The sequence below is a fragment of the Cyphomyrmex costatus genome, unplaced genomic scaffold, assembly GCF_001594065.2.
Source record: "Cyphomyrmex costatus isolate MS0001 unplaced genomic scaffold, Ccosl1.0 scaffold29, whole genome shotgun sequence".
Classification (NCBI taxonomy): Eukaryota; Metazoa; Arthropoda; class Insecta; order Hymenoptera; family Formicidae; genus Cyphomyrmex; species Cyphomyrmex costatus.
In genome coordinates, this window is record NW_017277017.1 from 2,381,891 (window position 1) to 2,495,698 (window position 113,808).

The 113,808-nt window shown below is 36.7% G+C and overlaps 3 protein-coding genes across 3 annotated transcripts in view; 2 read left to right on the forward strand and 1 right to left on the reverse strand.

Moving 5' to 3' along the window:
- Positions 1–35,305: 35,305 nt before the first annotated feature.
- Positions 35,306–54,885, forward strand: LOC108775177 (A disintegrin and metalloproteinase with thrombospondin motifs 6). The gene is made up of 16 exons (XM_018541464.1): positions 35,306–35,393; positions 38,601–38,968; positions 39,220–39,516; positions 39,771–39,860; positions 40,064–40,188; positions 40,272–40,418; positions 40,976–41,134; positions 41,773–41,917; positions 46,016–46,108; positions 49,744–49,953; positions 50,924–51,038; positions 51,102–51,362; positions 52,024–52,144; positions 52,369–52,483; positions 53,483–53,733; positions 54,117–54,885. The coding sequence occupies exons 1-16, from the start codon at positions 35,306–35,308 to the stop codon at positions 54,883–54,885; spliced, it is 3,354 nt and encodes a 1,117-aa protein (XP_018396966.1).
- Positions 54,886–56,100: 1,215 nt separating this feature from the next.
- LOC108775178 (A disintegrin and metalloproteinase with thrombospondin motifs 7) lies at positions 56,101–71,115 on the reverse strand. The gene is made up of 18 exons (XM_018541465.1): positions 71,015–71,115; positions 70,382–70,757; positions 67,493–67,658; positions 66,900–67,204; positions 66,461–66,585; positions 66,247–66,393; positions 65,831–65,977; positions 64,378–64,525; positions 63,518–63,613; positions 62,753–62,962; positions 61,925–62,161; positions 59,503–59,626; positions 59,287–59,413; positions 58,978–59,098; positions 58,423–58,566; positions 58,207–58,325; positions 57,223–57,392; positions 56,101–56,687 (listed from the first exon to the last, which is right to left on the reverse strand). The coding sequence occupies exons 1-18, from the start codon at positions 71,113–71,115 to the stop codon at positions 56,101–56,103; spliced, it is 3,450 nt and encodes a 1,149-aa protein (XP_018396967.1).
- Positions 71,116–89,148: 18,033 nt separating this feature from the next.
- Positions 89,149–113,808, forward strand: part of LOC108775180 (A disintegrin and metalloproteinase with thrombospondin motifs 7) — a 44,207-nt gene continuing 19,547 nt past the window's right edge. Inside the window, exons 1-2 of the mRNA XM_018541466.1 lie at positions 89,149–89,254; positions 104,737–105,071. Of these exons, the coding sequence (XP_018396968.1) occupies positions 89,149–89,254; positions 104,737–105,071 (441 nt within the window). The remainder of the gene's footprint in view (positions 89,255–104,736; positions 105,072–113,808) is intronic.

Below are 113,808 nucleotides of genomic sequence, written 5' to 3' on the forward strand. Positions count from 1 at the left end.
AATAAATATATATATATATATATATATTTCTCTAATAATCATTGCAGGTATCGTTCATTAATACTAGATATATTTTCCTATAAATAAATATAAAAATTTATGCTCGCGTAATACTTTTCTAAAATCTAACTTTATTCGAAGACGATAAAAAATCAAAGATACTGAAATGAACTTTTCATCTTTATCTCATTATCTTTTTGTATCAAAAAAATATTTCCTTCGGAAAGACTCTGCGAACTCTTGAAAAAGTCACGATCCTTTCTACACAAAGAAAGCTCAGAGGACTCTCCGTTAAGGAGAAAGCCTGTAAAGTAACACGTAGCTATACGCGTGACATCAGTCTTTGGAAAGTACAGCGCATATCCGACTTATCTTCATTCCAGCAATGTGCCTCACCCTTACCCATCCATTTATCCCGAACATGTATCCGCTTCACCCTCGATCCGGATTTTGCTCTCTCGTATAGCTACTTCGATTTTGCCCTTTCGAGTATCAAGGTACTTTTTCAAGCGTCCTGTGAATTATTCGCTACTCGATATCTCATCCTTTTTCCCCACTTCGTCAGACTACTTCCGGTGGGAACTCATCAGACGTTCCGGCGTAGATTAAATTCACGCAAGTATCGGGACCGCTACGAGAGAACGAACGTGGGTAACTTTCATTAAAGCTCCTTTCCGACGCGGTTAATCGCATTTGCGGATGAACCCCACTCTCGTCCTATCTAGGAAAACTCCTGGACGTAGCTATTTGTGCCCGACATTCTCACTGTCACCGTATTCTCTTCACAATATTTAGCTAAATGTATCGTATCTTATATAATTTGTGAGATATATTAAAACGAACATTGTTTAATAAAAACTCTGATACTTTAGTTAATTGTAAGATGTAGCATAATAATTTTAGGACGAGAGCCGATCTAAAATTAATTTATATAATTTTATCCTTTTAGTGTAATATAGATAGTATCTTCTCTTATTATCATATAATAAATATTTATAAACTGCAGTTTTATTATACATAAGAAAAATACTAATATTGTAAATAAAAAAATCGATACTACTATTTTTATAGATATTTATAGAAGTTTAATAAAGTCGCTATTGCAATTTTAAAGTCGTTTTGTTGTAATTATCTTTCTACATAATATAACTATTATTAGATACTTTAATCGATTTAAAATTAATTTTATCTTGTTATTTGCTTATTCCGTTCGTAATTCTTCATGAACGATGTGCGAATTATCGATACGAAGTGTTTGCACTTCTCGATGCTGTTTGAACTGTGGTTGTTCCGTGGAGAAGAAGCATTCTCCCAGCTATTTATCAGCACCAGCAGCTTGCTCTGGCAACATTTACGACCCTCTTAATCCGCGGTTCCATTAACGCGCGGCATACGCCGTGGCGAAGTGTGGTGCATTAGGTTGAAGTCAACCATAAAACTCTGTGGAGACGTTTAACATCCATTGTTTTAGGTTTTAAGTTACACGTGGCAAGCTCGCCCTCTAAGTATTTGCCGCAGCACTAATTAAAGTCGTCATTAAGAGTCATTACGTAGTACCGTTTTCTTTCATAACAGCCTTAACGACGCGTCGATAAACTGAAAGGCTACATTTAATTGATCATTTCTGCAATTTGATTACGGTCGTAATAAACTTTATGAAGAGAAACGCGTTCATAGAATCACAATGAGTAATTTGCGACTTGTATACTCATCATCATCCGTTCTTTTAACGGCAATTAATATTAATCTTCACAGCGATTGTTTAAATAATATGTTCAATTATAATTATATTATAATTTTATTTCATTAGTTATCTAAACAAATCATGTTTTTATTGGTATAAATAAATTGTGTAATGTTTAGTTTCCTGAAAAATAAGGAGATATCTTTTTAGAAGACTTATGTCAATATCGGTAACTTTACTATACTTTTATATACTAATACTCTACACTATATCTACTTCCATAATACTTCTTTCTTGTGCTATTGAATAGATACAGTAGCTTTTCTTCAATTCAATACGTGATTCAAGTTCTTTGACCGACTATTTATTTAATACACATACGGTAGTTTTCTTTCAAATTTCTTTCTATCGTTTCTTATTATTCGATCTCTTTTTGTTACTTCGATCAAATATATATCATTTATACAAACATGTATCATTTAAAAGTAGCAATTTGATAAATAACATTGATTTATCAATTAATTGCAATTGTTATCAAATCAATCATACAGCTTCAAGTACGGATTATTTTGATTTATACGACACAGTGTATGTCTTGTGCAAAGAAAGCAAATAATATTCGTAAGTATAAACAAAATGCAAACCGACCGTAAGTCTCATTAAAGCGAACTATCATAATATCTGTCGAGTACTTTTCCAAGCCGTACGTCACATGTAAAATAAAACATGAAACTGCAAATTTAAACATTATTTTGAATACCACAGTATTTATAAATACAGATCACAATCTGTATTTATAAATATAAATATCACTATTAAATATTTATATATATATACATATAAATATAAATATTGATATGATTTTGAGATAAAAATTTTGAGATATTAGTACAAACCGAAACCGATGACTGATTGCAAACCAATTTGAATCGAGCTAGCGACCAATAGGTCATAATTATCCGGAGACTCACGTAATTGGCCTGACCGCTGCAATCATATTGACCTACACGTGTTCAGCTGTAATTTAAAGTAATGTAATCTAGTTCGTAATCAGCATTTTCCATTAAAACACCTCGAATGTCGGTAACGTATTCAAGCCAATGTAACAAGCTCTCTGTGGTTTAGAGCTGCCTGATTAATTAATTACTGATAAACAGTATAACGATTGCGCGCTGGGTGAAAGAAGATGTAAAATTCTCGCATTACTCTACTGCACTAAAAATACGAGATAAATTATAAAAGGATGAAAGAGGGTTTGCGCTGCAGGGATTTTCAAAGCGAAACCTGAAATTTAAGTAACACACGATGTACCTAGATTCGAATAAAACTGTCTCGAGCGGTCACCGTTACCGTGTGGATTTAAGCAGCTGCATCAGGATCTGCCAGTTTCCTCTGAATTCTTCATGACGCTTTAGTGCACTTGTATACCAAAGGTCATTACAGCTACCCTGAAATTGCGGTTTGCCGACACTTCCTGTTCTTATCGCTCTACATTCGCATATCATTTCATGGTGCTTCTCGAATTAAAAATAATTTTTACTTCACTATATTTGTAATTCTTGTATACTATCTTTTTATGTAAAAGTTATATTTTCGTAGTATTAACATCATCAGTATTTTTAATGAAATTTATTATATTTATTATTTCTCTACACTAAAAAAAATACTAATAGATATCAGTTTTAAGTAAACATTTACTAAATATAAAAATATATTTGTCATTTTGTCTGATATAAGAATCTTTATTTTTAAAGATTTGTTAAATATAAAATTATTAAAAAATGTATATATAATATTTTTCAGTATATTTAATACTTCTGTTCAGAGTGTTTATTTTTGAAATTTTTATTATCTCGTAATAAAGATTTGCACGAAAGTTAGTTACTTTAAAACACCGTGGAAAAATTACTCTACACGGTAATTTCATTATCGTCTTTGATGATAAAAATAATCCGAAGCGAGCGATTTGTTGCCGTGAGTGTCTCATCCCGCCACTTACTCATGTTATTTTCGTGTAATAAATTTAATCTGCAATTTTGTCATTATATCGTGAGCTCGTTAACGGTTACGTAAGGATAATGTTTTCCGGACAACCCACCGGAAACTGTTTCAACGCATCGACGAAAGCGTTACGTGCTGTTATTGCGAACTTGTTCGATATTCCATTACGTGCCAACTATCGAGCCGACTTCTCCCGGGTGTACGTCCGCATGTATTTCTGAAAACTCGTTTACAGTTACTTACGACGATGGATGAGTCGCGCACTCAAGGCAGAACGCTATCCATACGTACTGCATAAACGTATTTCACGCAAGAGAAATAAAAACGAACGAGATCGAATGTCGGCAGTACAGTGTCGTATTCTTGTTCTATCCAGTAGTACAAGAACATTGCTAATCAGACAAGGTCGTCTGTCGCGTCACAACAGAATCACGGATATATATTCCTTTTCCAACTAATATTTTGTTATATGTTTTCTATGACCAAATTAGCTGTCTTTGTATCGAATTCATTCTTTTAATCTATTCTTTATGGTGAATTAGAAAAAATTAGGTATTTACATTTTCTATTAGAAAGCATTTACTCTATATGTACATATACTATGAAAAATATATATTAACAAAGTTAAATATTATTAAATTTAAGTTAATCGACAACTTTTTAACCTTTAGAAGGCGAAGATGACTATTTAAAATCTTACAGCTTTCTTTTCCTTAAGTAGATATTTATTGTAATTTATTATTTTATTATATGCTTGCTTCATAGTGCGACATTGTTTCAACGTCGCTATATTGTGACTTTTTCGTCCTGTAAAGGTTATTTAATAAATTTTCAAAATTTGATTGTTGATCGGCAAAATAAATTTATAATGGCGCTCGAAAATCAAATAACTATAAAATTTCAATATTATTATTTTTACGTTCGAAATTATTATATATTATAAACAATTATTATATTATATTATAAATGTGATAATTATTTAGTCTTGTCATTCTGCTCTCAGTAGATTACTCGAGAGATAGCGCAAACATATTTCATCTCTGGAAGTAGACGTGCACTGCTCCTCTGACGTTCTTGATCAATCAAGAACCTAGATAGCTCTTGCGCGAGTATACCGTTGACCTCTCGGGGTTTCATGTCGCGACAGTGAGATCATCTTAAAAGACGAACCACACGGAAGTAGTTTCCTCGAAGACGGGCACGTAACTGAGTGCTTTTTAGAGCAATGTCCCAGCTTGTGCACTTTCGTAAGTCTATCTTTCTTTCTCTTTCGTCATAAGCTAATAAAATCCATAAAATAATCCTTTCTGGCAAAAAATTTTCTAAAACTTGTAAGAATCTTTTAAAACGTCAGGTATTATACTATACGTTTCACTTATTTCCATGTTGCATCGTAATATCGCTTTTGTTCGCGCGGGTATTACATTAAATATACAATTATATACACGCGTCGTCGCGGTCGCCACGTGTTACGCAAAGGAAACTTCCGAGACGAGAACACGTAGAACGTCGATTCCCAATCGATGAATCATTCATGCCAGGATCTGGTAACGCGACGCATTTAAAATTCTTATACTCGATCCGTCCGCGTTCCTGATATAATTCTCTTTTTCCTCTGCGTCTTGCCATTCTATCTACCTAGTGTGGGCACACTCGCGCGCGTGCATACGCTGCAGATAAGAACGATTATAAGGTCGCTCATTACCATTTTCCCTCGCGCCGAGGGTGGCCGTTTATGCCGAGAGAATAATAGTGCAATCAAAGTCAACGACAGGCGGATCTTATCGGCGCACGAGGAGCATTTAAATATACCCTTATTGTTTTCGCGGAATGTTCGCATTCGGCCGCACTTATAGACGACTCACGAATTAATACCTTTATCTTGACTCGATCTCGGGTTCATAAACGTGCCAGAGACCGTGATGAAAATCGTCTTAAAAATTGACATCGTCAGAACATCGAAGCTTTCATCCTTCATCTTGTCGTCGATACGAAAATCAGTTTGCAACGAGAATCTCGCGTGCGTTACTAAACCTTATATTTAAATAACCACCTTCGTATTAAACGCAATGACGGGATTTTAATTAACCGCGATAATGTCTACGGTAAATAGGCAGTGCTAAATAATCGTCGCGATTGGTGGCACGTAAGACTTAAAAAAAAAAGTGGGTCCCGTTGAAGCGACGTTTCTCTGTTCTGAAAAAACGTCATGAACAGGCGTTGAGGGAAATGAATTGGAAAATCATACGATTTTTCACACGGAAACAAAGCCATTTAACTGGGCTTCCAAAAACTTGGTCGAACCGAAGTGTTAAAACATTCCCAAATTGATGGTATCGTGGAAGGTGGTGCAAGAACGGTACGTTGAAGCTACGTGTAAGAAAAGAGAGGGAAAGACGCGGAGGCAATAAATGCTAAGAGAGACGGCACGATGCGAGATACGCTTCGAGACAGCTGCCGAGACAGCTGGAAACGAGGATGCATCGTGAGATGCAGCGCAGGGCAATCAAAAAGAACGAAAATACCTCGGCGTCGGACTGCGATAAGCGTTATTCTAGTTAAAGTGGATGTACTTTATATATATATATGTATAACTTCCCCAAGGGCAATTATCCGAGTGTCGGGGTGAGATGCGCCTATCTCGATACTTTAGCTGCGTATTCGCGCGATGTGGGCGAAAGGCTATGAGGTAGATCGCGCTGAGTAATCAAAGGCTATCCGTCATCATCAGAAACGACCGAGGGGTGGATGCGACCGCGATGCACCGTGGTACCTTTACCTTGGCCGTATCGTTCGCGTTAACCACATGCATATCACCTACATGGTCTAAGCGAAAAGTCCTTATCACCTTTCGTATACGCTCGTCTAGCAGTAGATAAGAGCCGACTCATATATCTGTAACACCATGGTAATCTGACGCATACATACGTACCCTTGCAGGTTAGCTAAATGCATAGTTCTAATTTCATAGAGTGTGTACGAAATACCATTCATGCCATTCACGAAACTGAGGGATGATACCAACATTGTTTAGCAAAGTCATATATATAATAAAGATTTTTTTAACTATGTATAATAATTTACCAAATATTAGTAAAATTTATAATTTACTTATTTTTATTTAATTATTTAGGGCAAAGCAAACAAAAGAAGTATTAGGAATACGAATAATAAATATTAAAGAAATAAAAGAATTAAAAATAAAAATTGAGTATAATCACAGTAGATATAAGACAAGGCATACCTTAAAAAATCTTTTTTTAAAGAAATAAAATATATACGCCAAGTACATAAAAAAGGCAATGAACCTTTTTTAATCAAAAATTAAAGAGTCAAATAGAACAATGCAATTAGTTGAATTAATAATGCAATTACTTCAATCAATGATGTACATACTTTGTTTAATGCAAAAAAAATTTAAGTTAACTACAGTATTACTTTATTTGATAATTTATTGAGTTCAATTGACTCGAAAAAAAAAATATATATATATAATATATATATATAAGTTGAAGCCACTCGAATTGATGATTCAACTAACTCAATCTCAGAGTTAAATTCGACATCATCTTCGAGTTAAATGCAAAACGCTTTACATGTATGTGTCACACGTTAGACTGAAAAAATCTTGGAACGGTCCCTTTTCAGGACTCGGTCTCTAGATTTCAGTATCGGCTGGACCAATGTTATTTGGACTGGTCGCAATCGAAAGATACGATGACTTTATATAATTAAAGTGTTTTTAGATTTTTGATTAGGTTTTTAATTTCTGAATAATTTTAATCTAAAGTTTGTCATTGTCAAAACTCCAGATAAAGCTAGCGGTAGCGTCGCGAATTGGCAGCGACATGAACATAAACGCGATGATGTTCACGCGTCAAGCGATCATGTCAAGCGGTTATATTTTTATTTTATGCACGCTACCGCGTCGCTTGATAATGTCTTATATGTGTTAGTTTTTTATTTTTCTAATATTTAATATTTACTTCCGTTCCTAATATTTCTTCCATTGTACTCTTTACACTAAATAAATAAATATTAAAAATTAAAAATTATAAATTTTACTAATAATATGTACAAAATAAACTATTACAGGTTCTAAAAAAGATAATAATAACATTAGCTTACAAAATTTTTTTTTAATTACTTCAAATCGTGTCTCTTATAAATTTTTAGACGTTGAAAATGATGCTGCAATTGAAAAAATTCTAATGCGTCAGATTTACAAGATAATAAAGGTTTAATATGTAAAAATTGATTTTTCTGCGATATTTTACATTTTTTTTTTTTAAAGAGCGTTATAAAACGTTATCTTGAAATTTCGATTAAGAATGTATTGTTCATTTTTTATGAAACGCATTCTTTTTACTTTACAGCTTACTTTGTAGTCATATTATGAAAAATTGAAAGTAAAAGCTAAAGAGGCTTTCACGGATATTTTCTTCGATTATACCAGAAGGTTTGCGGGTTATCGCCGTGTCTTTCTTCATTATTATATTCAATATCAGCGCACCCCTCGTCCTGATGAAGTGAACGGCACGGTTCACGAAACGTTGGTATTAATAATGAAGAAAGGACACGGCGATAACCCGCAAACCTTCTGGTATAATCGAGTAAAAGCTAAAATTATGGTACCTCAACGACAATGATGCGCGCGTGCGCACATGCATACACACACACGTACGCACGCACGCACGCACGCACGTATAGAGAGAGAGAGAGAGAGAGAGAGAGAGAGAGAGAGAGAGAGAGAGAGAGTTGTTTTATTGAAGAAATATGTAATCGTGTAATATATAATATTGTGTAAATTGTATAATTTTTTTAAAAGCAGTTATGTATTTTCATCAATTGATTATAGTTTCATTATTCTGTATATAAAAGTGTTAAGATATAGTTATCAAAATATGATCTTCAAACATTAATCCGCGTTCATATAAGATGCTACTGTGTCCCTATATTCGAAACAGTTCCTATCTTCAATCCTTCATAGTATGATTAAACCTATTGAAATAAAAAGAAATGCGATTTTAGAGATAAACAATACATTCGTGATTTCTGATAGAAATTTCAAGATAACGTTAATCTTCTATAAAAAAAAAAAGCCGTTTTTTACATATATTAAACTTCAATTATCTCGGAAATCTGTGAACATGCTAAAATTTTTCGCTTGTAGCATTGTTTTTTAGCGTACAAAAATCTATAAGAGACACGTAATCTGGTTCAAGGTAATTTCTTTGTTGTAAACTAGTGTAATGTAAGATAATAAAATGGTATAGGATTTAGAGAGAGAAGGAATCTCAAAGTATTCTTAATATGCAATGCGCTTGTTGATTCTGAGGAAGTATCAATATCGCTCGCGTTTTGCGTACCATAGAACGCGCGAACAATGCGGAAACTGAAGCTCGAGATGAAGAAAAATCAGGTTGGCGTTCACTTGGCACATCTCCTATAAAAACGAGGCGCGGGATGAATTAACAATCGACGTGTGGGAGAGTACCGATAGCGAGCTACTTAGTGTTATTCGCCGAGCATCGAGTGGCAATCAGTCGCGGATCAGGGTCGGTTCTTTTCCCGGTCGCATGTCTTCATTACCCGCCGGTTGAAAACCGTGAGAGAATAGAAGAGGCGGCAGCTCCGAGAGGAGGAGTCGTCACGTAACGGGACGCGTGACTGGACTCACGAAACGAACTGAACCATCCAACGGAATCCATTCGCGGCGCGATCGGCACCGGCACGGATGCAAAATGTTACAGACGATCCGATGTTTGCCCCGCGCCTCGCGCCTCTGTGAAAATACGATCTATTCACCCTATCGTTACGAACACGGTAGGTCGACGCTCGTTAAAATCCCGAGCGATTCTTGGAGAGAGCTTTCGGGACCGAATTGGGACGAGAGACGACACCAGAGAATCGTTCTCGTTGGAGAACTATTTTCGCGATTATTCCTGCATGTCAGGTTATCGTGCCGTTTTTATCTGTCATGGATGTCTTAGCCAAGATCGAAGTCAAGTCTTAAGGAGATTCTAAAGCAAAGGCCGAACTTGATGGACGTTAATAAGACAAACTTTTCATTTTTAAATTATTAGGTGTACAAAAAAGTTTTGAGCTTTTTTTTGTAAAATTCAATCTTTATTCGCATGTAATCGTACGGAAATGGCTTGCTGCGTAACGCCAAGCTATTCTGCAAGCTCCTTTTCAATTTGCGCAGAGTTTATATATCCAGCAGTGCTTGCAATTCGTCCGTTTCAATCTTTTCAGGGCGTCCAGCACGCGATTCATCTTTAAGACTGAAATCTCGTTGGCGAAACTTTTAATACCATCTTTTACATGTAGCATGACTTACAGCGTTCTCTCCATATGCAGCACAAATCATTGCAGTGGCTTCAGCAGCATTTTTCTTCAGATGAAACGCGAAGTGGATGGAAAATCGAATATGCTCTTTTGTTATTGCCATCGTGAACACTACTGATTTTTGAGGTTATGTGCATCAACCGCCAAACCGTATGACATTTTAGAAGGCCAAATGTTAATGCTTTAAAACCGCAAAAGGGCGGGAAGATACATAAAATTTAAATTGTTATTTCGGTTGTATGAAATCTAAAGCTCAGAACTTTTTTGTACACCTAATCTAATAAAAGCATTGATAATAGCGATATTCATGTTTCTTACATCATTACATCCTGCCTATTTTCAAAAATTTACTGTCAGTGCTAAAAATCTATAATACACTTGACATAAACTATAGATTTTCAGTACTGATAATAAATTTTAGAACACAGCCTATATCTCACTCAACCTGTCTTTATTTAATATATTACATCGCCATTTCTTGCAAGATCGAACACCTACTTCTCGAAACACTTAAACTGGAAACACAATGAAAAGCACAGGCAACAGGAACAGGGAATAAGAAATTTTAACCTATCAGAAAGCATTCATGCTACTTAGGAGTGTTTCAACTTTAAATCTTGAGATCAACTGCTAAAAGATATAGGTTTAATATTTTTTTATGTTCTATAGTACATCCAAAGCTCATTAAAATTCACAGTTCCGATCGTTCCTTTGTTAGTTCTGTAAACTCATTGTCAGTATTGTTCATTCAAGTAATCCGAGGCGATCTTATTTTCAATATAATATAAATTACAAAACTTTTACATAAAGCACACACAAATCTCAGGTGATAACTGAGTCAAATGTAAGTGAATGTTTTAATCAAATCTTATTGTACCATGTAAGAGTTTAAATTAAATTCCGATGAGAACATGCCATAACGATCAAGCTGGACGTCTGTTTTATCTTATTACAAATTTTATTCAAGTAGAAATATCTAACTGACTACAAATTGCAAACATTTTTTATGAAAGTAAAATATATACAAAAGAACATTTGATTTCGAAAGAAAATTGAAACAAATTAAAAAATTCATGCCGTAATGATCAAGCTGGATCTTGGATGCTTCTAATTTATTATTTCGTATGAATTTTTATACTACATATGTAGATTCTTAATTGAGCGAAATTTTTTCAGACTTACTTAGTACTGCGATAGTTTATTAAAGTTTGTGTTGTAAGTCTGAAAAAATTTCGGCGCGCAATTAAAAATCTATAACATACGTAGTATATAAATTCACACGAAATTATAAATTAGAAGCATCCAAGATCCAGTTTGATCGTTACAGCATGAATTTTTTAATTTGTTTCAATTTTCTTTCGAAATCAAATATTCTTTTGTATATATTTTACTTTTATAAAAAATTTTTGCAATTCGTAAAGTCAGTTAGATATTTCTACTTGAATGAAATTTGTAATAAAATAAAACAGACGTCTTTCTTTATAGAGAATCCCGTCGTCTAACATTGCACAGCTCTGTCAAATGACTATATTTTTTTACTGTCGTAGAAAACAATTATTTTAATATAAATGAATGTTGTTTATAATTAAATCCTTGTAAATAGAATACAAATCATTTTAAGCATTGTTGATGCTACTAAGAACCACTATTTTCAATTTATAAATTTTTAAATTAAGATTAGAATAAATAAAATCGAATCTCAATTTTACATAAACGTAAATGGAAAAACATTTTGATAAATGCCTGGGACTTCAAAAGATCAATTTCGCTTTGGTCTAAATTGATCTCCCTGAACGAAATTCTTACTAATGATTCGTGGCAGTTGCAACGCGGCGATTCACCACGCGAAGTGCGAGCAAGGAAAATGTCGGCGATCGTCGATGCGCAGGATGTACGTAATTGAATGCTTAAGTCGCAGGACGGAGCCAATTTAAATGCATTAGAGTTTAGGAACTTTCTTATTAACCGGAGCGCATTCGTGATCGGGTTCAGAGTGCCATTTGTATTCTGAATATTTCATGCCACGTTCGTCAACCACGCGGAATAAAGTGCGCCGATTCTACTACTCTTTTTATTTCACTGCAACTTCGGAAATGTCTCTTTTGTAATCGCCACGAGGGGTGATGACGGTTCCGGAAGAAGAGGACATAAAAACACGACTGTCCCGTATTTTTGTCGGCACTTGTTGCCGTAGTACTATCTATCTAGACTTAAATCGTTGCCTATCAGCATGAGGCACCCTCCGCTTGCCTCGAAATAAATTCTGTCACGCATGGGCTGCGTGAAATTTATCTCTCGAAGGGAACGGTGACACCGGAGAGAGGGAGATCGGCTAGCCACTTGAAAGCCACGTAATAGAGATTAAATGAAAAGAAATATCATTTCTCTTTCATACTGAAACAAAGACCATATTTATTACGCTAATTTAAAACGATATAATTGTATCCTATCACATTGCAAATATCTTTGTATACGTACATGGTAATCGATTCTGTCCCTCGTAAATTTTCACAAAATGAGAAGTAATCACCTTTCTGTATTAACGTTCACAGTCCACGCACGATTAACGACATGACTTACGTCCGCTTACAATCACATTTGACACAAAAACGAAATAACCTGAATTTTCGTAAGTTTTAATAAATAAATACTAGTTTAAATAAGTAAATACCAGTAAATACAGCGGATGTAAACGTAATTTTTTCATGCAATATATGCTAAAATAGACAATCACGCAAATGATTTATTAAATAATATTTAAATATAAAATAATAATTTATAAATACCATACATACACACGATCCGTTTAAAAAAAAAATCCGTTTTAAAACATAACCAAAAAGGACAGAATCGATTACATTGGAGTGTATATTTGGGTTTTAAATATGTATTCTAACACACAGTTCTTTTTACGATTTGTTTTATTTCCTGTAAAGATCAAAGACGGCAAGAGATTTTATTGGTGTCGCTTAAACTATCTCACAAAAGTATTATTTGATCGCCGGATATTAAATGTCAACGATATCGTTTGAACGCTGGAACGAAATATTCAACAATAACATTATTCTTGCAGTGATCTTTTTATGATCTTGCAATTCCATCGTGATATAAAAGTGAATTTCATTTTATGATTAATCAATTTGTCTTAAATTGGAAGAAAACGGATGAAAAAAAATATAACTTGAAATAATTAATTACTTCAAATTATGCGTAATATATATAAAATTTCAAATTTGTTGAAATTATTTAATTCTATTAACATCATCTGATGTACGTAATAATGTATATGTTGAAAAAATAATAAAAATTGTGAAAAAATTATTTATTTAAAAATTAAAATTGAATTACAAACAGCTCAAATAAATTAACAAATTAAATATTTATTTATTTAATTTAAATTACTTAAAAAGTACACATAAATTAAATTTAAAAAATGTTTTAACATGACAATACTTCCAACTCAAACAATTTTAATTATAGTATCGAATACCGATCTCATGACTCGAGTTGACATCGCAGTAATACAAGCTTTTACTCGCGACTGCTAGTTTTCCGAATGTAAAACACGATATCGCCTTGTACCGTATTGAAGTTACATTTTTTACGATCCAATGTTACGACCAGCGAGCCATAAGCGATCAGTGATCAAAGTATATTCAACTTCCAAGGTTTTATGTTCTATCAGCGCCACACACTTTGGATACTTTGGGTCGATCACAATGCTCATTGACTATCGACCATCAATCATCGACCATCAACCGTCTGTCATCCATTTTGATGACAACGGAAACGCGTAGCGCTACATTACAGTTCACGACTCGTCAGTATCGGCTTTGGATCGTTGAATCTGAATTCGCGCGTTCATCGACTGACGCGGAACGTCGTCGCAGCAATTTCATCCGGCTCACGTAGCCGCTCGCTCTCGCAATGTAAACCCGCTTTGATATAACGATCGTATTCCCAGTCGATATACAAAGGAGCATCTAAATCTACCCCTGTCCTGATGGGCACCGCGAAAGCAAGTAATGTAACATGAAACTCGGCGTTCGGCTGAAGGCTGCTCGGTAGTTGACGATGCGCGAGGAGATTTGCCGTGGCTCTCCCAGTAGACGAATAGCAATTTCAAATCACGCATTGTTATCTGCATTTTAAAATCTGTAGGAAATTGCAGCGGCTTTGCGGCACGAAAGGTGTATCTTGAGTGGCTATACAGATTATCTATATTCTTTAAAACGTTAGAATTAAAACAAAGGATAAGGTTAGGTCCAATAAGGCCATTTTTGCTTCAATCGATTATTTAATAAACAATTTTTTTGTATTGTATGATCATTAGAAATGTCAAGAATAATCATTATGTAAAAAAAAATTCGATTCATAAAGTTAATTAATTATTAGTTTAGATATACCACTACGATACTTAAGTCTCTTTCGTGACTTTTCTGAGATTTGTAATTTTTATTACAATATAAACTAAGTTTAGGTATACTTAAACTTTTCTCTTTTCATTTCTTTTTTAAAAGAATATATAGTTTACTTAATTAGTACGTAAATGTGTGCTTAATAATAAAAATTAATTATTTATACTTTTTAATATCAACTGTTATTTTTGAAACAATTTGAACCTTATTAATCATCCAATATTGATGACATTATTATATAAAAAATTTTATATTGTTCCAATTTTACTTTGTTCCAATATTTTCCACTGGAAAATTCGATCACGTTATGAAAGTTTTTACATTATAACTTGTCACGCATAACGCTTGTGATAAAACAGAAGGATATGAGTGTTCGTACGATGCGAAAATTAGGTTTCGGACACCGAACCGCGATGTCATTGTCATGTAATTATAATGCTGCGGGATAGACTGTGAAAGTGCATTATGGTAAACACACTACACAGTGTCCAGCCGATGTAATTCATTTTACGCGAATTTGACAATACTCGCGCGCAACAGCTCTCGACAGTTCGGGTATATAGCGTGCATGAGAACGATATAGATTCAATTATTCCATTTTGAGGGATGCGGCGGCGGCGGCCCCCGCAAACGAAAACGACTGTATGCGACGATCAAGAGCTATTGAAAAATTTGATCGGTCGACACGCGACCGAGGTGAATATCGTTATGCGGCCGATGTTGCGCGATATATGTCGCGTGTGTTGACAGAAACGACTTGCTCGAATAGAGCTTGAACGACGTAACGAGCACCGCTGCCGGAACAAGTCACGCAGCGTGAACGAAGGTAACTTGCCGGCACGCTGCGCTGGTGCATTTACATGCAAACGATGTGCCTTTTTCTTCTACCGTCTATCGCAAAGGGTGACAATCCTTTCGGGATTATATAAAGATTATATAATGGAATAACGCGTGGACGTTTAATCAGTTACATAAAAATACTAACGCAGCTGTCGTTACGTTTAACTCGTCGTTACAAATGCATCGTGATTTAGACGCAATTGCGGAAACACCTAGCGAGCTATATGCGATGGCGGAAGGGCCAACTTGTGCTTTATGTAAATTCGGCGTCTTCGTGTAAATTCGAGTAAACTCTCGTTGCGCCGCGCCGTATGATATATTCGAGCGCTATCGTTATGCGGTAGGTGCACCGTGCCTGGTACGTATACAAGTACCTGTATGCCCGGACACGCGCCACTCGAAAATGCAAAGAGGATTTAATTATTCCTCAGCGTTATAAGAGCGCTCACGCGAACGAAAGGCTTCATCCCCGGTGGAGTAGTGTGGCAACGAAAATAAAACGCGAGAGACGTATCTCTCCTCGCGCAGAAAAAATCCCAGTAAAAAACTCTAATAGAATGACTCCTCGTCAATTCAGATCCGATGCTCAGTGCAATCTACAGTGTGCTGTGACCGAATCCGTGTGACAACGAGACAAAGCCTCAGATATGTGCTGCGAAATGTTTGCACCATCGCTGTGTAACCGCGGGCGTAATAAACGTCCGATTTGATCTTTATTCTTTAGCGTTACGTACTGCTGTGTTTCAATAGAGCCTGATGCTATTGCTGCTGCATTGTCACACAGGAATAGTAGAACAGTGACGATATTTCTTATTTTATTCCGGTATATTTATGTTTTAATATTTAGTTTGCAATATTTCTATTTATTGTAATAACTGAAAAATTAGTTGCGCTCGAAAATTAAATGTATCTTCGTCTTATCAATCAGTTAGACTATTGACTTGACTATGTCAGGTGTCTATGATAAAGAACTGCTTATCACTAATTACAATTGGAAGGTTTTAGTAAAATAAGTTGACTTTTACACATATGTTATATTATAGCTTACAATGTGCAAACAAAACATATATTACATACATATAGCTTAAATAATGGATATAAATTTAAAAACTATCCATTATTTAAGCTATGTATATTGATGGAGTATCAAAAGTGTAAAAGAACTTGTGCTCAAAGAGCATCTTCGATACATCAACTAATTCTATATACACATGGCTTATAATAATAATTATAACATATGTGCTATAACATATGTGAAAACTCATTTCACAGAGACCTAATTTTCTATATAATTAGTGCAGGGTCCTTCGCTATTGACAAACTTTGTGAAAGTTTAATTAAAATATATAATGCCGCGCGCGTGTGTGTGTGTGTGTGTGTGTGTGTGTGGACGACAGAGGTAGCTCATTTTTCGACGAAGCGTTACCAAATTGCCGCTACGTAAAGTAAAACACGGTCGAATATCCTGCTCGATTTCACAGACAGTGTTTTGAGGAAGACCGAAATGGGCGCCGTAATACGCCGGGAATTTTACGAGGTCGGCGGAGATCGATAGAGAAAATAAAAGAGAGGGTGGGCAATAAAAGGGTAAGAAAACCGCGGTGAACCGCGCGGTAAACGAGACGTTACGCGATACGAGTGGAACAGGGAAAGCGGAGGAATCCAAGTAGTTTTACGCTTTTCCGGTATTTATTATTTTTGACGTTCAACAGCATAGCACGGCGATTCGATTTTGCGGAAGATCATAAAAGGAATCATAGTATCGGGGATATGCTCTCGTATATCGGATAAAATATCACCAATCACGTTGATTCCAATTGAGAATACATTCCACGGATTATTAATGGATCGAGATCTTGTTACCGCGAGGCCAGAAACACGTGTCGGCGCTCATTTCGATTTAACGTGAGGGAGAATATAATTAAACCTCAAATACCTTTGCTTTCATCGCAACAAATGGAATAATATTGTAGCCGTATCCTACTGTTGCAATACTTTGATTTCCCCTTTTCCGTGCTTCCTGGTACTAAATTAAAAATCCCGTTCGTGCGTAATTTCTTGCATTGTCGCGTACCGCTTCATGCAATAAATGTCGGTTGGCATTATACACTGCTCGCGTTTGCGATTCAAGCCGCATCGCGATTTACTTAGCTGATTTACAAATGTGCTTTACTAATTGCTGCTTCGTGCTGCGTAGCCGCAATATTTACATACGCGTGTATGAGTTCATGGGAGAGTACGTGCCAAATTTATCTTGAGGGGAAAAGAAAACGACATTATCCATATCTATATGATAATATAAGTTACGGGTAAGAATTATTCAGATCTCTGTGAAATGTGATTGGCAATTTTGTCATTTTTCTAATATGGGACGAAGTCACATTCGAACGTGAATTTTTCATAATTATTGATTCCGTTTCTTTTCTTCCACAATATTAAAAGTATAATATTATAATTAAGTTTACTTTGACACACATATTATATATTCTCTATTTTAACATTATTATAGTTATAAAATATTTACTGATTAAACATATTGAACAGGATAAAATTAATGTTTGCGAGAGAATTGTTTCGTATGATGCTCATATAATATTTGATGTTATTTCATTATACCGACATATTATATTTGATATTTCTCGCTTGAATGATGTCACACACACACACACACACACACACACACACACACATAAATTAGCTAAGTACAATGAACAATTTATTGCCTCTTTCATAGGGATCGATAAAAAACCGGGTAGATTAATTGAGTTATACTCGTTCATGCGCCGCGATATTTCTCAGGTTCAACGACGTTGGCATGCTTGCGGCATATCCGATGCAATCGTTTATAAACACATTCGCGACGCTATTAATCATCACTAACCGACGGATGCGCTAATTGAATGGATCGCCGCTTTTCATTCGGGCACATTAATCTAGCGATCGCTAATATGTAATAACTAACGAACGCATTTGAATACGCATTCGCGCAACCATGGCACTGTACGAGGATTAACCGCTCGCAGCAAGCCCATCGAATCCCTTTAAAGCCGCCCTACGAAGCGCCTGGTTGTTTCGTGTCGACAAGGGACCAGTTAAAATACTGGCTCAGCTAGTCTACACTCCATGTTGTCGTGTATACGCGATCGATGACGTTATGGCATTTTAATGAACGCTGTGTGTTAGCTGGCGAGTGACATTCGGGTGCAATTATGCGCCCATCGGTTGATACTTGCAACGCGGAGAGTGCTATGAAATACCAACAATTCAGTGCACCAAAAGAGAATCACTTTGAAGTCGGTTATTCGACACGATACCGTCAACGATACATTTGCATCCAACCATCACAACGCATGACACACGTCGAACTCGTAAAAGAAGCGATACAGCGATCGCGCAATGCATAAAGCAAAACATCACGATTTTATCAGTCACTTGGCACTTCAAACACTACACAGTCGTTAGCACATGGACTTTATAACGTGTTCATAGTCACAGCTGCACGAGTAGTACATTAAAAATCGCTCGACAATCAGTTAAATCGAAATAGTGTTAAAGGTCCGCGAAGATCCGAATAATATTTAATCAAATAAATTAAATTATATGGATCGATTGAATTAATACAAAGAAAAATTAATCTAACATTTATGATAGAAATATAGAATATAGTTTATAATAAATATTTAAAATAAGAATAGGAATAGGTACGTATCAAAATGAGGAAGATCATTTGTACAATTCCTACATAAACTTAGAATAAAAACTTAAATAAGAAAAATCATATATAGTTATATTACGTACATAAAATATTCCTAAAAGCAACATGAATCAAAATGCGAAGAAGTATTATAAGTATGATTGTATATTTACTCTTTCTGTTGCGTATAGAGAGAAAGATTTATTTGGACTCAAAATTCCTATTTACCTTTATTTCGTTCAAACAATTTAATTTTGAATGAAAGTTGTTTCGTTTAACCCCAAAAAAATTTAGATGAAATACAATCAATTATATTTCTTAATTTAAAAAATCGACTTAGTTGGACTATTCCAATGACTACATTTATTAAATTTAAAGAAATATTTCTCTCTATGCAAGTACATCTCGCGTCGAAGAGAACTATTGTTCTTCCTTCTTTGTGGCCTTCCTTGTACATACCCCACAAGTCGCGTATCTCAGAACATAATGCGACAGACAAGGTAAACGGGAAATACGGACAGTGAAATTCATCGAGCTAGAGAGTATACAAGGAGCACTCATACATATCGTATAGGGACGGTAAAGCAGATGGATAAAGGGAAACTGAGGAGAAAAGGAGGGGGAGGGTACAACGCAAAAGGAGAGCACCAAACAGATGAGAGAAAACAGGGTGGCGAGTGTTTACGCAACGTTTACCGACCAAGTAATTACCCACAATGCTTTATGGTCTCTCTCTCTCTCTCTTTCTCTCTCTCTTCCTCTCCCCCACCCCCTATCTCCCCCTCTTTCTCCTTCCTCCTCCCTCTCTGTCTCTCTCTGGTCTATGTAAAACGCCTTCAACATCAATCACTTAACACGATACGAAACTCTACGGCTGACCGCCACGCAAATAATAGCTCCCGCACGATGAAAAGAAACAGCTGTGCAACAATCGGAGCGCTCTGCACGCACTTGTCTCGCGTGTCATTCGAGTTTTTTTTCGCAACGTGGGAAAATGTGAACAAAACAGAGCCGTATCGCGTTCAAGATTATCTCTTATCCGTTGAATCTCGCACCACTGATCACTTGAAAATAATGCTCTCCCCCTCACCCGTGTACGATAAGAGATTTCCAATAATAACACTGAGAGTCGCGCGATTACTCGTGATTAATTACGTTTTTCCTACATATTCCGGATTATTAGATAGTCGACACGAATTTAAATCCGAGATAAAAAATGGGAAATATCGACTGTGCATGATAAAAAATCTAGTGCAATTATAGGGTTACCATATCTGAATCACAAGAGAAAAGTGTAGAACTATAAACTTAAAATAAAGATAATTAGAAAGCGGAGTATAACGTTTATATTCGTTAAATATAAGTGTTTAGTAAAATAAATTTTCTAGAACATAATTTTTGTTAACGACCCTTATTAACACAGCTTTATAAATATAAAATTTTAGTTAACGACCGAAAGTTTTACGATCTCTCTCAAAAAGTAGTGCGTGTACTTAAAAGAAAAAGGCGGGTAATTTTGGTGCGCTGATTTTGCAAAAAAATTTCACTCTCACGAAATAAGAGATTGTGCACACAAAAGTGTTACCGCAAGAACACGAAAACTGTCTACAGGTGTCACGCGATTTACCGAATGCGTGTGGTATGCCGCAGAATGTAGGATAAAGGAATTCGCGTAGGGTAGGCACGGCAGCTTTCCTTGCTCGCGTTCCGACGCGACGTGGCGGCATAGAACGACACGGCGAATTGAATTTGAGGAAAAACAACGAGTGATATGATATGCGATTCTTTTATTTATAAAAACATCATTTCGCGCATATATCGCATTTACGTTGGAATGTGTATGTACGCCTCTGGTTGTGGATAAGTCCAGTCAGGAAAAAGAGACTTTAATGCATACAAAATGCGACAGAAAAAGCGATGGCTAAGAGAAAACTGACTAAAAAATTGCTTGAACATTCGTCGTTGTAGTTCATTACGCTTCTGAAAGGTATAACGAGAATATTCAGCACGATATTACGTACGTCGCAATATCGTAATAGCTTAATTTCGCTCATACGATCGCACGAGTATAATCCGTGAAGGAACGACAATATTAATACACGATCGTAACTCCGTTACGTCCGATAAAGTTTTTGCATCGAAACGATGTGTTTACAGAGAACTTGAGAATCCTCATTTTCTGATTACGACCGATTTCATAACGCGACGCGTATACAGCGAACGTTAATGAGTTTAATCGACAACCATTACGTTCTTTTATGATGGCTTTAATGCGCGTATCGTAACGTAGCAAATTGTAATAATACCTTGCATGAGCATCGCGCGTTGAAACGTCAGGATTACAATCTAATCAAGTTTACTGTGGCACCATTGCGACACGAATTTAATGCGCCACCAGCATTTGTAATCCCTACCGAGCACTCGTTTCGGTTGACTGAGGAAATCGATACCCCCGATTGTGAATGAGCTATTTCCAAAACTACGTTACATCTATTGCCGCCGCGCCGATTGCGGTCAATTCGATATAACGTTCAACATTTCCAGAAGATTAATTTACAGATAGTATAAATAGGCGCGATATTAGGGGATTGATAATAATTACATAGCGTACACACCGTAATTCGAAGATGCAGAGAATAGAGGAACATTAATTCTTTACGAACGGAGATCGTATATATCCGTGGCCATCCATCAGTGTCACGCGTTGTAGATAAATAAAAAAAGCTACGAAAGAGAGGATACAATATACTAGAACAACTACAGTGCAACACGACAAGGATATATATCAGTATAAATGCTTCGGTATGTTTTTGTAAGTGTATAAAATTATTTTTTCACAAAGACGCAGCAGTTTTGATAACATTTACATAATTGTAAAAATTATTCCTTCCATTATTTTATAGTTATCATGTAGAATCTTCAAACACACATATTTATTATTATGCATGAATTACCACGTTGTTAATATTCTCAACTGCCCGATATTTAATGATTTTAATAATAAAAATATTATTACGCGAATAGTGCACATAACTATTATATGAAATAACGGTTCTGACACACCATTAATTGCTTATTTTAAATATTAAAAGCATTGTTAACAGTACTTTTAACACTGAAAACAAATAATTGATTGACCAGTATTAGTATTAAACTTTTATAAGGGAAGGAAGTCATAAAAAAAGTTGTCCGGATAAATTCAACGTATTTATCACCAAAGCAATAAGCTTCTCGTACTATTGTGTAATCACGACACGAAATTTATCCCTTAACATCGAACGCCGTTCGAATTTCAGTAACGAATACAACTTGACTCTCGGTTTAGCCGAAAAGTGGACGAGAAAATACCGCTCGAACTTCTTACGGGGAGTTGGACAAACTTTAATGGCGGTACAAATCTCAGTGAAATGGAGCTATTTCCTGTGAAATTGTGTCGTCCGCCTTTATCCCTTTCGTCCATCCCCGTGTACACGTCACCGACCGAGCGACCACCCCCCTCATCGCGTTTGGCGACCCACGATGTAACCCCGGGTCTCTCAAATAGAAAAAGACCAACTTGAATCAACGTCCGGTTTGCTTAATGGAAGAGAGCCTCTCCATTACGGCGGAGACACTTGAATCGCTCGATCCCTTGAACAACCCCTCTCTTGAAATTCCATGTAGTACGATGAAACGCCGGAATCCTTACCTAATTAAATTCCCACCGCTTCGATTAATCCGATATCTCGACTCGATATAGATCTCGCAGTGTCCATAAAATGTAGGACAATTTCCTCCCTTTCTTTTTTTTTAATACATGCTTATTATGGTAATTTCTCGTTTTTTCTAATTTGTGTCATTCGGCACTGTGGAATTTTATGTTCTTTATTATTCCTCAGTTCATAATCCATGAATGCATTTTTTTTTTATACATAATATGTTAATGTAGATTAACAGAAAGCATCGTAGCATTTCACGTTAAGTATATTTCAAAAATTGATAATGTAATATTTCAGCGATTTTAAGGAACAAATATTGCTGTGGCATAATTATGCTACTGCATATATATGTATACCTAACGCTTTTGCTTATATTAATTCTATAATCAAAACGGAACCGTACGTATATTATTAACGGAAATTTGCTATTCGTAAACAAGTAAAAAAATATTCGGTCGCGAACAACCGTTTCAGCGTGAAAGACTCGTTTTGGCTAAAATTAACGAAAAATGACTAATTAATGAAACGCGAGGCACGACTCGCTTCGTCGTTTTGCAAAAAAACGTAATAATAGAAACGCAGTCTGCGTGGTCGCGATGCACATTTCGCGTTGCTAATTTTGCAGATGCAACATACGCGCATTCCGCGCTGGTAACGAAGTCGAATGAGGCACGCGATAATTAGCAGAGTCGCCACAGTTCATTAGAAATTCGTTCGGGATTACCCACGGCTAACTTCTGGCTCGAAACTTCTGACAAAAAAAAAAAACGAATGACAACATATTTTTAAAACTCAGCGGGTAATTGTCCTAATTATGTAGAAAGATTGCAATCTCCCTTTGCGAGCTGACAGGCTACTCCATCTTGAAATTATAATTAATTAAAACTGTTTACCCTAGTGGAACATAAATTGCGGTCTCCGAGGTGATGATTTGTATTGGAAATAGCTACGACGATGACAACAGTACTTCACTTTTTGCATTATACTAAAATAACTGCTTTTAACTAACAGTTAAATTGTAACGGAGTTAATTGTCCACTTTGATGAACAATGAAACTGTGCAATGATAGTTCGATCGTGAAACATTCGAACAAAGGCAAAGTTTAAAAATTCGCGTTCTACAGCGTATCACTCTACGCGGAGTCGATCGTATGTTTTCCGCATAGCTACGTCCAAATAAACTGTCAAAAACGCGCACGTATGTGTACCATAGTCAGCGCGGTCACAGTTTTCCTGTTTCAAAAAAATTCAGAGAGAGTTGGTGAACTAAACGAACCATAAATGCTGTGACACAATTTGCATGATATAATAATTCGTAATACAGATTAATATATTTCAGAGCTAAGTTAAATTTTTGATGTATGATACATGACAATAAATTATTACAAACAGATAATAAGCTATTAAATTTTATAATATTATATATGACAGGGAATATTATTAATACTTTATGTACTAAAAAATATTATACATATATAATAATATATACATATAGGGTTGAATTAATATATGATATACATATATACGAGTCAGTGTGAATTATATTATATTATATATATAATATATATATATATATATTTAAAAAATTGACTATATCTTCGTCTAAAGCAATATTCATTATCTATTCTTATTTTAAGACCGTCTTAAGTAAAGCCTTAAGATGCAGCCCTCTGAATGACATCTTAAAAAGACTGTACTTAAGATATTTTTAATATAAAAATCAATTATAAATACTTAATAAATATTTTTTTAATATTTGTAAGAGTAAATATTTATTTATTATATAAGTAGATATTTATATGTAAACATTAAAAAAAATATTTATTAAGATATAATAAATTTTCTTTCAGTATATAACATATACTATATGAATATATATAATTCACTGGCTCGTATATTATATATTATAATTCAACACATTCGTATTAATTGATCTTGCTAATAATTCAGTTTAAACATCAATCGTAATAGTATTCAATATGATAACATATAATATACTATACATTTAATATAACGTAATTTGATCAGTTTTCATTAATGTCAAGTTTTCTTTAATCGAAAAATATATAAACAATTTACACATTAATTGAGTATAGCTACTTCGACCGGAACACGTTTAAAAGTACATACTCGAAAATGAGGGGGATTTATTTTATTAATATGAAACGCGCGCGCGATAAGCAGCACAGTCATCTGATTATTTAGCTTACATAATTGGACTGTTATCGATGCTGTCATTAATAATGAATAAGCGCGATATGAGTAATAGCCAAACGCATTACGTCATTGACATTTTGCAGCAAGTGGTTCGCGATCGTTCTCGAATTAATTCGCCCAGGAACATATACGAGCTTTCGCATGCGACCGAATATTCTCGTACCTTTACTTCGTACCAAGCACCACATAATGCAAATGCACGTAAAGCTGGACTCGATGGTTCGAGTTCATTGTCATGCATGTTATAATATCATCGGCGCATATACCGACAAACGATTTCAAACGAGCGAACAATAGTCTCTCCTCCTCCCCCCTTCTTTCTCTCTCTCTCTTTCGATATTTACTTCACAACCATTCGATTTGAATTATTTTATCGAAAATGTGGAAAGAATGCTATTTTAAGAAAAAATGTATCAATTCTTTTTCTCGTACGCGCGTTTAAAGTAATTGTTATTCAAAATATATGTAGCTGTAAATTTCTATCAATACTCATAATGCTTTAAAAAGAGGAACGCATTAATACGTTAAGCGTAAAAATCTCTCTCTCTCTTTCTTTATTATATAAATATAGATACTTATTTATTATATAAAATTCCAGCGCATATTACATAGAATGGATATTTGCTTACAAGAATTTCTATCAATATTGTATGTGCTTTTAAAGCTTTAAAATATGCTTTTGAACCTTTGTGTATTGTTCTAATATCGAACATCATCTAACGGAAACATTCAGACTCTACATGAAAGAAGTATTCGAGACATGCTCGAAACAAGAGCAGACTTTCGCGGCATGCAATATTAAATCGTACTATTGTTGCGCACCGTTGGTGAACTTGACTATTTAATACGCTCTTCTATAGCCGATACATAGACACGGTGCGACGATTGGCCGGGACGACTGGGTAGGCAGAGCCGGGTGGATTGCATCTGCAGCTGACGGCATAGATTTACATTTGTTGCGTCCCATGCGAGATGTTTGCTCTCATAATAAATTTTTGCGAGAATAGTTTGTTACGATATAGCTGCAGCTGCTATCGCAAACAATCGGCCGCGATTGTCCGCATTTTTGACGAACTCCCTGTGCATGTGGCAGTTGGACGAGCGCGTACACTTGCCGGTTGATGATCCATAAGTGAGGATCTACAATCGAACTGATCTCACGGCAGATGCTACCGCAATTATTCCTTCTTTATGCGCCACTTTTACTTCGCAACGTTGAATACCATTCGTGCGCGCGTGCATAAATCTCCTTATTAAAGCGACTTGATTCAACTATTGTTTCAAGAGGAATCCTCTCTTAGAATTGATGAAGATAGATGTCGATTCTTCAGCAAAAACAATAGTTAAAATTCTTAATAACATAGAATATGAATGTCAGGATTTAATAAGAAAACATAAAATATGTCATTTTACGTTAATTTAAATTAATGTTTAAATATTAATTGGTATAAGGAATAATGTTAAAACAGTCACACAAAGTGATGTGTCCCTTTGATTATCGCGATTATAAAAGGTTAACAATTTTTAAATATAATCTGCAATAACAAAATCATGCATATGTAAAATTTTGCAATATATGTAACTATACGCAAGGAACGTTAGGTAGAATTACGGAAAATCCTCAATTGAGCACGTATCGTATAATAATCCGTTTAAAAGATCTGTGAAATATCGTTGCTATTAATCGAGCTCAATGCTCATAAGTTTCGACATAACGTTGTGACTTTGATATCTCATTGCGAGCAGTTTTTCACTTCTCACGTGACGCCTTAAAATTTTTCACAACGGTGTTCTCGCAGTTCTACAAGGAAATTAGGACAAAAAAAGAATAAAAATAGGACAGCGGCAAAACTTATGCAAATCCAACGAAATTATCGAGCGTCGATTTCGTTTAGTTTTGTTTAATTCCACATTTCCACGTAACGGCCGACGTAATGTGGACTCGAGGAACGCCGGAAATTCATTGGATTGTGGATAACGCCGCTTTACGGCGATGCAATTTTCAATAAATTCTCCCGTTTATGTCGAACGAAAAGCACAGAAGTAGGTCCTTCGTGATTTCTTTCTCCAAAAGAGAAGAGACGTCTCTCGCATTTTTTTCTAGATGAAGAGCTACGGTTTAATTTAATCTTCATAAAATTTGAATCCAGGCTGAAATTGCGGTTTATGATAATAGCAGCGCACAATTCTTTTCTTGGCAGACGGATATCTGACATAGCAAAATTTTCTATCTCCTTTTTTTACGGCGGGTCCACTACGGTTATTTCAAATGGGAAAAGTGTCCAATAATCTCCCGAATTTATATCAAGATATCCATCTTCTCGGCTATTCATAATTGATGAGGTGAAACTTTTCACGTTATGAGAACTAGGATAATTGCTATCCTCAACATTGATTAATTACCACTCCTTACTTCAAAAGTGACACGTCTCAAAAGATTAAGTTTTTCAGAAAAGAGAAAGAAATTATTTTTCAACACAACAAAACATTATTTACTAATCGAATAATGTCGAAAAATATATTTTCTTAGAGAAACATAATAAAAAATGTCATTTTTGTAGTTTTCATTTCATAATAATTTAAAAAAACCATTATTCTTGAGTTGTGATGATATTGATGTCCTGCAAAATTAAACAAATTCGGAATAATTTATCAAAAATGACATAATTAAAATATCATTTTATAACAAAAAAAGTAGAGATAAATTAATTAATTAAAAACTTTTTTAATTAATACAATAAATAAATATAATAATATTAAACTGGACTTTAGGAGTTGACGCCAGATTACGCAAGAAATTAAATAATATGAATATAACTAAAGTATACTGCAAATCACAGTTCCAACTTCTCATTATGCAATTGCAGTGGAAATATAATGAGAAACTACTGTCCTCAACATTCTCAATGTTGTGCCAACCAGTTGCAGCTGCAGAGAGCTCAACATTTTATATTCACTTTAATAAACTATAAAATGATTAAATTCAAAATAAAATAATTTCTTTTAAACTTCGATCATTGAAATTGTTTTAACTTTGAATATTCTCTATACGAAACTCTCATTTTTATTTATTTATAAAAATGATACAATTGAAAATGTGCCTCTTATAGAAGGTATTGTAATCTTTTGAGAACTTTAAGAACAACACAAGTATTATTTAATGGATAGACTATAAAATTAGATTAGTTTTGATGATTGATAGAGTAATCTCTTTACTTAATTTATAATAATAACATAAATACCGTAATTGTGTCACGTAAAAAGAAACGATATTTTTACATACATGAATGTTAAAAGACGATAATTTCAATATATTGACTCATATATACATCGGGAAATGCATCTTTCGCAAATGTCTACGTAAAACAAAGTCAATATACCTACCTATGTAGGTTAATGTGCAACTTATATAAGGGGGCTAGTAGAGGATAAATTCAGCGCATTGCGAAACGCGCTTTTTTGAAAGTATAACGACGCGACGCAAGTGCCACAATGTTTACGTACGATTCATCACAGAGACGGTAACAGGAACTAAGGAATAAAAGATGAAACGCATTCCACTTGGAATATATTTACTTATCGACTTTAGTATAGTCAGTTAATTTTCAGAGAACGGAGAAATATTGCGAACGGTAAGACTTAAGTAAACATTAATTTTTTAAGTAACCGTTTATACACAAAAAGAACAGTTTTTCTAAATTATTTAAAAATAGTAAAAATTTAGAGAAACTTTGTTTTTATTATTTATATTATTTATTATATTATTTTCTTTAATCTGAATTTATCTAAATTATCTAAAAATTTAAATACTTTTCAGATATAAATACAAATTTTAAAATAATTTTGTTGAACTATTAAAATATAATTACTTTTAGGAAATTCTCTCTCTCTCTCTCTCTCTCTCTCATGCATGATAAGCAATACTCCAAAAAATGTTGACATTCTAGCAATCAGCCTGAGCATTCTACGTAATTATTTTGATAAAATTCAACAAAATTTATTTTCAAATCTGTATCTGGCTAAATTTTTAGATGCTTTAGTCAAACCGTTCTTTCGGTGTAGAAACAAAATAAAAGAAATGTAACATTTGTCACAGCTCGATACTAACAAACACAAGAAAAGTAATAGTTTACGACATTGATGTTTCGAAGTCGAATTTCGCAAAAATACGTATGTACAAAAATGTTGAATACGTGATCTATGCATTTTATAGTGGTATACATGTAAAATTGAGAAAAACAGCAAAATCAGCATGCCCCAGAGCAGCAAGGAACCTAAATTCACTCCTGTAGTAGAAATGTTTCCCTCATCCATGTCCCTCGCGATTCTCCATTTTCGGATATGCCTTCTTCTACCGCGTTCATCTGGCAACCACGGAGTCTGCCCTGAATATGTTTTAAATATGAAACGTCACCAGAGAGCTCACGGCTATGGGATCGCCATCGAAACTCCAGTCCGTCGCGTCGCGATGCTTCTTCCAGTTCGCTTACAGTTGAGGAAAATACGAAGTCCAAACGATAGTTTGAATTGCTAAAGGCACTTGTGACGGTTGTCAAGCTCGCGAACGCAATCTTATTATTATTCGGAATATAATAAGTCGGCTGTTGATACGACCGCTGATTCTGGCTGAGATTTGCATGCAATCCAGACAACGTCATTTCGTGACGTTTATTTTTCTATGCCATTTGAAAGGCAGTTATCGGAAAGAATTTTCTGCATTTAAAGTGAACTTTCACGAGCTTTAGTTAGTTTTTTATCGCGTATAGAGATATGTGATGATTATGAGTTTTTTAAATATGATATTTCGAAGAAAATAACAAGGACAGAAATGGTCTTTGTTTAAAATATAATTTTTTAATTCTTCGATTTTGCAGTTTGAGTCTCTTTTGTTCAATCCAATTTTTGTTTACTGTTCTAGGCTTTAAAAAATAGAAATTCCTGGCTTACTTGTCAACGTCTCTATAGAAAGGGAAACGGAGAAACCAGACACCACTCTTTTTTATTTCGGAGAAACTTGAGAGTCAAATTTTGTTTTTGTGTCGAAAAAGATTCAAATTACAAACAAAGGATTAAATTAGAAAAAAGCTTTAATTAAGAAAAAAAAAAGAAATAAAAGGGAGAGAGAGAGTCTAAAAGTATAATATATTCATATTAAATACATATAAAAAGATATTTCTAGATGTGCGATGGTTTCCTGTCACATTTATCCCGGAAAAATTTATCCTCACATTCATAAAGCGATATATCATGTGGAAGGACCATAAAACTGACACACTTCGTGTGTCCGACATCATAATGGAATTTAAATAGCCACACGTCACGACGGTCATCTTAAGTTCTTGTTCGTGCGCGGTTATAGCGTGAAAAAGAAGAGCGCGGCATACGTATCGCCCGAACGTGCAGAATTAAAGGGTCGTTTCGTTGCGGCATCCCACCGCGCTGTGCTTCCGTCGGTGCACCGCGTACACCGAGCTCGGCGGAGCGCTACAAGGCGCGTTACGAACAAACGAATGACCCAACTCTCGAGGAAACAAAGAGTTTGTACGTGCGCTAAATACAACGGGTGAGTCGCGTCGCCACCATTGCCGCCGCCGCCGCCGCCGCCGCCGCCGCCGCGGGCGTTTAAAGTGCCTTTCGCTCTTTCTCCTTGCCTCCCAGACTCACGCCGCTTGACAATTTTATCTCGCAGAGGGAGTCCCTCACGCGCGTCCTTTCCTATGAGTCTCGAGGGCGGAGAAGAGCGACTGCAATGGCTCGTGAAGAAATATTCCCTCGTGCAGCTCGCCCGGACTCCCCTTCTTAATTAAAACACCGTCAGCCGGTCCAACGCTCGCGGGCGAAATATGCCTCTAATTTCGATGCGACGTTACAAAGTCGACGGCAGTATTCCGCCGTCGAGTCGAGTGACGGCAGGCAACGAACGCCGTGCGATTTTCGCGCGATTCCACAACGACGACGGTTCTGGAATTACTCGCGTCGAAAGTATAAGGACTTGAAGACCGTAGCGATCTTTTACGACAAATGTCTCTTTCTTAAATACCTTGTCTTTTAAATTGTAATTAACTTTACGAAGATTTTCTTCTGATTAGATCATTTGTTATCTTATCATTTTTTTATTATAATACATGCAAATATACACCGGGAATTTAATATCTGTACCGAAAAACCTGATTATTATTCATAGGCCGTGAAAAAGAATTAAATTTTTTTTATCTCTTGATACAATTAAAATTAAATAAAATACACATTTACTTTTATTAATAATGTATCATATATTTATTATCTATATTAATTCACGATGTTGTACATTTATTTTTTAATAATGTTAAAATTTAATATTAAAATAGCAATGTAATCCCCAGAAGAATTTTTATATTTTTATATTACTTTTTATATTTTTGTCTATCTAAATCCCTTTGAAAGGATCAACGTATAAAAAGCCGTGACAGTTGAAAAGTCAAAAGCACCCGAGTCTCAACGGTTAAGGGCATTCAAATTTTAGCTGATGAAAAGTTTTTACGAGATGTGGGCAGTTGTATGTAGAGCAGAAGAGTGCCTTCGCACACTTGATACGAATTGCTGGCAATTCGTATCTCGAGAGGGTTATATCTCTCCTTTTTCTCAATACCACCATGAAAGAGGACGTATATATGCTTTTCCATGGCGAAGCAGTAAAGAGGATGCTGCATGAATAATTCGAGCGCGCAATCAAATCTTTTCCTTCGCGCCATATTCGAAAGTTTATGCTTGCTAAACATTTTACAAAGCAAAAGAGCAATATAGGAGGAACATACTACTATGAAAGTTTTATGGAACAGAATTCCATAATAAAACAATTTCTTATACGAAACCAAACGATTTTCTACAGCTTTTGAAAATAAATAATAACAATGAAAATTACATATTATTATATCACTGTACCTTCAAGGTTCGCTCAAAATACGCACAGCATTTCTAATTAACTATGAACGAATAACGAGAAACATGCTATAATGATACATATAAATTAATGGAAAAGAAATATGTTTTACGTACGTTATTACAAATTAAATATTAGTATACTAATAAGCATTACAATTTTGTTTATCGTGACAGTTAGACGTTTTTAATCATCAGCAGTAATTCTAATAATTTTGTACCTTTTATCTGTTTCAATATTATATACTTGTTTTTTTACTTCAATTTTATACATCGAACGTTATGCACACTTATTGTGATATTACTCTTTTATTTTTTTTTGACTTCAAATCACTATTTAAATTTAACTGTTGACGAACATTTCATCATTGACTTGATTTTTTCAATTTTTCGAACTTTGGAAACAATAAGAAATTTTGCATTCGGTCAACCAATCGCATGACGAGCAATTTCCGCGCCTCTGTTTTATTCCTAATATATATTATTATATTTCTAAAACATCAGCGACTTTTTAGTTAGAATTTTTGCGTAATAATATTTTTGTATCTGAAGAGAGCTTAATATAAAGCCGAAACATATAGTAGGCCTATAATATTATTTAATTGTTTTATCATTACTTTTTTAAAATAGACACATTATATTATTTTTTGTTTTAATTTTCTTTGACTCTTATATATTCTTATATATATGTATATATATATATTTTTGTATTTTATATACAGTTATATAAAATAACATAAAGAAACTATTTCATATTACACTGCAGATAAAACAAATCGCATAAAATTTTGTTTAATACAATCATATCTATCGCAGAGCAAATACCCGGGAAACGATTGTCGCAGTTACACGCGGTTATCTCGTAAAATAGAAGATACTCTTATGCCAGAAGGTAAAGCAACTGAAGAGCCATTCTTATAGAAACTGTAGTTTTCCACGGACAAAATGAAACATAATAAACATCGCACAATCTCATAAATCTCAAGCGCGAGCGATGTACGTACTTCTATTTCTCAAAGCGATAACTTATTTTGAACAATATTTCATGAAAACTCTCGTAAAACCTGTCGGGATATACCCAGATATCTCCGTGCGTCGCGTTTAGAAAAAGGTGATCGCATCTTAATCGAGAACGCACTTTATTCGTAAAGAATCGTTTCTTAAAGAACCGGGTCGTTAAGGCATCGTCAGCACGGGATGGCTAAAAAGCTCGGGACAAAACGGCAAACGTGCGACGTGCATCGCGTTTCACCGACTTCGTTTTCTTGTCAGTAGATCCGGAAAATCAACGTCCTTTCAGCCGCGCGCTTGAAACCGTGCCTTCTTCATTGAAGGATGTGTACAGGAACACGAGCGAGCACGTTGTAAAATAACGATCAATTGTATACCCGATGCGATCGCACGTAACGAGGCGTCGCATGGTTACACCATCCGTAACGACTCGCGGTTGTTCCTGACGAAAAGATCATTATATGTCTGTGTGAAACGAGAAGTCTCCGCACAAAATGCCGAACCTTTCTCGCACACAGGCTCTCCTTTCATCTTCGCTCGGATCGTCGTTACTTCCTTCGACTGTATTTCGCAAAATCGAAAAAAGATCTCGCGTTCACAAGCCTTGTGCTCAGAATGTCCGCGTGCACAAGCTCGTATTTCCGTATCTACGAATAAAAATAATGAAACCAGCACCGAGCGAGTTTCAAAACAGTCGCACGAGATATCATTCAGATTTTCAAAAATGCTGTTTTAAAAATATTATCTATTTGAAATCGTCACGCACGATTTGGAATTGCACTGCTAGATTTATTTTAGGTTAGATTTATCTTTACCTTAAAAAAAAAAACAGACTTTCTTAAATGTTTTGATTGTACCTATAAGAAATATCATAAAAATTATTATTTTTTTAAATTCTAGTTTATCATTTTATTAGTATTTATTATCTATCATGTGTTTGTAATATTAAATATAAAAAGTTATATATATTCAAAAATACTTTAAAATACTAGACTTTTAAAAAAGTTGAATAGGAAAATGATCAAACATTTAAAAACATGAAAATTAAAATTAAAAAATTCTTGTTAGTGATGGAGTTCACGTCTCTCATGTAAAAAAATAGCTTCATCCGATACAACAAAACGTAACAATGGCACGTTCTCGCATAAACAAGCACCCTCCTATGAATGCACATGCGTATGCACTTGTTCCAATTATTTTCAGAGACGATAAAAGACACGTATTTTCATGTCTTATATTTAATATCGAGTATATATATATAACTGATTAATTCCGGATTTCTTGATGTGCACAGCATCAGCACTGCATGTAATATATTATCGCTCAAGTCACACATTCTTTTTCTAATAAGAAAATCAAGTATTTAGTAATTAATTTGTCTCATTAATTAATTGTCTCGTTAACTTATTAATACCTATTAATATAGCTAGTAAGTAGTAAGTAGAATCATTTATAAAAATCAAATGAACATGAATACAGTCGAGGTTAATCGTGCGGTACTTCAACGAACACTCTTTTTGCAAGCGTGCAAAACAGCAAGCAAACTGCAATCCTTCCATCGAGAGCTTCTGCTCGCTCAATTAATCGCACTTTTCTCCGAGTAATCGCGTCTCTTTCCAAGATCGCGCTTACGACTCGTGCGGAAAAACTTCGCGTCCCGGAAATTACGCGGCAAGGCCAAGTTTTCAGGTCAAGCGTAGTCGTAGTTTTTGCCCGTTTTAATCTGAACTTTACGATAAGGAGATTGCATTGAACGACCCGCTACGACCGAGAGTGGCCCTTACTACAGACGATTAGGAGGACTTCTTCACTCATCCTTTTTACGAATGCACATGTGCACACGAAAGTTAAATTAAATGTCGATAGAAAGCTATTCTTGCATCATTCTAACGATACGACAATTTTATCGACGACGTACTACTCATATTTGTTAATATCTAAACATTTCGTTGAACAATTCATTGTCAAATTCATATTTTAACTCTCTAATAATAAAATTATATATTTATCTAAATATAAAATAATTGTTCGTAAGCATAATAATCTTAAATACTCTTTATGTAAAAAATAAAAAATATATAGAAATTGTCTTATAAATAAATAGGAATATATTCTATTTCAAAGTGAGACTAACAATAAAACTAGAATTTCCAAACGGAGATATTGACGTCATATACAAACAACCCGTTGAGAATGTTGAGATATCGAGGAATTTTACAAATTACAATAAAAAGTGTAAATATGACAACATTCAGACTGCATAGAAAAATACACGAGAAAATAGATTGGTTTGACAGCCATACGTGGTCGTCGACCCTTTTATTTCGAGATCGATACGTCGCTTCACAGCGTGTATGTATAACGCACCCTACGTCAAACAAGTTAGTTCCCTTAATTTTATCAACTGAATTGACATTCCCAGACCAATGTTTGCTGAAGACGGATGCGCGTCACAATAAAATCAGACGACACTATGATGAAACGTTTGTCACCTTATCCATTTATTTGCTTGTTCGTATTTATAACTATAACGTTTCAACAAGTTTATCCCGGCTATCAAGGTATATACATTCTCCGTACAATCTCAATTTTTTCTACACACTGTTCTCTTTAATTAATATTATTTTTTATTTACAAAAATCTTGATAAAATCAATTCAGCTTTGTCGTTGATATCAATAATCAAAATTAAAATTCTATATCAGTTATCAAAGTATGTACAATATATATATATATGTATATGTTCTCTACATAATCTCAATTAATTTTTTCTGTATTTTTCTAATTAATACCATTTTTAATTTACAAAAATCTTAATTGAATCCATTCAGCTTTAACAATATGAATTAAAATTTAAATGTTACGTTTTAAAAAAATATCGCAATTTGATCAATCGCTTCATTTGATTAAAATTTTAATCTTTTTTATCCTTTTTGAAACAGTAACATTTATGTACGAGAAATATTTATTTTTCTTCCATAGGAAGGAATGTAAAAATCAATTATAAAGAAAAACATGTACATGTATCGGTTGGATATAAAAAATGCGTAAATGGATAAAATATAAAACATGAAATATATATGTATAACGCACGCTGATACAACATAAACCATGAGGAAACTGGTTTGAATAATGTTATATAAATTGAGATATGTAGTTGGCCGTTTTCATAATTTTCTACAGAAAAAAATTTTCCGCGTCGATCCCTTTCAGAGCTTTCCCGCACCCTATCAGCCTGTCCTATTTCGAGAAAGTCATTGCCATCTATCAGAGGAGAGCTTTCCTCTTGTCGGGCACAGCGCGCACGCGAGAGCTATTTTTCGCGGTTTCGCGAGCAGCAGAGAGAGGAGTAGTAGGTCGTGTGGTACGAGAAGATGACCCATTGTACCTCACATCTCTATGCCAACTCCCCTTGTCTGCATTGCAGTCGTAACCGCGAAACGAAAACACGTTTTCTTTTCATTATGAGCTCGATTTAAGAGGATTCTTTCAATTGCTCATGATAACATGCCATCTTTTAACTTATTTTACTTGTAAAATAATAATTCTTTTATCGCGAAACCTTTAAATAAAAAAAAAAGAGAGAAATAACATTTAAAAAAATTATTTTATCATAAATTTATTATATTAAATATTGTCATAGCTCTCTATTTAAAAATAATTTAAAATTACTTTCAAACATTTTATCACTAATTAATTGAGCGGTTATTAATTGAATGTTCAATACCCTGAAATGGGGCAATTTTTTTTTAAAGAGGAAATGCTGTGTGTGCGAGTGACATTTTTCTATGATATAGCACTGCCAAGCGGGAAAACTGCTGCGCTTATACCACGAAATGATGATCCATTGTACGTGCTTACCGTGGCTTCATTCCTTTCTCTACCGCTCTCTTTATCTATCTCTCTCTCTCTTTCTATGTCTTCTCTGTCTTATCATGTTCCCTCGGTAACGTATATTACAAAATTGAGATCTGATATCGAGAGACCCTACCTTCTGTAACATTTTCACTTACACGAGAAAGCTCCTCCTTGTATTTTCGCAACAAAGTGATGATGATGGAAAGACGGAAACGGAAATATTCCCGCTGGTGAAAATATTCGCATCTTTCAATAATATCGGCGTTCGTCAGTTTCATTCGCTTTTTCTTGTCGACTTCGACTATGTAGGTTTATAGATAGATCGATTGCTTTTTATAAAGTTTTTTGAACAAATCTATTATGTAGGCATTGTACAGCTATCAATCGTTACTCACGATTAGTGTTGATGCATTAACCGAAACGCATATAGAAAGTTGAAATTTGAATAGGTGATTCCGTAATGCAGCGGCATTAATGCCATTATGCAACGTTGAAGGTTAAATAATAGAGAATGTAGTCAATGACGAATATTATCAGTAATATATATTTGGACATATACATATAATTATTATCAGGATTGTAGTAATGCGTTATTTATAATGTCGTTACCGTTACAAGTCACTTTTTTCGTGTAACGAACAGGTAACGACGTTACATTTTCTTCGGAGTAACGTTTATAGTAAATGCAGCTACATTTTTGGGGTAATAGTAACGATTTTACTAGTTACTTTTATCGTTACTTTATTTTTAGCCACGTAAAAGTTTTAGTCGTAACATAGAGCTATAGAAAACAAAGATGCGACGTTAAAGGAATAGGTCTGATTGGCTCTCTTAATTACGTAATCACGATACTTTTTTTCACAATTCATACGTTTCATAGGCTGCGTTCCATTTCACGCATGATTATGCGCATGATGTATCATTTTATCTTTCTTTAATATTCGGTCAACAACAAGAATAAAGTGATGTATCATACGCACTATGCGTGAAACGGAACGCACCTCTATAGGTTAACGTATAGCATGTAGACTGTTATAGTGATGAAATCAGCGAGATCACGTGAGAGATTCTATCCTAAATATGAATATATATAATATTACATATTGTATGTATATAATATATAATTAATAATTATATATATAAAATATATACACATGTTTTAGCTCTATTTCTCTACTAAAAAATAGAATTTTAATACCTGTTTTACGTTTACCAAAAAAAACCTGCACATAATATTAAATTAGTGTCAAGAAAAAAAGTAACGAAAAAATAACGATTTGTTATATTTTGAGTAGCGATAACGGTTACTTTTGCAAATCAATAACTAGTAACGCGAACGAGTTATTTTTATGAGATAACGTTGCCAATCCTAACATTATTTAGAAATGTTCCTCTGGTTTCTATTAAATTTCCAAGCAAATTCCTCGTGGAAATGGAAATGCGTGTAACATCATAATAAAGTAAAACGCGTATAATGCATTGATGAGTGAAACGTACACTCCGAATTTTGAGCATAATATTCAAATAACGTATTGTTGCGATAAATTCACTAATAATAGAGAGAAATATATATATGTATAATACAAAGCCCAATAAAATTATACTAAAAGCAAATGTTAAATATTACGGCAATGGCGATACGAACGTTAAGTTTACTTTTCATTAGTTTAATGATACCTATACAACAGTAATTATGTAATTACTATTGCATTTCAATTTTCAAAATTGGTTTGCTACAAACAAAAATTTCAATTGCTAATTATTTCATGGCCAAAAATGATTAAAAATAATATATTAAGTAAATTATATATTACATGTAAAAAATTATATGATTATATTATATGTATAATTACATACTCCGCGTGTATTTAAAAATAATTGTCTACAATTTACAATTGCTTTTTTTTTAAGGGCGTTATACGCGCGCTGTTGATTTACCGAACGAACAGGAAATAGTAATACCGCGAAAAGTTAGATCGGATGGAAGCTTTATATCTCATCAAATACCTCATCATTTTGAACACTCCTTCTATCGAAATCGGACGACAAGCGACAATGCCGTTCACTATCGTCTGCGTATTGATCACGAAGAATATCACGTCGAGCTCTATCCAAATCATCGACTCCTCGGACCAGGTGCAGTAGTTGAGAGACGTCGGGGGTCACAAGACTTTTTGAATAATATGCAACTGAAGCGATTGCGAGACATGCAATGTCACTATCGGGCCCGTGTAAGAAACCAATCGGAAGATAGCGCGTTATCCACTTGTTATGGACTTGTTAGTATATTAAATGGTTCTTCACTCGATTGATAGTGTACAAGTATACTGCTACATAACACGCTAAGTTTAATCGATTACATTAATTCCGGTATCTTTGCATTAGATTGTTTAAATATACTCAAGTGCAGAATATATAAGTAATTAAATTTAAACACAGAATTTTGTAAGATTTATGAATTCCTTTGCCAATCAAAATACGTCAACTGTAAATTTAAAAAACACTAGGATTTTATTATTTTAATTTTTAGGTTGGATACATTAAAACGAAGCAAGCGTGGTATATGATTGAACCACTGGCTGGGCATGACATTACCAAAGAAATAGAGCATCCGCATATCGTGTACAGAAAGAGTCCAGATGAATATCAAGCCGATGCCATGCAGAATCTCTGCAGCGTTATTGGTGAAACGTCTAGGATTATTGCCAAACGTGCTTTAAATCCGCAGAAAAGGATGCCTGCAAGATCAAACGAGAATAAGTCGTACTCGCTAGAATTGCTGGTGGTGTTGGACAAATCTTTGTTGGACTATCACAAAGAGTTTGATGTCGAAAATTACATACTAACGCTGTTCAATATGGTGAGTTGAAAGTCTTCCAAAAATTTTGCAAATCTGCTTCTAGAAATTTTACGAAATCTTAAGCCACAAATATACAATAAATTAACTTTAATCTCTAATTCACAACTTGTTTCATTTTTTCTAATTCTTAAAAATTCTTAGAAAAAGATGAAAAGTTGAACCAAGATTGAAGTTAATCTACATTGATAGAAACGGGTATAAGAGAATTCTTCTTTTCTCAGGCTGCAGGGTTGTTTCATGACGTCAGTCTAGGCGTACACATGCAATTGACTATAGTAAGAATTATAAGATTAGAAGTGGAGGAAAATGAGGTAAAGAGAACGAGATAAAAATATGTCCTAAAGTAAAATTTTATTGTTTTATTGAAGCGATTTCTACTTTTAACGCGTTCAATAATAAATACATATGTCCTTTTTGCAAATAGAAAATATTCCGATTACAATTTATAATTTACACGACATTCGTTTTTCATGTCGTTTGAATTTGTGTCAACCTGATATCGTATTGAATACAGATGAATTTGTCAATAAATCGAGACGCTGATGCAACGTTGAAGCATTTCCAAGAATGGCAGTATACCATGAATCCCGGCGACGATTCCCACCCAAATCATCACGATTGCGCGATTCTCATTAGCAAGTACGCGGCGCAAGCAATTCTGTCGGAAATTCAATTTAATCCTGAGATTACGGGTACTCGCCCTTTTGACGATAACTTATCAGATTAGATATCTGTGTCTCGAGAAAGCTCTGTGGCTTCACTGGTACATCCACGGTCGCTGGTACGTGCGATCCTTTGAGAGGTGCAGTCATTGTGAGAGACGCTGGTCTACCAACCGGTTATCATATAGCTCATCAGATAGGCCACACGTAAGCCTGTAATTAATTTTATACGTTCCGACATAATTAGAAGCAAAAAAACTTTAAATAATTACACTGCGCCGCAAGCACGGAATAAAATCAGATAATTCTAGAACACGTAAGTACGTACATTAATCTTATACAAACACTGATCACGTTAATCAATGAAATTAATACTTTATTAACATAATATTCTCTGCAATATTTCATGTACCATTATTTGACCTGGAGACACATTTTAGAACGCATATTTCTCTCATTTCAACAGCCGCTTCCTCACGGTTGCTTGCGCAATCGACTGGTCCCTTCATGCTTCACCGACGGGGAAAAAATGCGAAATAAATTTCTAAAGACCGTTTCTTTACCCCCGAGAGTGGAAATAATAGTATGCCGCGGCGTCGTCGTAAATAAGTCACGGTCGAGAGCGTTGTTTAATGTATGAAGCGACTTCTCGTCGTCGTGTACCTCGAGATACCTTTTAAGAGCAAGTCCGGGCGACGCGACGCGTGCGCGTGCTCCAATAAATATTCCGCTCCGAAAGCCGATTTTCTTTTTCTCATTACCAGCTTGGGTATGTCCCACGACGTGCAGCGGAAGAACGGCTGTCCTGGTATAGTTTATCATGGAAACGTATACGCGGAGACCACCGTTATGCATCCTGGCGACATGTACATCACGAAAAAATGGTCTGAATGTTCCCGACGTTACCTGCGCTCGTACATCGAGTGAGCTTAATGCTTGTTGCTTTTTCGCCGGTGGCTTTATTAAAATCCGCCAGTAACAAAACTGCTTTTCTCATCTGCTCCGTGCGTTTTCTAGAAGCGGAGAGGTACGGAGTGCCTGATCTACGGCCGTAAATTTCAAATTAAATTAAGAACTACGCCGTTGGTTGTCTCGTAAAACTCGACGGTGATCCGCGATATGAAACACGACGGTGAACGATCGCCATAAGTTACTAATAAATATTCATATAACAAATATGAAGTTCCAACGATATTCCGGTTTTGTCAGCAAAATTTTGTTTAGGATATCAAAAACTCTGAATAATCAAAACTCTATTGTGGAAAATATAAATCTTTTATAAAATTATATGTCAAATTAAATTATATTAAAATTCCAAACCGCAACACACAAGGACGAAGAAAGTATAACGAAGAGAATTTCACAAAAATATAGTTCCTTAGAAATATCCCTTTATCAAAATTTAAGTCATACAGTGAAGGAGATTTTTGTATCTCTCTTGTATCACTTGAATAGATGAGTAATAGCATGCTTTACACATTGCGACATTTAATTTTTAATCCATTTCAATATATCCATTTCAAAATTTCAGAAATGTGAAATATAGAATGATTGATTTCAGGCAGGGTCTCGCGTTCTGCTTGGAGGACGAGCCGCAGGATCATCACTTTCCCGCAGCGGAAATGTTGCCGGGCGTGATGTATAACGGTGATGATCAATGCCGTTTACGATATCGACTAGACGCTCGGCAATGTGACATGGGAGTCGTAAGTTACGCATAGAAGATTATAGATGCAACGTTGCGAAAAAGTAACGTCCCGTGGCAAGCTTTATTAAGTTAACAAAGCCATACTGCAGAGTATAATTGAATAAAACATACACATAATTTAGTTTTCTTGATGCTTTATATTTTATTGTTTAATAATTTTTTTTTTTGATGCTTTATATTTTAACCGATTTAATAGTGACTGTACTAATTTAACCCTCGACAATGAGAATTAGTCCAAAAATGAGGTTCCCTATTTTAAAAAATACAGAAAGATAAAGTTTAAAAATCTGAAAAAAATTATTTTAACTCATTGCATTTTGATTATTTAAAAAAATCGACATTTTTCTCTTTGCATTTTTTGAATAGTGAAAAAAATTTTTTGCACGTCTTATTTCGGCGTGTCCGTTTTTGCAAGCCGTCTATGATCAAAAAATGAGTTTCCCTATTTTTTGTCACGTAAGAAACGACACTGAGGATCAGTGTTAAACAAGGATAAAATAATATATTGGGGGATATTCAGTTTCCGAACACAATCCTGAGTGGGTTCTTCAAGTCTTAGAAACATCCTCCGTATTCTCCGGATTTTACTTCAAGTGACTTTTATCTTTTCCATCAATTGAAACTTTATATAGACGGTTAGTGATTCAATAATAACGAGGAAGTTAAAACTGCGGTTAATACGTGGCTTGTAAAAATAGCACGTCATGGTATAAACAAGGCATACAAAATTTTTTTACGATTCGACAAGTGCATAGAAAAAAATGTCGATATTTTTTTAAATAACCAAAGTGTAATGAGTTAAAATAAACTTTTTTTAGATTTTTAAACTTTGTCTTTCTGTATATTTCCTAAAATAGGGAAATTTACTTTTAGACTAATTGGAATTATCGGAATAGATTCCAATTTTCTCTAGAAAACATACCTAATAGAAATCTAGAGAATAATTACACGATTCCGATCGAAATCTATTCCGAATAATTCCATAAAACGTATATAATACTCCATAAAATGTGTTATCATATTTTTCTTATATTATAACACTTTTTTAGATGAAAATATCCATATAAAAAAATTAAGAACTTTTACATTTTTTATGTCATATAAGTGTTAAATTAAAATAGTGGAATTAACACTATTTTAATACAAAGATAAACTTTAATTTTAAACATTTTTAACGTTATTTAAAATTATCAAAATTATAATAACATAAACCATGTTAAAATTTAAAAGTGTTTAGGTAAAAATTTATTAACAGTAACATTCCAAAGTTAAAGTTGCAATTAATAGTGACTATTTTTGTCAAATCGATAGAAGCGATAAAATTGTGAAAAGGGTAATAATTAGCAACAAAATCATCAAATTTACGTTCATGTTCTGTAATTTCTTTTATTCGTGCTGCAGAGACTGTGCAACTTAATAGACATTTAGTTAATAAATATAGTACACTTTTCGTTTACACATCAATTTTTAATTTAAGCTTCAAAAATAATAGCATACTTTCTTCCCTGAACAATTTCTTCAACGCACAAAGCGATAACAGAATATAGAACGTTAAAAAAAACTCTGAAAAATCAAATGCAATATATTTTGAGGGATTGAATAGAAAAAAGATGCAGGTTCGCGGATCATAAATTCATCACTATCTTTGTGATAGAAGAACCGAAAATTTGAAAACAGAAAAAAGACTCATAGTTGACGAGAGTACAATTTCCGAGAAAAGCAAGAAGCTCAAACATTGTTTCTAAATTCTCAATCAATCTTTATTATGATGAATATGTATATAAGTTTCGATGAAGCGATATTACGAACTGAAGCGTGATATACGCGAAATGCTATTTAATCTATCAAGATTTATATTTAATTTGCAAATATAAAGGGTTATTATTTTGAAATGGAATAGTTGAGTTATTGTTATTTTTTTGAAATAGAAGAGCTGGAAAGACAAAATTGGATCTAATCAATATATCACAATATAATTAAAAAAATATGATCTTCAAGATATTTAATAAAGTTAATACTTCACAGTATTACCCTAATATAAGGTATTTGGAGAATGATCTTTTTGGAATATAAAAAGGAATAATAGAATAGCAACAACAAAAGGAATATGATTTGCTTTTCATGTTTTTTTACATTTTGATTTGTTTGTTCAGACAATGCTAAACTTAAGTTAACACAGTTGCAATTTTTATCAAATTGGTTAACTCGGGAATAGCCTGGAGTGTTTATACAGGTGTTTTTATAGCCTAGAAACAAAAAAATAAATTGTGTAAAATATTGTTTTTATGGATATTATTTATTAAACATATTTTTTTTCTGTTTTAATAACTACCTTTAAATATTCAATTACATTGAAAACTCCCAATAAAAAAGCATTACATTAATTAAAATATTTATATATATATTTTAGAAATATATATTGTCATAATAAGTTATTTAACATGCTTATTCTGTTTAATATTTAAACAGTTTAGTTAATATTTAAACAGTTTAGTTAATTTTTTAGAAAGATTTGATTAAAATTTAAATTTATATCTATAATATTTTTAAATACTCATAAGATAGATAACAATCAATAATATATAATACAATATGTTGTAAAACAATAATGATTTCAAACGAAATCTAAAACACCTGAGATGATCGTTTTACGTAAAAAAAATGATGACTTTTTCCCAAGTTAAAACAATAAAATCGCGAACGAAACAAGAGATTAACAAAAAAAAGTATATGTGTATGTTTTATTCCATTTTTGTGCTGTAGTGACTATATCAACTTAGACGTGCACAGCAGTCTTTCTTAAGACGAAAATATTAAACGACAACCAGTCAATTTGTTAAAGCAAATCCGATAATGCTCGTGTTAACGTATCTGCTTGCGAATCCACATCGGCCGTAAACGGGCACCATCTGCCGTTCACATTTACAAACCGATGCCTTTGCGGCCTACCTTATCCGTTTAGGAAAATACGTTCTCCAACTGTGCACAGCATCAGATAAAAGACCGAAGAACTTGCGATATCTTGGCACGATATCGCGATCGACACGCATCTAACTAAAATGAAACTCCCGCAGAGATGGATTGATCCTCAGTCATTTTGATAGGTCTGTGAAGCTGACACCCCCAAATGGGAATTTTGATAAAATTAACATTGCATTCGATTGTCCACCATTTGTCCACGTTTGTCCACTTAAAAAAATGTTTGTCCACCCTTGAAAAAGAAATTATAAATAAATAAAGAATTGTAGCACTCTCTCTCTCCAATATGAATATTCCTTCGAATTACAAACGGGATTCGATTATTATCCACTATGCGTATTTGTTCACCCATAAGTTTCTTTCGTCCACCTTTCAAAAGAAAGTTATAAATAAATTAAAATTTAACAATTCGTCACTTTTGATATCTCAGTTACATAATCCTATTCTAATTGAAAGAAGGAAGAATACTGTAAAATTGGAAAATGAATTTTAAATCAGTTTTAAACCAAAATTAAACCCAGTTTTACATTTGTTTATAACTTTCCTTTGAAAGATATGGACAAAAGAAATTATAGGTGGACAACGCGTACGCACAAGTGGACAATCGAATTCCGTATGTAATTCAGAAGAATAATCATATGGGGATGCTACAATTTTTATTTATTTATAATTTTTTTTCAAAGTTGGACAAAAATTTTTTTTTGATGAGCAAATGTGGACAATCAAATGCGATGTTAATTGTATCAAAATTCGCATTTAGGGGTGCCAGCTTCATAGACCTCATTTTGACTTATTAGCAAACTCGAGCTCAATGTATACAATAGCACTCACATATATACTTACATAGATATAATACATACACATTTTTATAAGCTATTTGAGAAAAAAATAAAAGTAATATGCAAGATGATTTAAAAATAATAAAAAAAGATATAATGATAAGAACAGATTTATATATGAAACTCATATTATTTATTATAAATATACCAGTTAGTGAACATAAATCAATTGTTTGAGTTGGGTCATGTCTATTAGCTGTTCACTAATTAGTATATTTACCTTAGATCTTTAATTAAAAAAAATTACTAAACCAAGACGATCTTATCACCGTTTTCAGACTTGTGAAACCCTTAGGTGCGCCATCCCTGGAAGAGGTTGCGTGACTGGCAGGAAACCACCTGCTGAGGGCACCCCATGTGGCGAAAAGAGAGTAAATACCTGCTTACGAATAAAGAGCGTAAAATAAGGCACGATGGATGATCTAAGATCCGCAGATTACATGAACTGTGATAGAACAATTTATAAGAGTAACTATAATTTTTTTATTTCGAGACTATATTATGTACGAGAAAAATTAATTTAAAAAAAAGTTTAAACTTTTATTATTTGTTAAATAACTTTTAATTGAACTGTGTTATTTTAGTTCCCTACAGTACAATAATTTCTTTTTTATTTCTTTATAGTTTTTCTCAAATCTCGATAATTTCATTAAAAGAAAAATACTCGTCGAGTTTCAATGTTTCAATTGTTCCATATATTAATGTCATATCAAACCATTAAGAATTTATGATGATTAATTATGCAGATTTTATTTGTGCAACTTTAACTTACTTTTATTGTTTACTAAGATATTTGTTTATAAGTATGACTGATGAATAAGAATTTGCCTTTAAAAGCCTTAATATCAAAGTACAGATTTAAAAAAAATTATATATTGATCAATTAATTAAGGTTCTGGAGGATCTTTCACTGAGAGCTCATTATGTCGGAACAGTTTAAGTAATTTATGAAAGAGATACGACGAGAGCATATAATAGAAAACTAAAAAAAAGCTATCTCGATCTGCCATCAACCGTAAGTCACGTGCCCTTTCAGAATTAAAACCAGTTTCAGGCTTCAGTTAAGTTTCATTGGCCCTTAAGGCAACAAAGCGCGGCAATGTTAAAGATTACAAGCGGGTATTCACAGATGCATTCTCACAAAGTCAAGCTAACGCTGCGCTGTAAATTCTTTCATAATAATACGTTTGCAAGTTTATAAAAAATTGCAATTTTTATACAGCCGGTTTCTTGCTTCCCTTCGGTTTAATAAGCAGAGCTTCTTATAGAAGACTAATTATACACTTCAAAACTTAAAAGATTATTTATTTAAAACTTAATAATGAGTTAAAATTTTATAAAGTAGTGAATGTGGATAGTCAATTTGAAATTTGTTTCGGAACTAAAAGGATTTACTTAAATATGTTTAAGAAGATCAAAAAGTCAGATGAAAATTACAAAGCAGTGCACGGATAGTCGTGCGCGATGTGAAATTTATTTCAGAAATAAAAGAATTTATTTGAATTTATCCAAGAAGCGTTTATAATTCTCAAAAATGTTAAAGTCGACTTTAAATTTAAATTTAATGAACGAATACTTATATAATATACAATATATGGAGATATATATATATATATATATATATATATATATATAGAGAGAGAGAGAGAGAGAGAGAGAAACAGAAAAAGTCGAGGAGTCTCGCGAATTATTGGTTGACAATCGATTGTCGAGATATATCGTAGTCGTTATAGAAGGGATAGCGCGGTTTTCGGAGAATGCGAGTAAGGGTTATAAAAGTAAGTAATTTAATCGTTCGTAAGCAAGTCAAAAATAATCTTATTAATTGTTTTGAAAGTCTTAATGTGTTACGGCAATCTTGTGCTCAAACCCTAACGGAGAGTCCGAAAAGAGTCGTGACAGATTACGGAGCTAAAAGACACAAATAAGAGTTCTTCCTGAGTTCACTCAGAGTACGGAGTCGAATTAAGTACACGAGTAAGAGAGTTCTTTCCGAGTTCGCGAGATAATTGCGAGTGTAAGTCGAATAACAAATTTGAATTAAGAGATTTTCTTGAGACGCGAGATAATTAAAACTAACTTTTTGATTATCGTGATTCGCGGACGCGTAAAGTGAAATTTACATTTGTAGCAATTTGAACAAATATCTATATACATATCTAGTAGATTCTTTCCAAAATATATTCCCTTGAAATATCAAATAAATCAGCCTGACTTATTTTTTTGTATATACAATATACAATACATATATAATCGGACATACATATATCCTGCATAAAAATTCGTATCTTGCCAGATGAAACTTATTTGAAGTTGAGTCACGGATATTTCGGAAATCGAAACAAGACAAGTTGGCTGAAATGTTTTTTGCGGTTAGTCGAGCATGCGCGGCTACGTGATGTTGCAAAAGGGATTCGGCAAAACGTGATAGAATGTAGGTATACGTAAGGTCCATAAGCCGGGAGACAAGCGGTGTCCAAATATCACACATCAGCGAAATATCAGGTTTGGGTGATAATGTTAATAACCGAGCATGCTGAAGCGTCGAAGCGCGTAGACGAGAGTCATTAGCGCCGACCGGCTGACCGACTACCGTGTCGGACACTACCGTGCTCGAAGCTCGTGAATATGGTCGGCGAGTAATCTCTAATTACTCGAGTGAGGTCTGCACAAAGATAGTCGATATCCACGTACGATAAATGAGACCATCAGCATCAAAAAACAGACAATGACTTCGCAGATCTTGCGAATATGTGAATATTAACAAAAATTTCAAAGGTGTATCTCGATTACAAAAATTTTATTGGATATATAAAAGCTACACTTATAAATAATAAAACGTTTACGAGAGATGTGAATAAAATCAGCCAAGATATAGATTCACATATGTATCTTTTTAAAGCGTGTACGATCTGTTCGAATATTGATAGAAAAAAAAAGGAGAATGGATGATATTTCATTTAAATAACTCAACGTAAAGAGAAAAACAAATTTCCGACCGATGAAATTTAGTGAGTAAAATTGGACGATGTACAGAGAATTGCGAAGTTTAAAAAATTGAAATCGGAGCGATAACATCGACTACGAAAATAGATTGATCTACCTACGTGCGTAAAAATTCAGTTTGTTTGTCATGCCACTTCACAACAGCCGATTCAATCATCGGTGGAATGAAATAGACAAATAGATGCGCAATTGCAGTTTGTAAAACAAAGAGCAATTATCTCATCGCCGGCTGAGGGTAGATTTAATGCGTTTGCGTGTTATCGCGGAATCAAGCTGGCGTATACTTTAATACGGACGTTTTAAATGGAAAGGTGAGATAGCTAATGTTAATTCAAGTAATCATTTTCTCCCTTCAACAAAATGACGAGATATTCCCGAGAATTTTTATAAAATAATGAGCCGAGAAATTGGAGGCACGGAGTGCATGAATTTCAGTATATTTACTTAAATGTATGCATATTAAACGTGAGAGATACATCCATGAATTAATATTATTTTTGTAACTACGCGCAGAGTAGCACGTATCATTACAAATAATTAATATTGGCACATCGAGAGTAGCTTTAAATAAAGAGCAATACTATGCATTACATTAAATAAAAGATAAATATATATGCGTTATATGATTCGTTTTTAAAGTGCAAAGTGATTACGTTGCAACGAAACGACAGAAGGAAATATTATTCTATCTGGCAGTGCATTTAAGCAGGTTTAAGTACACTTAAAATTGCATAGAAATCGTAAAGGGACTCGATAATTATTCGCGTTGGGGAATAGCGTTAGTGATTCTAATGGAACAAGACGGAGATCTCTCGAAGCGCAAGAATATCTTCTCGCAAATCATAATAAATTTCCACGTCGCGCTTCTAAAGGACGTAGTGCATCATTTAGTTTCGTTCATAATGTACCTCCCCGTCCGGGACCATCCTTCGTGTCTTCTCGTTTTCCATGATATAAGTCAGTCCAGGTGCCGCGATGTCGAGGTTAACGAATGTTACAGTGGTGTTACCAAATGAAGTGCCTAATGGTAGGAGAACGACCCGGAATCACAGACGGTGGCTGGGGTGCCTGGTCGTCCTGGAGCAGGTGTTCGCGGACATGCGGCTCCGGAGTGGCATACGCTGTGAGAAAATGTAACCAGCCATCTCCGTCCAAAGGCGGCTCTTATTGCGTGGGTGACAGGAAGCGCCATAAAATCTGCGCCACGGATGTTAGTTTCAAGAGTGCTCGTAAACGATTTCCAGTAAGCGCAGCGCGAACTAACGCGATCTTGAGTGAACGTTCGATTTATGCGACGATTGCATCTTCCATGAGATTGTTACAGAAATTGAAGAAACGCTTTCTTACAGAGAATTTTACACGACACGCGAAAGCATGTAATAATCGTTAAATAATGGAGAAAAAAATACTACACGAAGCTTAAGCTAACAGATTGAAATTTAGATAGACAAAGATAAAAAGTCGTTTCCTTGCTTCGAAAGTGACACAACTCACAAAATATGATTTTCATGTTATTATCCTTTGAGAATGAGTTAGATAATTATTCTATCAATCATCAAAAGTAAACTAACTTAATTTCACAGTCCATCAAAGCACTAAGCACTTATATAGTTTGTAAAGTTTCCAAAGAGATTACAATTTTGTATCTTCTTATACAAGAGTGATTTTGAATTGTATCGTTTTTATGAATAGAAAGAAAATTTTGTACGGAAAACATTTAGAATTAAGATAAATTTGATAATCGAAATTTGAAAAAAAAATTATTTTATCTTGAACTTGGTCATTTTAGTTAATCAAAGTAAATTATTCTAATACAAACTATTCTAATATTTCGAGTTATATGTATCTTTTGATAATTTATTCCGAATATATTATAATTTTCTAAGATATGAAAATTACACACTTCACAACTCAAGAAGAATAATTTTTTCAAGGAAACAAAAATGACAAAAATGACATTTAATTATATTTCTAAGGTTCCTTTGCCAATATAATTTAGTTAATAATTTTCTGTTAAGTCGAAAAATATTGTAGTTTTTCCTCTTTCCTGTAAAAGTAAATTTTATGAGATGTGTTACTTTTAAAGTAAGGAAACAAAGTGTTAAACGCGCTGCGTTTATGTAAAGCTGCTTAAGGCAGAAAATGATTATACGCGAAATTAACATCGAGTTTCTTTACAGCCCTGTGAAATCGGCGCACCCTCGTTTCGCGACGTGCAGTGCGCCGAATTCAACGACTGGGTATTTCCGGAAGACGGAAAGATTCATCGTTGGGTGGCGTATAATCTGCCTGAAGGTAATAAGAGCGATAAGTGATCTTCATTAACCGCGCGTCGACTTCGTGACTTATCTTTCCTAGATTTGAAGGCATCCGAAAACCCCTGCGCGCTTTACTGTATAAGCGAAACTAATCTGGTGGCATCGCTGAGACCGAAAGTGGTGGATGGTACCACGTGCTATAGAGGTATTCGGGACATTTGCGTTGGGGGTGTGTGTAGGGAAATACCTTGTGACCTAGATATGGAATCCACCGCCGTCGAAGACGTTTGTGGTGTCTGTCGAGGCGATAGCACTTCGTGCACCCTGAAACAAGGAACAATGTCCTTTACGGCCCAACCTCGTAAGAAAGAAAAAATACTCACTTACAAACGCAAATATAAAAATGCATACAGATGCATATACAAAAATTTCATTTTGCCTAATATTTGGAATACAAATACGATTCTGCTTTTGCAAAGCAAAAGCCTTTATCGAATATTGAAGTGAAGATACTTCTGCATTATTAAAAATACGCTTGCAATATTTCAAAGATGATAGTTGAATTTTGTATTAACGCCTTCAACAGATATTCAGTTTCTTTCTTTTGAATACTTCATAATAATTTTCTTGGCGTTCTCGCTTACTATTCCACGTCGTGCAAATTTCGCAACTTGACAAAAATACCGATGAACTTCAGTGTCGTCGACGGCACTGTGAATAGGAAGTACGCGAACGAGAACTTCTGTGAATTAAAATTCCGTCAGAGCAGAAGTATAAGGCGCGCGTTTAGTCTTGCTCTCCAAGAGGAATCCTGAGCAGTGCATTGAGAACGTGTATTATATGTATGTGTGTCAGAGAGAGAGAGAGAGAGAGAGAGAGAGAGAGCACGATTCGCGACAGCCAAATAATTCTTTTCGCATTGCGTAACAACGCGATGTTGCACCAAAATGGAATCTCGACGAATAATATCGTGCGTAACAGTTTCTTGCAATAATCTTTCTCGAACGAATTTTTGCGTTAAGGACTCAAGAAAATAACAGATGTGCCGGTCGGTGCCAGAAATATTCGCGTCGAGGAGGCAGAACCGACTAAATCCAGAATCGTGGTACGCACGAAAAATACGAAAATCATATTGATCGATGGGTAAATGAAATTCTTCATTTTTCTAACACATTACACATTTATGTGATAATCTCGAGAAAACCGGCATCAATTGTATATTTATTGTCTGATCGAACGCGAATAATATTTCTAATTCAAGGTCTTTCTTTAACCTGTACTCCATTAATCTTTTCACGTTTACAACATATCAGGCAAATAAAGATAATAGTCTCGCTGTAATTAACAACGCGGTGCGATTATTTCAGCAACCGTCTAGGAATGTTCAATGTGCCGGGTTCCAAGGCGTGGCTGGGAATGATAAGACCGAGGCAGGAAGCTTTGAATATACCGGGACCCGTCACTGAGGACTTGACTATATTGGTAAACATAATGAGCGCACTCTGCTAATTAGTTGCTACTCTTGGCAAATCGATAACGTATCTCAAACAAGGTGTTCGAACTTGGACATGTACTATCGGTAAAAATGCACAAAGAGAAATACTCTCTTAAGAACACTTTATGTTCATTTAAAATCGTAATACTGCTTAATAATCAGCTGCTATAATCTTCAAAGGAAGTGAATTTTAAAAACTGAGTCTTTTTTTAAATATAATTTGCCGACGCGACGCGAAAAAGTTTATAACGTTTTACAAAACGGTTAAAACTTAATTTTTTATTTCTTAAAATGTGTCACGAAGTGTAATGTCCGTTTTCTCGCCTTTATACTGAAGTAACTACTAAGTTATTTTAGAAAGTACGTTGAAAGAAAATGTTTAGTGTACGTGATTACCATTACATGGTAAAATATTATGTTTGGAAGCTTTATTCTTATAATTATAATATTATTGCTATAATATTAGTTGTTTTAAAAGTTTGTTTTTTTCTTTATTAAAATGAGAGTAATCACAATATATAATTTAAGTCATTTTCATATTTTTATAAATATTTTTCATTTCGTACTTTACGCGCTTTTTTATTTACTTCTAAATTTTTTCGCTTCTTTTTACCTTCTCTAACATTTTCACCGCACATTTGGAAACTCTTTGCGGCACATCTGTGTGGCGCAACACATCGGTTGAAAAACCTTACTTGTAAAAAATATATCTATAGTTGTTTCTGAAAACGAGTATAAAATTATACGAGTATAAAATTCCCGTTTTTTTGAGACCACTATATATTCTTTTTAGTAAAAAATATAATTATATGTGTGTGTGTTACTACTAAAATTATAACGGTAAAATTAATTAAGCTCTTTATCATAATTATATTTGTCATGCAATTATAGCCATAAATATCAAAAACTGATCTTTTAGTGTACATTAAAGAGAAATTTAATTTTATCCTTTCGTAGAATTTCTTTGACAGCTAGTAATCTGATAGGTTTTAGCAAAGGAGAACGTTACGTTGAAATACTCATTAGGATTGAAGCAACGAATTCCCCGCACACACGAGTTCTCATGGGACTACATCGATTGGGAGAAATGCTCGGCAGGTTGCGGCCCGGGAGAACAGGTATCGAAACCTCGTTGCATCGAGAAAATCGGCGGACTAGTGGACGATAAATTTTGCAAAAACATCACTAAACCAGAAGCAAAAGTCAGACCATGCAATCAAGCTCCGTGTATACCGCGGCAAGTTGATATTTTTAAAACTTTCTGTAATTTAAAATATTTATGCGGACTTTAATAGACCTCATATAAGATCTCACATAAGAGAAACTAATTAATAATTTACAATTTTTAACGAAACTCGATATATGGTAGTACTGAAATCAATTTGTACGTCAAAGAATTTGCATTACGTATTCACTTCTTTTATAGACAATAATATAATAACATATATTGTCCTCATATCTTTATTTGAATCGTATCATATCCACGCGTCAAACAGACTTGTCATTGTTATCTTGAGGGACTAACGAAGGGACACGATACGTGTAATCGCGATAATCACCGTCGCCCCGCAGTCGCCAGCTAATTAAAAGCCTCGCTCTTATCGTCGCGCGCGATTTCAGGTGGATCATTGGCGAGTGGCAAGGCTGCACACCGTGTACGCCAGGCTGCAAGAGAAGGCGCGCTGTCAAATGTGCACGACCCGTTGGCCGTGGCGAGCAGGATCTCGACGTGATCGAGGACAGCTACTGCCAAGGACCGAAGCCAAGGGAATCGGCGTCTTGCGAAGCCAGCCGACGAAGACGACAAGACAGAGGTGCCGCCGACAGCGAACGCGGGCTCTTCTCCGCTCGGTCGAGCACGACAACGCGACAAAACGGCTTGATTAGAGCTGCTAAAGTGGCCGCTAAGGCGGCTTTAAACGGCGCCATCGTAGAGGACAGATATCCAGACGATCTCTCCACGTGGATAGGACATTCGTCTAATCGCTCTTGTTCGATCGGCACCGGGTACGTTAATGCGCTTCCAAACGAAGCAATGAGTTTAATTTCGGCGGACGCGATGCGAAATTCGGCTAAAACTCGACGAGATCGTTCTCAGACCGATAAAAAATCAGAGGACACATCGAACGATAAGGAGAACATGAACGCGAATAAGATTAAGAGGGGCGAAGTAGTGGTCGATAAGGAGGACATTCGGAATCTAACGCTCACGATTATTCTAGAACGCGATGAGAAGAACGTCGTGATGAATTTTCCGAAGGACTTTGATCCTCGTCCGCCGGAGAATATCACGGAATTCACTCTAGTCGGCATGGATGCTCTTAGGTACATACAAAGAATTCAGGAAGAAGCGCGCGCGTCTCCCGAGGTCTCGATTTTTCGCGAATGACGTGCATGCGATACACGATGAAGTAGATCGATGGCGCAAATAATCACGAGAAGAAACTCGAGCGTACCTCGGCGCGATGAAAGAGAAAAGAATTTATTATCATACGAGGACACAGCGTGGATATATCGATTACTCTCGAGCGAAGCGTACGCTCTTTCAGCACGGCATCAGCGGCGCAAACGAGTGGAAGGAGCACGCGTCTGGAAGACGAATCTGCGTCGATTCAAACGATGGTTACGCGATCCATCAAGAAAACTTTTACGAGTCGTCGAGTTGAACGACGGCGCGTTGCTCCTTGAGCACGTAACGTGCGGCGCGCGTGCAGATTGCTCGATGCTCGAAGGCGATAAAAACAATCGTTATGTTATACGATCAAATTATACTTATGACGCGTGCTTTTTATACAAGCGTGTCGTGTTTTAACGATCGGATATACCTGAAAACGGCCCACGTCGATTGTTGCTGGGAGTCGCTGGGAGATGAATCGCCCGATTAAATCAACAACATTGTTCGAGTCCGGCATAACACAGGCATAATTGACGCTAAAGCGGCGATAGATCTGCTAGAACCCGAAGATAATCTCTCAATACGCGGCGGTACACGCGCGGCGAGGATGACGGGCGACATAAATTATAGCTGAACGACGCGAGGAGGATGAGATTTCCCGCGACCCACTAACGAGTCTCCGCTGTGCATTGATCTTTCAGATTCATCGTTCGCTATAGTTATTTATGGCGGGAGCGATACTTTGTAATGATCCACGATTGCAGACGTTCACTTTCCTCTTAATGTCCCGGGGCTATCGTAGGGAAATGTCTATGGCGCGCGCGACATTTTCTTGTATATACCAATAAAGATTGAGTGGACATTAATCTTGACTTTTGTACCTCGTGTTCCACGTGGATTCCGCAATACGGATGTCCGGTTGTCCGTCTATACCAAGCTGTCATATCGCTGAACGATATTTTCTGTTCGCCGCGCGCGCCGCTTTTCGTATTACGTATACGTTTTATTTGACTCGACGGCCTTCATGCCGTCAAGCTAATCAATCACGTGCGACATGAATCAGCAAGCCTCGTAACACAGTACGTATTATAATACCAGCTTTTCGATCTATATCTAAATATTCATATATTTCTGAAACTTATACATGGACGACACAACTACATACGTAGCTGACGTATATTTATCGCAACATTCAATTTCTTTTTTTGTTCAACGCTTTTTTTCCACGTTATCGAGAGTTTCATTCGCAGTAATAGAAACAGCGCGCGGACTCGCCGTTTGATTACGATGGGTTAACTGTTCGATTAGTTTAATCGCTTGAGCACCCTTGTACACCTTCTTCCTGCTCGTGTCGATGCCAAAACCGACGAGGTCGCCAGCTTCTTGGAACGCCTTGTCCGACAGATTAGCCTGAAGAGACTCGTCCATGTACGGCGCCTGCATCAGTACAACGTTCTCGATGGGTACCGAATCCAAAATGATGGATCCCGGCTTCGGCGTAGCGAATCTCTCTTCCGCGTCGCAGGTGCGCTTACGCTTGTCCTCGTTTGTCATCGCCCAATCGTAAAGAACCTGTCGGAAGTTTCGAGCGGCGCTCGTCCCTTCGAGTCTATCGTCATCTCGCAACTTGTCGCGGGCCTTTTCCAAGTAACGGGCTAGACCAAGATCGACGAATCTGTCGATCATTCTCCGTTGATCATCTCGTGATAAACTCTCTTTCTCTTTCGCATCCGTAAGCTCCTGCTCATCGGACCGTCGTGTTTTCTTGGGACACATTATTCTGCAGGGTCTTGTACCTGACATGAATATATTTTCTTGACGGAATTATCGTCTTGAATTTTTATTACAGCATAAAAGGAACGGTTTTACTGCGCTGGGAATCTGTAACTCTCAATAACAATGTCGGTATCGTTATATTGTTTGGCGCAGTGTCTTTTTTACCACATCCATAATATCTGCGTAAAAATAATAATACCGATATCGTTGTTAAGAATTATAGAGCCTTAATAAAGTATTCAAAATTAGCTAAAGATATAATACAAATCCGAAAATAGTTTTATTATAGTTTTAACTATTGTAATTGTATAATAAAATATTGTAATTGCGTATGATAAAAATAATTCCGTTTACATATTCTGTAATCAGTTCAAAACTTTTTGAAGCATTGCTCTCATTATCCTTAAAATTCCTAATTATTCCGATGGAAATGAAATTATTTTTGAATCTAAATCTATAGCTATATTTTGGATATTTCAGTAAAATCGTTCTTTCCGTAAAGTCATACTACATTAAAAAAAAAAATGTTAAAAATGCAAAGGTCACAATTGATACCAATACATTCTTCTTTCTGTCTCGGTACACGACCTTTGCACGCGTCCAGATTTGCTTGCACATCGTCTTCCCCAGGCCTGGCACCTGGTCTTACACATTGAACCTTGCGACGTCTTATACCCTTTTTCCCGTCGCAGGCACTGCATTTACTCCATTGACTCACTCTCCATCTACACATACGACGGACATGAATTTATTTGCTTTACATTAGATTCGTCGAACGGACGCTAATGTGCGCGCAAAGCGCTAGATCGTTGTTTATGCGACGCTGAGTTAACATCTTATTTATCGGCGAACGTATGCGGGCATAGGTGCGTAGTACTACGTCATCGTTATAGAAGGAACTAAGATCGATGGAGCGGAAGCCAATAGCGTTCAGATTTTTATCTCAACGTCGTGGATATGATTTGAACTGTTGTTGTTGGAACAGTAATGAGTTATCTTTTCTTGCTATTGAGAAATACAAATTTTTCTGTTATTACCTTGAGAAGAAATGTACTACATTTTAATAAGTATTTATTTAATAGTACTAACTTAACATTTTTACTTAAAAGGTAAATAAATATTTACTAAATAAAAAGTAATTAAATTAAATTAATGGTTCTCTGTACCAACTAAATATATATGTATATAATTACATTTGGTTAATATTCAATTAATACTATTCAAATATTTATTAAAATTTACATTTATTCTCAGTGTATTTGTTGCTATAAGATCTAGCTACTAAAAATAAAAAAAGCATTAATCCAAAAAATTTCGAAATTTATATTACGCTTTGATATAACTACGTATTCATTTTTTTTTGTAATAAAATATGTTTTATTTTATTACTGTTTTATTTCATGAAAACGTTTTATTTTATTATTAACTCAAAAATACTGTTGCTCCATTCAACGAATTATCTGATTATCAAATTATTTTAACGATTTGTATTGTCTGCATCCACGTGGAACTTGCAGACATCTGAAAATTGTGACTTACTTAGCGGGACAAGGGGCCTGATTGCAGATGCGGCTCTTTGCTTCCGGACGCGGTACACCATCGCAGAAATTCGACGTCACTCGGCCGCCCTGTTCCTCGATGCAGGACGCCTCAGATATCTATGCAAATCGATGATACGTCCTTTGCATAAAAGCGGTCGCATTCGCGGTCGCATTAGGCACCCGCATGTATGTGTAACGTTGTCACATAAATTACCATTGTGCCACCGTCGCACTTAGCACTGCATTCTGACCACTCGATGAAGTCCCACATATACTTGGGTGTGTATGATGTATTCGTTGATCTCACGTAATATTTGTAATCTATTCCAGGATTGTCTCGAGGATTGAAGAATGCATACTAAAAAATTGAGAAGACGATAATTATATGATAAGCTTTGAATATTTTCTAGCATTTTATTGATGTAATATATACTAAAAATTTCAGAACTTTAATTAAATGACAATTATTGGTAGACATCTTAGTCCATAGAGAATTATGGATACATTTCATTATCATAATTCAAATTACAATTAATTAACATAAAAGTAAAAAGTATTTACAACAATTTTGTGAAAAGTAATTTGCAAGAAATAAATTTATAATCTTACAAAAGCTAAAGAATAAAGATATATTTGTGGTACTAAATTGTTGTAGGGTGAAATAAATTTTTTATAAGGTGTAAATATATATATATATATATAACTTGCAAAACTAATTATGTGTACAATATCATATCGAATTAATCGTTGGAAAATGGACATGGTTTACTTGTATCTCAATATCTTCGGATATCGGACCTTTCATTTCCACTACTTCCTTGTCCGGCTCCGGATGCGTGTAGATAATCATCGTTCCAGCACACTCGTAATCTCCGCTCTTAAACTCACGACTACGCGAACGACAACATCATAAAAAGTACGTCATAAAAATACGTTATGCGCTTTATCATCGTTACGAAAAACATCTGCGCGTATGTATTTTTCCACAAGACATTTATGTGCGTTATGGGTGTTATAAATTAAAGACGGAAGAAAGTAAAGAAAGGGAACGAGTAGCGCAAGAGTTGCGGAAGCTCACTTGTCTCCATTGATACAGTATGTTTTATCTTTTTCGAGTTTCACGGCCAGCATGTTCTCGCTGGGTTTTCTCTCGGAAACCTGCACGCTCCGAGCTCCCTTTGGAATTGTCACGATCTTCACATACGCTGCAAAGAAAGAGGAGCGATGAATCACGGGAAGAAACTGTGCGATTCCATTTGACAAGCTGTGAACACAAGCTTCATTGAATTTTTACCGCTCTCCGACGTTGTTTCAGTAAATTCGCCCACCACCGGGCTGCACTTGGTTCCATCACCTTTACATATACCACATTTATCCTGGATTGCGTCCGAGTCTATCACCCAATCGCATCCAACTTTCTACAGTATGAGAAACATGTGTCACAATAGTATTTGACATGATAAGAATCATAAATATCATACGCATCCATTTCTTTAACTTTCCGCTGTCATTGCATCTTTTAAGGCATATAGATATATATATCTTCGATATTTTAATTATGAATTCTGGTAGATAAATTTAAATCTGTAAAAAAATAAGTAAAATACAATTCGACTTATATATGATGATCAAAAAACTTGTTAAAACTTTGACAGTATACCAGAATTGTTTCAGATTTTTATACAATCTGATATAAAATAAAAAAAATTTGCTTTGTTTCTCAAAGACCTTTTTTGCTGACGTTAAAATTCCAGATCGCCAAAGGGAAGTTAAAAATTAAAAAAAGATATTTGCAAGAAGTATTTGTAAAAAAAAAATATAAAATATTTTTTCTAATAAAATGTTGATCCAACTATAAATTTTATTGCCGCGTCGTCCTTGATTATTTGAATTATATTCTATACAGTTCCAATAAATTTACACCATTATTTAATACTAAATAGCTAATGCTATAGCGACAAAGGTAATTACAAATGTACATATAAATGTCAAGAATTCTACTATTCAATTCAATTGCATTAGAGTAATGCTAAAAGTATCATAGAAGCGTGGATATTTATTGCATGTATGTACATTAATTTATGTGTACATATTTATTTTACAACAAATATATAGTATCCAGGATCCAATTTCTGTTAAGTAAGAATGAGCTTTTAGAAACATTTCTTAAGAAATTAATAAAATTTGAGTACATAGAAAACTTGAAGAAATGGGTAAATTAAAAGATTTTTAAACTTATAATTTGCAAATTATGTATTAACCCTTCATAGTTACATTTCAAAACTATCACACAATGGTATGTTACTCTTGGTTAAAATGACTCGAAAAATTTTTAAAGTGTTACCAAATCAATTTAGTATCAGTTTTATTGACTTAAAAAAATTACAATATATAATTTCATCCTTTAAGAAAATGGAACAGCGTTGTAATGAAAAATTTAATTTTAACATTACTAATAACAATGAGACTCAATAATCAATAACAATATTAAATAGGCTATGAGTGTAAATTAGGATGTAAGATGCTTTTTAATATAAATAAAATATAAAATACAAAAGTTACAAACATTTTTATCCTTATCGGGTCATCATCAGTGTAAACAACATTTAAACATGAGTACGGTTACATATAAAAATATAATAATGTGGTTTAAATATGCAGAGTGACACTGAATTGCTGTCGGATTCATATCTACCGGTATTACAATCCTCGTCCCCTTCCTAATTCTTTCTCTTCCCTAATCTTCCCAATCTGTATCCTTCCCTCTCTCTACTATTTTCTTTCCCCTTCCAAATATATATTGACCCTTTGTCTATTTGTAACATGTACACTAATTACGTGTATAACGATCCATAACTTGGCAAAGTAAAGACAATGAAAAATTTTTAATCCTTAACTCTAGTACCATTAACTCAGTGAGGGTACTTCTTGTTATTTTTTTAAGGTATAATACAATAAAAAATTTTACTTTATAATTAAATGAGATATTAATAAATATACATATAATATTTAAATATTAAATCTTATAGGACATGTGAGAAACGCAACCAATAAGAAATAAATATATATTTTTAGCTTTTACTTTTATCCACTCTTGAAAATGAATACGAAAAAGTAGTACTAGACGTGACACATAGATTCAAAATATCACAGGATAACAGAAAAACGTATTCTTCTTTGTTTGAAATAATTGCGCTAGATATGCAAACTCTAATTAAGAGAGATTCTATTAAGCTCTTTGTTTTTTAACATTATGTACAAAAGAATTTAATTCTGATATGTAACCGTATTTATATTTAAATGTTGTTTACACTGATGATGATCCAGTAAGGGTAGAAACGTTTGTAACTTTTGTATGTTACATTTTGTTTATATTAAAGAGCATTTTACAGCTTAGACTCATAGCCTATTTAATTTCTACCACTGTTTTTTCGAAAAAATATAATTGTTTAAATTTATAAAATATTCCTAAATTTTTATTTTAGTCTAATACTCTTGAATTGATTTATACTAGCTCGGTTTTGACCTACGGTTTTGACCACGATAGATTAATAAATACAGATACCTCTGTAAAAATAACAAAGTGAAATATATATGAGAAATACTGGGAAAGTTTTTAGTCGGCGAATTTTATCGAATCGACATGGCAATCCTAGCACGAATAGCAGAGATTTCTCGGCAAAGTGATTCCATTCCAAAAAGTTACAATTTCACACCCTGCACGTTCCGGAGATGCACATGTAGTTGGTTCCAGCCTTGCAGGGTGTCGAATCATTCGCCGTTGGCGAAATCTTCACATACGTTTGCTTCTCATTGATGCAGTAAAGCGCACAGGGTTCTAATTTCGGGTCCATGTATGGCTTCCATTGATGGAGCCCGTCCGTCAGAATCTCCTCGTTGTCGTGTTCCGAGCACTGTACTGCACGGTACGGCGGTTTTGTCGGGTCGCAAGGCTGCGCAATTTAACGCGGAACGTTACGGCGTATGTGCGACGGAATTCCGTGCGGGATGGTATACGGGAAAATTGCGACAGCGTAGAGAATCGTCGTACGACTAAAAAGAATTAAAACGTTTCGCCGAGCCCCGTCACGGAGATGCTCGCGGCAATAATAAAGTCTGTCTCTCTCTCTCTCTCTCTCTCTCTCTCTCTCTCTCTCTCTCTCTCTCTCTCTCTCATCTCTCTCACTCGCCCGCTCGCTCGCTCACTTTCTCACTTTGTCTCGCTTTCGAACTGAATTTGTAACAGGTGTGTTGTACCGCTCGCGTCACTATGTAGTAATGAAACAGTATCTCACTGGAAAACGTAAAAATCCCGTAAGCTTGGCAACATAATATTGTCAGCCACCTCCATTGTAATAATGTAAGTAAGACAGAGACACGACCATCGCCGCCGGTATGTGGCTTGGAATGCGCAATTCGGCTTGCAGCTTGAAAACGTCGAAATAACCGTCGGGAGGAATCGCGCGGTTAACGTTGAGTGTTACAATAAAAGCAGAGATCGATTTGCTGAAACATTTCACGCGGGGAAGATAGATACAATTTACCGTGGTGTTGCAGGTGAAAAGCCTTCTTCTTTCGCCGATGCAGTATCTGCCGCTGTTTGCCGGTACCGGGCGATCGCATTCCCTCTCGGAGTACTTAAGGCCACCGCCGCAGGTCCTGCTGCAGGGACCCATGGGACCCCATTCGCCCCATCCGCCGTGCACCGCGGCCGGTCGGGTGCCCATGTCCACGCACTTTTTGTGAATGCACCACTAGATTCGTGTGCAAATGCCCTTTGTATTACCTTTTGTCCCGCGGGTTAGAAGAATGCAATATGTCTAGCGGGCTACTCTCCGTCTCGTGCTTCACGCGAATACCAATTTCCAGCGCGGAGAGTCGCGCGAAGTTTCCTGACACTTCAATTTATTTCCCCGGCGCGATTAAATCTACGTCCGCCGCTCGCGAGTACGCCGAAGGCGACGAAATCTACATCCGCGAGAAGCGACGTGGCGAGGAGAAGGCGCGTCGTTTAATAAATCTCTCTGCTCGCAGAGAGAGAGGAAGGGAGATGGAGAAACGCCCTTTTATTCCACTACGTTTCCGGCGACGTTCCGGGACGCGGATCGCGCCTCGTAAATGGCTTTCGATCGCGTCGAAAGCCATTTGCGTTCACGATCGTTTGATAATTGATGTCACCTCGCAGCGACATATTATTTACGCCGGTAATATCTGCGGATGCATAAACAACGACGCTAAGCGGTTGCTAAATAATCCGCACCGAGAATATATTTTGCTGGAGGAACAGGTTCTACCTAAGCTGCGCGCACCTTGTTCTCACCGCACTTCGTACCATCAGCCTTCGGCGTCCCCAGGGAGTAGCAACTTGTGTTGGTCAAGCACCACAAGTTCTCGCAGCCGCTCGCCTGAAATATACACTCGGTCGCAAAGAGATCTCAGGATAATCAGATTAGCCTAAAAGAATCGAGCGAGAAAATGCAATACAAACGCTATTTCTTACGACACGTAAGAACTATGTGTATTGTTTTAAGTCCATTCTATTATTGCTTAAGCGTAGTAGTAGGTGGTTGTAATTACCTATAAAATAAAATGACTAATCACGTTAAGTACATAAGATGCGCTTTCATCGAATATAGGATTTTTCTTGTTTAATTAGATTTATTCTCATCGGTCCAAATTCGTATCATGATTGTTTAATTACTGTCAAATATTTTTCTTATATTTGACTATGATTGGTCAACTTTTACAACTGCAATCGCACTTACAACTACGCTTACAACTGTAGACTGGGCTTTATAAATAGTACGATTTTAAAATCTGATACCGACAGAAGCAGTTGTTACATGGCAAATGTAACTTCAAGGTAAAATTTATTTAGAGATTGAATATTCCGTCAAAGTGATCAGAGTAATATAATGAGTGATTGAATATACTTTGTCTGAGTAAATATATAATTAGTGATGCATAAAAGTTATTTCATTTCTGATGACGAGCAAGTGATAGATAAATTTAGACGAAATGCAGATAATTGATACTTAATAGTAGAATTATCGTCTATTAATGAGAACAACATTGGATTTTACTAAATAGCAATTTACGATTCACGATAATGAAATCGAAAACATTAAAATGCAATTAAGGTCGCACGCGAAGTTTATCAAAACTTTACTTGAGGTTGTGGGCACACTTTCGAGCCAGGAAACTGCATGTCACATTGGAAGGCAGCGTCGTACATTGCACCCGGTAACATGTTAGGATATTTTAGTTTTTCTGGAGGATTTCTTGGATTATCATTCAAACATTCGCCCAGCCCGCTTCTGATTAACAAATAAGTTTTATGTTAAAATCAATTAAATTAAAAAGTTAAATATTACAATATAAAAAATGATCATTTTTTTACGTATTTCCATAATGTTATCAATAAATAGCATAAAATAAAATTCTTACTTAAAAAAAATATATTATATTAAACAAAATGATGTCAAGGACGATTAAAGAGTCAAAAAGAATTTTCGTTTAACAATAAAATATATAATTAGTCACTTTCAATAAAATTAAAACATTACTTAATACTAAATCGCCTACAAACATTTAACTATATAATAATAAAATTAAAATAAAAATAAGTATTAAAATATAAAAATATAAAAAACGTTACAGTTTCGGCTCTCGGATTGAGCCCTCTTCTGCAGACATTAAAATTCGGCGGACAAAATTTATCGTTAAAAAATCGTGCAGTTTCCATAATGATCTTGTGAGTCTTCATCGAAAAAAACGGACATTAAAGTTACACACGATTGAAAAGTCGTATGTTTAACAATATTTCTGAAAACGATGGTACAAAACTTTCTTTATAAATATTAAACAAATTATGTCAAAATTTCTAAAAGAAAACTCACCAAGAAAATCAAACAAATTAAATCAGCAATAATGTTATTTAGATGTGTAGGCATGGTTCCTATAAAATATACATACGTCAATCAAATACAATAAAAACCAAATAATTGAAAAGAATTCCTTGCAACATTATGGACATTGTGTAAGAACGATTAATAACGTTGAAGAAACGATGCAGACTGAATTTTAATGTCTGAAGAGGGCTCAATTCGAGAGCCGAAACTGTAACGTTTTTTATATTTTTATATTTTAATATTTATTTTTATTTTTATTTTATTATTATATAGTTAAATGTTTGTAAGCGATTTAGTATTAAGTAATGTTTTAATTTTATTGAAAATGACTAATTATATATTTTATTGTTTAACGAAAATTCTTTTTGACTCTTTAATCGCCCTTGACATCATTTTGGTTATTTTTATATAACGAGTCCTTATTTCTTTTTTATTAAAATATATTATATTATTTATAAGTTTATTAAATGAATTATAGCATTATTTAATTTTGTCGGAGTTTGGTAATAATTTATGAAATAATTAATACATACAATTTATAATAAATATAGAAATATTCAATGGAGAGAAATAATATTGATCAATCAAATGTAATTACAAATACAGAAATACTGAAATTTCACAGACCTATATGTGTTCAGCTTATTGCATTATGCAATTAAAAAAAAGCTATTATTTATCCAACGTTATTATTTATGCAACTCGGTTTACTCAAGGAAAGCTGTTATAAATTTCCTGCTGCAGCTCGACCATCTGATGGTATATAAAAAGACGATAGGGGACATAATGAAGTAGCTATCATCGATATCCTTCGACGGACATCCGCTGGTTTCGAGCTCATCATGAGAACAACCCATTCTATAAAGTAGCATTTTTATAAGGAATCAGAATAGCCATTGTTTAAAGAGTTCCTTCTGAAAACACGAAGCATTGAAACTTTGTATCTCCGATTATACCATTGCGATAATTGCATAAAGTGGTTATTAAAAATTCGTGATAAAACGTTTTAAAAAAGCTTATTTTTTTGCACTCAACGTTATTTCTGCTTTTTAAGAATTTAAAATTTGTATTGTTTTCTAAAGACACTTCGAGCGTATTTAATTATGATTGAGATGCATGGACAGTACACGTGACCAACTTCGTGGGCAATCACGATGCCAAGCAGAAGCCCGTTGTCTTCGTTAATGCAAGCAGCCTTCGTTGAGTCGCAAGCCGCTGCGACATGAGCCAGACCCATTAGGTCGCAATTGGTTCCCTCCGAGCAAATGTCATACCTGAGGATACATGCGAGTAGCAATACGTAATTTGTACAGCGATTAGTTCGATATCTAGAAAAATTACCTGGTAACTAATACTGCAATATCGTAATGATTGGGATGTGAGTCATCCTTTGGATTCATCTTTTCTGCCCACTTGGCAAAACTCTCCAACGTATTTTCGGCAGCTGGACTGATGAGTAAATCTATCTACGAGCATATCGAGATTCGAGAAATGGAATATTAATGTCACGCGTAAATATTGTCTTTGATTCAATTAAGTAGACGTTGTTGTTTTCTTTTTATAAAAATTGAAAGTATACTATTTAATACTTGTATATATATTTTGTTAAAATATCTATAATATTTAAAAACCTATGATATATATCTTAATTTAAATAATTTGTTTATCTCACAATTGTCAGATAAATAAGATATCAATGTGGTTTGCTGTGACAACTGCTTTTGCTTTATTCCTGATTGAATTAATTTTATTTTCGTTATCTTAGCATCATACAACATACCTCTTCTTTCTCTTTCTCCAAATATATGACACGTACTAAGACGACGTCTATTTGATTCCCCACGGAATTGTCGTGATAAAAGTCAGAGACCATATTCATAACCGTCAAGAGATACTGCTCGTAATCTGTGTTATTATGGAAATCAAGGAATCTTCGATCCGCAATTAATCCAATTTCAATGTAACGATGTATACTGTGCGTTCCCGTTGATTCTGTGGTATTGTGCTTCGCGCCGAGAGAATTATTTTCCATTAGCTGCATCTGCCTTTTAGCCAGCTGCTCCGCCCACGCTGACTCCCAGTTGTCTGTTAAAGCGGGAATGAGTTTCCACAAACTACGCGCCATTATTTGTCACTTGCGCGTAACTATGCGAAATCCTCTCGCGTTACGGTACATAATAAATGTCTGCGACACAGGCTGGGAACTACATCGTCTCGAGTTAAAGTGAAATGTTAAAGTAATAAATGATGGGATATATGCCTGACAATTTTCCTAGTTCCGTTCAATTTCCCAACTTCATTCAAAATTACTTTCAAGAAGAAAGGAATACAGAGAGAGATAGGAACAGCTAAAACACTTGAGGTGGTACTAACCGCTGGTTCCGCAATGTCTTTTCGATAAGGTATCAGTTTGCTCTTTTTTTTCGTGCGGCGCATCTCGTTTGTAAGCCACGTGAATGTGTTGGCCGTCGGGCTCGGGTTCCGCCTGATACACTGGCTCGATGAAGTACCGTCCGTGATTAGTTTGCACGTAGCCAGCCTGCGCGCGAGAGGTGTTACCGATAATAATATGAAATAAAATGTCGCCATTCATTTTTACGCATGACATATCAGTTGGCTGACGTAAAGTCGCTACGTTGCGAAATTTTGATCTCGCATGTTAAAGATCAGTGTTTTACGATTGGCGCGTATGAAATTAAGTATGTCAAATATATCGTAAATTTCTTTCTCGTTAAACATTAAGATTTATGAGTGGTTGAATTTTGTAAGAATTCTATTTAGTTAGTTATTAGTTTTAACATTTCAACATAGATAATTTATTATGCCAGACTGGAACAGTGTCCATGTCTAGAGATATCTTCAGTATATAAATACGTTATATACCTAAATAAAAAATGTTACGTAGAAACTAAGATTGCATTCGAGTAGACATCAAAGAGTGGAAAAGGCCAAACGCGTCACATTCTACGTGACATTTCGATCGATTCGCTCCATTCCATCATTTTATAAACGTTTACGTACAAATCCTGTATTTAACAGGTCACCTGTTACGGACGCGAAATGTCGTTCGTCGATTCATTTCGCCGCAAATTCGCGTGACCGGCGGAAAACCATAGATGATAATCGCGCTCTCGGCGTGTGCGTTGCGACTTTACATTTAATAGAATCAACTAGACATTCCGTTTCGCGCAGCTTGCAGTTTATCTGCACGCATAATCGTTCGCCTTGCAAATAACGAGCTGAAAATATCGAGCCGCGACAGAAAACTACTTTCGAGGCTGTTGAGGGTATTGCACCGTAGAGTACAACTATTGGCATCGTGTATTCAACCCAAATACCGAACTAGTGCGCGATGTAATCGCGAAAAAGTCAATTTTTCCTAATACCAGCACAATCGAGCTGTAGTTGAATGAAAAAAGATATGCTTTACGAAAGTATCGACAACGTGTTCGCAGTTGTGACACGATTCTTACCATCGTCCATTTTATTTTTCGGAAAAAGTCACTTAATCGAAGCGACGATATGCAAGTGGTCGAAGTGCAGCGTGTCAATGAATATTGCGTCACTATAGGCACCGCGATTAAATGCCGCTGCATGACACACGTTATGTTTCACAGCGCGCTCGTAGTTCACCCAGGATCGACTCTTTTATTACGCACTTAGAAACGTGCATGTTGATAAATTCATTTGCATGTAAATCGATGCGCATTGCCCTGCAATGTCATCGATTGTACGCGTTTATCGATCTATTTCTATTTTCGCGATGATCGCAGACACTGAAATAACCGATGGAGAAAATGGCAATTCTAAGTTTGGCATAAACAAATGAAATTTGCAATCGACATAAATCATATAATGATATAAATCTAGATCAGCTAAAATAGCACCATTTATCTCCGTATAGACGTTTAGCGATCTGAAAATATGATGTTATACTGAAATAACTTTTAGCATCATCTATCAGAATGCTTTATTATAAATTGCAATCACATCACTAGCTTTTGAATATTCAAACTGCATTCTACCTAATATTATTGCGTCGAGCTTGGTGAACGTAAAATGTGAGAGAATATTGTCATGAAAAATGTCACATAATATTCGCATCGAATTTCGACAGGATTTAGGAAATGTTACAGCACAACCTTTCTATAATATTCGTCCGACTGCGCTCGCGAGTCTTCTCTTGCTTCGTTTACGTTAATCTCCCGAAGGAATCCATGGAACGCATTATATGCACCAACCATACTCGTAGCCACTTCGAAATTCTGTTCCATCTCTCTAGCTCGCAACTTTCTCATCAAAATTAATAACGAGCCATGCGGATTGCAAGCGCAAAGATTAAAATTCAACGCTGTCGAACATCGTTACATCAATAGACATTTATCAATCTGGCTGAATTAATTAATTTTCATAAAGAGATAAATAAAATCATCAGGTCACGCAATCATATTAATTAATATTTTTGAACGTGTAAATAATTAATTAATATATTATCTCTGCAATATACGTAATAAGTATCACGCTCTCATAAATTCTTTGAAATGAAATCTCACTCGAAAACATGAAATATGAGCCAGTATTGAAAAAGAGAGGCTTAATTTTCAATCGTAAGAGTGATTTCACTGTTTAGAGTGAAATTTTCACTCTAAAAGTTTTAGAGAGAAAATATTCCATATACATCAATTAAGATGCAATTCATAAATCTTTCATCAAAGGTCATCTGTAGTATAAAAGGCGTAAATTATTGCTATAAAGCGGAATGTCCAAGATTCTTTTTTGGTTTGTTAAAAGGATCCCAAAGCCGTTTATGTTATCGATTCACAATAGGACTTACGCATACATGATATTGATATATCACTACGTACTACTACATCAATATCGCACTCACACATACGTAAAAAACTAATCATTTATATTAGATGTCTAAGTATAATTCTAAGAACACAAAATTGTTTGTTCTTGTATAATCCCTAGTCCTACAAATCAAGATTATTTTATACGTACAAAGAATAAAACTCGTATATGAATCAAATATTATTGCTAGTTGACATCAGAAATCGATACAAAATTACAAGTTTTCAACTTTTTTCATTTTTGACATAAAATTAACCGATTTGGACTATATTATTTATTATAATTTAATTGTGGAAAAGGATTTTTAAATCTGTAAAAGCAGTTAGAAAAATACTAAAAGATAATCGGTAAAGAGCAAATGACGACTTTAAGATCCTCTTAACATCAAGAAAGGTGCATTATACTAACCACGCCGTCACACAAAGATAGAGCCGCTCTGGAATTGGCATGGCCCCGAACAATACCGCGATAGTGGCACTGTCGATCAGACGGCTTTCTGAATCTCAGGCCCTCGTTGAGATTAGTACTGGTACCGGCGCCCCGTGTCTCCACTATCATGTCGGGTGAAATGAATTCATGGTACGGACTGAGCTCCACGTGGTGATCGATCTGATCGAAGGGTAGCACTAGGTGCAATTTATCGGCTGACCCGAAGGATCGCTTGCCGCGCTCACTGATCTCACGGCGGTTATAGAAATTCGGTAGAGAATACGTGCTGAAGCTACCGTCTGCGAACACTCGCCTCGGTACCAACAGCTCTGGAGCATGGATGTCACGAGTATACCTGGATCGTACGTATCAAAGGACCAATTACATTACTGACGACGACGTGACGTCGGTGTTGTAAATAAAACGACACTTTGCAAACTTTTCAATTCTTTATACGATTGCACATCCCTTCTATTGAACAATTGTTAAATAGCCCTTAACTTATCTTTTGTTATAAATGTCACTCGGTGAGATCCAACGAGAATGTCAATTCAGTACGGATTTCGCCGTGGCAATAAATTGATAGTAATTGTGAAATGCAAATGCACTTACCTACCGTGATATACGTTTCCGCGCGCGTTGGCGTATTTTTCGAGTAGACTGCCATCAACAGTCGTGGCGAAAAGCGTCAGAAGTGCCAGGAATATGATCATTATGACTGGCGAGTACTAAATCAGCTTCAATACGTGCCTGAAGTTGCCGGATGTCGATGAACAGCGAAGGAACGAAGTTGTTTCGTGCAAGCATATCCGGTTATATCGCATATCGGTTATACAATCATATACAGTGACCGGAAATGCAGGTGCTTTATTTATGCATCGATCTGACTAATGGCATTAATAATCCAATTAAAATGCAATAGCACGATTGTGAATCTACACATACACGTATACATATGAATGGTATATTAATATACCCGCAAATATTTTACACTGTGTGTATGTTTGTAACTATGTTATACTTAACTGTAAAATGAAGTAATCCACTAATTCTCTCGCACAAGAAAAAGAAGAAAGAGAGAGAGAGAGAGAGAGAGAGAGAGAGAGAGAGATACTGACCAAAATATTAATTTAAAATAGATAATCACTTGAGAGATATCAACAACAATATGAGCCAAAAATAATATCATAATTTACATTACATGAATCAATCACACAGGAATATAGAATTGTAGGAAATAAACTAACATCCTGTCGTATAGGTTATAGGGCTGTGTGCCTTCGCGGTGAAACAGTGGTTTTCGAACCCGAGAAGTTCAGATTAGAAAGCCATCGTCTTACTGCGGAGCCACACAACCCCACGATAGGATGTTAGTTTATTTCCTACAGAATAATAAAAAATATTATTAAATATATTCTAATAAATATTAAAATGAATTCCTTGTTATCATTATGAATAACACATTCATCAACAGAGTCTTAATTTATAAATATTATACAGATACGGAATTGTATTGGATATTACCATCCGACACATTGTGTATTAGTTTCGGCGCATCCAGCGCCAATATATTACTTTCTTTAGTATTGGTTCATGACGCCTCTCTAAAACTTTCTTATGTTATGTTCTTCTTTATCTCTTTCAATTATGGCCGTTAGTTTTGTGAGGCCACTCGAACGGGCGTGTTTTGTCCTAATTCGGATATCCCAGACAGCACAGGACGTCCTTGGGACGTCCATTTAAGGGGGAATCCTGGTTTACAAATTAAAATTTTTCGATTTTTTTTCATAAATTGATAGTAAAACTCGTGAACATATAGTTCTTGAAGTAATAAACCGAAATTAAAAGTATTTCAATAAATACAGCTGATGGAACAGGAACGCTTCATGCAGGTATACGGTCGCGCAACAGGAGAGCTGGCATTCCCACGATCTGTTTTCTGTTTCTTTCTCGATAAGATTTCGTGGTAGTAAAAAGTGAATGCGCGTCGGTCATGTAGAAAAATGGATAGGCACGCGACTTCGAAATTTGAAAGAAAAAAGAGAAGCTCTTGGCGGAAAGGGAAAATTGACCGATGTCCTTATCAACAAGTTAACAACTTACTATGGACTTGCAATAAGGCGAAATGTTGAATCTGTTGTCGAAATGAAGAAAACGATAATGGGATCACTGGATCATTTATGTTCTACAAATACAAATTCGAAACACGAGAATTGTCCGCCAGGAGAGGATTGGTGCAAGTGGCGCAAGGCTGAAGCGGCAGGTAAAGAGAAGGATTTCGACCATCCGCCTCCTCTTCATCCAGATATCGTTAAACATCTCATTCCTATTTACGAAAACCTTTCGAAGGACGACTTGCTGACTAGATGTTTAGGAGGACACACTTGAAACTCGAATGAGAGTTTCATATCTACCATCTGGCGCCTAGCTCTAAAACATTTAAATTCAGGAATTAAAATTGTGAAAATAGCCGCTTTTATTGCAGCAGGTATCTTCAATGAAAGATATTTTGAGAACAATGAATTTGCTAGGAATAAACATTGGACATCACTGTAAAATTTTCGCTCACAAGTACGACGAGCAGCGAATTACAAGGCAGGAGCGTCGCAGCTTAATCAGCTCGAAGGAAGCCAGAACAGCTCGTAGGAACCAATTATTGGAACAAAACGAGTTCTATGGAGAAGCGGAAGGCTTATAGTATATGGACCTGGCAGATTACCATCTAATTGCTGTAAGTTTGCAATAACTATAATTTTTTTCGTACCAAAAACTTTAAACCACGTTTTTCAAGCTTGTGTAACGTTTCAGAAAAAAAGTATTTGACCGATTCACTTTTTCCAAAGCTTTTTAGTTAGCTAATAATCTACTGTCCTCGATGAACTAAAAACGTTTTTAAAAAAATATAACTAAACAATTGTTTTTTCATAAAGAAGTCAAAAATTTCTCGTAAAAATTGTAACTTTTTTTTTAAATTCATACAATTTCTTTAATTTTGCACTTTTTCTTGGTTTTCCTAGTTCATTTAAGATAAAATTTCATGAAGATTAATAAAAAATTTGTTTCTTTTTTTCCGGTAAGAATTGGATCCACTCATCTGGGCGCGTGGAGGTGCAGAGAACGTTTTACGTGCACTGAGACCACAGAGGAGTTCAGTGTTTGGAGGGCGCATCATTTTCGTTTTTATCGCATCATCCATTGTATCCGCCCGGTTTCGAGGTGGGCTAGTGCCTTGCACACACTACGCAATCCCCAATTTACGCAGACTTCAGTGGCCAAGTTTCAGCCTGTTAAGCTGCGAGGCCAATAAATTTAAGAAGAAGAAGAAGAATTATGGCCGTTGTCTGTACCGTACGTCCTTTCTGTGCGTCATTAAACTATATATTACATTCGTATGTCTGGTGAATCTATGATTACCTCGTACCTTTCCATTTCGCATCCTACAAATTGATGAAGTCTTAAAAAGGCTAATACAAAAATTAAACTTTTAATGGCGCGCAAATTTCGTTCGTTACATTTTTCGATCGGACATTGAGAAAACAATTCTCAATTTTACGATATTCGATACTGCAGGATCGTTATGTCGTTCATCCAGGTCTTATTCAACGAACTCCTTCGTACATGATCGCGTTATCGGAAAACGGAACGGAGAGAAGCGCAACAGACGAATTGAAACCTAAAAATTCGTGTGAACGATTCGGTACGACATTTAGATTTTACAGAAGGGTGAACCACGTTTAAGAGTTGAACGACGTACTGCAGCATGTGAATATTATCATTCGTATTATCGACGAAAGCATTCATCCAATTTTACGCTTAGCTTGCAATGACGACGCTTTGCATACACTTGTTGCACTTGGTTTAACGCCAATGATAAAAAAGGATGTCAAAAACAACTTTATGGTCCTTTTATAATGAATCATAAAGCAAAAAGATAATGAATAAATTTTAATTAAAAGAATAACAAAGCTCTTATGAATAAAATTCAAAAAATAAATAAATGAAAAAGATTAATAAGCCTAGCTAGGCCTATATTTTTGCTGATATATCTATATATTAAAATGTTGCCCTTATAATGATAGGTCATTCTCATTAGTGTAAATACATATTTAAACCGTTGAATTGTCAAATCAATAAAATTATAGATATTTCAAACCACACGCATTATGATTATTGTAACATTGTAATCATTAATTATATAAATTCTTAGTTGTGAACATTCCACTCATAAATTTAGTTAAAAATCAATTTCTCAACATTCTGTAATGTAGAATACTATATTATATACTGTTAAAAATATACATATACACTAAATTTCATGTAAAATAACGGAAGCAAATTTCAAGCAGATACATTAAAATCGTTCAATGTTGTCAATGAGCATAAAATTACAAGTAACTTAAATTTAACGATTTCAATGTATCTGCTTGAAATATGCTTCCGTTACATTTATATGAAAATTTCATGTCTTTTTTTAAACACAGTGCATAAAATCTTTTTAAATCATTTTTTAAATATATATTTGTGATATATTTGTACTCTAAAAAGTAAGTGATATCTGAAAAAAATCATATCATAAAAATGGAAAGCCATGTTAAAAAAAATACTCAAAAATTTAAACTTTTTTATCTAATATTAATATATTACCACGAAAAGTAACTGATATATTATTAATTAAAGATGCCAGTTCAAAGTGAACATATATAAAATATATGTAACTTTCGACCGATTTTCGCGCGGTCCAAACGCCGCACGACGCTCGAACGATATTTATTCTGCGCGCGGGGCGATAAATAAGGTGAGGGGGACAGGGGAAGGCGGAGGTGATTCGAAAATCAGCCGAAAGTTACATATACTTTATGTATGTTCACTTTGAACTGGCATCTTTAATTAATAATATATCAGTTACTTTTCGTGGTAATATATTAATATTATACATATTATATTTTAATATAGTGGACTTAACATATTTTTTCTCGTAAAAGAATAATTCTGAAATTAAAAAATTATCGAAATTTAAAATTAAAGTATTGCTATTATAATAAAAATTACAATTTTCGATAGAAAATGGTTATTGTGGCCTTTTCTTCAAAAGTAAGCGACAAATACTATAAAGATCATATGTTACTTTTCAGTTCGTGTAATGGATATATATGTGTGCACAAGTCTGCATACGGCTATGTCCGAATCGGGCCAAATATGGATCGAATCGGCCTCCGAGACGGGTCTGATAGTTTAATCTTAGTTTATTTTTTGGCTGCATCAAGCGAGTAAGAACAATCGATACTTTGTTATCCGTTAAAGCCTGAAGCCAGTAAATCAGAACGCTTCCACGGATGCCGCTTCTTTACCTGCGCGAGAACCGGCAAGAATGGTGCATAGGTAATCGATGACTTTGCATATAAAGCATAATAATATCATAAATTTTCAGGCCAAAGAGAGAGTTCGATGAATAAATTAAACAACGCGGCTGGCCAGCTCGAATCAGCGACGCCATCGATCAACTATCACTACGGCTTTCCATTGAGGACAATGAATAAATTACTGGTTGATATCCCTACAATCGGTAAGATCCATTAACGTGGACGTTAAAAATTCGTTGGACCAACCGGTCCATAGGAATACAAAGGTCGCTTCACGCTTGCAAAATGAACACGTTACTCACGCTAAAGCAGCACCGTTTTTTTCATTCCAAAGTGCAGCACGATGAGCTCTCATTAGGAGCCACATCTATAATTTATTCTTAAACATTAGGGGTTCCCGATACGATGTACCTATAAGAAGAAGACTTACATTGTACAAGGCTATATGTATAAGAGTATCGTAATGTCAGGGTTCTGTACTCATTTCTAACCATTACGGCTATGGTCACTTTACATTTTCTATTTTTCGTTATTATGTGTTATACGCATATACCTATCTTATCGTCGCTTACGCTCTAAGAGCCATGCACCGCGAGCTTCGATATGTAAATATATCCCTCTCCTTCTTCCACTCGCCTCCGTCATCGTTTAGCTGTGTCAACCCTGCGGATATACCCATCCGCAAATGAAAGGCGTGGATGGGAAGCTACGGGTGGTCTTTTCGCGCTCATCACTCTGGCTGTCGATGACAACCGGTCATTGGCCGGTTGGATAATTAAGGATCTACCTGCAAGCGCCGGGGGAAAAAGAATGTGCTAAATTGCCGGGGTTCTATAGGGATTACGGTGTGCGCACAAACGTAGGCGCCCTAAGGCGGTGCGACAGGCTCCATCGACGCGACGTCCGTCGTCGCCAGTGATGACGGGACGGAAAACGCACATCAGCATGTCAGCCACGGCCGGTTATTCGTTTCGCAAGCGTGAACCATGTATTAGCGACGTTAAACGGTCGATGACAAACGGACGCGCGCACCGGCAGGAGAGAAGCCGTCTCACCGTTATTTATGATCGTAACTCGCGAATTTTGCATAAGGGGCTCGTTGAGTGAAAAAGAGAGAGAGAGAGAGAGAGAGAGAGAGAGAGAGAGAGAGAGAGATTAGAGCGTCTCGACGGGACTCCCTTCTTCAAGATCCCGCCTAATTCCTGTTTATATGACACTGGGGCGCGGCCGAGTACGACACGGAAAGGGAGTCAGAGAATAGATCCAATTTTCTTGTGGCCGATTTAAATGACATTGGCCCGCGGCAAGTGAAACTTTTGTTCCAAGTCAAATATGAAAAGATATAGAATATTAAATTATTATTTAAATACAATACTAAACTTAAATACTACTTATAAATGTATAATTCATAAAACGTTTTATTTAAAATATATTAACGTAGAAAGGAAGAATATAATGAAATCTGGGTCTTTTATATCCAAGAGTTTCTTAAATTAAGAAATATTATTGAAATATGAAAATTGCGATTAAACATTTCTGAAAAATAATAAAAATATATATACGACATTTTGCTATATAAATATTTTTTAAAACACGACTCGAGAAGAAGCGCGCATGGCTTCCACCGTTCACCCTCCCGCCTCCTCGTGAATCTGCCGGTGATGAAAATTGCCAATAGTCGCTCACGTGTTCGACCTTCCTCGAAAGCCATCGAATTCAAATTAATGCTATCGTACGGCCGCGGCCGCCCATGTAGTCACTTTACACGTTACTGAATATCGGCGGGTATCCCGCCTGTCATACACACGAACGGAGACTCAATGCATCTTGGCGGATACGCTTCGGTGGACTTAATCAAACGTACACCGTGTCCGGCCAAGAGTTAATTCAACGCTATACGGCCGATCGTTTGTCATACACACGAAGGACGGAGAGAGTCCTCGGCGTGTGCGGAGTTGAATTTTACTGGAGCACGCAAAAACGACATCCGCGCGCTGCGAATAGAGTGGGTGGTCCCCACGTCTCGACGGTCTCTCAGTGCTCGCGAGAGATATCGAGATACCGCCGCCGCCACCGCTTTGCCAGAGATAGCACCTACGACGAGCAATAAAATCAGTACCGCGGAGCACGCCCTACTCTGTCAGCCCTCTCTCTTGCCTCCCGAGACTATAAACTCATGAATAATACGATGAAGCCACGATACCATCGGGCCACCGTGTATAAGCGCCGTAGAAGTCGCAAACACAGCGACGGTGCTAACTAATCGGACGGCCGGATTTATCATTCATCCACAGAGTTGAATTGCCGCTTTGCTTGCGAATTATCGATCGATTTTGATGTAGCGATCCGCATATATTCATTATTAGACCAGCATTATATCGTCCAACTTGCGCTTCGTTGATAACACATAGTGCACTATGTACATACAGACGACGTAGACGTAGCTTTTTCTTTTGCTCTCTTTCTCTTTTGCCCTCTTTCTTTATGTTAGCGTAATATTTCACCATCGATCAATCCTGCTTCGATTTATCGCCCGTCTTGACGGGACGGTCTAAGGTCGCCGCAATTTCATCGAATCTACCGTTGGTGTGTAACGTTGAAAATCCATAACACGATTCCGGGACGATAACGAACCAGTAGCCTCTGCGTCCCGTTCTCGTTCAAGCAGAGAATTATTTGTCCGCGGAAAGATATACGACTTTAGCAATGACTTTCTTGATAATAAGCAGGTAATTTGGCAGCTATATTTGCACGTATCCTATAACGAATTCGCGCTAGGCCGGTCATTCGTGGATTTTAGAATCGGTACGACCTTCGGCTGCCGGGCAGATCACGCGGCGCGCCGATAATGCGGTATCTATGCACACAAATTGATATAATCGTACCAAGCGTGTATAAAAAGCGCTATTAAAAGAGCAAAAGCGCTTTCCATTCATCGCGCCGCATTATAGCTGCATTAGACGACTTCAAAGTAAAAGATAAGAATTCTCGAGAACGATTTTCGCAATATCCTTTGCTATTTCTTCTTCTTCTTTGATGAGGTACACCTTGTATCGCTATATCGATTGCCTAAGATATCCTCGGCATTACGTGTTCAAATAGCGATATAAAACACGTACACGTTGTACGTATAATACGTACGTGTTAAATAATTGATGATGTGCGTTTTCCAATTCGTTGAAATGTATAAATGCGCGCTTTGTGTACGTGATAAACTGAAAACTTTATATTTCTCGATAGTTTCAGTTGCAACAATTGCGTCTATCTATATATACCATATCCATTTAACGTAAAGGTAAACCTATCTTTTTGAAGGCAGTTACGGTTTGTTGCGCGTTTTGGCTTCTTTAACGGGGAGATTGCTCTTTGGCAACGCTTTCGTATATAATCCGGACATTCAGCCTCTCTTCAATGCTGTACACGTGCGATCCAACCTCGCTTCCCATTTCGGCATTACACGCCGGAGCTCCTTTGCGCGTGGGATGCCGGGATGGGCTCGATTTCGGTCGAGCGAACTCAATGAGGAGAGATACAATCCGCCGAAGTGAGTGAGCGCCGGAGTATCTCGGGACCGCTCGCGCGAAATCGGAGTGAATCTCTCTGCGAGAACGAGATGAGAATGAGACGGGAGTACGAAGAGGGAATGATAGTACGAAAGGATTAAGAATGGAGGTAACGATAAATTTATCACTGTCCGAGAAAGAAAGAAATAGCCGAGAGTCTGCATACTTACATATTAAAGTGTCGGCGGTGGAAACGCGTGTCAAATAAGATAAACGCGATTTAGCACTATCATTCGTGCCTTTTTCTACCCACTTTGCTTCAATCTCGATTCGACAGATTAAATGTACAGGTAAAAAATAGGCTCTAAGAATATATAAAATTGAAGAAATACCCGAAAAGAACCTCGTGAACGATTTATACAAACGATATCGTAGAAAAGAGATGAAAACGGAAAATCTCTTCTTACAGACGTTGAACATTTTCTTATAGATATCGATTATCCATATTACACATTTCTTATCTTTCTAGTCCATTAATTCCTTGTGTTAGGTCGATTTTCATTGCGAGAAAAAAAAATTAATCCGTACATTTTTCTTCCGAAAACTGCAACGGAGTTGAATTTATGAGTCAATGGTGAAATTAATTTCACTGAGATCTCTATCTTCTACAGATGCGTGCTTCGTTGCTGCACTTTTTTTTATCATCGACGTCTGGGAGAGGTATTACCGGCTGTATCGGCTTAATGGTTCCGTCGAGAGGATAAAACGGTATATCGCGCAATTAATCCGAAAGGATCGGCAGACCATGTCATAAAAGCTCGTAAACCCAGGAAGCATCTTTTTGCGTGTCATCTGATGCAGGAACGAAGCAATAAAAAAAAAAGAGAGATATGACAGAGAAATTACGCTGTTAGGTCATTACTTTGAGATTGATTGATCTCGAACTGAGGAGCTTACTTGGAAATTCTGTATTTATAAGGATAACGAGATGAAGAGAAGATCGCTCGTGAATACAGAGAGTGCAGAGCATAGGACGTTAGTTCAATATCGTTACAACTTTCCTCTCGCACTTGCTAAAGAGATGAACCCAGCGGATTATTCCCATCGTGCAATATACATATATCCTATGACTAGTCGCAGAGAGCAGGGATCTCCGGAGGAACAAAAACGTATCGCTCCGTAGGTGCTCGTAAAATCAGGAAGAATCCTCTTCTCTTTCTCTCTCGAGAAGGCGCGCGAGAAGAATCGCGAAACGAAGAAGGAGCCCGCTAGAACGATTAAGAGAAGAGTAGAGGGAGACGGCAAGGCGGACGGACGACGACGAAGGAGACGGAAGGCGACTGAAGGAGAGAGGCGTACAGAAAACGGGTCCACGTCTGGGTGGAGGAACTAGTCTCACCTAGTAGATCGCCCTGTCGCGGTGTGTGCTTTCGCGGGCGGCTGAGAGACGCGAACGAGAGAGTAGGAGGAGAGAACGTGAGGTTCCCTTCTACGCGACGCGAGAGAGGAGGCGGAAAAAAAAGAGAGGCTAGAGAGAGAGAGAGAGAGAACGCGCGCGGCCGTGTATGCGTGTGCACGCGTGTGCACGCGAGCGTTGCACGGTGTGTTTGCACCGGGAGGAAACGCACGTACGGTGCAGAAGGAATCGAGAGAGCTCGGACGTGAGACAGAGACGGAGTGAGAAAGGGGGAAGCGAGGGAGAGACGGATCGTGTGTATGTACCACCAGAAGAGTGTACCAGGCTACTAGTGTTGTGACGGCGATCGTGCCCACGACTTCTCCGGCGGGCCGGCATCCGCGTTCTATCCGTCTATCATTCTTTCCGTCGCGCCCTACCTGCGGTCTTTGGCGTCGCGTCGCGTCGCGTCGCGTCGCGTCGGACAGTTCCCACTGTCTCTCCTTGTTCTCAGGAGTCTTTGTTTTCCTCCTTCGCGTCGGGAACACGATTCCTTTTACTCTTTACCAACTCTTGTCGTTTCTTTGCCTCTATCTCGCTTTGCTTCCCTTCTCTTTTTCTATCGGGTGCGTCTGTCTACTTACGGACGAAAAGTGAATCCCTATATAGGTGACGGAGTCTGTCGGAGGAGAGTCAGTTTGTATCGTTCCGACGGAACGTCGTAAAGTGTGTGTGCGCGTTGACCAGATCTTGCGGTGCTCCGGACTATACGCGCGTGCGAGTACAGGTGCTCCGGAAACGCGCGCCACGTGCTGTCGCGACGTCATCGCAAACGACGATGGGTATGTATATGCGATTTGCAATCTAGCTATATCGTAGTGTAGCGAGATTTCTCGTCTTTACGAGCGGCAAGCGTGTACGCGGTTAAACGCATCCTCTCCTACGACGTTAAATCTCTCTCCCGCGAACGACGCATTATGTAGACCTTACGACTTCGTAGGCTGACGCATCGGGTTACAGCCACGTGCTCGCGCTGCATCCGCCTTGCGTGCGGAATCCCTAAGTTTATCACCGCGACTCGTGTCACATCCAGAACGCGTTGTCGCGGATCGTCAGCGTTTAGAAACGTGAGCTGCCGATAGAGGTAATCAGATCAGGTCAGACTGACGCCTTTGATTCTGGTTAAAGCAATGCTGTTTTCTTTGTACAATACAACAGTTTGTATGTATCTCTGAATTTTACAGAGATTTATCGTAAAGAGAAAAATTGTATTGTTTGCTCTCAAGGCATAAAGCCTTTTTCCATACTCCAGGATTGAATTTTTTGCATAGGTTATTTTTCCTCTTTTTTTCAACTGGGTTATGGAAAAAGAACAAACTTATATCTCCCCCCTCGTCTCTCTCTCTCTCTCCTCGATATTTTTCTCTCATTAAAAACTTGAATCCATAACATCGAGACTCCTAAGATGTATAATGATCATGTTTATTTGCGATTATTCTAAATGAAAAATGAACATTTCGCGTAGTTATATACATGGCACCAATGATCGAGAAAACACGTGACGAAAATCGATTCTTCCTCTTTCTCTTCTAAAGATAAACGCGACTAAAAGGTTCGGTAACGGTTAACCGCGACGCGGATGATTGAGCGGATTCGCTCGGAAGCTAACAGGTTCCAGGCCCGCTTTTTACGCGGCTGATTCGCTGCGCGGAAAAATCTCGGTGCCGTCAACGGCCTCGTTTATCTCGCGTCAGACGAGAGGATAAAAATTGCGCGGCGCCGGTAGTCGGCGGATGGTCCTCCGAGCCGTGGATTTCATCGCTGCGCGCCAAAGTACCGCGCGAAAAAATAACGCCGTCCATAAATCTCTCGGCACCGGATTACGTAAACGACGTCAGTCTTAAACCGCGGCCAGTCCGCTCGTAATAAGCGGCTGCGAATTTTCCGAGTCGGGGAAATCCGCGGCGCGAATTACATTTCGCGAGCGACAGACCGCCGTCCATTAAATGACGCTTCAAATAAAACGCTTCAAATGCTGATTTATTTACGATACTTACGGCAAATATTGATTTATATATACGAGCATTTTCAGCTTTTCATACGAAACGTGCATAAAACATATATAACGACACTATTGTGTATGCAATCCATCCGAGTAATCGTCGTAACTGTTAAAGCGTTCTATTGATCAGGCAACGTAATGTTCCTGTAACGTTCCGTAATGTTTCGTGCTTCACAGAAAATGATATGCACAAATGTCATTAGAAAAATCGCCAATAATTAGATACGCGAGACGATACATGGCGCGCGGCCATCCAAACGGCTGCCGGGCAAACAATTTCCATACATTGCAATTTCATCTGACTAACATGCCTCACGTCTTTCAATTAACTTCCATTTTTCATTTGATTAATTATTTTCCACGAACAACGATACCTCGATTCGTATTGACGGCGGTTGTTCGGCGAAGTTGTCCGGCTTGTTTTTCTGCGTGACAGAAAACGTCGCCGCAGAGGAAAACGTATCACACGTCATGGATCCATCTGTGATTTTACATTGACACACAGGCTTAATCAGGCGCGAACGCCGTGTATTCAATCGACACGCCTGCGCATCGGATAATAACGGATTTTTAATCGATCGTACATAACAGAGGCTTCCCATTTGGTGACACAAGTTATTACTCACTAAATGTAAACAAAAATAGAATGATGCTTGTATCGACTTGCGTCACTAAATGGAAAGCATTCAGCAATGTTCCGAATAAAACATCCATAAATAGTAGAAAAGTTTTGACATATCTGTTTCTACTAATGTATAGATTAACCGTAATCTCTCAATTCAACTTACTCTTCATCTTTTTTTTAATTCTTAAAGCCGGAAAAAGATGAAGTATCAGTTGAATTAAGATTAAACTTTAAGTAGGTACACATATAGGTAGAGTATCTAGAACATTCCAAACAAATTTTATGCTCATAGTCATATTTTTTTATATAGAGTTAAATTTATATTATTTATACTTTTGTGAGAAAAAGAGAGAGGAAGAGGAAGGTAAAAACAATGAACTTTAAGACCTCTAGGCAATACTTTTTATTTTCTCAGCAAACGCCAAGTTACATATAACATATACGTTAGTTGTAACTTGGTGTTTGCTGAGTTCCTTTTCCAGAATAAGATTTTTAAGAAACTATCCATGGAATACGGTTTTCATCTCTACCTACTTAAAGATTAAAATTAAGCTATATTAATATAGAAATGGGCATGAATCAGTGATTAGCGTAATCAATAAACATTTTCGGCATGATGATCAGCATAACAATCGTTCATTCGCATTGTACAAATCGTAAAATAAACAGATTTTAAATCCTTGTATAGCCAGCAGTGATCCAATTTACCGCATGCATACATAATTCTCAGTCTTCCAACCGACACACAGAGGACGCGTATTAATTAATCGAAATGGGTCAGCAATATTTGCCGAATGAAAACCCGCTATTTGTGCGTCGTATAACTTTCTTACAAAATGCCGGATGCAGAAAAAATGGACTCACTCTTACGTCATTATGTTGTTACACGTATCATGATAATGATAACCCAATGGCGGTGTGGTACGTCAGAGCGTTCGAGAAGTTGCATATCAAATCGAAAGTCAACAAATTACGCTGTAGTTAATGAAAGACTTGTTTCGACTCTCCGAAGAGAGCCACGTAATTATTAAATCGTTAAGAAGAGGGCTGTACACGGACAGATACCATCGCTTCTCACGATCAGCGCGAGGACGACTCGTTGATGCTTAAATTATCGTTAGCACCAAGCCCATGTGTCACAATTTTTGTTAAAATATCATAGTTTTCAGCCATGAAAAATTATTTAGAAATTACTTGCAGATGGAGAGACTTTTCAAAAAATTTATTTAATAATTTTGTTTAATAATTTTTACGTTCACATTTTTACGTTTAATGGGTCGTTGTTCGTGGTGTTTTTTTACACAATAAACAATTTCTATTAATATTATATAAAAATTATATATGTGTAGTGAAAAATTACAAAATACAATGCGTTAATTAATTTTATGTAAACGTTTAAGAAAAAAAGATTTTCGTAATATGATACTTTTGATATGTGAGTTTCAAAACGATAATAAAGATTTAGAAAACGTTTTTATCGTTGTTGTATAAATAAAAATATGCATAAAAATGTAATGAATAAAAAAGTTAAATCACATCCTTTACATAAATAAAGAGAATAACTCATAACGTTGAAAAATGCAGCGAATAAATCTAGTAATTATTCCATTTTATTTAATTACTCTACCTACGCAAAAGACATTACTATATATAAAAACTTCTAGCATCTCGTTTAAATAAGCTAATGTGAAGTTACAGTACCATGAACTTTTCCTACATTTTTATCTCGATCGTCGTGCTCTTAATTAAGAGTCACGCGCACACTTTCATGCTAACAATTATACTATATATTATTCGAGCATATTTGCAGTTCATGTATATAGAACAATTCTATTTCACAAATAGACTAACATGGAAATATTTTCATAATTTTACGTTGTAGAGAGTACGAGATTACATTTGTAAAAAATTTCAAAATAAATTTTCATTATTTAACGTAATAAAAATTTTATTTTTCTTTTTTAATTCGCTATGTTTTGAGAATTAAATATTATACAATGCTCTGCTCTCAGATTATCTCGTTATTGTAAAGAATACTATGGATTATTATCTTGCATATTAAAAAGCGTCTCTAATACTGTAATAAACTATTAATTTTTGCAGTTTTTAAGATATGATCTTATACAGACAAAAATTATGTGTTCTGATAGAATCTTCTTTTTATTTTACAATAGATGAAACATATGATGTCATGAAAGCTCATGTAATGTCCGTGAAACGAAATGAATATACGTATGTGATTAATTTGAAAGAAATATCATTTTTTTTTCATATTATTTTCGATCCATTACTCGACGAACAAAGAATATTCCGCTGGTATACAGGAATACATACCGTATGTATTCTTTTACCAGCACAGCTTTATTTTTGTATTCGAGTAAGCTGAGTAAGTCATATTTAAATATTTTACATACCGGCAAAACATTCATTGACAATCCGTTTATGTTGATAGATGTATTGTTAGAAAATTTTAATGGCATAAATCGCGCATTCGCGCGAAACTGCTGGATTGCAGTGTTACACGCACATAAATATATCTCCGCGCATTCTTATTCTGTAAAATATGAGTAAAATATCGCAATGCGAAGCGTACGCGATAGCTGTCGCACGGATAGAAATTTATTATGTGGCCGCTTAATTTATTATCCGAGTTGTACGCTTAAGGTTTGCGAAAATGTATTATGGACTTAATAACTTGATAACTCAGAATACATAGACGTAATTATTCAATGCGATAGTATCTGTAAGGAAGATTTTTCTTGACCGCATTATGGAAATGTATTGTGATAGCACTATAACGATTTCACTATTATCCACGGTAGCGACCATTTTGTTTAGCAAACTTTTCGGCTCATCGATATTAATTAAGCTTTCTTCCCTTATTGTTATAAACGGGAGCACGATTAATGCAAACGCATGTAATTCGAGAGCTGACAAGCGTAAAGCACTTGAAAAGCGTAAGATTAATGGATCTCGTAGTCGGTGGCATTTTTCGCAGCACGGTGGAAAGCGTTTTATGTAAAAAAAGAAAAAGAGTATTTACATAAACTCGTGTTAATAATCATGAGATCATTCGGCTTCACATAATTCAAAGTCGCTCATTGGGTGGGTTGCCATATTAATTATGTCAACGTTTAAAATTTTGATGGCTGTAAACATCGATATGCCTGTAGGAATTAATCTCACTCGAGCAACTTCAGAATTTATTTACTCGATTTGTCGCGCCCTTTTCCGAGCTTCGGTAGCTTCACGTGCGATTACTTGTATGTGTTCCAACACAGCCACTGAAACGAGATGCCTCTCACTTCGTCTATTTTCTTAGTTGAGTTTTCCTCTTTCCTACGAGGAAATAAATATTTATTCAAGATACCGCGATACCGCCCACTTCCGGCTGAACATCAATTAAAGACATGTGTAAGGACCGCGCGTGGAATGTGTGTTTATTCATCATAGCTTCACGCACCGTCCTCTAATGACACACGTGCTATTAATCTACACCGCCGCGGTGTCCTCATCCCATGCGTATTACAGGTGCGATAACTCAATCGAGATGACGCGAGACGCTTTAAAACCTACGCCCCGCTTATTAATATTCCGCGGTTGTACCGTAAGTGGTTACGTCTGTTACTGACACGGCATACAATCGAGTCGAGTATACGACTACGCGAATGCTTGTAATTTGCGCGTCGCAAACGTTTGCGCTTATTTCGAAAATAGAGGCGAATTCGAAACAGCGTCAATTAACACTTCAGATGCCATGCGATAGATGAATTTCTAAAACATAAATTGTAATATCTACTATATTTATATATAAATCGTCATATCTATTCGTTATCTGAATGTTGCACTTGTGTCTCTACAGTCGACGATATTAAAATTACGTTACGCGCGCGTATAATAATTTTAAAATAATATAAAACTCAATATACTTTTTTACTTTCGATAGCGGCGTAGAATACCTTAGTAGAAAAGTTGGAATTTAAACACATATTCATGAACATTCTCTCGTTTCTCAAAGTTAATTCAACTTTTATCGCTATAGTTCTTTATAATAGCTCAATCATTAAAATATACTTTGATATTCTCATCCCATTCAATATGGATTAATATTCATCGACAATCCCGTCAATTTCCTCGCTCGTACACGCAAAGCCTATTTGCGTTCCGGTCGATAGATACATATGCGGAGCTAATTACCAATTCCGCGTCGTATTAATGAACTCGTTTTGACTTTCTCCCACCCGACTCATCATCCCGTCTACGAACCTCTCCTGCGCTTTCGTAGAGCATCGGATCTGGTTTCTCGGTGGAAGTACTTGAGAAGAACACAAACTACTCGTGCGGATTAAGCCGACGTGCAGCTTATGCGATATTCGTGTACTTTGCCGAGAATATATTACGAGGCCTCTAGTTGATATTAATTATCTAGTTATCCAAAAAACTATTGTGTACGAACTGTTCTCGTCGCGAAATCTCGCTGGGCGCGTCATACCTATTCGTACGAACAATATCGATTAAAAATTAAAATACGCTGACGTCAAAGCTTCTATTCATTCACTACTACTATTTCAGATTATGACGTCAGAAGCGAGGAAATACATAATAAAAATTCTAGCAAAATATATTAATATGGAAATATGTTTTAATAAAACAACACTTACAATCGATGAAAGTGACTTGTAAAATATAGTAGAAATTCTCCTTTTATGTCGTTAATTCATAAATAACCACATAGTTGAAAATGGGTTATGAATAAACAATTAGAAAAACGAAGAGAAATATGAACAGATATGATTTAATTTCCTCTCGAAACAAGAGTTTTCGATCTATATACTTTTATACAAGTTTATTCTGTCGATTGCAAATGTTGTGTGTTTTAAACGAAAGATATTTTTATTCAAATATCATTTGCAAGAATTTTTGTCGTATGTTTTCTCACTTCAAATGTCACAATATGAGATAGTGATGAGTTAGGAATCTTAATTATTATATTTGATTGATCACTTTGTACGGATAGATTTGCGATGCACGATGTAAATGACAATTCTCCGCATGTGGTCGAGATCAAGATTTAGCGTAATTCCGCATTTTTGAAAAACGCTCATCGACAACATTACCGTTCAGCTTGCTTTACCGAGAGACACCGCGAACTATGATTCCATTGTCAGCGAAACACGTAAGAGTCATATTCCGAGACGAGTTCTGCCTTCAGCTCGGATAGAAGAATCCAGTAGCTTGTCGAGCTCGATCATCGGCACGGTATGGTTGAACGAATTCCAATTATCGAAACTAGGGAGCGTCGCCATGAAACGGCCCTGAGACAGCTCGACGCGCACAAGAAAATCGTATGAGGTACGTTATATCGCAAGCATGAGCTTGGCACGTAGAAAATATAGGACGAAACTGATTTTCTATCGCATTCTCTCATTGGAGGAACTTTTTATCCAGAGGAAAGGACGAAGATAAATATATTTCACCCTTTTCATTCTCTCAGAGAGAGAGAGAGAGAGAGAAATATCGTTTCAACCTTTAGAATTTTTTTTCCATGTCACGGTCAAAGAGAGCTTAATCAAGTACTTTTCATAAATTATCTTTCTATGCTTTGCGCCGTTGGCGGAACATTCTTCGAGCTCAACACAAAGCTTTAATTCGTAATCTTAAATCGCGGAAATGACCCAATTGCTGCGTGATGAGAGGATTTAACGAGAAACTCATGTTGCGGTTGCACGACGTGTGTGTTCCAGAATAAAGGGGAACATCGGCAGACATCAAGGAGATCGCATTTCGTTTAGCAAGAAACATGTTCGATTCAGTGCCAATCATGCGGTGTCTATTCATGCTCCAGATTCTAATCGCTGTGGTGCAGCCGAATCTCGAAGCTCAGCAACGACTATTTAACGTCAGAGGTAAATCTTGTAACAAATATATTACCTAATGCTGCTTCTTATGTTTAATTATGTGATTTATCGACATTGTTATTTTGATTTTACTGCAAACAGAAAAAAGTTAAGAAATGTTAAGCTCGATATAAATTTTGCTTTCCCAACAACATTAAAACAAAAGTATCTTTTAAGACCGTAATATGAACGCAACAACTAAAAAACGAAAGCCTTAAACGGTCATGCTTGAATAATTTAATGTGAATTTATGTATCGAATCCTATAAACTACACGTTGAATTTAATTTTCAGTCTTTGAAACGCAATCCTAACAAAACTAGAGTAATATCATAAATTGAAGCAATTTAATAATATTGATGCTCATAGGCATCTTAGAAAGATGTTCATAATCTGATGCTAATAAGCATCTTTCGTTTTCTTATTATCGAGACTTTTCCCCCAGTTCATGTCCAACAAGAAATTTGCGATCTCTAAAACAAAATACGGCGGAATCGGGTAAACATGATTCGCATGCAACCTCGCGTCTACTTTCTCGAGTTTCTTCGACTCGCGTGAAAACTGGCCGTGGCGGGTTCTCAAGGAGAAGCCTTACCTTTGCGGGACGCGCTCCTATTAAGAGCACGAATAGAAACGAGTCGTACAATACAAGCGCGGCGTTGGATTTTGCAAGCGACGAAGGAGGTAAAAGGAATCGCAGAAGGAATTACGAGTAGACGCGAAATTCCTCCAGACCGTAGGAATGTTCTGATCTCCAAAATAAAATCAATCTTTCTAAACGACAAAAACGATTTTAAACCGATTCATTTTGCGAAAAATGATTTTTCTAACTAAGGGGCTTTTTTATTTTAACTCCCCCTTTACCTAATTTTATCAGAATCTTTTTAAAATGTATAGTATATATTAATATTGCAAAAATTGATTTATTCACGATAACAATTTTTTTTCAATTCAATAAGTAATTCATACTAAATAATTAATTTTTTTCAATACGCGCGCTGACTATTTGTTATATTTAAATATATACATTATTTTGTGCATCGGATGATGCCAACAAAAATAAATAATTTTAATTAAAATGTCTTCAAATTTGGTGTATACATCAAAATGTATACAAGGTCTGAAAAAGTTAAATCGATTGTAAAGAATATCTTTGTAAAGAATCGCTTCTTCTTTTTCTTTTTTAACAAAGGGAGTTATTTTGAAGTTAACTTTTTGCAAAAAAGCAATTTTTAATGAACCAATCCGGAGAGCGCACATCTTTAGGTGACGAACGAGATGTGATCGTAAAATGCTAATTTGCGACTTATTATACGCAGAGACACTTTAGTGGCTGTTAAAAGCTCACTGCTAATTTTAATTATGTCGATAAATATTTCGAGTGTGTTGCGCGGCAGTGGCTCGGGATGACTATTACTCGGGACCGTAATTGATTGTCATCCGGTAGTGCCCGCAATACAGCATGAATATTGTACCCGGTTTCGACGTCGCCGCGCAATTTCGCTGATCTTATCGGGAGATATCGGCCAGCGCGAAACCGTCGGCTGGCGTACGGCCAATCGACATAACTTTTAGCGCTGCTTTTGACGTGCTGTACCATGCGAGAAATGCTGATTCCGCGAAGCTGCAGTACTGATGCTCGCGAAGTCTGTCCTCGGGGCAATTCGAAACTACTAAGCGCATAAAGAAATCGGTATTATTATCGTCGATGAGTTCTCAGATTTTTATGCAATAGATCCGCGGGAATGAATACATTTATTTACGACAATGACAACGACTGCGGCGCAAAAAAAAAAAGTATTCCCCTCGTGTCTACGGAGTCAGAGATCAAATGTACATCAACTTTAAATCATGCAGCTAGAAATTCATGGTCTTCGTCTGAAATATCTCGAGTGCCATTTACGCTATTGTACTTGTGTCAAATCATTTGTCAACCGTGCATCCAGAGATGCGACAAGTTGGAGTGATGGATGCGTTCTTAGCTCCTTCTCCCGTACATTCGACCGACGACGGAGAAAACCTTTTCATCGAGATACTTCGTTAACATTGAGTGCTTACGTTGGAGACAGAGGTCTCTCCTGACGTGGCCAGGCACAAAGACGAATTTCACAAACGACGAGCGGTGAAATAAGAGAAGATAGATTTCATGGACGAGGCAACACAATATAAAAACGTCCGTAAGCTTCGGGGGACAATGAAAAGAAATGGTCTAGCTCAGACTCGATGTCACGTCGAGAGGTTTTGGCGCCGCATTGAAAATTCGCAACTATATGGATGCATCCTTTTCCATGTAGATCTCCGTCATCGGTAGCGTCTCCTTAATGAGTCTGGTCGCTGGTAAATATTTATTTATTCGTTTCGTGGGCGAGGTAAACAATACGCGCGCGAGACGTGAAATTATGGCGACTGTGAGAGAAAGGAAGACGTGACGGACGAGCCGTTTCGAAATTACCCTCTCGTTAAGGGGTAGTTATTATGATCAGGGAAAATTACATGCCGCGCGCGGGGGACTTGTTTACCGAACGCGCCGTGGCCTGGAACCTCTGGACCTGGGTAACTGACACCGATAATTTGTTCGGCTCGCGATAACCACCGGCGTCTCTCTTTGGTGATTGCGGAATTATTAACTCGCCCGAGGTAACGTAATGACGAGACATTAGTGCGGTTTGCGCCCCATCGCGCCGATTGCCTTTCCTCCGTTCTTTTCCTTGATCTTTCTCTCTCAATTTGAGAATTAACCGGCCGTACCGGTGCAAAAGAAATTATTATCTCTCGCTTGTAATCGTTTCCGCTGAAGCGAAGAGTCCCGGAATCAACGAGGGATAAATTTATCGAATCGTGGCGACTCAATAGACATACGTTGCTGCAATAAAACGGGAAAGCGTTTTCACGACGAGTTGTAGAGCCGCTCGTAATCAACCTGAGAGCTCTCAAAGTAACCCGAGTGTATTTGCCAACTCTATAAAGATCACTCACAAAAATGACGTATGTCTTTGCCGCTTCTGTCTTTGCCTGTATACGTCAAGTCGTGGTCGCCGGATGCAATCAATTTTTCGATTGAAAACATCACTCCTATCCACAATTTAGACCAGTATGGGCTACCGTTTGAAATTGGTTTCTCTGGGATTGAATGGCATCACAAAATCGTTTAGACGAACCGATTGGAATATGTATAATTGTTCGGAATAACCCAATTTAAATATCAGCTATGCGCGTTACAAATCCCAGTCAACATTTTTGATACCGAACGAGCGAGACATGAGTTTGTACCAGATCAAAAATTACAGTATATCCTGACGGGATCTGTACATAGGCTGCGTTCGGGAAGCGTACTATTAGCGCTATTGCATTATTCTATCCTTATCTAATGAACGGTAAAGATAGAATAGAATTCAATCGAGTTAAGTCAAATTAAATTTAAACCGCTTAATTTAATAATAAGAAAAAAAAAAAAAATGGAAAACCAGACCTTAGAAGGCCAAGCAGAAATATCGTATTCCCGAAACGTATTCACGTGGCCATCAAGAATCTTCGTACCCTTTTTATCTTCCAGCGGCAATTACGCGATGGCGCCAAGCGTTCGCAAAATCAATGACGGAAAGGAGAAGAGTGTCTGACACTCATTTCGCGCTCGTGTCTGTAAAACCAACACGACGAGGCGCCCATTCATGGCTCGAACACGCTGAAAAATCACTCGTTCGTTCCCCGCATAAATACGCGCGGCCAAAGCCAGCCAAGCAGTGTGGGCGCGCTCGTGTATATCCGTGGCACGTTATATTATTAGGGTACGTGCACAAGAAGAACACGAGTGCAAACGGCGGGCGTCGCATCTGCAGCACGCACCTGCACACGCACGCAGAGAACACACGCGCGCGAGGGCGATCGCGTGGGTAAAGCGCTGTCAATGTACTCTCCCGCGCGAGATTTCTTTCTCCCTTGTCCTCTCTCTCTTCGATGGGTTTTGATTCTGGGCCGGACGGCGCGCGGCGGTGCCGCAACCGTGAGAAATGAAAGGCGAGAGCCGCGTAGGCACATCGGGAAATGTGCAAAATCCAAAAACGTTACAAAGCAAGTTCACGCCGCGTCGCGTAGGCACATCGATGACGGCGATTTCTGATTTATCTTCGATGTACCGGTATTGTATAGCGTTGCTCGTTCTGAATATTCGGCGGTCTTAAATATCTTTAATAGCCGTAAGATCGTAGATTAGCATAATTTGCGTCGAAGAAGAAGCATAATAATACACGCGATGAAATAAATTTGAAATAAAAAAGATATCAGAAACACGAAGGAGGACATACAAATAGAGAGAGAGAGAGACGCGAAAATATCTGAAAATATCGTTTCTTTTATCACGTTTATGATAATGATGTTTTTAGTTCGCAGCAGATAAATTGAGGCTTCTTACAAAAAGCCGAAGTTTTTTTAATTAGCCTAAAAAAATAAGAATAAAATCATTGTGCTTCATTAACATCGAATTCAAAGGTCAGCATTATGAATAGGTATTTTTAACCGTACTAGTATTCTTCCTTAGCAGTTCCTTACTACAATGTCCCATTGTAAATATGTGAAAAAGGTCAGCCGTGTCGAATCCCTTACCGCGTAATGCCCCTCTTTAGCTCCGCTAAATGTTTACAATATAAATCATAGGGATCGCGTAATGTGTGTCAACAAAAGAAAGATTGAATGGGCGATACGTAATGCAAACCTTGCCTCCTAGCTGGCCACTGTGACAGGTACAGCGACGACTCGCTCCTTGCGACTTAACGCGATATTATGCCCAGATGCGTTAGGTACATCTATCTCTCCGTGAGATAATAAATTGCAAACATAACCAACCATTTACCTGAGTACGCTTATTCACCGTTGGCCGCATGTTACACGAACGTGCCGCCTTATCTCAGTAACCATTTCTGCGGAACAAGAACTCTGAAGATATTTCTCTCAAGGACCGCCGCACACGGCTCCGTTGATACAGTGCACGGCGCATCGTAAGAATCGGGATATTTTCTGTAATCTGCCGTATTTGTTGCCTTTTATCTAAATCCACGAGCCACGAGCGACAGCATGATAACGAAGATCTAGTTTACGGAGGAATAAAATTTTATACGCCGATTAAAGGTCGCCGGGGGAAGCATCGATTTACAATTTCTCTGCGCGGAGTGTGGTATCGTTACTTGATGATCTCATAAATAGAAACGAAAACGCTTCAGAGAGAGAGAGAGAGAGAGAGAGAGAGAGAGAGAGACGTCGGAGTACGCTGAGCTCAGTCGCTTCCGGCGAAATTTCATTCGCGTCACGTACGAAGACTGTCTAAAGTCTTAAATTAAATCCGTTATGCGTGAAAATTGCGGGCGTGACTGTTAATTCATCTCTCCTCGCATATCGTGGAGACGAAAGACGACGTCGCAAGTTTGCATCGGTGTCGAAGCGGAATCGGACGCCGTACCGTCTATTCCCCCGAGGGGAACAGGAAAGGGACACATCGTCGTCGTCGGCGGGCAAACTCGAGAGGTGCCATTGGCACGTGAGAAATTTCCCCGCGTCGTCTGACTCGACGTCGCCGTCACTTATCGAACGTGTAAACTACCTGCCACTGTGTCTTCCGACTGGGACAGTGCAATAACGGGACTCCACCGATTTCCCTGGGGTCACCAAGTTACGATATCTCGCACGGTATAGAAACGATAAACTCTCCACGAGCTCTTCAAAGACGAAACGTCTCTTCCGCTTCGATAAACTTTGTATATTATAGGTATATACATTGTAGCGCGGTACGAATTACGGACGCAGTTGCAGCGTGTATTTATTCGCGTGTGTGAATAAGCGGTTTCGACCGAGAGAGTCAAAATAGCGGCGTCACGAAGGGAACATTCGCGGAACGTGCGAAATACCCGTGGGTGAGAGAAACTCGGGTGTCTCTCGAAAAGGATCACTCCTGCGGCATGCTTCGCGGCGGCCGCGTGGGCTTTATTCGTTATTACTGATCGGCTACGGCCCACGCTCTCGACAGCATCTTCGTCCTGTCTGCCCCCGCAGGTGCGAATCAGTTACTCTTCTCGCACAACGCCACTCCTGTTAAGTGGCGAAATAATAGCGGTCGCCTGTGGCGGCAGCGGCGGCGGCGGACGAGGGAGATCGTCTTCTGTTTGCGGCTTCGTACTTGTATTATGAGGAAATATCGGGAAACTAGCGTCGAGTATTCTCAAGATACCAGCCAATTGCTTGAGGAAGGGTTTGTAATGTTTGTATCGTTCTCTCAAGGAACACATCTCGAGTCGAGAGAAAGTCAAAATAATAATTTTTGCTTAGAAAATTTGACTCTATATTGACGCTGAAAGTCAAAATAAAAATGTTTTAATCTTTCGTCGACTTTTGTGTATTTCTTGGATTATTACGTGTTATTGCTTAGAAATTGTGGGTCGATTTCGTTTCAAGATGTATTTCTTACTTTGACTGAGTTCAGCAGAGAAGCAAAATTGATCTTATCATTAGCTCCTCCCTGAATCTAAATATACATATATAAACCATTCATATTAAAGAAATTAAAGTATAAAGATTAAAATATAAAGAAGCGCGGTCAAGTAATAAAAAAATCAATTATAAAAAATAAGAGCTGCGAAATAAATACATTTAATAATAAATTTTATATTTACTAAGAAATTTTACAACAATTATACATAAACAGGGCTGCGCGAAATAAATACATTTAATAACAAATCTTATATTTACTAAAGAATTTTACAACAGTTGCAAAGCTGCTTCCTCCGCTATGAACATAGCCATATTCTCGCTTTGAATTGCATCAAATTAGATCATAATTATTATCTTCAATCAAATCCAATGATATAATTATTAGCATTATTTAATATGTAAATGACAACCCATTGAAGCACGTTTCTACCCACTTCGAATGTAGGATAGGTATCATCTGGCAAACTCGTTGTACACGCAGTTAATTAACGAAAGGTTGCTCATTGAGATTATCCCACCGCGTTTAATCTATATCCACCCACGCGAGAATCGGTTCAGTGACGACGGCGACATTGAGAAATAATCCGATTGACGATAGGTACGTGCTACATACACCAATACTCGCGTCCGGTAATCGCGGGAGTCTATCGATCCGTAAAAATGAAATTCGATTAATTAGAAGTCGATGTGATCAAGGCGGATTCATTGACATATGTCTGTCCGTGCGCGACCGGGCAGAGTCGCGCGCGCTGCGACGCGAGTAAAATTACGCGTGCAAGCGGAACTCGCACGGCCGGATTAACAGGAGGGCACGGACAATAATTAAGTTGTACCGTTGAATGATTAATCGCCGTCTCCAGTCGGCCTAACTCCATTCCATCCCGAGACGTCAGATGAGTATACGCGTCGCGCGATATGTAATGCGTCTCGCGTGTACACACGTGCGAGCGAGTGTTCCATCACGTGGCAATCAGGGAAATTAAACGCCGCGTCGTCACGAATGCGACGAGGGAGGTCATCGCTCAAACGACGCGGTGGCCATTTTTCGAATGACTACGCCGCAAGTGTGCTTCGGATATTGAGTCTAACGACCCCGCGTTACGATGGTAACGATCGGTATAATAGCCGCGGCCCGCTTTTATGCACTTTGCGCGAATTAGTATGGAGCGTGTATTTATTACAAAGATATACTCGGTACGCGCGGCACGAACGCATAGCTACTGCTCGTTATTTCATTTTATCGGCTATTTGTTACAATTGTTTCTCGATAAGCTAAGTATCGACTCATGTATTCTCTTTTTTTTTTTTTACCCCCGTAGTAATTAATCGCGGTGATACTAAAATATACATTCACAGCACATTCGTTGCCATCGAAATGCCATTCGAAATGCAACACGATTATTAATCGAGCGAACTTCCCTCGTAATTTCAATTTTAAAGATTCCATCCCATTCATCGGGTTTCCACGAAAGTCAAGCGAGAGAATATCCAGACGATTTGTCAGCCGGTTCAGGTAAATTCCTTAATGATCGATCTCATTTGATCACGATGATAAACCACAAGTGCCGCATTAACCGCATCCGCGGGATCCTTGGGACGCGGCTTGTTTAATCAAAGCTATCTCGTTCTCTGTAAAAGCGAGACCAGCTGTTGTGGCTCGATACGACGCGCGCGGCGAGTTTCGAGGCGCACAGTGCAACGTTTGTATGAAATCGGACAGCAGTGCGTTACACATATACATACACCACGGATTTTCGAGAATACACCATTGTCCGCGAGCGATCTCGATTGGCCGTGCGTGAGACGCCTGTATCGCAAACCTCCTCGAATAATTGGCCGACGAGCGAGCGGAGATTTCGTTGGACGTTAAACTTTGCAGATCTGATGAACGTGTCTAATTGCGTGCCCCGATTTCTACGAAGCGATGTCACAGCAGTTGGCAGAAGTTCATACATTTATACTATCGTATCGTCCGAATCTGAAATTCCCGTCGTGGGGTTTCATGCTCCGCCAAATGTTTTCTAGATACGCGACAACGTGTCTAGAAAAATATAATTATATGATTATACTATTATAGCACATAGTAGTACCTAATAAGAAAATAGAGCTTTTAACCGTAATTATTTTACTATGCAATTACAATTACAAATATTAAAAACTTAAAAATTTTCTCTAACAAGTCTGTATGTATACTAGAACTACTCTATAGCTGCGTTCGGTAATGCTCTTATATTATAGCATATGTCACGTGCACTATAGAAAAAGAGCACTCCGACGCCTCAGATTTGCATTGCCGAACGCAGCTTATGTATACATATACATACATAGGTACAGGATGTCCATATGAATATCGAGACCAAACTTATACAATGTGTTAATAAAATCGAGTAGATGGAAAAAGTTCATATAAACTTATATCTCAAAATGCTTTGTTAAAAAGTTACAATTGTTCAAAGATTTACAAGCATAGAATGCATCTATTACTATTTTTAGTACAGTAAGAATATTCGAAAGTCATTATATTTCGGCGATGAAAATTTGCATTCTTTCAGAAGAAAGGATTTTTGGACAGCTTTTTTCCTTTGACCTCATTAACACACTGTATATCTTTAGTCCCGACCTTTGCAAACATCCTATGTATAATTTTTCAGTAATTCTGGAAGAGACGAGGGTCAAGTTACTCAATGAGTTGCTAATGAATTAACTATCGTGAAATAGTAGAGCGTTCTTTGATATCTCCTTGATAAGCGAATTTATGTCGCTCGTAGAGATTTAAAATGTTAGGAATATCCGAGATTTGCAAGCTAATAGTAAGCCAAAATTCTCTGCATTTCGCAAAAAGGAAGACTTTTAGCTGAGACGGATAGACCGCATAATTTATGCAAGCTGCTCAAGAATCGTATCTTTCGCGCAAGACAATCTATTCTCGGAGTACACGTAAATTTACTTAGCCGGCACTTACATCGAATTTTAGATAAAGGTCATCGTGAATCGAAAGTGGTATTAAGTTTCGGCGTCGTAAAACTAGTGTTTACATTGGTGAAGCTATAGAAGCCAAGCCGTGTTGGTGCGACGATGATTCAGATAGACGATGATCACGAGAAACTCATCCTCTAGGAACGACTACGTCTCTCGCGTCTCGCTGCGTATAGTTCGATTATATTTTCGCGAGTACATCGTGCGAGACGGCTTTAATGAATTCGATAAGTAGGTATATGCTAATGGTGGCAGAGACGAGGGAGCCAAGGGGGAGGGGGACTCATTCTTGCGGGACCGCCGGTGACCTGGGCGCGAGATGGGCCCGGGAGTGAGTCATCTGCAGAGGAACTGGTTTCTACCGTAATACTCAGGTACCTCTATCGCCGATAAAGAATCATTCCGACGCCTAATAACTTTGGCTGCTGCGCCTCCACCATTCGGCCGTGACAACTCGCGGTGGAGAACCGTGAGACCGGAATCGAAATCCCTCGCCCTCCCGGCGATGCGGGAAAACGAAGAGAGGCGCAACGATAAATCTCTGCTGCAAATGATACTATACTCATGTGACCGTTACATAGATAGAATTTGAAAACAGTTCCTCCCAAGCGCACGATATAATTACCTCGCCGCTCAGATAAGAGGATGCTTGATTGCGTCCCGTGCCCCACTTTCCTCGGTGGAGCCAAATTTTGGATCGCGTTACGGGGACGAAACGCGCGTGCGTCGATCATACTTCCTTATTGATCGTAGCCGCGGAGAGACCGGCGGAAGACGAATGTTTTATCGATTAGATCGTAGCAACGTCAGTCCTTGCGTGCACGTGAAATAAGCCGACGACACTGACGAAGTATAGAACACCACAGCGCGATCGACGGTAGGCGGACAGCAGTGCGACGATAAATTACGTTATATCAGACGTACGAAATGCCTTGCGTATCGGCCTTACGATCGGCTCCTGAATTATCGCGTCGATCTGCAATACGGGATTTCCATACGCGCGGGTACCCATAAATTCTACGAGAGGGCCGATCTTTCGACTACCTCTAAATCTGTCAAGAATTCTTACACGCGCCGAGACGGTTTCTTCCCCGGAATCGAAAAAATTGTTAAAATACCACATCACCCGACGATTCACTTTTTTTTTTTACGATCTCAAAGCTTTCGCGGTATTTTATGCTGTTAAAACCGCTAGTATTTTATATATCAAAGAAATATTCTTTATTGATGAAAGCGCATTGCGAGACGTACGCCAAGTGCATTTCAAATATTTGTGTTACTTTATTCAATTAAATGTGATATAAAATTAAATTATTATTTATACGATATCCAAACGAGAAGTACATTCTTATTACTCCATTCTACGCGGACGCGACCGTCGGTAGGTTAATTGTCGGCAGGTAAGAGCGGCCAATTAATAACTTGCTGCATAAGTCGCGTATAATTATGTTAACCCTGGACAGCGCGCATCATCAATTATACGCAATTAGACGAGCCGTGGTAGTAGCGGCACGTTGCGTACATACGACGCATGAACGGCCGCGATCGTGTCTGTAGAGACATTTACAGTAGGTACAGCCTGTATGGGAGGTCCGAGTATCTCCATCCGACGATCCCCACCTGCAGTTAACCCCGACTCGCTTGAGGTGTGCGCCTATTGGTCGCCCCGCCATTTTTCCAGCTTTAATGATAATAGGATAATGATGATTACACCGATCAACTACCTGTACTAGACAGCACCTGTCTCTCTCTCTCTCTCTCTCTCTCTTTCTCTCTTTCTCTCCTCCTCTCCCGCGCCTCCATCTCTTTCTGTCGTCCTGTTTATCTACCTATCTAACCGCTTCTTAGCGATCGTCGTCGAGACATGGAAAATGGATAGATCGGTCCCAGTGTCTCGCCAAGGCGACTCGGAGTCTCGTGTTCAGTCTCTCGAATTAGCGTGAAAGACACTTTGCGATGTAAAGAGATTTACAATCATAAAACGTAATTAGTAGTTATACGTATTTTTATGAGATAACCGGTAATGATCTACTTTTCTAAGATAAAGTGTATATAAATTATTTATGCACCATTGTGTCATACACAATATATATCATTTTATTGCAACATAAATACTTTTTACAAAAAGAACGGTTTTTTGCCGTTAAATTAAAAATAATTTTAACAGTCTAGTCATCGATTTAAGCATTTTATATTATATAATTTATATTACAAAAATATTTATTTTGATCCAAACGAAATCATTTTCAGATCAGGTATATTTATAGCTAAATTTTTAAATACTTTAGGAAACTGTTCTTTCCGAGACGCGAATGTAGGTATATCACGCGTATTACTTAAATAAACGTCGGAATTTCAAAGATATTTCAGACGTTGGCAGTAATATAAGCCGGATTATATGAACGATGCTCTCCCGCGGCTGGGATGTCAAGTGGATGGCATTGCATCGAGGAAGATCAAACCAAGGCCGATTACTGTTTAATATTAATGTAGAGATGAAATTAGTCGACAAATGGTATAAATCGTACAGCTATCGCCACTATGAGGTAGGGCTCGAATCGATTGCGTTTTACCGGAGCTTACGCGTAAGATTGCATTGCGTTCACGTGGAACATCAGCGGCATGGCCGCGGCGGAGGTTCTAGAGTGATCACGAGAAAACCATTAACCGCAGAAACTATTAGGCGCAGACTGCCGAGAACAGTGCATGCCAATGATATACACCTACGTATTGCTTGAGGTTTCATAGGATTATGTAAGACGCATGGAAATGTTTGCAACCATCCAAGATATGAAATCCTTTTATTACATTTAATAAGTTAATCATATCATTGAGGAACAATTCTCTCTTTTTATTGGGTTTTTATTCATTCAATAAAAATAAAAATATGTAATTTTGTGGTTCTAATAAATTAAATATAAGTGAAATGCCTATATGAAACTATATTTTATACTTCTGCAAAGAGAACTCAAATCTAGAGTTAAAACGTTTGCAGTGTTACCTTTGTTGGTAAGTACAACTGTTTGCGAATTACGTCTTATTGCTTTAGGGTCTATACCCTTAAAGCACACAAAATAGCACAGCATAGTATAAGACCATCTGGTTCAATGAGCAGGCAGTATAAAGTTGGTATTAATTTACATAACATGCTTATTGGTGTAGACGGCCTTACGCTAGTTATGTTATGCTTATACATTTTGTGTTATAACCCGTATAAATAAATTATTTACGCATTAATAACCGCGGAAGCTTACAGGCATTTTACTTATTATAATTAATCTATTTATTCAATATTTACATAATTACTTGATCGAAGTAATTTACATACATTTTGGATTCATGATTATCTATTTTTAATTTCTTAGATACAGATAAATGTATACCTGCTGTCCCTTCTTAATTGATATCATCAAAATAAATTATATTATTATATCTCCAATCTTTGGAAATCGATTTCAACTGGTGTAAATGGATTTCTAGCAGGGGAAAATACAAAACCAAGCAGCCACAGGCATTTTCCGTAGTCAATGCCCGTCGTTGACATGCAGACGGGAATATAACGATGCTGTCAGAGACGACTTTTATATGAAGACATATTGCGGCAGTTGAACCGCATTTGCGTTCCCGACTACGTTCTTTTCTTTCTATTCACCATATAGACATAGGTTAACCACAATTATTCCATTAAGCGTTAGATCATCAATAACAATAGTCAAGAATAGAATCGATAAACTGTGGCCAGTGTCACGATTTGTCGTAAAGCGCAACTTGACCTCGCAAGTAAATTTGTTGAAAATAAAAGGCAAAGAAATTAAAACTTTATTCCAAAATGCAGTTGCAGCGAGCGGATATGTTCGACTTACAACAATAAGTTTCTTTTTAAGAAAGCTGAACTGTAGACTCTTTATACTTATTGTTAGTGAAATAAGTATGTTTAATTTATCAAAAGCAGAAGGAAAATTCTAGTGCAGTACGTGCAGTGCAGAAATAATAAAAAACAAATGTCTGAGGGAAATCAGTAATCCTCAACTTGAATGACACACATGAAATTCTAAAAACGGCATAAATAAATATACCTTATAAAATATAAATAAAGTATTAACTATATAAAGTATTTTAAATATACCTTGGAAGAAGCTTTAATTCCAAAGTACATCTTAAGGGAAACATTTGTAAAAGGCTCTTAAAAATGGTTTGCAAAAATTAGGACATGAATAGAAAAAAAATATTGACTAAAACAAGCTAAAGTAAGACCAAATAAATAAAGTTATAATAAGTTATGTATAAATAAATTAAATAAATGACGTATAAAAGTAAACTTAGTAGAATAAAGACATCCACAAGACAGAGGAAATCTACACACCGATAATTAATCACAATCACTTTATAATGGTAAATTCTTTTCTCTCCCTCCGATATTAGTTTTATTCATTCTCGAGCATAGTCCGTAATTTACACGAAAGGTTTAAAACCGTTCATTGTGAGATATCAGCGAACGACGCGGTCTGACTTTAGTTCGAGGATTTGTTCTCCGAAACGTTCTCTCGGAACCGTTACAATGAGAGATTAGGCGTGTCGAAGAAATCCGACCGGTCGACTCGTATTCATCTATCTCGTCGGCAATGGCGACGCTTAACGAAGGCGTTAATCGAACGTAGTAAGCGGCACCTTTCTAAGCTCCAGCGCACGCTAAATCAATCGCAAATTATTGCAGCGGGTTTATGGTGCGTAACTGTCGCGCATGTTTTGCGAGGACTCAGCCGCTTTTCATTCCTCAGCCTTCCCCGGGTTTCATCACCTCATACTTGCACGCGAGCAAGCATTCAGCTTTTACGAGTCTGCCCACTTGAGCGTAATATAATAAACAGTACACTTTATTACTTGAGCGAAATGCAGAGCGATAAACACTTAATAAATATAGTATATTATCTGACAAAATCAAATAAAAAGTCACGCGCGCGGAGTTAAATATAATAATGTTGAAGAAAACTTGATAAAGAACGCTGTACTTTGTACACTGTATTATTTTTTATGCACGAGTGCACAATTCGATTTGCTACTAAAATGTTTAGTTATCATAAAATAGGATCCTTTGATCCGAATTTTGATAATTTTCAAAATAACACGCATGTCAAATAAAAATAATATAATGGAATCTATGTTTTTCTTATACCTAGAAGTTTTTTAAATTAAAAACATTTTTAGAATATCTCAAAATTGCGATTAAACATTTTAGAAATATTAAATATATATTTATGTATATAACAATTTTGCTATAAATATTTAAAAAAAGAGACTCTGAGGGAGCGTAGCCTTCATAACTCTGCGTTGATCCACCACTGCTTGTCCTGATTTTGTATATGCGTACTGTCTAAACTAGGGCTTCAAAATTAATTAGAATTTTCTAAGATATTCGAATCTTGATCCTAATAGTAAAAGTCGAATACATATATTTATCTTACTTCTATTTTATTGATATCTGATTATAATATTGAACAAGTTGAGAAGATTACACTACGAAGTTTTATGCACTTTTTAATATTCAATTTTCTACTTTTTTATATTTTAAAGAACCTCCAAAATAATTCAATGTTATAGTTACAACTTTCTCTTCTATGAGTTAATTTAATAATTTTATAATAATAATATAAATTAATAATTTATATAAATTATAGTTTTATATATTTTTCTTAAATTGTATGTGTAAATTGAAATTCTATCTTTATTATTTAAAGAGTTACTTATGTTAAAAGACATTAAATATATTGATTTTTTCTTTCGGATCCGAATTCAGATCCATGGATCCAAATAATTCAAATATCCGAATAACATGATTTTGAATTCTCGAATTGCGTGGAACTGATTTCGAATATCCGAATACTTAGAAGTCCTGGTCTAAACGTCTTAAAAACTTTAAGTCAAAGTTATTCCAATTAAGTCAAAGTTTTACGGTACTAAAATACCGTAAGAGAGAAGAATCGAGAATCGTGACAGATATAGACTGCGAATTTTCTTATACAATCAGCTCTTTTATACTTTCAGGAGTGTACACTCTACAGGAGCACTTACACAATCACGAGATCGTAATACCACGGAAAGTGAATCACCGAGGAGATTTCATCTCGGAAAATGTTACGCATCATCATCACGAAGACGGACCAGTCGTTCATTATCGAATGGCAGTGGCCGGTAACGAGTACCACCTCGAGCTGACGGCAGTCGACAACTTCATCGGCCGCGCGATGGTCGTGGAAAGACGGAAGCGGGATCTGCACGTCCGCAGTCCAGCGAAAAGTCATGGTAGTAAATGTCATTATCGAGGATTCATTAAGGGCCATCGGAATTCTCGTGTCGCCCTATCCGCCTGCGACGGTCTGGTGAGTTACACTTTCGATTTTCCAATAGGTCTCGATATTCGCATCGCGTTCGCAACCGTTAAAATTTAAGAGAGATTGTTCCAATATAATTTGTTCCTTTCCATGACACAATTGCGTAGATGTTAATTTATTATAATTTATTAACTCTTTTTTACTACATTAACTTTATCATTATAATAAAAGAAACTTTATTACAGTAATTACTTTATTTATAATAGAGAATAAAAGAAGGAACACAGCAAATGACATGTACAGTGTTAATCTTTAACTTATTTACTTTTCAATCTCTTAAACGTCTTGTTCGCAAATAGAATTCGCTTATGTCATAAGTCTCGCGAAGATATCATTTGTACGCTGATACAAGATGTCGAATCGCATTAGAAGCTAAACGAAGTAAACAAAGTCTGGAGTGGCATAACGTGACGCGATTGAATTGTCAGTTGCAATTTGTAGACAGAAATCAAGCTTCCTGTTGCTCCCGGCGCGCACTAACACGCACTATTCCTCGCAATTCCGAATCGTGTGAAGAGTATAACGAGAGATAAAATCTGTATACTGTCAACGACTGTCAATGCATCTAATCGTTCGATACATATAAGAAATGAGGATCAAATCGGGATTTCTGCCAGTTAAATTACAAACTATTGGACATACAACTCGCAATCAAGATCGTATATCTGCTCGATTATGCTCACGTCGGTGACTGGACATGAAGTTTCAGTCAGCTCGATAAAATTTTTCTATCTCTAAAAGAGAACGTCATGCATTCGTTATAAGTGAGCGACAGTTGATATATCAAACGATCAGCTTATCTTATATTCGCTAGTAACCGCAAGCGTTCGCGACATATCGCCCTTAAGATCGTACAGCAACGAAACGAGCTTTTCGCTCGTTAGGTCTTTTCACTACGATCTCCATGGTGATTCTAAATCAATCATATTATGCACGCCTGTCGCTCTTTCTATCTTTCTATCTTTCTATCTCTTTCCGTCTTGCACGACAACAAATCTGCAACAAGCTGCAGCGAGCTGTATCTAAATACATTGCCACTTGAAGATAATGCATGAAAAAACAAAATGCATGAAAAAACAAAATGCATTCTGTTCGCCTCTTGATGACAAGATTTTCTTTATTGCATTAAAATCAGGTAGCCGTTAACGATATCGATTAATTAATAAGTCTGGGTGATAACTCATGGCCAATAGCTCGCACAATTTGAACGAAATCGGTCCATATAGCTTGACTGTGTGGTGTACGAGCCAATTTTTCAAGAGTGATTTATCGCGTATCTGAAATGCACTTCTTTTGTCAATGTCGCGGCGAAGCGAACCAGAACTATCGGAATGAGAATTCAACCGGACAAGAGCTCTCTCGCGCGGTAAGCGTGTTTTTAAAAAGTGTTTTCCAGTAGTACCATTTACATTATTGACGTGCGATTTCGAGGGAAATCGAGGAATTACGATGCATCCGTGTATATAATACGAAATGCATTGTTATGCAAATGAACGAATCGCATGATAGAGATCAACGTGTTACTCTCTAATCAGATTATTTGGGGGGACTATATATAATTAGAACGTTATTTCTCACTTTGGATAAATATTGCGAAGAATATTACTACGTCGACCCGCCATCAGAGGTCTATCGATATTCGCAAATTCTCGCAAGTGCTGAGACACGCGTATATCTCTTTATATAGAATCTCGATTTAATAACTTACACCGGCGTCTAAGGTAGGCTTCCACTACAATACCTTACTGATGAGTCCAGTAGTGGAAGCCGGGACGAAACGCCAAACATTACGTGATATTCTTCGCAATATAGAATATTAAAATATATTATCAGATTTAGATTGACTCTTATTCGCCATTCTCAACGTATTAATTATTGTTTATAAAAAGAGTCCTTTATTTCTTCAATTATTTGTTACTCTCTATAATTTAGTGGATATTAAATACAGAACAAAATAATTCAAAATTCTCTTAAAGCTTAAATTAAACTTCTACTTTATCTCTGTAATTCCTCTACTTCAAATGCCTTTTAAGCGAAATGTATGTTTGTGCGTTGTACGAGGACTTCTAAAATACTTTGGTGGAACGGAGGCGGCGAACTAAATATAGCAAAGATTATGCCGCGGAAAGTTGAAAATTTTCCGGCGCAAAGCTCGGCTCGGCACAAAACAACGCGCCATCTCTCGTCGGGCTGCCATGCCGCCGCCGCAGCCTCTTTATCATCATCTTCGGCTGAAATTTATGTGTATTAGTCTACGCGTTATAACTGCAAACCGCCGCTCGCACGAGCCGCAAGAAGAGAAAACACTCGCGAAGTTTCCTGCGCCCGAACGTGCGTAAAATCACGGTAACAGCATATAAAGGGGCGAACGGAGGAATGCGAAAACGGTGGGAAAAAGAAGCGTTTCTGCACAATGCGCGGAGAAGCGTGCGGAGGGACCGTGTATAAAAGCCTTCGAGTATGCATCAGCGCAATTTGCTCATAGCTACCAGATAATGATTTAATTTGCCACGACATGGCAGATTTATGACGGCGCACCTAGTCAGTCGTTGTCCACGTACGCGTACACTTGGACGCGCAAGTGCATCGTACGTGCATAACAAACTGCACATATACGTACACACATTTGCAAAGTAGAGCTGTCCCGACATCGGCCCTGGGTGTCCCATCGTCCGAACAGCACGGACCCTGCAGTGGCGAAACCGCCTTTATGGATGCTTGGTTCTCATGCAATACCGTATAATTGCTCAATTTTCTCCAGGAGCTTCGTGAAACTGCAACGAACGGCCGCAGTAATCGACCCCATCGGGTGTGCATATTATGGAGAAACGAAATTTCGCGAAATCATAGCGCCTCACAACAACGTCACGGTATAGGCTGTAGTCTAAACAATACACACACACACTCTCTTTCTCTTCCCCTCCCCCCCCCTCTCTCTCTCTCTCTCTCTCTCTCTCTCTCTCTCTCTTTGTGCAAGTATAGAACAGGATACACTCTTAAATATTTCTTAAATATTGGGTTGAAGAAAAAGTCCTTTATTACACAGGTACATGTAAAAGGATTTCCTCAACTCAGCATTTATTGCAAAATTTTCGTCGCAATTATATCATTTTGATAAAGCAAAGTTTTAGCTTTGAGAATCTGCTTTTTTAATTGCGGTATTGATGATTTTTAACGGAGTTATGAGCATTCAAAATCAGAATGCTCCTTTACTTAACTCGCGAATAATTCAAGAACAAAAAATCGTAAGGACATTTTGAAAAAAACATTTATAGGAAAAGCTTTAAGCTTTTACGAGAGGTAGTAAAAAATTTTTACACATTTTTTGGGCACGTGAAAAACCCACAAAGTGAAAACAAATTTTTCATCTTTTTCAGCTCGTAGTTTTTTATATATAAAAATTATAAATTCACAGAAACTTAAAAAATATAGTAACCTCTATATGGCGCGAGAGTAGAGATTTTAAACTTTCAAACCTTTTCTTTAAATTTAAATTTCGTTTATTTTTAACGAAGATGTAAAATAAAAATTCTTTTTCATACATGTTAAAAGACCTTTTCCACGATCCAATATATTCTTATTTTGTCGGTATAGTCAGTTCTTATAACCTAAAACCGTCTCAAGTACAGTCTCTCTCTTGAGACGTCATAAACCAATCACAGAATCGTATTAGCACCGTAAAACATTACTTAAGCTGGTCTTGAAATAATAATGGACAGCATTCATAGTCAATTGTTATATATTTTTAAAACTATCTTAAGTATAGATTTAAGGTGTCACATAAGCCAATCAGAAGATTGTATTAGCATTTTAAGATATTACTTAATTAAGATGCTTTTGTAATAAGAGTAGATTATGAATAGCGGTCTATGAGAATATCAGTTTTTGATAAAAAAAAAAAGTTACGTATTGATCTAAAGTTGTACTTAACTTTTTTTATGAAGAGTATTTCTGCATCTCAAGGTAATACGTAAATCCGCTTTTCTGTGCTGAGAGTGCTACAAGTATATGCGCACATTGGAGAAATTAACTCGGATTTTCTCCACTTAAAAGATAAAGAATCGCGCCAGTTGAGTTACTCCGCAGCCAAGGTACGACGTAACTATATAAAATAGTAAATGTGATGAATGCTGGAAATAAGAAATTTTCTGCATAATAACGAACAAATTTCTATAATAATAAAAGAAATCTCTTATTGTCGTCAATTGGTGGAACGGCTAATTTCAACATATATACGCTACTTGATATTTTACACGCGCAACTCTGTTTATATAGCGGTTGTAGTGTACCTACACCTCTCACGGATGATACTCGTTTTTATTGGCCATAAAATCCACGGCGCACAGAGGCACGTGAGTATGCCTCTGTACGGAAGGATCGAGGTGATTACGACGCATAACCGCTATAAAACTCGAGCCTACTCGAGTCACTCACGTTCGACTTTTAAGCGCAGTAAGACTCTATTTAGCGGCAGATCGTAAGCAGCATTGACTTAAATCCAAGATTAAATGCTCTTTAAATTTTCATGGTGACTGAATCGTCAACTTTAGGTCGATAAGTGACTTCAACTGTTCCATCGCGAGTGCAAATCTTATTACAGATGAGAGTATTTCCTCTTCCTTTTTTACGTAAACGATTATCTGTGCGGAATATTTTTATATCCCAATTAAAATAATTATTTTTCGATTATTTTCCGATTTATTAATATATATGAGAACATCATAAATATGGTTTTGGAAAAAACAAATAAGCAGCTTATTACGATAGTATTTTTAAAAAGTAAAGGTTCTGTTTCATATAACGCTTTTTTGTTACGTTTTTTTGACGGAATTGCATATTTAAAGGTTTGTAGAGAATAGTTATTTAAAAAAAAATTATTAAACGATACCCATGCAAAACAATATTTTACAATTCATAACTTTATCGCTATTGGGGTATAAAAATATTCCAGATGACTTCTAAGTTAAGAATATAGAATTATCGTGTATATTATGCTTTACAAGAAAGACAAAATATTTTATGTATCAGGTATGTCCTATAAGTCAATGTAGAAACAATAGATCTCATGCTTATGCTTATCCATGAAATCTTTTATTAATTAGTATATTGCAAATTATAGGAATTGATATACCGTTAAACGATACTGTTGTGATGACAGTTGCATAGATATTTCTCCCAATCACTCTAATTGTGGGACGTGTAATACCTATCAACGCAATACCGTAAGCAATCGCCGTAATTGGTGATGATCTGCTCGGGATGCCGTGTCACCTGCTTCACGGATCTCCACGAATTTGCGTGTGTAAACGAAGTAATCGCCTCGGCTCTCGCGGTGTTATATTGTTATGATTGCATATGTATATACATATATATGTATTCGTACAAGAGGCCAAATGTAATTTCCATCGATACATAATATGTATTCAGTAATTCCAGGCTTGCCCAGTAATGACCTCATTCCCTTGGGACATGCAATTCTCCAGTACAGCCTCCAATGTGGCGGTATAACGTTGCGTTAGAATTGAATCTAACCATGATCATCCTTTTCGCTGTTGCGAACACTGATTGCATACCGAAGTGGTTTCGAATCCAATCGTATAAATAATACATTTATTCGGGTAATATAATAAACAATAGATAATTTCTATTTCGGTGATAATTATATCGTTATGTATATATTTAAAGAATTGATATCATTTTATACAATCTCTCTAATGATTACTTTACATTAAAAATATCTTTTTATGCAGTAAACTAGATTCTTTGGAGAGATATGGATTAGATAGTTTTGCTATTTTATCGCTGCCATTATTAATATCTTATTTCCTAGCGCGAATGGAATTTAAATGTTATTTAAGTTCTTATGGCGAATTTAAAATTCACTATCTAACATCCACGCTATCTGCCGAGCAATCGCTCTTGCAATATCTCGCCTACTATGTTACCGTTCCTACCGGAGGGAGTAAAACGTGTATCGTAATTAATTTTATCTTCCGCCAGCCCGGTCTTTTACCACGATCTTGGGCGAATGTCGCCGCGGTCTTGTTGATAAACCTCGCTAGCCATACGCTCATGAATTACCGTCTAAATCGTTTTCCGCACGAAAATTTTATCTGGCATACAGCCGAGCCTTCTTTTCCGACGACGGACGAGGATTTCCGGCCTGCAGGACAAACGGGGTAGGCTTTACCCTCGCAAGGCCTCGGATCCTTTAGCCCTGCTTATCTTTAGCTCAGGCGCACGAACTCTCTATAGGCGCGAGAATGCGAGTTATGATATCATCGGGCGCGCGAGAATCAAGGATATTATCGGGACGTGTCTATTAAGTTTCCAAGAACGATCGCGGGAACCGATAGGTTCCAGTCACGGTGCGGCGCCTGCAAAATGCACCTCAGACATGCATCTTGTCGCGTGACTCTTCTTCAACGAACGGCACTTACGTATAAGTCATTATTCCACTTGGAAGCGGTCGCTCCTTGTGCAATTAGTTTCGTCACAAATCGCCATAGCGCAGTTTTTAATGGCGTCGCGTTTTACATCTCGATTGATCACTCGTGAGACTTGCGATGCTATCACCATCTGATCTCTATATAAATTTATTGCATTAAGATTAATGTATCGCTAGCTTGAGATCGCTATCATATTATTGCTCTATCACAATATTCTTTAAGAAATGATATCCTTGTATCTTTTTGCGAGAAAACAGTTTAAAATTTATTTTCAATCGCGTACTGACTTTACAATAAAATTAAATTAAATTAAAAAAGGAAAACTTTAATTTTTATTTACACAATTAAGTTTCAATTTAAAAATAGTCCTGAAATTTATGATTTTTAAATATGCTCTGCAATTTTAATGTTCGCAAAACGAAGTATATTTTCAAATTCTTCAGAGATACAGTTTTGATTTAAATATTTCGAAACATACTCATATCGCGAACATCGTGATCGATCGACGATGTCAAAGTTATCTGTTCAGAAACGTTTTCGAATAATGAGCAAATATCTTTCGCTCGTTGCACAAAATAAATCCCAGCGTACACGACTGGCATACCTAGGCACTCCATCAATTCCACGTTTCCGCGCTTTCCACTCCCGCCAATTCCCAAGTTGTGCAGCTGTATATAAAAAAAAAAAGAGTCGTTGAAAATAATTGTTATTGCGAGGCGCAACGCGACAGCCGGCGGCAAGAAATATCAGCTCCTACCGCACATTACTCACGATCCGTTGAGACCGAGTTCGAAACAACTCCTTGAAGACTGTCCCGATGAATTATTCCGCGGTTACCCAGAAGCGCGTCCCAATGGACGAGGAATTGAAATACAAGCGGTATCGCGAAAACATTACAAACTCAGTCTTTAGCGACGCGGTGCCGCGCTTTCCGTTCGGATTTATCAACTAATGGAACAGCATCGCAGATACTATAAACTGATGGTGTGTTGTATCGGCGAAAAAGTTGTATCAATTTTTGCGAAAGCTAGATTATATTCCTACCGACGTGTTATTGTTACAAAAAGACGTATTTGAGTCAATTTCGCTTACGAATAATGTTTTATCGCTCACGTAGCCTTGCAATAACGGATTGCCACCCGTTACCGCATTTGGCAAGACGGTTACTATATCAGCAACAGTAACAGCTATCGTGTCAATAATTCGTGCGGTGGTAATATATCGCCGTCATATATCTTCTTTACAACCGACATAGACGCAACCGTGCGCCGTGAGTAAACGATCAACGCGAGAGGCTCCCTCATTATCGGCATCGCGTTTTAATTTAACAGCTCGCCGCGTCCCGAAAATATGTACATATAAGTTTATCGAATTAACTCGGCGGTGAGATCGGTGAGATCGAATCATCGCCTCTCATATCGGACCAAAACAGTTTTCTCCCCATCTTCTATCGCTATATTAATACCGGCAATTAATGCATATATGTACCGACCCGCCGGAGCTGATAGCAATCAGCACACCTAATCGATTTATCATCAACCCCGTCAACTAAAGGCGTCGGTGTGTTCTACGAAAAAGCGAAATATCGCCGCGGCCAGTATCGCGCGGTGTGCGTAGAAGTGAAACCCGGCACAAAAGGGGCCGTAATAAATCAATAGGTCAATTAATTCCGCTTTCGCAACAAAGAGCGATTTGTCACCGTGGGGGACCGGGCGAGGCAAAAAAATGAGAATGATCGTTATTGCGGCGCCAATGACAAGCGACCGCGAGAGATATCGGCTTTCGCGCGGCATTATTCACTTGTATATGCAACGGGGCCCGCGCCACTACGAGTACAATCCGTGAGGCCGCGCCGGCCGTTTTCTCGCGCGCCCGCGCGAATACGTCCTGTGGAATAGAAAATTGAAATACGATTGGTGCCCCACGGTAAAGGAATCATGGCCGCGAGAGAGTCCGACATAATATGCAATACCGTAAACCGTGGCAAATATTTACGACCACGTCTCCATACCCCCGGTAGCGAAAGGCTAGGAGGCGTGAATATGGTCAGCACCGCGCGAGCATATGCGGGCAATTCAAATCAATGTGCTCTCCGCGCGCGGTAGGGGAACAGGTTCCCCAGACTCTATGAGCGCCGCGTATATATACATATACGCGAGCACGCATACACGGTTAACGTATAATTACTGGTAATAGGTAATCAACGGCGAGCTGCTCCTCCATCCAATTAATGCGTATCTATTTCGTCGGATCTAAGCGGAATGGGTGGCCCACCC

What these genes read in the sequence shown, in the direction of transcription:
- LOC108775178 (XM_018541465.1), bottom strand. Translation starts at nt 71,115, where the DNA reads ATGATCATATTCCTGGCACTTCTGACGCTTTTCGCCACGACTGTTGAT. An exon ending in AAGTGTGCCCACAACCTCAA is followed by an intron (nt 63,614 to 64,377) that starts GTAAAGTTTTGA and finishes TGTATATTTCAG; the next exon opens with GCGAGCGGCTGCGAGAACTT. An exon ending in GCATCTCCGGAACGTGCAGG is followed by an intron (nt 59,627 to 61,924) that starts GTGTGAAATTGT and finishes CTCATACTGTAG; the next exon opens with AAAGTTGGATGCGATTGGGT.
- LOC108775177 (XM_018541464.1), top strand. Translation starts at nt 35,306, where the DNA reads ATGATGAAACGTTTGTCACCTTATCCATTTATTTGCTTGTTCGTATTT. An exon ending in CCCCATGTGGCGAAAAGAGA is followed by an intron (nt 46,109 to 49,743) that starts GTAAATACCTGC and finishes CGAATGTTACAG; the next exon opens with TGGTGTTACCAAATGAAGTG. An exon ending in CTGAGGACTTGACTATATTG is followed by an intron (nt 52,484 to 53,482) that starts GTAAACATAATG and finishes GTAATCTGATAG; the next exon opens with GTTTTAGCAAAGGAGAACGT.